General features: G+C 41.4%; 5 protein-coding genes across 6 annotated transcripts; 3 read left to right on the forward strand and 2 right to left on the reverse strand.

Moving 5' to 3' along the window:
- Positions 1-1,200: 1,200 nt before the first annotated feature.
- On the forward strand, positions 1,201-6,745 carry LOC141501613 (disintegrin and metalloproteinase domain-containing protein 1a-like). The gene has a single exon (XM_074205754.1). The coding sequence runs from the start codon at positions 4,057-4,059 to the stop codon at positions 6,544-6,546; it is 2,490 nt and encodes an 829-aa protein (XP_074061855.1). The 5' UTR covers positions 1,201-4,056; the 3' UTR covers positions 6,547-6,745.
- A 4,754-nt stretch (positions 6,746-11,499) lies between these two features.
- LOC141497908 (disintegrin and metalloproteinase domain-containing protein 1a-like) lies at positions 11,500-15,591 on the forward strand. Its single transcript, XM_074200765.1, has one exon. The coding sequence runs from the start codon at positions 12,560-12,562 to the stop codon at positions 15,020-15,022; it is 2,463 nt and encodes an 820-aa protein (XP_074056866.1). The 5' UTR covers positions 11,500-12,559; the 3' UTR covers positions 15,023-15,591.
- Positions 15,592-30,735: 15,144 nt separating this feature from the next.
- Positions 30,736-33,639, reverse strand: LOC141497909 (disintegrin and metalloproteinase domain-containing protein 1a-like). The gene has a single exon (XM_074200766.1). The coding sequence runs from the start codon at positions 33,342-33,344 to the stop codon at positions 30,951-30,953; it is 2,394 nt and encodes a 797-aa protein (XP_074056867.1). The 5' UTR covers positions 33,345-33,639; the 3' UTR covers positions 30,736-30,950.
- Positions 33,640-46,591: 12,952 nt separating this feature from the next.
- Positions 46,592-117,985, reverse strand: TMEM116 (transmembrane protein 116). 2 transcript variants are annotated; one of them, XM_074205757.1, is made up of 11 exons: positions 117,633-117,985; positions 107,081-107,127; positions 106,082-106,145; positions 89,270-89,401; positions 71,840-71,944; positions 67,377-67,420; positions 66,851-66,934; positions 64,046-64,184; positions 61,168-61,312; positions 59,740-59,813; positions 46,592-57,719 (listed from the first exon to the last, which is right to left on the reverse strand). In XM_074205757.1, exons 2-11 carry the CDS (start codon positions 107,092-107,094, stop codon positions 57,513-57,515), a joined length of 1,008 nt encoding a protein of 335 aa, XP_074061858.1. In that variant the 5' UTR covers positions 107,095-107,127; positions 117,633-117,985; the 3' UTR covers positions 46,592-57,512. The 2 variants fall into 2 exon arrangements, with proteins under 2 accessions (XP_074061858.1, XP_074061857.1); XM_074205756.1 differs by lacking the exon at positions 117,633-117,985 and adding an exon at positions 108,923-109,039 and having other exon boundaries at positions 51,111-57,719.
- LOC141501615 (disintegrin and metalloproteinase domain-containing protein 1-like) lies at positions 51,692-54,530 on the forward strand. The gene has a single exon (XM_074205755.1). The coding sequence runs from the start codon at positions 52,127-52,129 to the stop codon at positions 54,317-54,319; it is 2,193 nt and encodes a 730-aa protein (XP_074061856.1). The 5' UTR covers positions 51,692-52,126; the 3' UTR covers positions 54,320-54,530.
- Positions 117,986-121,805: the final 3,820 nt, after the last annotated feature.

Below are 121,805 nucleotides of genomic sequence, written 5' to 3' on the forward strand. Positions count from 1 at the left end.
GGCAAATATCAGCCTTAATGTCTGTTTTCTAGTTGCATGTTTAAAGATGATTTTTAGAAGGACTTCGGAATTAATATTTGGAGAACTCTCAATCCCAGAACCCTTCTCTGGCTATCAGTCAAATATACATTGCCTGGTGAGGTCCTGGTTAAACCTGATGCAGGAGCTAGCTGTGAAAATGAGGTCATACCTTTCTGTCTGAAAGAGTTGACTAAGAAGTAGTTTCTTCTTCCTGCCCCCTAAGGAAGCAGAATTAAAGAATGTGTTGCAATCCAAGCTGAGGTCTCTGCCTAACTGAGGGCAGGGAAGCAGCCCAGAATGACAGATGGGTGACTCAGAGTCCCAAAGGTGTAATGGCCCAATCTTACAGAGGAGAGACTTGGCCAAGTCATGGAACAGCCTGGTCCAGCATCAGAGCTTCCTTGGAACAGAATAGCCTAGCACAGTTATGGAACAGCTCAGTTTAAAAATAGGAGTGCTACATGGAATTTTCCAATACTAAACCATGAACACGAGTTAAATAAGACTCAAGCCCAGGAAAAAGAACGCAGAAACCCAAGTTCCAGAATTGTGAGTTGCCCTGACAGCATGTTTTCCTTTCTTGTGGGCTTCCTCGATGGTATTTTAAGTTTGTGCTCATTTCCCCCCATGGGCACTGCATCCACTGATGGGAAATGACACCCCAGGGTTTTATAATTCTTTCTTTCTTTTGTTTTTAAGGTTTTAGCAAGGCAGATGGGGTTAAGTGGCTTGCCCAAGGCCACACAGCTAGGTAATTATGAAGTGTCTGAGGTCAAATTTGAACTCAGGTCCTCCTGACTCCAGGGCCAGTGCTCTATCCACTGTACCACCTAGCTGCTCCGGCTTTTATCATTCTTACTCTGCCTTTGGTAAGAATTAATTGAATCAGTTGGCATATTTATTTATGGTAAGCACACTAAGGTGGAGGCTTGGGAACTACAGAGATAGTTGGGAAGTATTCCCTCACTCTTTAAGGGTACCTCTAGAATTTTGAAATTCCTGCTTCAGCTGGGTGGTACAGTAGATGGAACACCAGCCCTGGAGTCAGGAGGACCTGAGTTAAAATGCAGCCTCAGACACTTAACAATTACCTGTGTGACCTTGGGCAAGTCATTTAACCCCACTGCCTTAAATAAATAAAATTTAAAAAAAAGAATTTTGAAGTTCTTGTAGGAAGGCATGCATGTGGGTTCAATGAGCAAACCCAGAGAGATAAGAGTATGTGGTAGGTAGGGAGAAAGGTGGGCAGTGGGAAGTTTCATGTTAATAAATATAAAGAAATATACATTGATAGAGACCAGATCTCTGATTACTTTGCTATAGGGGTCTCCCAGGCTTGTTCCGTATATATTTGTCTGTATGTTTTCTTCTCCATTAGACTATAAGCTTCTCGAGGGCAGGAACTGTCTTTTGTCTCTTTTTGTATCCTCAAAACCCAGATAGAGTCCAGAACATAGTAGATGCTTAATCAATGTTGATTGATTAATTGAGGAAGTCTCCCCTATCAATACAGGTAGACACCTTTTCTGAAACTCTTAGTTTTAGAGGGTTTTCTAGAGCACTGAGTGGTTAAGTAATTGACTGTTGCCTCAGACAATAAGCATCAAAGGCAGCACTGGAACCCAGATCTTCCTGCCTTCAGAGCCGGCATGTAGAAAACAAATGCAAGATGCATTAGGGAGAAGGCAGGAAAGAATTGGAAAAGTCTTTATGTCAAAGATGTTTCTTGGGATGTGTCTTGAAAGAGTAAGTGATTCTAGGGGCGGCTAGGTGATGCAGTGGATAGAGCACCGGCCCTGGAGTCAGGAATACCTGGGTTCAAATCCGGTCTCAAACACTTAATAATTACCTAGCTGTGTGGCCTTGGGAAAGCCACTTAACCCCATTGCCTTGCAAAAACCTAAAAAAAAAAAAAAAAAAAGTCAGTGATTCTAAGAGGAGGTGAGGAGAGTGCCTTCAGGCATCATGAAATAGCCTAGGCAAAGGTACAGAGGTGGGAGGAATAGCAAGAAGGCTATTTTGGGTGGACTAGAAAGAATAGGAATGGGAGTCGTGTATAATAAGGTGTATGAGACCAGGTTGTGTAAGACTACCCAAAAGGGAAACTTGGACTTAATCCTTGAATCATTAGGGAGCCACTGGAGTTTATTGAATAGTGGAATGACAAGATCAGATCCACTTTAATTTTCTTAAAATTAAAATTACTTTGATAGCTATGTGGGGTGTAGATTGGAGAAGGGAGAGATTTGAAGCAGGGAGGCTGATTAGTGTTAACAGTAGAGGCAAGGACTGATGTAGGTCTGAATTCAGCTGTTGGTTGTGTGAGAAGAGAGATGTGAGAGAAGATGGAGAAAGGTAGCATTGACAAGATTATCAGATTTGAGAGCTGAGGTAGAATGAAGAATTAGGGCTAACAGATATTGTGAACCTGGCAGGATAGTGTTGTTCTAGGCAAAAATAGGGATGTTTGGAAGAGGGGTCAGTTTGGATGAAAAGAGAGTGACTTCAGTTTTAGACATGTTAACATCCATATTAAAATGGTCGATCAAGGTAGAAGGTGATAGTGAATTATAAAAGAATAATTGAGACATGTCCTGATTTTTAAAATAACACTGAGAGTAGCAGAGTGAATTTGCCTCTTTATGAAATAACTACAGCCTTGATGGTCCACTAAGAATTTTTTTTAAAAAAAATCAAAATACAGACTAAACAAGACTTTTATTTTATTTTAATGGGCAAGAGAGGAGGTCCAAATCTGTGACTTTATCAGTGAGGAGGAACACCTGTATGAATTCTCTACCTTGTCACAGATTAGGCAACTCTTCTTTGAGTTAGTCTTGGAGAGTTCTCCAAGCATTGAGAAGCATGTTATATTTTCAGGGTTAAACAGCAAGTATAACATCAGAAGCAAAGATTAAACCTAGCTCTTCATGATTTCAGTGCCAGCTCTCTTTCCATTCTATCTTGCTACAGCCCAGATAAAACCATCCTTTTGACCAATATCTCAAAGGCACAAAAATAACAAAAAGAGAATAATGTGAGAGACTAAAATAAGATTCATTTTTCTTTATGCTTTATATCAATAAAAGGTCCCTTAATTCCTTCCAGACTCTTATTTAAGTAGCTTGTATTGGTCACGGCCCTATCAGCACCCCCTTCATCACTGCCTTAAGAGCTGCTACTAGTTTTCTTTGAGTGAAATCCATGTGAATTCAAAAAGTATTTCAAGGCTAAAGCCCAAGAGAAGGACAAGGTTCCTCCTATACCACAGGAGCATTACCACGACAATGAAAGATCAGTTCTTCTGAAGCTGCCAACGAAAGGATGAGACAATATGTGTCATTGAGAAGCATACTGTATTTGGAGCTAGGAAATCTAATACCTGCCCCTGTTACTTATTATCTGTATGACCTTGGACAATTCAATTAATTTAATTAAACATTAATAGAAGGAACTATTATGTGCCAATATATTGTCTCTTTGAAGAAACCATTTTCTGCTAGGGAATCCCGATCATCACTAACAAGAGATATCTGGAACCAAGTTCAGAACTGTCTCAGATCTTTGGTTCCCAGCTATGGAATTTTGGGGTTCAAATGCCTAGCAGAGGAACGGATGCCTACTGCTGTGGGGGATGGGGAGTCCACTGTGGACTGAAAGAGGAATAAGAGATGATTTTTCTTTCTTCACTGAGTCCTGCGTTGGGCAAGGGGATTGGTAACTGATACCCCCATTGTGAGAACAAAAAAAGATCTCATTCAGGGTACCCCAAGGAGAAATGAGATTACTGCTATCTCAGGAAGGTCAAAGAATCAGATACTGTTGGAGGGACAAAAGCAAAATTCATGAAAAAGTGAGAGGGTTAGTTCAGTGGGTTACCTGAAAACTTTGATATTCTCTGGGACAGAGAAACAACATTCTCTAGAGCTGAAGAGAAAAGACCGTATCATTGAGAGAACCAGCAAGGGAAGGATCTGAGGGACAGTGACCCAATATCAGCAGTATCTCTACCTGTGTTATAGTTGTAAGAATCAAATGGTTATAGAGGAGACTGAGACAATGTCCCCATTGAAGGTTTTCAAGATGGAAGGCTTAGGTATGGGTCTGGGATTTTCTCTTATTAGTTTGGGAAGTTTGCTATTGGCAGGGATGATTTTCACAGGTAGATCCTGTGCTCTGGGATCAGTAGATTACTTTTATGAAATAGTCATTCCTAAGAAGTTAACAGTCAAGGGTAGGGAAGACCCAGAAAGTAAAGTATCCTATCTGCTTTATATGAGAAACAAAACACTTGTGATTCATTTGAAGTTGAAGCAAATGATTTTTGTTAAGAACTTCCCTATCTATACCTACATCAAAGACATCTTAGACCTGGATCTTTTTTTTATCCAGAATGACTGTTATTATGATGGCTACGTAGAAGGTGAGCTGAGGTCCCCTGTGTCCATCAGCACTTGTTCAGGGCTCCAAGGCTTTATAAGAATAGATAAATTAGTTTATGGCATTGAACCCATTGAAACATCAAAGCAGTTTGAACATGTTTTATATGTCATGGATGAGCACCTCCAAAGCTCCTGTAGAGTGACCGAAGAAGACCAAAGATCCAGAAGTAATGTGCAGAAACAGAGAAAGGAAGAGAAAGACACATTTGAAACTGAGTCCCTGAACTACATCTGGTCACACACCAAATACATGGAGTTGTTTGTCGTGGTTGACAACAGGCGGTTCCAAAGGTGGAACAGCAATGTGACCAAGACCATCCAGATGGTGATGAATGCCCTTTCACATGTGAATACCTTCAGCCAGGGAATCAATGTAAAGGTGGTCTTGGTAGGGTTGGAGATCTGGACAGAGAGAGACCAGGTGAGGATTTCTGGGGACCTCCGGGAAGTCCTCCACAATTTCAACCACTGGAGAGAAAAGGAGCTGGTCAGTCGGGCAAAGCATGATGTTGCCCATCTCATAGTAGGCTATGATCCAGGAGAGTCCATGGGGGAAGCATTTCTGAATGGGGCCTGTGTGTCTGAGCTTGCAGCAGGAGTAGAATCTTTCTACCATGAAGATCCTACTTTGTTTGCAGTGCTCATGGTCCACGAGCTGGGCCATAACCTGGGTATGAGACATGACCATGTGGCTTGCATCTGTCCTGACCAACCCTCCTGCATCATGCTTAGAACTATCAGCTTTGAGAGAAGTTTCAGCAACTGTAGCTTGGAAGATTTCTATGAATTCCTGCGACACCACAAAGGGTCCTGCCTCTATGACAAGCCAGTGCCCAGGGGAATGGTCCGGAAGCCTTTCTGCGGGGACCACGTAGTAGACAGAGGGGAGGAATGTGACTGTGGTGGTCATCACGAGTGTGTGAAGGACCAGTGCTGCCTGCCCTCTTGCCAGATGAGGCAGGGCTCAGAATGTGCTTTTGGACCCTGCTGCAGAAAGTGCAAGTTTCTGAAGGCAGCCACCCTCTGTCGTGCCAGCGTGGATGAGTGTGACCTCCCTGAATACTGTAATGGCACCTCCATGTGGTGCCAGCCCGACACCTACAAGCAAGATGGCACCCCATGCAGGGGAGAAAGTTACTGCTACCAGGGGCGGTGTAGGAGCCTGGAGAGTCAGTGTGTGGAGGTGTTTGGTGAGGGCTCCAGAGCCGCCCGGCCAAGCTGTTACCATCTTCTGAACACTCAGGGGGATAGGTTTGGGAACTGTGGCAGTGGTGAGAAAGGGTTACACAAGGTGTTTGTCAAGTGTGAGCCAAAAGATGTCTTGTGTGGGAGACTGCTGTGTGAGGACATTCCCAGATTGCCCCGCATGAAGAACCACCACACACTCATCCAGATTCCCCTCAAAGACACATGGTGCTGGGGGATAGACTTCTTTGAGGATGTGGATCTCCCTGATGGAGGGGCCGTGAAGGCTGGCACCTTGTGTGGCCCCCAGAAGATCTGTTTCAACCACACGTGCTCTGATGTGCAGGTGCTGAAATATGACTGCGAGCCAGAGACCATGTGTCATGGCAGAGGAGTCTGCAACAACCTCAAGCATTGTCACTGTGATGATGGCTATGCCCCTCCCACGTGTGATTCCAAGGGCTTTGGGGGTAGTGTGGACAGTGGTCCTCCTCTGGAGATCAGTACTTCCCTGGAGGTCGGAACCCCTTCTATGGACATCAGAACCTTTTCTTTTGTGAACAGAGTCCCTTTACTTGGGGAAGCTGCCCTATCTGCTGAAGAACACCCCTTTCCACCTCCTCTAGAGCCCTCTCCTGAGGATTCCTCCACTTTTGACTTTACCCCACTCCCTTCTCCAACCATCACCTGTCCTCCTGTGGCTATCAAGTCTGCAGAAGATAGGACGGGACACACAGTCTTCATTTGGATTTCGATTTCCCTCATCTTCTTCATCATCTTGTTGACTTTTGTCTCCATATACTTGTTCTATAAGAATAAGTCCAAGCCTGGATTAGACAGGCAGAGGAAGAGGAAGAGGAAGCAGAAGAGGAAGAGGAAGACAGAGCATGAAATATAGGATGAACATGTCATGGACTCCAATCGGTGGACAGAAATGGGTGGAGTTACACAAAATAAGACTTTGACAGCAAATCCTGCCTCCATAGCCTGACTACAAGAGAAGGTCATGACTGGGAAGTAGAAATTCACTCTGGGAATTTCCCCACCATTTATTAATCTGGAGATGGAAGAATCTAAATAAATGAATAAATAAAATACTGTCCACACCTGATGTTTTTCCTTAGGCTTCTTAGACTCAGGAGCATTAGGGTCAAGATTCAGGCACAAAAGTGCCAGATTACCCATTATAGATAAGGATAAGTTTTCCAGTTCAGTCCATGACCAGAGAGACCTATACTAAATTTCTCTCTCCTTCCTCACTGGAGTTACTCTGCACCCATGATTAAATTTGTTGGATCAATTGTCAAGAAGTGAGAGTAGGCAACTATACTACCCAGTGGATAGAGAAATTGATTTGGAGTCAGGAAGGCCTATGTGACCTTCAGCACCTGCTTAACCTCCCCTTGTCTCCTCAGGTGTAAAATGAAAGCTACAATGGCACCCACCTCACAGAGCTGTTGAGGGGTTTGAGTGAGATCACCTATGTAACGAGCTTTGCAAACCATAAAGTACAGAGAGCATGGTACCTCCCATTATTATTTCAAGTCCTGCAGGTTTCCATTTAGATGCCTCCAGTATTTCCTAGCTCTCATCTATTCCTGAATCTAAGATAACTGATAAAAAAAAAATGTTAAGTTGACTTCCATCACTTTGTTTCAGGCTATTCAATAAGTTCCAAATTAAAGGCAGCCACCCTCTGTCGTGCCAGCGTGGATGAGTGTGACCTCCCTGAATACTGTAATGGCACCTCCATGTGGTGCCAGCCCGACACCTACAAGCAAGATGGCACCCCATGCAGGGGAGAAAGTTACTGCTACCAGGGGCAGTGTAGGAGCCTGGAGAGTCAGTGTGTGGGGTCCAAAATTAAAGTAACTGCACTATCAATTAGCTTGAATCTTCTGGAATCATAGCTAGAGGAGTTGACCCCTGCTGTTGTTTAGTTTTGTTTTTCAGTCATTCCCAACTTTTCATGATGCCATTTAGGGCTTTCTTGAAAAAAGATTCTTTTTTTTCAGTGGATTAAGGCAATCAGAGGTTAAGTGACTTGCCTATAGTCACACGTGTTAGTAAGTATCTGAACCTGGCTTTGAACTCAGATCCCCTGACTCCAGGCGCAGCATGCTATTCACTGTGCTACCTAGATTTAACCCAAGATTTAAACTATGTTCCCAAACCTCATTGTTTCTATGCCTTTCCAGCTTGTCCACAAGCATAACAGGAGTGACAGCCAAATTTTGCTCAAATCTTGCTAAGTCTAGTTAATCTCTCAAAATATTTCTTTAGTATTTTATCCAATATTTGACTTATTCTCTAACATTATTTGGACCTTTTAGAAAATCTCAGGTGCTTACTAATGGCTCTCTGCCTCAGTTTTTTGTTTGTTTTTGTTTTTGCAAGGCAATGGGGTTAAATGACTTGCCCATCACACAGCTAAGTAATTATTAAGTGTCTGATTTTGGATTTGAACTCAGGTCCTCCTGACTCCAGGGCTGGTGCTCTATCCACTGCATCACCTAGCTGCCTCCCTGCCTCAGTTTTTTCAACTGCAAAAGGGAGATCATAAGAACTGCTACCTGCCAGGGTTATTGTGAGGATCAATTAAGAAAATATTTGTAAATTGCTTTGAAGAGCTTAAAGCAGAATATATTTGCTATTATTATTTTTATTCCTTAAAAAACAATAGAATCACCTCCCCACATACTTACTAATATTAAATCTTCCCTTGAAACAAATAATAATAAACAGGTAAGACTTATATGAAAGCTAGGTGGTCCAATGGATAGAACATCAACTCTAGAGTCAGGAAGATCTGAAGTCAAATCCAGCCTCAGATGCTTCCTAATTCTATGATCCTGGCTTCCTCAGTTTCCTCAGGTGTAAAATGAGCTGGAGAAGGAAATGACAAGTCAATCCAGCACCAGATATGACTGAAAAACTATTCAACAACAACATAGGCCAAATTGTTGGGAATAAAAAGAAATGCATCCACATCATCCCCTTCCCCAAGCCCCCAAAATCAAACGGTCCTTACTCTGCAGAAGCATACTTTCTGACATATGTACCACATGTTCTTATCTTGGCTTAGGTATTTATTTAATAATGTCAAAATTTGGACCTAATAATAATAATGTTTTGTCCCTCATTTTTTTTAGGGTTTTGCAAGGCAATTGGGGTTAAGTGACTTGCCCAAGGCCACACAGCTAGGTAATTATTAAGTGTCTGAGGCCGGATTTGAACTCAGGTACTCCTGACTCTGGGGCCGGTGCTCTATCTACTGCACCACCTAGTCTGCCCTTGGCCTTCATTCTTGAAGAAGACCACAACATCAGGGAGGTGAGGCCATGACAAGTAAGTGAATTAGATTTGAGGGGAGGGGGCTATCACCAGCCTCTCTTTCTCCTCCAGAATCATCTGAGTCCAGTGGGCAGATATGAATCAGGGCGACTGGAGATGATTCATAATGGAGAGTATAAGTAATGTTAGAATAAAAATATCATTAAATTTTTTTAAACATATTTAGTATAAAGGGGAGCAAGGTGGCACAGTGGATAAAGTCGGGAAGGTTCATTTTCCTGAGTTCAGATATGGTCCTAGTCACTTACTAGCTCTGTGACTGGGCAAGTCACTTTAATCCTGTTTGCTTCAGTTTCTTCATCTTTAAAATGAACTGAAGAAGGAAATGGCAGAACCACAGGGTCTCTGCCAAAAAAAAAAAACCCAAATGGGATCACAAAGAATCAGACATGACTGAAAAATGACTAAAAAAGGAAAAACTTAGTAAATGTTAAACATTGTGCTGAATACTGTATTCCAATAAAAAAGGAAGATAGTTCTTGCCCTCAAGGAGTTTACATTCTAAGGGGGAGAAATAATTCTTAAAGGTAGCTACGAAGGCGTATTTTGTTTGGAGAAGTCATAGAGACACTGTTGAGCCACAGAGGAAGCGATTGACACAGCCTTTCCAGCCTCCATGGAAATATTAATTTTATTTTGGTTTCAGAATTAGAAATCTGGTAGGGGAGGGCAAAAGAAGAGACTCCACATTTAGGTTGACAGGGTTGAAGATAAGAAAATGGCAAGACTGGATTAAAATATGAAGCATAGTTATGGCTGGATAGTTGTGGGGGTAAGTGATAGATTCACCAAAACGAGTATCGTAGACCCCACAGCAGGCCCTGAGAAGATCAGTTCCTTTATGGCAGGTTATCTGGAGGTCCATTGGGAGGAGGATACAGCAGGACAATTGGCACAGTCCAGTGGCTCAGAGGTTACACCAAAGGATGTGGTAGATAGTAAGATCTCATAGAGGTTTTTGTGGGAATATTAAAAAGATGTGCACTAGAGATAAGACAATCTAATGAATAGGGGCGGCTAGGTGGCGCAGTGAATACAGCACTGGCACTGGAGTCAAGAGTACCTGAGTTCAAATCTGACCTCAGACACTTAATAATGACCTAGCCGTGTGGCCTTGGGCAAGTCACTTCACCTCATTGTCTTGCAAAAAAAAAACCAAACTAAAAAAAAATCTAATGAATGTCAGTTTAATCCCAGATAATGTGTAGTTGATGCCCTAATGATGACTTGAATAAAAGGCATGGATGATACGCTTACCAAATTTTCTGGTGACACAAATCTGTGAGGAATAGATAACACATTGCATAAAAGAGTCAGACTCCAAGAAGATTTTTAAAGACCTTAGTGCAGTGGATTGAATCTTATCAATGAAATTTAGTTAGGATGAATATAAAGTTTTAGCATTGGGTTCAAAAATATCTTTACAACTATATTTTACAAATATAAGATAGTTTAGTTGTATCTGATTCTTTATGACCTCATTCAGAGTTTTCAGGGCAAAGATACTGATTTTCCATTTCCTTTTCCAGCTCATTTTATAGATGAAGAAACTGAGGCAAACTGAAGGTGAAGTGACTTGCCTAGGGTCACACAGCTAGTAAAGGTCTGAAACCAAATTTGAGTTTTCCTGTTTCTAAGCCCAGAGTTCTATTCACTTTGCTACCTCTACCCCAAAGACAAGGTTAGGTAGCAATTTATCTGAAAAAAAAAAAGAGCAGAGGAGTGGTGATCTTAATGGCTCAATGTGATTCAGCAATATGATGGGGGAAGTCAAGAAAGTTAGTTTGAATTTAGAGTGCATTAAGAGAGGAATAAGAACTTGGTCCTTTGCTCTCATCAACCCTCATCTGGAACAGACTTCTTCCATTTAGAAGGATCTTTGATAAACTAAAAAGCATCTGTGTAGATCATCCAGGATGAACAGGATGGTGAAGGGCTTCAGGGTCACCTCATAGAAAATTCAGTTGACAAACACAAGATATTTTGTCTCAAAATGACAAGACTCGGGAGAAATAGGATTGGTATCATAAAGTTTTTGAAAGCATGTCCCATGAAATAGGAAGGAAGGAAATAATCATTTATAAGCACTTTATATCTCATTGACCCTCATAACAATTCTGGAAGGCAGGTGCTATCTTTGTTCCCATCTCATAGAGGAGAAAACAGGCAACAGAAGTCAGAGGGACTTGTTGAGGGTCACCTATCTGGAAAGTCTGAGGCTGGATTTGAACTCTTATCTTCCTGACTTTAGATCCAGCACTCCCTCCACTGTACCACTCAGTTCCCCCAAATATCCCCATATTACAGATGAGAAAATGTAACCTTAGAAATGGTACAAAGCTTGCCATAGTGGACAGAATATTGGACCTGGATTCAAGAAGACCCATGTTTGAATTTAACTTAGATCATTCCTGGCTTTGTCACTTAGACTCTGTCTGCCTTCATTTCCTCAACTGTAAATGGGAAGGAATCCTAACAACCTCTACCTGCCAAGATTTTTATGACGATCAAATTAGATCATATTTATAAGCGGTCAGTACAGAACATCATAGGATCTCTATATAAGCTTGTTGCCTTGTCCAACAACATATGGGGGAAGAGTCAGAAGAGAACATTTGAATCTGGGAATTTCATGATCTCAAGTCCATTCCTCATTCCATACTGGCCCTTGGGATAGCTGCTCTCCCAGCTACTCTACATTGTGCATTAGTACACATGTCACACTATTTGGATACCGAGTCATTTGTTTTCCTGAGGACAAGGAGAGAACACTTGCAATTTTTACACCATCTGTGCCCCTGATTTGAGGCTATTTTATTTTTATCTGGAGTCTCATAATCATGACCTCAAATGTCATTATCATGTGGCAGCCAAGGAAGACAAAAGTACCCATGTCCTCCAAGAGAAGGGGGAACATCAGGACAGGTTCAGCCCTTGAAAAGGGGGTGTGGATGCTTAGGGATGTTCCAGTCACCATCAGAAATCCAGCCTTAAACCCCTTTGGGGACAAGGAGGGAAGGCACTGTGCCTCCTGAGAAGGACCGTGTGCAGTAGAGTAGGGGGTGGTGAAGCTGTTGAGAACAGGAGGCATGAGCAGACAGTTCTGGGGCCAGTTCACAGACTTCTCTTGGAAGTTGTTGGATTCTTAGAGTTGGCGGGGCAACGGATAACTGGGCTAGTGGGGGAGGGGTGTTTTTCCATGTTGACCAGGGTTAAGGAATGAGTGAGAGTTGATTTCTTTTTATTCTTTTTTCTTGAGCCTAGTTCAGGATTGGGGTACTAATTGAGAGAACCTTCTTTGGGGCCAAAAGAAGGGTAAGAACAGAGTGGTCCAAGAAGCATTAGAGCTGTTGCTGTCCTAGGAAGATCACAGAATCAGATGGTGGGCCAGAAGCAGAATCTGCAGAGGGTGGAAGAAGAGCTGGAGAGTCACCTGAGGACCTGGGATCTTTTGCAGGCATCCCGCAGAGGTCTGGGGGCATGAACCATGCCATTGAACCAATGGTGAGGCCCCCCAAAACAGAGGCCCAGGTATCATTAGCCACTTCACATGGGTCATGTCTGTGGCTCCAGATCCAGTTTCTTCAGCTACATCCCTTGGTCCTCTCCCAAAAAACAACGTGGCCATGGGTGAGAATAGAAAAAAATATCTTTTCAAAGGTCCCCAAATGAGAGTCTGGAACTTTAGCCTAGGCTCCTCCATCATTGGCCTGGAGATCATCTTTCTGTGGGTGGGCATGCTTCTCTTGGGAACATCCTGTGCCATGGGGCATTACTCTTATTATGAAATAGTCATCCCAAGGAAATTAGTAACATTCAAAAACCGGGAAGGATCAACAGAAAAACTGTCCTACGTACTATTAATGAGAGGTAAAAGGCAGGTAATTTGGCTGAGGTTGAAAAGAGGATTGTTTATCAAGGACTTGCCTGTCTACACCTACACCAAAGAGACCTTAGCCCTGGATATGCCTTTGATCAGGTATGACTGCTATTATGATGGATATGTAGAGGGTGACCTGCGGTCCCTGGTTTCTATCAGCACCTGCTCAGGCCTCAAAGGCATGATAACTATGGAGAACTCAGTCTATGGCATTGAGCCCATCGACAGATCAAAGACTTTTGAACATGTCTTGTACCACATGGATGGGCATGTAAAAGTTTCTTGTAAGGTCAACGAAGAAGCATCCAATCTGCAACCAAGACGAGACAAAGATTATAGCTATGAGGAAGCAGAGTCTGTCAAATCCCTCGACTACATCTGGTCACACACCAAGTACATGGAGATGTTTGTCGTGGTTGACAACAGGCGGTTCCAAAGGTGGAACGGCAATGTGACCAAGACCATCCAGATGGTGATGGATGCCCTTGCACATGTGAATACCTTCAGCCAGGGAATCAATGTAAAGGTGGTCTTGGTAGGGTTGGAGATCTGGACAGAGAGAGACCAGGTGAGGATTTCTGGGGACCTCCGGGAAGTCCTCCACAATTTCAACCACTGGAGAGAAAAGGAGCTGGTCAGTCGGGCAAAGCATGATGTTGCCCATCTCATAGTAGGCTATGATCCAGGAGAGTCCATGGGGGAAGCATTTCTGAATGGGGCCTGTGTGTCTGAGCTTGCAGCAGGAGTAGAATCTTTCTACCATGAAGATCCTACTTTGTTTGCAGTGCTCATGGTCCACGAGCTGGGCCATAACCTGGGTATGAGACATGACCATGTGGCTTGCATCTGTCCTGACCAACCCTCCTGCATCATGCTTAGAACTATTAGCTTTGAGAGAAGTTTCAGCAACTGTAGCTTGGAAGATTTCTATGAATTCCTGCGACACCACAAAGGGTCCTGCCTCTATGACAAGCCAGTGCCCAGGGGAATGGTCCGGAAGCCTTTCTGTGGGGACCACGTAGTAGACAGAGGGGAGGAATGTGACTGTGGTGGTCATCACGAGTGTGTGAAGGACCAGTGCTGCCTGCCCTCTTGCCAGATGAGGCAGGGCTCAGAATGTGCTTTTGGACCCTGCTGCAGAAAGTGCAAGTTTCTGAAGGCAGCCACCCTCTGTCGTGCCAGCGTGGATGAGTGTGACCTCCCTGAATACTGTAATGGCACCTCCATGTGGTGCCAGCCCGACACCTACAAGCAAGATGGCACCCCATGCAGGGGAGAAAGTTACTGCTACCAGGGGCGGTGTAGGAGCCTGGAGAGTCAGTGTGTGGAGGTGTTTGGTGAGGGCTCCAGAGCCGCCCGGCCAAGCTGTTACCATCTTCTGAACACTCAGGGGGATAGGTTTGGGAACTGTGGCAGTGGTGAGAAAGGGTTACACAAGGTGTTTGTCAAGTGTGAGCCAAAAGATGTCTTGTGTGGGAGACTGCTGTGTGAGGACATTCCCAGATTGCCCCGCATGAAGAACCACCACACACTCATCCAGATTCCCCTCAAAGACACATGGTGCTGGGGGATAGACTTCTTTGAGGATGTGGATCTCCCTGATGGAGGGGCCGTGAAGGCTGGCACCTTGTGTGGCCCCCAGAAGATCTGTTTCAACCACACGTGCTCTGATGTGCAGGTGCTGAAATATGACTGCGAGCCAGAGACCATGTGTCATGGCAGAGGAGTCTGCAACAACCTCAAGCATTGTCACTGTGATGATGGCTATGCCCCTCCCACGTGTGATTCCAAGGGCTTTGGGGGCAGTGTGGACAGTGGTTCTGCTCTGGAGGTCAGTATTTCCCTGGAGGTCAGAGCCCCATTCCCTAATAAAAACACACCTACTACTCAGGCTGTCCATTTAGATGAGCCTCATGCTATTACCCCTGCTGCCAAATCTGAAATACATTTTATGACTTCTGAAGAACCCCTTCTCAGCTTTGCGACTATGCAGTCAGTGAGTACAAGCTCTCCAGAATGTTCAACCAAGAAATCTTCCCTCCGATTCCCAGGTATCATTGTTGTTATGTCTGCCTTGATTATCAATATCATCCTGCTCTTGGGTCTACTCCTCACCATTTTTCTGCTCTTTTTCTACTAAAAATCAGATGTGGATGATGAAGTATATGCTCAAATTTGCGAAACTCATGGAAAAGTGAATTCACCTCCTCCACAAAGGGACCAATGCATTTAGCATGCCATAGGTTGTATGTATGGAGTGGGAATAAGTGGTGCCTGTGACCTGGTCATACCATAGAAGCGGAAGTGGGATGACTGTCCTGGAAAAACATGCTGTGGGCTTTTTGCTGTTTTCCATGAGATGGAGAAGGTTTGAATAAAAGAATAAATTAAATGGTGTCCTTAGTAGATGTATCTTTTTGTAAGATTTAGAATTGTAAGAATACTCTGGAAGAGGATAGGGTATGATTCAGTCACAGTGAAGCCAGGGACCCTTCAGTGGTATGACTGCCCGGCCCCATTGCTAACCTTGTCCCAAATAGCCTCTCTGAATCCACTGGAAATGGCTCTTTAGTTCTTTGGCTCAACTCTCCTAGATTTTACCCTGCTTTTCTAACCAATGGGCCAGTGGTGGTAACATATCCTTCTAAGCTGGATGCCTCACCTTTCCTCCTTATAATATCACCAAGTAGTCCTCTGACCTGGGGATTCCTTGACTTTCTGGTGTCCTACGGAATCACAGACCTGGGAAGCAGTTAGTAGCATGAGACAGTCAGCTAATTCACCTTGTTCATACTGATTTTTCTTTGTCTCTGGAGCCTTGGTGCTCTCTCTGACCCTTCACTAGCCTTGCCATTAAGCTGGGGTGGCCCCACAACTAGAGAAATCAAAAGCTACTTTTTAAGACTCCATAAAAAACTAATCAAACTTTCTTAGGCTACAATTTGGGAGAAAACTGGAGACTTTAGCTTATCAAGGGACTATCAAGTTGTTGCTTTTACTACTTGGCAAAAACTTCTTTTCCAAAGATAAAGAATTTAGAACTGTAAAGGACTTTTAATATGATCAAGAACTCCCCTCCCCCCCAAACACATACACCATTATTTTCCACTCACGCAAATTAACAAATGAAAAAACTATGATATTCCGCTACTGGCTTATGGTCCCAGAGGTAGTATCTTAAATAAGTTGGCAGCCATGAGAGTGAAGAGAAGGGGACGAATCTGAGAGATTTTTCAGAAGTATAATCCAAAGACTGCAACTTGTCAGGATATGGGAGATGATAGAGAACAAAGTCAAGATAACCCCAAAGTTCTGTGTCTTGATGACTGAGAACAGGCAGTGCCCTTAAGAGAAACAGAGGAAAATTTAAGATGATGATGATTTTAGTTTGAGATATCCAGTAGGAAATATCCTATGGAGAGTTGAAAACATTAGGAGTGGAGGGTCAAGGGCAAGGATTGAGCGGGAGATAGTGTTGGGAATTACTAGCATGAAGCTTAATCAGAATCCCCAAATTTTAGAGATGGAAACAACTTCTGAGACCATATAGTCCAATCAATATTCTTCTAAGAATCTCTGCTCCAATGCAGCCACAGTGTATCATGAATCCAGGAATTCACAGGAGACAACACTTAAAAGAGAAGCCAACAATAAATGCCATAGTTTCAAAGTGCAGTTATACAAAGCCTTACAAATATGATCTCATTTTATCCTTATGGGATCCCTGAGAATTTTTTGTTGGCGGTCATTTTTAGTCATGCCCAGTTCTTCATGATCCTATTTGGGGTTTTCTTGGCAGAGATATTGGAACAGTTTGCCATTTCCTTCTTCAGATGAGGAAACTGAGGCAAACAGGGTGAAGTGACTTGCTAAGAGTCACAAAGCTAAGAAGTGTCTGAGGCTAAATTTGAACTCAGGAAGATGAGTCTTCCTGATTCTAGGCTGGATACTCTATTCACTGTGCTTCTTAACTGCCCCCAAACCCTGAGAACAGCACCCATAATTCTCCCCATTTTATTGATGAGCAAACTGATCAGGGCCACACAGATACTAAATATTCAGAACTAGATCTGAATCTGGGCCTTCCTGATATTAATTTCATACTGTATCCAATGCAATGCTCTCTCCTCTGTGTAAGGAGGTGAATACATCCACTACTAGTACTGTTATTATTGGCATGGTATAACATTGGTACAGTGTTTTACGGTTTGTAAAATAACTCCATATTTTACTTCAAGTATGATTGATTTTTGGCAAGATGAGATATGATTCGAATATGACTCTTAGAGGATCTTCCTTATTCAAAAGTCATGTAGGCAGTCTACAAATATTAAACAATCACCTTTGGTGCTAAGTACCAATCATTAGGGACTTTTATATACTTCACCCTGCAAATCATACATTGTGTAAATGGTAGACCATAATAGTATTCTGTAATTGTAGTAGTAGTAGTAGTAGTAGCAGCAGCAGTTGTAGTAGTAGTAGTAGTAGTAGTAATAGTGGTGGTGATGGTAGTGATGGTAGAAGTGGTGGTAGTAGTAGTAGTGGTGGTAATTGTAGAAGTGGTGATAGTAGTTGTAGTTGTAATAGTAAGTAGTAGTAACAGTAGTAGCAGTGGTAATAGAAGTAGTAGTAGTAGTAGTAGTGGTGGTGGTGATAGGCGCAGCTAGGTGGCACAGTGGATAAAGCACCAGCCCTGGAGTCAGAAGTACCTGAGTTCAAATCCAGCCTCAGACACTTAATAATTACCTAGCTGTGCGGTCTTGGGCAAGCCACTTAACCCCATTGCCTTGCAAAAACCTTAAAAAAAGTAGTAGTGGTGATTGTAGTTGTAGTGGTAATAGTAAGTAGTAGTAGTAGTAGTAGTAGTAAGTAGTAGTAGTAGTAGTAGTAAGTAGTAGTAGTAGTAGTAGTAGCAGTAGTAGTAGTAGTAGTAGTAGTAGTAGTAGTAGTAGTAATAGTAGTAGTAGTGATGGTGGTAATAATAGTGGTGGTAGTGATACTAGTAGTGGTGGCAATGGCAGTGGTAGGGGTAGTGATAGTGGTGGTAGTAGTATCCTTAGTAGTAGTAATATCCTTAGATTAGAGGCAGTTAAATGTTGTATTAGCTAGAGCACTGAAATTTCAGGAAGGCTTGCTCATCTAAAAAGAAAAATACATTCCCTACCCTCAAGGAGCTTGCGTTCCAGTGTCAGAAGACAAGTCATAAAAGAGGAGCTGATGAGCTGATGGGGGGAGACATTCATTTGGAAACATGGTGACCAAGTCTAGAGAATGATGGATGACTGGTCTAAAACCCTTCTCCAAATGGGGGTCCCAGGCAGAGCTCACTAGCAGTGAAGAGAGCAGAGTCAGGAGGCAACAGAGGTGTGGTGACTAAGTCCAGAAAAAGAGGGTTGACTGATCTGGATACTTATAATCTCTGTGACCTTGGTGATTGGGGTGATCCTTCATCTCTCTGGGCCTCAGTTTCCTCATCTGTAAAGTGAGATAGTAGGTTGGCCCAACTACCCTCTGAAGTCCCATCTGCCTTTAGAGTTAGCATCCTATGCCATCTTTGAGAGATGAACATTGAATCTTCACTTGAGAACACCTCCTGGGGATAACAATCCTGTCACTTGGAGAGCACTTTAAAATGAGCAGAATTTCATTAACAAATTATGGCCTTTGATTGAGCTTTACCACTTTCAAGTCAAACCATTGTAACCTCCAACCACTGTTTTAAGGGTGCAGCCAGGTAGAACAATGTTGATCCCTCTGCCCTGGGTCACCTCCTCAAATTCTTGAAGAGAGACATCATATTTCCCATTTCCCCTGAATTTTCTCCTTTCTAGGCTAAATATTCCAAATTCTTCTAGAGATCCTCCCCCTTGATCCCATGAGAGTAAAGTGTAGGAGTAGGTAGAGGGGCAGAGCTAGGGGTTCAACATAGACATTCATCTTTAGACACTCCCAATGGTATGACTCTATGCAAGTCGCAAAACCTTTGAGACCCACAAGGTTGTTGGGAAAATCACAAAGGAGCATTGATGAAACACACTCTGCAGGACTGGGAGGTAGTGGATTTAGAGTGTGGCAGAAGACATAGGCACTTTGGATATCACCATTGAGGCAGTTAGTTTTACTTGAACATACATACATTGTTGAGCAGCTAGGTCTGGGTCTGAAGTGAGGAAGACTCATCTTTCTGAGTTCAAATCTGGCCTCAGACATTGACCCTGGGCAAGTCACTTTACCCTGTTTGCCTGAGGCTGGATTTGAACTCAATTCCTCCTGACTCCATGGCCGGTGCTCTATTCACTGTGCCAACTAGCTGCCCCTTCCTGGAATACTTTTAAGAATTCCCTATTTGACAAAAACTGCTAGGAAAACTGGAAAATAGTATGGTAGAAACTAAACATAGATATGTCACACCCTATACCAAGATAAGGTTAAAATGGGTACAGGATTTAGATATAAAGGGTGATAACAATCCAGTTAGGAGAATAATAGTTTATCTGTCATATCTATGGAATAGGGAGAAGCTTATGACCAAAGAAAAGAGAATATAATAAAATGCAAACTGGATTATTTTGATTACATTAAATTAAAAAGGTTTTGCACAAATAAAACTAATGCAACCAATATTAGAAAGAATGTGGAAAGCTGGGAAACAATTTTCACAGCTAGTGTTTCTGATAAAGGACTCATTACTAAAATATAGAGAGAATGAGTCAAATTTATAAAATTACAAGTCATCTCCCAATTGATAAATGGTCAAAAGATATGAATAGATAATTTTCAGATGAAGAAATTAAAGCTATCTAGATAGCATATGAAAAAACACTCCAAATCATTATTAATTAGAGAAATGCAAATTAAAACAAATGAGGTACTACCTCACACCTATTAGATTAGCTAAAGTGACAAAACAGGAAAATGAGGAGCCGTGAGAAAACTGGGACACTAATGCATTATTGGAATTGTGAACTGATCCAACCATTCTGGAGAGCAATTTGGAACTATATTGATCCAGCAATTCTAATACTAGATCTGTTTCCCAAAGAGATCATGAAAAAGAGAAAAAGACTCACAAATACAAAAATATTTATAGTAGTTCTTTTTTTGTAGTGTCAAAGAATTGGAAATTGAAAGGATATCCATCATGGCTGAATAAATTAGGGTATATGAATGTCTTGGAATACTATTGTTTCATAAGAAATCAGGAGCAAGTGAACTCCAGAAAAACCTGGAAAGATTTTCATAATCTGATGCTGAGTGAAGTGAGCAGAGCCAGGAGAACATTGTTTGCATTAACAGCAAAATTGTGTGATCAACTGTGTTGGACTTAGCTCCTCATTCTATTTTCATTTCTTAAAACTTGATTTAAGGGGTTTTTTGGGTTTTCTCATGGTTTTGTCCCTCTTTAGTCCTGATTCTTCTTTCACAACATGACTAATATGGAACTATGTTAAACATGATTGTACATTTTTAGCATTTTATCAGATTACTTGCTGGCATGGAGAAGGGGAAGAGAAGGAAGGGAGATAGAAAAATGCGAAACTCAAAAGCTTACAAAAATATGAATGTTGAAAACTATCTTTGCATGTAATTGAAAAAATAAAATATTTAAAAAAAAAAGAATTGCATCAAACCTGAGAACAAAAAAAGAGATTTCTCTCTCTCATTAGAGGTCAGCTCCCTTCCCTTCCCCCCGTCTGGTTCACATGTGTAAGTCACAAGTTGAAAAGACCCCCCCCACCACTTAGTTGAGAGGGGAAAGGGGAAATGCCCCATTCCCTCTGGATCCTATAGACTTCAAGTTCTTATTTACATATGTACTTGAATAGGCTAAGCTTTTTGAAGGGATTCCTTTTTTATCTTTGTGGTCTCAGTTACTTTTTTTTTAAGGTTTTTGCAAGGCAATGGGGTTAAGTGATTTGTCCAAGGCCACACAGCTAGGTTATTATTAAGTGTCTGAGGGTGGATTTGAACCCAGGTCCTCCTGACTCCAGGGCCAGTGCTCTATCCACTGTGCCACCTAGCTGCACCTCAGCTACTTTTTTTTAATGATTAAATTATTGAGCCTTCCAGTAGTAATCTACCTGGAGTACCCAGTACTCTGAATCAATACTTGTTTCCCTAGGAGAGTTCCATAAGAGGAGAGAGGGTGGGGGGAGAGAGAGAGAGAGAGAGAGAGAGAGAGAGAGAGAGAGAGAGAGAGAGAGACCTGTCATATAGTGAATGCTTAATACTTTTGATTGATTTTCCATATCCAGAGAATACAGACTTCTGAAGGACTTATTTCATTTTTGTCTTTTTTTTTTTATCTCTAGAGCTACACTGCCTTTTTGTGATAATGTGTCAAATGGAATTGAATTGGGAAATCAATGTAAGTTTGAGTAGTTTGTGAATGATCTCTGAAAGAGGTAGAGTTTGAGCTGATACCAGGAGGAGGGAGATGAAGACAAACAGCAGATCTCAGGGTCTGCTCTAGCTAGAATATATAACATGAAGTCTGCCCAGATCATTTCTGGGGAATTGTGTGATGACCTCAGAAAGGTTTGCTGCTTTGGGATGGCAGTGAAAACTGTGAGTGGTCCTTCAATTCTTGTGTCCCATGACTACTAAGAATTAGAGGACATAGAGTCAAAGCTGTGTCAGAGAGGAGCCAAGAAGAGTGACCTATTTAGGGGCCCCTAGCCATATGGCTTCCTTTCCCTTTCTCTCATCCCTTCAATAGAAATATGGAAGTTTAGAAGAGGTTTTCAGATAAAAAGAATATTTTTGCTTCTAGATGAGTATGAGATATCACTGGGACATCCAGTTTGAAATGTTCAACAGGTCATTGGTATTGTGGGCTTGAAGCTCAGAAAGAGACAAAGGCTTAGATGCAAACATCGGGGTCATAGGAACATTCATTCAGAATTGGGAAAGATCTAGTACAATCTTCTCATTTTACAGATGAAGATCCTGAATCCCAGGAAGGTTCAGTGATTTCCCTACAAGGTTACATGAAAATGAGAAGAGTCAGACTTTGAACATAGGCCTCTGGCTCCAAATTCAATTCTCTTTCCAAAGTGAGATGACTTCACTGCCTGGATTAGAAGTTGCCAGTGACAAAGGGCAACAAAAATGTGCATTCCCTTTGATCCAGGTCTATAACCTGAAGAGATGATGAAAAAGGGTAAAAACATCACTTGTACAAAAATATTCAACAGCCCTGTTTGTGGTGGCAAAGAATGGGAAATTAAGTGAATGTCCTTCAATTGGGGAATGGCTTAACAAACTGTGGTATATGTATGTCATGGAACACTATTGTTCTATTAGAAACCAGGAGGGATGGGATTTCAGGGAAGCCTGGAGGGATTTGCATGAACTGATGCTGAGTGAGATGAGCAGAACCAGAAAAACATTGTACACCCCTAACATGGGGGTGATAATCAATCTTGATGGACTCGCTCATTCCATCAATGCAACAGTCAGGGACAATTTTGGACTATCTGCAATGGAGAAAACCATCTGTATCCAGAGAAAGAACTGTGGAGTTTGAACAAAGACCAAAGTCTATTACCTTCAATTTGGGAAAAAAACCCATTATCTTATTATGTAATTTTACTATCTCATACTTTATTTTTCTTCCTTAAGGATATGATTTCTCTCTCATCACATTCAACTGAGATCAATGTATACCAAGGAACCAATGTAAACACTAACAGAATGCCTTCTGTGGGGGTGGGGTGAGGGAAGCAAGAATGGGGGGGAATTGTAAAACTCAAAATAAATAAAATCTTTTTTTTTAGGTTTTTGCAATGCAAATGGGGTTAAGTGGCTTGCCCAAGGCCACACAGCTAGGTAATTATTAAGTGTCTGCAACTGGATTTGAACCCAGGTACTCCTGACTCCAGGGCCGGTGCTTTATCCACTGCACCACCTAGCCGCCCCAAATAAAATCTTTCTAAAAAAACTTCCTTAACATGTAATTGGAAAAATAAAATAAAATAACAATTAAACAACAACAAAAAAAGAAGTTGCTGGCAAGTAGTTCGTGTCTAAATTGTCAGGAGTGAATGGCATCCAATCATCAAAATCATTGACTGAAGCTTAACTGAAAATATATAGTCAGGTGGTGCAATGATTAGAATGCTGGGCTTGGAGTTAAGAAGTTGTTCAACCTTGTTGTTCAGCTGTATCCCAGTCTTCACCACCTCTGGAACTGTTGATATTTCTCCTCACAACCTTAATTCCCACTTCTGATTCATCCAGTCTGGGATTTCACATGATATACTCTGCATGAACACAACACACCAGATACTCCTACCTTCATTATCTCCAAGCTCATATGTAATGTTTTTGTGGCCTTCTCTATGGATCTCATCCTTTACCCTCCCTTTTGCCTTTAATCTCTACCAACACTAGGGTCTTATCCAATCAGTTCCATCTTCTCATTATGTATTTAAACTTTAGCTTCAGTGTTTGACCTTCCTGAATTAATTGTTTTAGAAATTCATTGATTTGATCTCCTTGGAGTCCAAGGGACTTCTAAAAGTCTTCTCCAGCACCACAATTCAAAAGCATCATTTCTGTGGTTCTCAACTTTCACCTTAGTCACAACTCTCATATTGCTACTAGAAAAGTCAAAGCTTGGCTATATGGACCTTTATTGGCAAAATGATATCTCTGCTTTTAAGTATGCTGTGCAGGTTTGCCATAGTTTTCCTTCCAAGGAGCAAGCATCTTTTAATTGTAATTATGTAATTTTAATTGTAATCATGATTGTTATCATGTTCTACAGTGACCTTTGAGCCTCAAGAATATAAAATCTGACACTGCTTCCATTTTCTTCTGACTCTATTTGCCAGGAAGAGAAAGAACCAATTGCCAAGATCTTAGTTTTTTTTTATTTTAAGCTTCAAACCAACTTTTATACTCTCCTCAAGAGGCTTTTTAATTCTGCACTTTCTGCTATTATCCTGTATAGCTAGGATTGTTGATATTTCACCTGGAAACCTTAATTTCCACTTTGGAATCACTCAACCTGGTATTTTGCATGATATATTCTACATATAAGTTAAATAAGGTGACAACATACAGTCTTATCATACTCTTCTTCCTATCTTAAGCCAATACATTGTTCCATTTTGGTTCTAATTGTTGCTTCTTTGCAGGTTCCTTGGAAGACAAAATAATTTGGTACTCCTGTCTCTTTGAGTACTGGACCCATTTTGTTGTGATCCCCACCATTAAAGGCATTAATGTAGTCAATGAATCTCAATGAATAACTTACTTTTCCTTTTAAGGCTGTGATTAATTCAACCCTTGACTTTCAAATCTCCTTTTTTAGATAGATTTTCTTGTATATTTCCTTCTGACCCTTTTTCTTTTCTATGCATTCTTTTTAAAAATAGCATATTTTTCACTTTATTATTCTTCAACAAAGCAAAGCTAGATATTTTTCTGGAACTTTCTTGCTATCTCTATAATCCAGCAAACATCAGCAATTTGGTCTCTAGTTCTTCTGCTTCTTCAAAAACCATCCTGTTCTTCTGGTAATTCTTGGTTCACATAATGCTGAAGCCTGGTTTGCAGAAACTCAAGCACAATCTTGCTGATGTATCAAATTCAGTAATCTTACCATTCCTTGGCATTGCCCTTCTTTAGGGTTGAAACATAAACTTGATCTTTCCCAATTCAGTGGCTACTGCTGTGTTTTTGTTTTGTTTGGTTTTTGGTTTTTGCAAGGCAATGAGGTTAAGTGACTTAGCTAAAGGCACACAGCTAGGTAATCAGAGTCTGAGGTTCAATTTGAATTCAGGCTCTCCTGACTCCAGGGCTAGTGTTCTATCCAACTCTCTATCTACCTGCCCCCAGCTATTTCATTTTTTATCAGATCATAGAGGTATGACCTAAATAGAAATGGAAGTGATTAATAGATTTAAGGTATTAGATTTGATAGACAAAGGGCCTGAATCTTGCACAGCAAAGGGCAAAAAAAAAATGCATTTCAAAGAAAAAAAGAGCAAAAAATCAAAATGGCTATCTGGTGAGGCTTTACAAATAGCCAAGGAATAAAGGAAAGGGGAAGCAGAAGGAGAAAAGGAAACATAAGCAAAAGAGAATAAGAAGGAGAAATAACTTCATTCATGAAGACCAACAAAAGGACATCACTCCATTGGGGTCAAGGTATAGTGTGCCCAACTTTGGCTGATCAGACCAATATAAGCTCAGAATGCTGTACCACATGCCAGGCACAAATAGTGCATATGAACATTTGGGATGGGTTCTCTACATTTGTGCACCTAACATTTATTTTTGAGCTCATAGAACTCATAGAGCATAGTACCTTCTCTGATGAGGCTACACCATGCTGGGCAGTCCTGTGCCAGTGTCTTTCATGTCACATAATTTATTCCAAAGGTTTTCAAAGAAACCTTTTATCATTTCTTCTAATCACTGTGTGAGTGTTTGCCCTCTGAGTTTTCCATAAAATAGTCTTTTTGGTAAGTTTATGTTTGGCATCCATGGCCAACCCATCATTGTTGCCCTATCTATAGTAACATTTGAATGCTTGGCAGTTTAGCTCAAAAACAGAACACAGCGTCTGGTATCTTCTCCTGCCAGGTGAATTTCAAAATCTTCCTAAGACAATTCAAATGGAAATGATTCAGTTTCCTAGCATGTCACAGGTGTTCTGTGGAGGTTACACAGACATAAAGCAATGAGGGCAGTACCTTGGCTCTGGAGACCTTCTGTTTGGTAGTCAGTCTAATAACTTTTCTCTCCCACACTTTTTTTTAATCATTTATTTATTTTCACTTTACTGCAATATTTCTTTTGGAGCTTCCCACACACAGAGCCAGCTCTAGCAATGCATGCATCAACCTCAACTGGTGCATTATCATTATATTATCATTATCACTATATACATCCTGGAAAGTATACTACACCAAGGTAAGTGAACTTATCCAGAGAACTCAAAATCTTTCCATTTGCTCTAACAGATGGTTCTATGCTGTGATGCTGGCTGATGGAGTACCTGTTTCTTGGTGTTGGGCCAAAATTAGCACAATTGATCCATATTTTGTTGCATCTCAGTTTCTGAGGCTGCATTGAATGCACTCTCATCTGCAAACAAAAAATCACACACTAACTCTCCCTCCACTTTGATCTTGGCTCATAAACTTTTCAAATTAAATCAATCACTGTCAGTGTGGTAGCTGACATTGATGTTATGTTTGTCCTCATTGAAGGCATCTGACTTCATTGCTGAAAACATTATGCTAAAAAAAAAGCATGGGACAAAGCACTCAGCCCTGAGCATTGCGAAGAAATAGAAGAAAACAAAATGTGAGACAAGAGACTTCAAGAAAATTAAGTGATAACAAAGGAAGATTTCATGTAAAAATGAACATGATAGACAAAATGGTAGGGATTTAACGGAAGCAGACGACATTAAAAAGAGGTGACAAGAATGCAAAAAAGAACTACATCTAAAAGATTTTAACATCACTGATAAGCACAATGGTGTGGTTACTGATATAAAGCCAGACATCTTGGAGAATGAGTTTAAGTAAATCTTAGGAAGCATTGCTTACAATAAGGGTAGTAGGGCAGATGATGGAGTCAGGAAGATGGGCTCAAATTTGGCCTCAGACTCTTACCAGCTGTGTGAACAAATAAACAAGTCCTTTGATTACTGTCTACCTCCGTTTTTTCAACTGTAAAATGGAAATCAGAATATCACTTACTTCTTAAAGTTGTGGTGAGGATATGTCAAATTTCTGCAACATAAAACAGTAAATGAATATTTCCTTGCCCCACTTTCCCTCTAACTTTTGGATGATGAAGAACTAGTTAAGGCTGTTGACCAAGAAACAACATAGTAAAGCTGCTGTTTAGGAAGATGTGACCAGGCTGGTCACAAGATGACAGCTTATACTGGCCATGACAACTCTTTTTTTTTTTTTAAAGATTTTATTTTTTGAGTTTTACGCTTTTTCCCCTAATCTTACTTCCCTCCCCCACCCCCATAGAAGGCAATTTGCCAGTCTTTACATTGTTTCCATGTTGTACATTGATCCAAATTGAGTGTGATGAGAGAGAAATCATATCCTTAAGGGAGGGACATAAAGTATAAGAGATAGCAAGATCAGACAATAAGATATCAGTTTTTTTTCCTAAATTAAAGGTAATAGTCCTTGGTCTTTGTTCAAACTCCACAGTTCTTTATCTGGATGCAGATGGTATTCTCCATTGCAGAGAGCCCCAAGTTGTTCTTAATTGTTGCCCTGATGGAATGAGTGAGTCCTTCAAGGTTGATCATCACCCCCATGTTGCTGTTAGGGTGTACAATGTTCATCTCACTCAGCATCAGTTCATGCAAGTCTTTCCAGGCTTCTCTGAATTCTCATCCCTCCTGGTTTCTAATAGAACAATAGAGTTCCATAACATACATGTATCACAATTTGTTCAGCCATTCCCCAATTGATGGACATTCACTCAAATTCCAATTCTTTGCTACCACAAACAGGGTGCTATGAATATTTTTGTACAAGTGATGTTTTTACCCTTTTTCATGATCTCTTCAGGGTTTAGACCCAGTAGTGGTATTGCTGGATCAAAGGGTATGCTCATTTTTGTTGCCCTTTGGGTGTAGTTCCAAATTTCTCTCCAGAAAGGTTGGATGAGTTCACAGCTCCACCAGCAGTGTAATAGTGTCCCAGATTTCCCACAACCCTTCCAACAATGATCATTATCCTTTCTGGTCATATTGGCCAGTCTGAGAGGTGTGAGGTGGTACCTCAGAGAAGCTTTAATTTACGTTTCTCTAATAAGTAATGATTTAGAACAATTTTTCATATGACTGTGGATTCCTTTGATTTACTCATCTGTAAATTGCCTTTGCATATCCTTTGACCATTTGTCAATTGGGGAATGGCTTTTTTTTAAAAAAAATATGACTCGGTTCTCTGTATATTTTAGAAATGAGTCCTTTGTCAGAATCATCAGTTGTAAAGATTGTTTCCCAGTTTACTGCATTTCTTTTGATCTTGGTTACAGTGGTTTTGCATGACAACTCTTGAAAAGTACCTTTTGAATGTGCATACCCTTTCATCCAGCAATACCACTACTGGGTCTAGACCCTGAAGAGATCATGAAAAATGATAAAAACATCACTTGTACAAAAATATTCATAGCAGCCCTGTTTGTGGAAGCAAAGAATTGGAATTTGAGTGAATGTCCATCAATTGGGGAATGGCTGAACAAATTGTGATACATGTATGTTATGGAACTCTATTGTTCTATTAGAAACCAGGAGGGATGAGAATTCAGAGAAGCCTGGAAAGACTTGCATGAACTGATGCTGAGCAAGATGAGCATACCCAGAAGAACACTGTATACCCTAACAGCAACATGGGGGTGATGATCAACCTTGATGGACTTGCTCATTCTATCAGTGCAACAACCAGGGACAATTTTGGGCTTTCTTCAGTGAAGAAGACCATCTGTATCCAGAGAAAGAATTATAGACTTTGAACAAAGACCAAAGATTACTACCTTCAAATTAGAAAAAAAAAGTTATCTTATTATGTAATTTTACTATCTCATACTTTATTTTTCTTCCTTAAGGATATGATTTCTCTGTTATCACATTCAACTAAGATCAATGTATAACATGAAACCAATGTAAACAATAACAGACTGCCTTCTATGGTGGGGGAGGGAAGCAAGAATGGGGGAAAATTGTAAAACTCAAAATAAATAAAATCTTTCTAAAAAATATTCATAGCAGCTCTGTTTGTGGTGGCAAAGAATTGGAAATTGAGTGAATGTCCATCAATTGGAGAATGGCTGAAGAAATTGTGGTATATGCATGTTATTCAACATTATTGTTCTATTAGAAACCAGGAGGGATGGGAATTCAGGGAAGCCTGGAGGGATTTGCATGAACTGATGCTGAGTGAGATGAACAGAACCAGAAAAACACTGTACATCCTAACAGCAACATGGGGCAATGATCAACCTTGATGGATTCGCTCATTCCATCAGTGCAATAATCAGGGACAATTTGGGGCTGTCTGTGATGGAGAATACCATCTGTATCCAGAGAGAGAACTGTGGAGTTTAAACAAAGCCCAAAGACTATTAGCTTCAATTTTTTTTTATAAAAGTGTCTTTTGTACTACATAATTTTGCTATCTCTAATATTTTATTTTCTCCTCAAAGATATGATTTCCCTCTCAACACATTCAATTTCAATCAATGTATAGCATGGAAACTGTAAAGATTATCAAATTGCCTTCTGTGGGGGGTGGGGGTAGAGAAGGGAGGATGGGAGAAAATTGTACAATTCAAAACCTTACAAAAATGATAGGTAGAAACTACTATTGTATGTAATTGGAAAACAAAAATTAATTTAAAAAATTTTAAAAGAAAAGTGCCCTTTGAGTCTTTGAGGGTCTTGACTTGTTGAAAAAAATATCCTAGCTGGTAACAATGGCATATAGAAGGATAGAAAAATAATCTATTAGTGGGGATTTGCACATAGAATGGTTGGGAGGGGAGAAATTAGGGGTAGGGAAACTGGCTTGGTAATTTTAGCCTTCATCTAAACATGAGATAATAAAGACCTAGGAAGGCACTGTTGAGTCAGCCATCAAAGCAGTTGTCTAGGATTTCACAGCTTCTCTTGGGAACATATATCACAGAGTCATTTGCTCATGTGATAAACCCCTACCACAGTGTAAATCATATCTCGGAAAAGACTGCTAGAATGGTGTGTGAGAACTAGAAGGAATGTATTGTAGGACAGTGCAAAAAGTGGAAGCCCTGAAGTCAACCCCCCTCTTTCATTCTCATTACTTTGTTACCTTGGATAAGTTTCTTAGTCTCTTTGGGTCTCTACTCTTCTGTAAATGAAGGAGTTTTACTGGGTTCCTTTCTGTCCTAAGGAACCCATGAGTGGGAGAACTAGGGATGACTTTTAGCTGTGGGTGGGAGGTGATATTTTTTGAATATCCAAAGGGCTGTTGTGTGGAAACTTGGACCCAAGGGACAGAACCAGAAACAGTGAATAAAAAACTACCAAAAGTCATTTTTAACTCTGATGGCAAGGAAAAATATATTCCTAAAAATTAGGGTTTTCCAGCATGGGCCACCTCAGGAAGTAGTGACCTCCCTGTCATTGGAAGTCTTCAAAAGATGGATGAACACTTGTTGGGTCTCATGTATTCTTTCTCAGGTGTGATTGCTGAGGCATGAATGCTTGAGTCATTACTGATAGGTTCAGCTCACCTGAGCTGCTCCCCTAAGCCAAAATTCCTGAGCTCAGAGACTCTTTTTTAGGGGAAGAAGAACAAAGTATAGAAAGGAAGCCAAGTGGTCAAGGGGATCAGCTTGTTACTGGTAAGGGAAATAATTTGACCCTTTGTGTTTTTTTTTTAATTTAAGGCAATGGGGTTAAGTGACTTGCCCAAGGTCATATAGCTAGGTAATTAAGTGTCTGAGGTCACTTTTGAACTCAGATCCTCCTGACTCCAGGGCCGGTGTTCTATCCACTATGCCACCTAGCTTCCCCTGACCCTTAGTTTTGAAAGGTGGCCACCTAACTGGTACCCAATCCAGAGAATTAGGGACTATATTGAAAAAGTTTCAAGGAAAAAAGGAAAGAAAAAAGTGTAGCATCCTGACATTCTTTCCTGATCCCTCTGTGTGAAAACATGTCCTCTCTGTCAATGACCCTAGACTTCTCAAAGAAGCGTACCTCCCAGTCCTAGTTTTATCCTCATTGAACACCTAAGTATTTCCAGAAATCAAGAGAGAGCCCAGTTTTGAGTAGCTCCAAGTTCAAACCAACATCTCACCTGAGGATGGTTGTATTTTCACTTATCCTTTTATTCAAATGATCTGTTTTAAAGAACGCCTGTGCCTCCAGAGCAGATTTGATGCCATTCAACAGGTACTAGGTTAGCATTTCATTGCTGGGTAGACCAACCCCAATCATTCTCCCTCAAATTCTTAAGTGGTGAATACTTCTTGTGCTTTTCTGGGCCTTTTAGTGGGGAGTTTCTTTTTTCTCATTTTCCTTATCATATTCTTATTTTAGGTATAGGACAGATGATGAAGTACCAGATTATGCTGTTCACAAGGAGGATAAAGGTAAGCAGGAAGAAGAAGATGGCCAATATTTGTTCCTTGTGAACTCTTCTTGGAAGCCTGCTAGAAGGAGTGATGATAATTACTGAGGAATTAGGGCTGATTGAAGGGGGTTGGGTAGTGATGGTGGTATGGTGCTGCTGGGTAGTAGTGGTGGTGATGAGGTTGGTGGCAGTAGTGGGGGTGATGGTGCTATTCTGGGTAGTGGTGGTGGTGATGGTGGTGGTACTAGGAGGGGGCCCACTGTCAATACTGCCCCCATTACCTGCTGCCTCACAAGTTGGGGGGGCATAGCCAGAATTACAGTGGCAGTGTTTCAAGTTGTTACACACCCCTCTCCCATGACATTTGGTAGCTGGGTTGCACTGAAGCCTGATCAGGCTTGCATCAGAGCAGACATAATTGAGGCAGATCTTGTTCTGGCCACACACAGTGCCATTGGATACTTCTCCTCTGTCAGGTTCCTCAATTGCCACAAAAAGGTCTGCCCCCCAGCACCAAGTATCCTCATGGGGCACCTGGATCAAGGTGTGGTGCTCCTTAGTTTGGGGTAGCATCTGCACATTCTCACACATAAGCCTCCCACATTTGATGTCTTTCATCGGGCACTTCCTAAAGACCTTGTAATAATCAGGAAATTCACAGCCACAGTTCCCAAACCGATCTGCCTTGGTGTTCATGAGCTGGTAGCAACTATCCCGAGCAGACCTAGCGCCTTTGCCAAAGATCTCGACACACTGTTGATTCAGACTCCGACAGCGCCCTTCATAGCAAAACCCTTGTTGTCCACATGGGGTGCCATCTTGTTTGTAAACATCTGGTTGGCACCATTTGGAAGTTCCATTACAGTATTCAGGGAGGTCACACTCATCCATGCTGGGACGGCAAACTGTACCCCTTGACTGAAATCTACAGCCTTGGCAGCAGGACCCAAAGGCACACACAGAACCTTTTGTCATCCTGCATGTGGGAAGACAGCAAGGGTCATGCGCACAGGTCTCCACACTCCCACAGTCACACTCCTCCCCTCTGTCTAACACTTTGTTCCCACAGACTGACAGCCTCACCACCTTCTTGAGTTCTGGCCTGTTATAGAGACAGGAACCTTCATGTTGCTTCAGGAATTCATAATAGTCTTCCTTACTGCAGTTGCTGTAAAGCCCTTCAGAAAGCATATACTCATACATAATGCAAAAAAAATGTTCATAGCACACACAGTGACGGGTGTCATGCAACATGCCTAGGTTGTGGCCCAGTTCATGGGACATGAGGCGAGAGAAGCGGAACGAATCTTCATGAAAGAAAGTTTCGACGGCTGCAGCATACCCATACACACATGCGCCTTTGTAATAGGCATCACCCATTATGTTTCCAGGATCGTGTCCTATGATCAGATGGGCGATATCATGAGGAGCTCTATCAAAGAGATAAATGGTCCTCCATCTGTTGAAAACAGGAAGGATTTCTCTCACTAGATGGGGAATATGGATTTGATTTTTCTGAGACCAGATCTCCAAACCAATCAGGATGAGTTTGGTATTGATATCAATCAAGTGGGTATTGGCATGAGCAATGACATCCATCACCATCTGAGTTGTCTTAGTCACATTTCTATTCCACTTTTGAAACCTGTTGTTATCAACCACAAGAAACATCTTCAGGTACTTCAGGTGTGACCAGATGTAAAAACCCCGTTTTTTCAGAAATTGCTCGACAAGTGGATCTCTATCCTTATCTGCACTGACCTTGAATTGGATAGATGCTGTCTTAGGTCCCAAGCAGAAATCTGATGAGTCCTTTTTTATTTGGTACAGGACGTGTTCAAACTGTCCTGAAGCATCAATAGGCTCAATGTTATAGATATTTTTATCTATGGTTATTATACCTTTGAGACCTGAGCAGGTACTAAGGGACACGAGGGACTTCAGATTGCTTTCCACATATCCATCGAAGTAGCAGTCATCTGGGAGAAAAGGCATGTCCAAGCTTAGCTTTCCATCAGAATAAGTATAGATAGGGAAGTTCTTAGCAAACATTCCTCTCTTTTGTTTCAGATGGATCACCTGATTCTTGCCTTTCATAAATATTGAATAGGAGATTTTTCCTGCTCTTTCTTCCCCCTCTCTGCTTGTTAATCTCTTGGGAATTACTATTTCATAGGAAGAATAATATATTGATCCCAAGGCACAGTAATTGCCTGGAAGGAGTGCTAATATCAATAGAAGGAAGAACCCTATCCTGAAGTGGGAGGACCCCAGTCCAAGATCCCACTCCCACATCCAGGGCACTCTAAGAGAAAACTCTCTTTCCTCTTCATCCATGTCCATTTGGTTCCCTGGGAGGCGAACTCAAACTACATCCTCAGACATGACTGGAGGGAAGCAACTGATGATGCTGGGTCTCTGCCCTTAACTCCTTCTTTTGGACCCTCAAGTGGTTTTCTGATTCCCCCTTTGGCCCTCAGGGTTCCAGTCTGTGTCCTCTATAGCACCAGCAAACCCAGTCCTCTCTAAATCTCTCTGGTCTCTTCAGTATGTTTCTCTTCCACTTTTACAGTAGTTGTACTGATTGTACCTTGGCCCTGAACAGGACTTGTGGAAAAAAAAAAATCTCTCCCTTCACTTTTATTCTCCATCACAATGGAAACTGCTCCCCCACCCTTGGAAACCAAGAGTTCTAGAACTGGGGAGAGGTGTGGTGGGGATGGGGGGGCAAAGGTGGATGAGGCAGAGTTTGCTTGCTTTCCCTTTGTCTAAAGCCAGTATTTGTTTTATAGTCAATTCTATCCCTCTCTGAATCAGAGCTTCCTCCATGCCAAAAGAGTGACCCTTGGCAGTCTCCAGTAACTGAGGATCCCATCTTAGGTTTCTCCTTGCACTATTCAAGAATTGAGTTGTCCCTGATTGTCCTTTCTTGAGAATGAAAGTTGCACCAAATGAAGTACAAATGAACAAATGAAGTTTAGACTGAGAGGTGGGAACTAGTCAGCCTTTTCAAATACCATTTGAGGAGTCTCTGCTCCACCACATGATTAGCCAACTGGAACGAATTATAAAACATCCACAGAGTCTTCAAGACACAATCATTCTATAGCAATGGAGTGCCCAGGAGACAGCTTCCTGATCTTTCCATGTGAAAAGATGTCATTCCAGGCCTTCTGTGGACATGCCAGACTCTGATTACCCTAGCTATGGAATCTTGTATATAGTAGGTCCTTCATAAATATTTGTTGAATTTAATTAAACCTGTCAATATGGCTATTAACCGACTTTGAATCTCAAAAAAAAATGGAGATGAGTAGAATGGATCAGGCTATTTTAAAAATAATTGTACTCAGGTTGACTTATTAAACCAACCAAACCAACGAAAGACACCTAAACATGGCCTAAAACACCTAGACACCTAGAACATTCATGGAACGTTCATAGAACATTAAGCCAATCTTTCCCTCCATCCACCAAAAAACTTTTGTGTCAAATTTTCCCCAAAGTTTGCAAAATAACAAAATAGGTTACAAATTTTGGTACAGCCCCTGAGGTAACCCCCTCCCATCAGATCCCCATTACACTGGGTATTAGAGATATTAAACATAAAATATGATGGTAAAAACATAAAATAGGACGGTACCCTCAGAGAATTTATAGATTTTTTTGGAGATGGGGGTAGGAATGAGCAAAACAGAAGATATACAAAAAAAGAGTTGTTATAAGAAAATTAAACAGAGAAGGATTCAATAATCTAATTTAATCCAACATATATTTATTAAACACCTAATGATTAAGGCATTGTGCCATTGTCAGAAATACAAAAACAAAATTATAGAGTCCCTGCCCTCAAGCTACTTACATTCCACTGGAAGAGGGTATAAAAGGTGAATATAACCCTTATTTTGCTTTTTGACTGAAGTAAGGCAGCCAAGCATACATCTCTACCCAAAGTTCCAAAATGCCCATGACATTGACCCTGAATGAACTTCCACAAAATCGAGGAGCCAGGAGAGCCTGATTGGGCAGCAGTGCTCAGAGTCTGACTAGGCCTAGTGCCATTTCCCTTCCAACAAATCCAAGGAGAGCTTCTGTAGTTAAAGACTTGACAAAGAAGTAGAACAGTAGAAAGAAAAACCAGTAGAACCAATAGTCAAGATTGGGCTCCAGTAGAAGCAGCAGATGATGGAATGGGGTGGTCATCATCCATATCAGGTCCCTAACATTTTGCATTCTCTTCCTCTACCCATAATGGATGAGCAGCTCTTTCTCAACTGTTCAATATCCATTTTCTTTTCCCTCCCCCCTCAACCAAGGTGAAGTGGAGAAAAGGAGAAAGATCTTTTCTGTTCCTTACTGCTCATAGCCCTAGGCAGGCAACATTTCAAATGAATATTCCTCACATTGATTTCTGTCAATGCTTTGCTTATAAATTTATTCTTTTAAAAAGTGATGGTCTGAGGGGGGCTAGGTGGCGCAGTGGATAGAGCACTGGCCTTGGAGTCAGGAAGACATGAGTTCAAATCTGGCCTCAGACACTGAATAATTACCTGTGTGGCCTTGGGCAAGTCACTTAACCCCATTGCCTTGAAAAATCTAAAAAAAAAAAAAGTGATGGTCACGAAACCAAACAAGTGTGGGTAACAATGGTGATCATTAAAAAAAAAAAAAAGGTGAGGAGGGGAGCCAAGATGGCAACAAGAGAAGAGCTTCTCCTAGGTGTTCTCCATAATATTTCAAAATTCTTAAAATTATGACTCTAAATTTTTGAGAGACAGAATCTACAGAAAGATTCAGTGAGGCAATTCTCTAGACCAAGGTAATCTGGAAAATAGTGGAAAAACTCCACTCCCCAGGTCAGAGTGGTGGTCCTGCCAGAGCGAAGAAACTTCAGCCTCCCGGAAAGAGCCCCAGGGCTCCTGGGAGCTGGAAGCAGTTTCCTGACTTGCACCCTGGGGAGCACTGAGCAAAACTTGGAGGATCAGCAGGGGACCTCTGCCAGAGCAAGCCCAGGCCCTTAGGGTATTTAGTGCAGTTGCAGCAGCAGCAGCCTAGATACAGGAAATGGAAGCAGGCACAGAGCTGGCAAGCCGGAGCCTCCAGGCAACTGAGACCTGAGCAAAGGTCTCACCAAAGGTAGGGGAGGGAGACTTCCAAGGTCTGTCCTCTGTCCCTGGAACAGGACTCTGGGGCTCTGAACACATTCAGAACCTGATCGCAGTCTAGGCCCCCCCATAGAACAGGGCCTCCCCCACCTCAGCCCTGTGGCAGAGGGGTATGCTTGTGGTCATTCACAGACCAGGAGAGTACTCAGAGCTTCATACACTGAGATACTTGTTGGGGGGGGGGTTGTCCCAATAATATTCAAAAGCTCAGGAAGCACCCCCAAATCAGGCACAGACTGGAGAAATGAGTAAACAGAGTTAAAAAGAGGAACACCATTGAGAAATACTTTGTCTATGATCACAAGAAGGATCAAAATACTCAATCTGAAGATGAGGAAGTCTAAGCTCCTGCATCCTGTGTCCTGCAAGACTAAAAGAAAAACAGAATTTAGGCTCAGACTATGATAGAGCTCAAAAAAGATTTTGAAAATCAAGTAAGGCAGATAGAAGAAAAATTGGGAAAAGGAAATGAGAGAGATGCAGGAAAAACATGAAAAAGAAGTCAGCAGCTTAGTCAAGGAGATCCAAAAAAAAAAAATGCTGAAGAAAATAACATGTTAAAAAAACAGCTTAGATCAAATGGATAAAACAGTTCAAAAAGTTGCTGAGTTAAAGAATGCTTTATAAAGCAGAATTGGGGGAGGGGTGGCTAGGTGGTATAGTGGATAGAGCAACCTCCCTGGAGTCAGGAGTACATGAGTTGAAATCCAGCCTCAGACACTTAATAATTACCTAGCTGTGTGGCTTTGGGCAAGTCACTTAACCCCATTGCCTTGCAAAAAATAAAAAAAATTAATTAAACAAAAGCAGAATTGACCAGATGAAAAAAAGGAGATAAGAAAGCTCTCTGAGGAAAACAAATCCCTCAGATGTGGAATGGAGCCAAAGGAAGCTGGTGACTTTATGAGAAGTCAAGACACAATACTTCAAGACAAAAAGAATGAAAAATTAGAAGAAAACGTGAAACATCTCACTGAAAAAACAACTGATCTGGAAAACAGATTCAGAAAAGATAATTTAAAAATTATTGGTATACCTGAAAGTCATGATCAGGAAAAGAGCCTTGACCTCATTTTTAAAGAATTTCTACAGAAAAATTGCCTGATATCCTAGAAGCAGAGGGCAAAATAGAAATTGAAAGAATCCACTGATCTCCCCTGGAAAGAGATCCAAAAAGAAAACAACCTTCAGGAATATTATAGCCAAGTTCTAGAACTCCCAAGTCAAAGAGAAAATATTGCAAACACCCAGAAGGACACAATTCAAATATTGTGGAGCTGCAGTCAAGATCACACAGGACTTAGCAGCAACTACATTAAGGCTCATAGGGCTTGGAATATAATATTCTGGAAGGCCAAAGAATTTGGAATGCAACTGAAAATCAACTACCCAGCCAAAGTGAACATCCTCTTCCAGAGGAAAAGATGGACTTTTAATGAACCAGGGGAACTTCAAATGTTCTTGTTGAAACAATCAGAACTGAACAGAAGGTTTGATCTTCAAATACAGGACTCAGGTGAAGCATAGAGAGTGGAGGAGAGGGCAGCTAGGTGGTGCAGTGAATAGAGCACCAGCCTTGGAGCCAGGAGTACCTGAGTTCAAATCTGGTCTCAGACACTTAATAATTACCTAGCTGTGTGGCCTTGGGTAAGCCACTTAACCCCATTGCCTTGAAAAATCTAAAAAAAAAAAATCTCTGAAAAAAAACTTATCTGAGAATGGAGGAGAAGAGGGACTTAATGATGATGAATTGCATGTATTCCTGTATAGAAAAATGATACTGATAATACTCATATGAAACTTCTCATTTAAGAGAGCAGGCAGAAGGAGCTTTTATAGATGAAGCACAGGAGAGAGCTGAATTTGAAGATATAATATATGGTAAAAATGGAGTCAGTAGCTAAAAGGGAAATGTGCTGGGAGTAAGAGAAAGGAGAGGTGGAATAGGCTAAGACACTTCATGTAAAAGACTTTTTTGCAATGATATGGAAGGGGGGAAAGGTGAGGGGGAATGAGGGAACCTTTACTCTCATCAGAAATGGTTCAGAGAGGTGCGGCTAGGTGGTACAGTGGATAGAACACTGGCCCTGTAGTCAGGAGTACCTGAGTTCAAATTCGGCCTCAAACACTTAATAATTAGCTAGCCATGTGGCCTTGGGCAAACCACTTAACCCCATTTGCCTTGCAAAAAACCCCTAAAAACAAAAAGAAAGAAAGAAATGGCTCAAAGAGGAAACAACATGTAGACTCAATAGGGTATAGACATCTAGAATAAAAAGGAGAGAAGGGGGAAAGGGGGAAGGGGGGGGATGTGGGTGATAGAGGAGAGGGTAGATCATAGGAGAGAATAGTCAGATATTGAAATACAATATCAATGTTTGTGAAATTCCTGTATAGAAAGGTGTCCCTGACATCCTTTTGGGCCCTGAGAAACTTCTTAGAAATATAAATTTGGATAGGTGCCTTTGGGTCTGAAAATAACTGGACAGGACACAAATGCTTTACCCTAGGGGTCACAGATATACCATAAATTTGGCTAAGATTTACAAAGCCCCCTTGTTAGCCTAATTATCTTTCTGTATCTGTAAAATTCCAGGACTGCCTCTCCTTCCCCAGATGCAGCTGGGACCATGAGATAGCAAATTCCACTCCCTCAAACCTGTGGGAAGCCCATGAATATGTGACTCCCTCTGTCTCAGGAAATATGTTCAGAAATAACACAAAGACCCTGACCCTTTCCCACTCTGTCTAGGCCCATATCTATACCGAGCCATATGTTTACATATGTTTGTATTAGTATGACAAGACAATATATCTAACTGCTGTCTTTGCTTCTGTCTCCTGCTTGCTCTCAGTAGCCCCACTCAAAACACTATAAAAACCCTATCCTCGGGGCGGCTAGGTGGCATAGTGGATAAAGCACCAGCCTTGGAGTCAGGAGTGCCTGGGCTCAAATCCAGTCTCAGACACTTAATAATTACCTAGCTGTGTGGCCTTGGGCAAGCCACTTAACCCCATTTGCCTTGCAAAAATCTAAAAAAAATAAAATAAATAAAATAAAATAAATAAATAAATAACCCTATCCCCTGAACACTTAGGTACTGTCTGATTTGGGTACTCTTGATCCCCAGGCTGTCTTGGGAAATAAATATCTACAAACTTATCAAATTCTGGTCTCCATCTCGCTCTTTGGGTTCAACAATATAACACATTTTCTTTTTTACTTCTTGCAAAGGGCTGGGATTAGGTGGACTGTCTGGGACCACGGGTCTCAGGGGTGGTATGTGAGCTCAAGGCCTCTTGGCCCCAGGGCCACTCAGCTACCCTACAGCACATTTTAGAAGAGGGACAGAGTGAAAGGAGAGAGAAAGCAACAGCAACAGTGGAAAAATATGGAAGTAACTTTTGTGACGGACTTATCATAAAGAATGTGATCCAGGGTGGGGGAGGGAAGCCAGAATGGGGAAAAATTTGTAAAACTCAAAATAAATAAAATCTTTCTTAGAAAAAAAGAAAGAAAATATATTTAACATGATTGTATATGTTTAAACTAAATCAGATTGCTTGCTATCCTGGAGAGTGGGAAGGGAAGGAAGGAAGGGAGAAAATGGTGGAACTAAAAATCATACAAAAATCTTTACATCTAATTGAAAAAATAAAATACTGTTAATTGAAAAAAGTTAAAAAAAAAAGATTGCGATCCACCCAAGACATAGCTGATGGTATCAGAACACAGACTGAAACACATTTTTTTTCTCTTTCTTTTACTTTATTTTTCATGAGGGTCTATATTTTTGGGTGGGAGAGGGTATTATGTTTTAGTAATGTATAAAAAAAATCACTTGTTCAAAAATAAAAAAATATTTAAATTAAAAAACTAAAAAAATTAAAAAATAATAAAGGGGGTGGTACTGGAGTGGCTAGGTAGTGCAGTGGATAGAACACTGGCCCTGGAGTCCGGAGGACCTGAGTTTAAATCTGACCTCAGACACTTAATAATTACCTAGGATGAGCATTATTTTTTCACTTCGCTAGAAGCAGGAGTGAAAAGACTATGAAAGAAGTAGAACATATTGGTGAGACCAGCAAAGATAGTGACATAGAAAGAACCAGTATGGCTTATCTCTTTCCCAATAGAGCAATCAAGAACCTAGAAAGAACATCAGATTGAATTATAATCAGGAAATCCAAGGAAACATTATAGTGATACATTTTTTCCCATGGCCCTGGAGAATAGGGTCTAGCCAGGAAGACTCTGGAAAGAGCATTCCAGTATGGGAACTAAACTAGGGTCTGTGGCTAGGTACTAAGGCAAGAAGACATTAGATCTAGCAAGGACTTGACTGAAACTGTTGTAGGGGCCACAAACAGGAGAGTATATGAGTATATGAATTCTCATTATCCCGTAGCTATACAGATTCATTAGGAAAAGCAAGCTCAGACAATTTGGGGTTGAAAGGCTTGCATTTGGCATATATTTTAGGACCTTCATCCCCCTAGGCTTGGAATAAAACCACATTTTGAGGAGAACAAAATTTACCCCCATTTTTTTTTATTTTTAGGTGGGTTTTTTTTGTTAAGCATTGGGGTTAAGTGACTTGCTCAAGGTCACACAGCTTGGTAATTATTAAGTGTCTTGAGGCCGAATTTGAACTCTATGGTACTCCTGACTCCAGGACCTGTGCTCTATCTACTGTGCCACCTAGCTGCCCCTACCCAATTTTTTTATAATTAAAAAGACAATTGGATAAAACTGGGAGACATTTCCTTAAGAAGTGAATTCCAGATGTCTAATTTTAAATATCCTGTTTTAAATCTGAATAAGGACATAAACTTAAGGGCTATCTAAGAGTCACTGAGATTAGACTGGCTTTAATGACACTTTCTTGGGCAATAGTGAAAAATTTGTGGAAAAAAGGGGAAAGAGTAGGGCTACTGAGGCACAGGAAAAGGACAATTTTAAAAGAGATATTTTTTTAAGTAAGCTGGCTTCTACTTTTGAGCCATCTTTCCTTTGGGAGGCTCTGTTGAATATTAGAAGCACAGAAGACCAAGTCTTGATTATCCCTCCCTGTATGTTAACAGGAACAGTAAATATTCCCCAGGGGGGACCTATCTCTGACCCCAGACTAAGAAACCCCATTGATAGCAGTGGTTCTAACCAATGATCCATAGTGGGAGCAGGGAAATCTTCCAAAAATTATGACCGAGATAATTCTCACTCTCACTTCCCCCTAAAGTGAATCAGGCTCCTTCCCCCAGACCTGGTGAACTACCTCCTATTTGGAAATGCTGAGGACCTATTTCAATAGGCATGTTTCTGTACCTTGCCATGAGGTGAAGAGCCAACTCCTTCACCTCTAAATTTCATCCCAGTCAATTTAGCTACAGATACAGGGGGAGGGTTATCTCATTGTATTCTGTTTTGGCTGTTGACTGACCACCAAAGTCACTTGTTTAGAGAGAACCTTGAAAAGAGAATCTGATCACCTGTCCTTACTCCAGTACACATGAGTTCTATCTGTGAACTGGCTTTCTGAGGCTTTGTAACAAGCTGATTAAATTGATATGTTTTTTTTAAATAATGTTATTGACATCTTTTTATTTCATCTAAATTTTCCCCCTTTATTTCTTTCTCCTTTCCCCCTCCCAGAATCATTCCATATAACAAATTTTAAGATAAAGAGAAAAAAAAAGAAAATCAAAACTGATCAACATGTCCAAAAAAATCTGAAAAAAATAAATATTACATACTGTCAGCCTCCCACTAATACAAAGGAATGGGGAGGTATATTTTCTTATCTTTTCTTTGAGCCTTGCTTGCTTTTTATATTCATTTTACAATACTCATTTTCTATTGTTTCATGGTTCTTTTCATTTACATTGTCATTTTGTAAATTGTTTTCTGGGCTCTACTTACTTCATTCTGAATCATTTCATGCAAGTCTCTCCCTGCTTCTGTCGATATTCATCATATTCATCATTTTCTACAACACACTAATAGTCCATTACATTTGCATACCACAATTGTTTAACCATTTCCCAATTAAATGACAACTATTTGGTTTTTAATTCTTTGCTATCACAAAAAGAGTTGTTATAAATATTTTGATATTTATTGGGATTTTGTTTTATCAGGATCTTATAGTAGAATCTCTGGGTCAAAGGTACAGAAATATTAGTCATTGAATATGTATATGAATTTCCAAAATGGTTGTACTGATTCACAGCTCCAAAAACAAGGTACTAGTGTGTCTATTTTTCCACAGCTCCTTCAACCTTGACTATTTCCTTCTTTTGTCATCTTTGCCAATTTTCTGGGTGTGAAGTGAAATCTCAGAGTTCTTAAAATTCTCATTTCTCTTATTAATGGTGATTTGGAGCATTCCTTCATATTATTATTAATAGTTTGTTGATTTGGGTTATTTTTTTGAGTATAACTTATTCACATCCTTTGATCACCTCTCTATTGAGGATTACTTATGCAGAAGCTTTTCAATTTCGTGCCATCAAAATGATTTATTTTCTCTTTTACTATCTCCTTTACCCTTTATTTGGTTAAGAATACATCTTCTAGGGACAGCTAGATGGCACGGTGTATAGAGCACTGGCCCTGGAGTCAGTAGGATATGAGTTCAAATTCTGCCTCAAACACTTGATAATTACTACTTGTGAGACCTTGGGCAAGTCACTTAACCCTACCTAGTATAACAAACAAAAAAGTATACACCTTCTAACAAAAGATGTGAAAGATATATTACTGCTTCTCTTCTCATTTTTTATGCTTTAATCTTTAATATTCAGGTCATATATTCATTATTAATTTACTAAATAATATAGTGTAAGAGATTGCTCTGAGTCTAATTTTTCCCACATTGCTTTCTAGTTTCCCCTACAATTCTTATCAAATAGGATTCATTATTTTATTTATTTGTTTGTTTGTTTGTTTATTTATTTATTTGCTTTAGGTTTTTGCAAGGCAAATGGGGTTAAGTGATTTGCCCAAGGTCACACAGCTAGGTAATTGTTAAGTGTCTGAGGCTGCATTTGAACTCAGGTCCTCCCAACTCCAGGGCTGGTGCTCTATTCACTGTACCACCTAGCTACCCTTTTATTTTTTATTTTTTATTTGTTTGTTGTTTGTCTATTCATTTTAGAAGGACATTCATTCTTAAGTAATCTGTTTTCAAGCATATTCAATTCTGGGTAGTTAAGTTCCATGATTTGCCAGTCTTTCTTGTCTAGTCTATTCTATTGAGTTACTTCTCTATTTCTTTACCAATACCAAATAGAAATAAAGGGGTAAAAGGGGAGGAATGAAGAGGCAAAAGTACATTACAAAGAAGCTATCATGAAGACAGAACCAAATGGTAGAGTAAAGACAGAGGATCTCTCCCAAATTCTCCTCCAACAACTTAAACCAAATTCTGGAGTGGCAAAACCAATAAAAAGATCAATATAAAATAATTTTCTAGTCCAGGACAACTTAGGACATTGGTAGGAAAGGTCTATCTCAGTTAGATAGTGGTCAGACTGGGACCTCACAAGGACTTCACAGAGTGGGCCAAACCAGGCTTCAACAGCAGACCTTGAAGGGAACTCAGTAACAGCTTTGGGAGATCTCAGTCCATAGATGTTAAGGGGGTCAAACAACTGAACAGAGGGAGACTACAGGAGACCCTGGGTATGTCTACAGGACTCTGTCACATTGCCCATATGTAGTTCTAGTTAGGAGTCCCAGGACATAATCCCATATATTATAGAAACATTAGCTGACTAGATCTTGTGATGGTTGAGTTGCAGGGACTCTGATCATAGTTTCAGGAAAGAGATGAGTGATTATGGTCACTCGTAGATCAGAGCACAGGTCAGGAAAATGGTGACCATACCTCTCCTTGGATCACACTGCCTTGGAAGAATTAAAAGCTACAGTCTGCCATAACAGCAAGAAAGGCATGAAACCTGAGACAGTGCCCTCTCCACTCCTGTAGCAAAGCCCAACTTTAACATGAAGTTTTAAGTTAAGAAAAAAGCTAGAAAAATGAGCAAACAGCCAACAAAAGAACTGAAACAAAGAAAATTACTATGATGACAAAATCAAAACAGAAACTCAAAAAGAATGCAACCAAGTAAAAACAACGGCATGCAAAGCTTCTTTTTTTTTTAGATTTTTTTTTCAAGGCAATGGGGTTAAGTGGCTTGCCCAAGGCCACACGGCCGGGTAATTATTAAGTGTCTGAGGTCGGATTTGAACCCAGGTACTCCTGACTCCAGGGCCGGTGTTCCATCCATTGCGCCACCTAGCCGCCCCAACATGCAAAGCTTCAAAGAAAAACATGACCTGGTCTCAGCTTCCCCAAAAGAATTCCTTATAATCCTGAAGGATTTTAAAAAGATAAGTAGAAGAAAAATTCAAGGAAAGAAATGTAATATAAGAAAATTATGAAGAGTCAAAAAAAATTCAGAAAGCACCTTAAAAAAAAACAGAATTGATGAAATAGTAAGAGAGGCAGAAACATACACTGAAGAAAAGAATTCCAAAGGGCGGCTAGGTGGCACAGTGGATAGAGCACCGGCCCTGGAGTCAGGAGGACCTGAGTTCAAATCCAGCCTCAGACACTTAATAATTACCCGGCCGTGTGGCCTTGGGCAAGCCACTTAAACCCGTTTGCCTTGCAAAAAACCTAAAAACAACAACAAAAAAGAACTCCTTAAAAAGTAGAATTGGAAACATGAAAAAGGAGATAAAAGTTCACTGAAGTAAATAATTCCTTAAAAATTTGAATTGGGCAACCGGAAGCTACTTGCTCCATTAGATATCAAGAAACTATAATAAAATTGAATCAAAGAATGAAAGAATAGAAGAAACTGAATATTTCATTGGGAAAACAAGTGACCTGAAAGGTAGGTTGAGGAAGAGAAAATATAAGAATTATTGAACTACTTAAAAACTATGATACAAAAAGTTTAGATATCATATTTTAAGAAATTATCAAAGAAAATTCCCCTGATATCCTAGAATAAGGGTATAAAATAGAAATTAGAAGAGTCCACTGATCACTTTCTCAGAACCAAATGCAGAAAAGCAAATATATTGAATGCATCCTTTTCAAATCATAATGCAGTAATAATTACATTCCATAAAGGACTGTGGAAACAAATTAAAAATAATTATAAATTAAATTGACATAATTGTTAATAAATTGTAAATTTATTACATATAATATATATATATTTAAGTATAAATTGTAAATAAATCCCACTGGTCATAGCATTTGATTTTTAAGGGAATTCATTATGACTTGTTCAATTTCTTTTTTTCTTATTTTCTAAGATTCTATTTCCTTTTCTGTTAATCTTCAAAATCCTATCTTAGAAAATAAGAAATAGAACAACTCATAAATGAATTCCCTTAAAAAAAAAATCTCCAAGACCTTAAATCCTTTTTTTTTGTTTGTTTGTTTTTTTGCAAGGCAATGGGGTTAAGTGATTTCCCCAAGGCCACACAGCTAGGTAATTATTAAGTGTCTGAGGCCGGATTTGAACTCAGGTACTCCTGACTCCAGGGCCGGTGCTCTATCCACTGTGCCACCTAGCCACCACCATGAATCCTAATAATATATGTTATTTTAAAAGCTGGGCAAATAAGTCCTACCAAATTCTTTTCATGACATAAATATGATGCTGATATCTAAACAAGAACAACAAAACCAAGGAAAGAAAACTATAGACCAACTTTCCTAAAGAATACTGATGCAAAAATTTGAAATACAATTCTAGCAATGGGATCACAGCAACAGAACACAAAGATCATAGGCTATGACCAGTAAGATTTATGCCAAGAATGAAGAGCTATTTCAATATTAAGAACACATCAGCATAATTGTCTATATCAATAACAAAACCAATAAAAATCATTTAATTATCTCAAAAGATACAGAAAAAAAGGTTTTTTTTTTTTGTTTTGGGTTTTTTTTTAGGTTTTTGCAAGGCAAATGGGGTTAAGTAGCTTGCCCAAGGCCACACAGCTAGGTAATTATTAAGTGTCTTAGACCAGATTTGAACCCAGGTAGTACTCCTGACTCCAAGGCCGGTGCTTTATCCACTACACCACCTAGCTGCCCAGAAAAAAGGTTTTGACAAAATACAACATTCAATCCTATTAAAAAGAAAGAACGGAAATAAATGAGAATTTCTTTACAATGATAAGTATTATTTAAAGGCAACTAGTATTATCTATGGTGGAGATAAGCTAAAAGTTTTTCCAGTAGGATCAGGGGAGAAATAAGGATGTATATTATCAACACTTTTATTCAATATTATACTAGAAAAGTTGGTTATAGTAATAAGAGAAGAAAAAGAAATTGAAGGAATTAGAATATGAAGAGAGGAAACAAACTATCAATGATATGGTAGCATATTTAGAAAATCTTAGAGAATAAACTTAAAAACTAGTTGAATTAACAACTTTAGCAAAGTCATAGGATATAAAATAAACCCACATAAACCAGCAGCATCTCTACATATTATCAGCAAAATCTGATAGGAAGAGGTAGAAAGAGAAATTCCATTTAAAATAACTGTAGCCAATATAAAATACTTGAGAGTCTAACTGCCAAGACAAACTCAGGAACAATATGAAGAGAATTTCAAAATGCTTCACACAAATGAAGTCAGATCTAAATAATTAGAGAAATAGTTGTTGCTCATGGTTAGGTTGAGCCAATATAACGAAAAATGATTATTCTAATCAAACTTATTTACTTATTCACTGCTGTTTCAATCAAGCTACCAAAAATTATTTTATAGAGCTAGAAAAAATAATAACAAAATTCATCTGGAAGAACAAAAAGGTCAAGAATATTAAGGGGGAAAATGAAAAAAAGTGAAGGAAGATTGTCAAATAAGATACCAGATTTCAAACTATAAATACTAAGCAGTAATCACAAAATAATGGCATACTAAGAAATAGTGTGGTGATCAGTGGAATCGATTAGGGTGACACAAAATAATTTGATAAGCCTAAAGAACCCAGCTTTTGGGGCAAGAACCCACTATCTGACAAAAAATGCTGGGAAAACTGGAAAGCAATTGACAGAAATTAGATATATACCCAATAACTAAATGGATTTAGACATAAAGAGTGATTCCATAAACAAATTAGGAGAGTATGGAGTTGACTTGTCAGATCTATGGATAAATGAAGAATTTAGGACCAAAAAAGAGAAAGCATTATGAGATGTAAAATAAATTATTTTGAATACATTAAATTAATAAGGTTTGGGGGTAGCTAGGCAATGCAATAGATAGAGCACCAGCCTGGTGTCAAGAGGAGTTCAAATCTGACCTCAGACACTTAATAATTACCTAGCTGTGTGACCCTGGGCAAGTCACTTAATCCTATTGCCTTGCCCCTTCCCCCCCCCAAAAATAAAAAAATTAAAGTGAATAGAAACATACTATTTACATTTTTTTAAAAAAATTAATAAGGTTTGGCAGAAACAAATGTAATGCCACCAAGATTAGAAAGAAAACAGGAAATTGGGGGGGGGCATTTTAGAGAAACTTTCTCTGATAAAGATCTCATTTCTCAACTATTTAGAAAATTAAATTCACAGGAATATGAGTCATTCCATATTCAATAAATAGTCAAATGATATGAACTGACAGTTATCAGAAGATGAAATCAAAGCTATCTCTAGTCATATGAAAAAATACTCTACTGATTAGAGGAATGATAATTTAAAAAACTGAGGCACCACCTCACACCTACCAAATTGGCTAATGTGACAGAAAGAGGAAATGACAAATATTGGAGGGGATGTAGGAAAATTGGGACACCAATGCATTGTTGGAGTTGTGAACCAATACGGTTACTCTAGAGAGTAATTTGAAACTATGTCCAAAGGGGTATCAAACTATGCTCATCCTTTGATCCAGTATAGGTCTGTAATCCAAAGAGATCAAAGAAAAAAGAAAAGGTCCTATATGTTTTGTTTTGGCAAATAATTGAAATAATTGAAAATTTTAGGGGATGCCCATTAACTGGGGTATATGATTGCCATGGAATGCTATTATGAAATAAGAAATGATGAGCAGGATGATTTCAGAAAAAACTGGAAGAGACTTACATGAATTGATACAAAGTAAAGTGAGCAGAACCAGAATTAAGTCTACACAGTAACAGCATTATTATGTAACAATCAACTATGAATGATTTAGCAACTTGCAGCAATGCATTAATCCAAGGTAATTCCAAAAGAATTAAAATGATAAATAAAAATGATAAATTGTATTAGCCCTGAGAGAAATCAAGTCTGAATCCATTTTTTTTAAACTTTATTTTTCTCTGTTGTTGTTGAGTTGTTTTTGGTTTTTGTTTGATTTTTGCAAGACAAAAGGGGCTTAAGTGACTTGCCCAAGGTCACACAGCTAGGTCATTATTTAGTCTCCTGACTCCAGGGTCAGTGCTCCAGTTGTGTTTTTTTTAGTTGTTGTTGTGCACATGTTTAATCTATAATAAATTGATTGCCTTCTCAAGGAGGAGGTATAGGAGGGATGGAGAGAGAGAATTTGGATCTCAACTTTTTAAAAAATATATTAAAAATCGTTTCGACATGCAAGTGGAAAAATGTAATTTTTTTAAAAAGTAGTCAGCAAATTGGTTTAATTTTAAAAACTGCAAAACATATCATTCTCTTAAATAAAAATAAAATGAGATAGTAATAGCTATAATTATGCGATCACATTTGATTCTCACAAGAACCTTGTAAAGTCAAGTGTTACCATCACCCCTCATTTTACAGATGAGGAAATAGAATCTGGGAGAGTGACTTGCCCAGAGTCACAGAACCAGTAAGAGTCTGAAGAAGGATTTGATTTTGGATCTTCCTGATTCTGTCCACTATCTAATTAGCTACCTAGATAATACTTTGTACTGTGGCCAAAATACCCATACTACACAATAGCAAAGGAAAATGTTTTTCTTGAATTAAAACATAAAGTTTTCTCTCAAGAGTTATCAAATAATATTTGTGGGATATGGGATTATGTATATTTCATGCTTGGGAAAAATTGCATGTGGCAAATTCAAAGAAATAATTCTATGAAGCCAATAGGCCTGGAGTCAGGAGGATCTGAGTTCAAATCCAGCCTCAGACCTTATCAGTATGAAGGCAAGTCAATTCACTCTATTTTGCCTCAGTTTCCTCATCTATAAAATGATTTGGAGAAGGAAATGGCAAACTACTCCAGTACTTTGCCAAGAAAACACCAAATAGGATCACCAAAAGTCACCATGATGGAAAATGACTGAATAACAACAAAAAAAGGAAATATGGATGCCCACCATCTAGGGAAAGACTGACTGAACAAACTGGTGCATGGGTGCAACTGAGTCATGATCCAGAGGAAAAACTACTAGATTTGGAGTCAGAGGACCTAGGATGACTTTGAATAAGTCACTTAATTTCATCAGTAAAATGAGGCATTGAACTTTCTGCCAGTTTTAAATCTAGAACCTATAATTATTGCTCTGTCAGAAATGAAACTATGAAGAATTCATAGAAACTTTCTATAAACTGATGCAAAGGGGAGAAAACAGAAACAAGAAAACAGGGTATATATAATGATGACAGAGAATGTAAATGAAAACTGAGATAGCTGAACTAGATTAATTACAGGGACCAATTCTGGATCCTGATGATAAAAGATTCATTTTCCATAAAAGCGTGTGTGTGTGTGTGTGTGTGTGTGTGTGTGTGTGAGAGAGAGAGAGAGAGAGAGAGAGAGAGAGAGAGAGAGAGAGAGAGAGAGAGAGAGAATGATAATGGAACTATTTAGCTTTTTATCTTGAAACAAATATTGTCTATTTTACAAATATAGCATAAAGAACCTGGGGGACCTAAGCCCAATTTCCATTTCCATTGTTGAATTGATCCCTAGAGAGATGGTTATTCTTCCCCTTCAGGATTTTTGGAGGAAGTAAGGATGATTTAATTTCTTCCAAGTGTGATTGTCTTATGTGATTTTCCCAATGAGATTTCCATGTGATGGTTTCCATTCTAGAGTATTCTCTCCAATATCATTCAGTAATTATTTAGTATCTCTCCAGTTCATTGGCTAACCCAGTGAATAGTGACTTTGTTCATCAATTCTACTCTAATAGCTATTATATTTGCTGAGAAGACCGAGCAAGAGCAGAGGCACTAGAAACATTTTCTCCAACACCATGCACATGCCCCTCTCTACTATGTGGGTCCCTGGGGAGAGGGGTCTCATTTCAGAATGGAATTCAGAATGGATTCATAGAGTCCAGTCTTTGCTCATGGTGAACCCTTTACTGGACTTCTCCCTTGGGTTACTCCTTGGAGCAGCTGTTCAACCATCAGCAAGCTCCGGTATGGATTCCAGTTCCTGGACCTTTCAGAATTTCACAAGGCCAGGTAACACAGTGAAGAAGATACAGACAGGAAGACAGATGCCTCTGTAGGAGGCCAGGTCCTCACCAGCTTCATGGTGACTCTCGGCGAGAGAGGAGCCAAAGTCATTCCCCCTTCAGAGGACCACAAGAAGTTCATCCTTCTGTATTCTACAGCATAGTCAAGGAGGAAAGGGGAAAGGTTGAGTCCCTGGGCTGTTTTGTATGAGCAGTTCTGACACAGTGACCAATCAAAAAGTCTCCTCTTGGGGGTAGCTAGGTGGCGCAGTGAATAGAGCACCGGCCCTGGAGTCAGCAGGGGATGAGTTCAAATCTGGACTCAGACACTTAATAATGACCTAGCTGTGTGGTCTTGAGCAAGTCACTTAACCCTACTGCCTTGCAAAAAAAAAGTCTCCCCACAGAGTCAGGGGAAACAGAATACCTGCACTTGCTCTGAAGTGGAGAGCAGGGCTCCCCATTGATGCTTGCCTGGAAACAGAACCTGCAGAAAGGACGTGGGGCATTGCAGCAGGCAGAGCACACTGCACATGCTCTCATTGGTCAATCTCTCATTAGATAGTCAAGAAGCACATATTAAGCACCTATTATGTGCCAATCAGAAAGCACTTATCCAGTGCCTACAGCAGCCAAGAAGCATTTATAAAGCACCTACTCTCCGCCAGCCAATAAGCCCTTATTAAGTATCTCCTATGCGCCGGCCAATAACATTTAGTAAGCACCTACTGTGCACCAGCCGCCATGCTAAGTGTTGGGAGACAAGCAAGGCGTGCTTTCTGGAGTCTTTCCCAGCTCTTGGTCTGGAACAGAGTCAGAGGGGCAGAGGAGAGAGTGGGAGAGGGAGGCAGTCATTTCCTTGCTTTGAAGCCCATAGCATGTGGCCAGCCAGCTCTGGTTTAAACAAGGTCCAAGGTCATTAGTCCATCGATGGTCCAGAGAGGAGGCCATGAGCCCGAGACAGAAACATAATGGATCAGGGAATAGTCTTACTTTAGGAAATAGAGCAGAGCACTGGGTCCCACCCACACAGACCTGTGGCCCCCCCCTCCTCTGGAACTCTTGGATTCAAAGCCAGCAGAGTAACGGATGGCTAAGGGTTGGGGGAGGGGTTTTCCATGGTTCCCAGGGATGTGGAGAGGATGAGGCCCATCCCTTGATTAGGGTGCTGTGGTAAGACCCCCCACTGTAAGGACAAAAAGACCTCATTCAGGGAAGAGATCCCCAAAGCCCTGGGGCTGCTGTTACCATGGAAATATCACAAAATCAGACCCTATCATAGGGGTTCTCTGGGCAGGGTAAGAGGCAACTTCTCTGCAGGAAGATTGTAGAGATTGGGTGGGGAGGGTGAGATAGGACTACATCACCCATAGGACCAGGGGCTGGTCCTCTGGGGCGGAAGGACATCACTAACTGCTTCTTTCACATCGTATCTGTGGCTGTGTCTCCAAGTATGCTCCCTCCTAGAGAGTTAAGGGGCCATGGATGAATAGGAGACAGAGTTTCCATCCAGGGCTCCCCAGATGGAAAGTTTGGGGTTCGGATCCACTCTGGTCCATGGCAAGTTGGGGGTTTTCTTGCTGTTGATGGAGGTCTTCCTTCCAGACATGCTCTGCATTCAGAAATCAGTGTATTTTTCTTTCTATGAAATCATCATCCCCAGGAGTCTGATGAGTTGGAGAAGAAAAATCCATCCAGAGAAGCTGTACTACTCCTTCCATATGAAAGGGAGATGGCACGTCATTAGCCTGAAGCAGAAAAGAGGGCTCTCTGTCCAGAATTTCCCCGTCTATACCTACTCCAGTGGGATCCCAGGTCTGGACATGCCTTTTATCCAAGATGATTGCTACTATGATGGGTACCTCGTGGGTGACCAGGGGTCATTTGCATCCATCAGCACCTGCTCAGGGCTCAAGGGCATCCTAATCATCCAGACCATTGCCTTTGGCATCCTACCAGTCAAATCCTCCAAAAAATTTGAACATGCTGTGTATCGTTTGTCTAAGGTATCACGTGATGTCTGTGGGGTCAAGGAAAGGGAAAGTTGGGTGAGCAGTAAAGGCCTCAACCCAATGGAACTCTCCTCAACACACTTCCCCTATGCCTGGTCACACACCAAGTACTTGGAGGTCTTCCTAGTGGTGGACAACAGGCGGTTCCAGATGTGGGACAGCAATGTGACCACGACCACTCAGACCCTCTTGGACGTCCTTGCCTTGGTCAACCAATACATGATGCAGCTCAAACTGGAAGTAGTGTTGGCTGGGGTGGAGATCTGGTCTGAGAGGGACCTAGTCCAGATCTCGTGGGACCTTCAGGAAACTCTCTATGACTTTAGCCAATGGCAAGCTGCAGAACTCTCCAAAAGGGCCAGGCATGATGTTGCTCACCTGGTCACTGGGCAGGATCTTGGGAGCCACCAAGGTCAGGCTTTTGTGGGGAGCCTCTGCACCTCTGGGAACACGACGGGGGTGGAGGTCTTCCATCATGAAGATGTGCCTCGGTTTGCGGCCCTCCTGGCCCATGAGCTGAGCCATAACTTGGGTCTAAGGCACGATCATCCAGGCTGCACCTGTGCCACCTTGCCCCCCTGTTCAATGCACAGTTCTGTTCCCCTGGAGGGGAGCTTCAGCAACTGTAGTGTGGAAAACTTCTATGAGATGCTGGCCAGGAACCAAGGCAGCTGCCTATTCAACAAGCCCGAGCCCAGGAGCCCATTTGGAAAGCAGTACTGCGGCAACAGGCTTGTGGAGGAAGGGGAAGAATGCGACTGTGGAAATGTCCTAGAGTGTCAAAAAGACCCATGCTGCCTGCCCTCGTGTCAACTGAAACCAGGCTCTGACTGTGCTTTTGGGTCGTGCTGTAGAAAATGCAGGTTTACAAAAGCAACCACGCTCTGTCGTCCCAGCATGGATGAGTGTGACCTTCCCGAATACTGTAATGGCACCTCCATGTGGTGCCAGCCCGACACCTACAAACAAGATGGCACCCCATGCCAGGTAGAAGGTTACTGCTACCAGGGGCGGTGTAGGAGCCTGGAGAAACAGTGTGTGGAGGTGTTTGGTGAGGGCTCCAGAGCCGCCCCAGCCCACTGCTATCTCATGAACACCAAGGGGGACCGGTTTGGGAACTGTGGCAGCAAGTGGCAAGGGTCAGTCAAGGTCTTTGTGAAGTGCCAACCCAAGGACATCATGTGTGGGAGCTTATACTGTGAGAACGTCCAGAGGCTTCCCCATATAAAGAGCCACCATGCTCTCATCCAGTTCCTCGTGGAAGATGGGTGGTGTTGGGGGGCAGATCTTCACAATGCCCCAGATGTCCCCAATGGTGGCTTGGTGAAGGATGGCACCTCATGTGGCCCCCAGAAGATCTGTATCAACCAGTCGTGCCTGGATATCAAGACCATGCTCCACTATAACTGTGAAGTGATCAAATGTCACGAGAGGGGGGTCTGCAACAACTTCAAAAACTGTCACTGTGACTTTGGCTATGACCCGCCCACATGTGAACTCCCAGGCCAAGGCGGCAGCCTGGACAGTGGTCCCACCCCCCAGGTCAGGGTCACGTACCAGAAGCTCTCTCCCGGGCTCTGGTTCCTGATGATCATTGCCTTGATGATCATATCCATTACCTTTTTGGGGATTTGTTTGTATTGCAAGATAGAGGAGGCCCAGGTCAAAGAGCTGGATAGTTCAATGGGCAGAGAGGTTGGATAGGCATGAGCCCCAGGGCTTCATAGGGCCCCTTCCTTTCTAGAAGAGCTTGCAAGAATCCAGGAGCGGTCAAGGCCACCCACCCGCAGCCTCCAACCTCTCCCCGAGGAACCAGGTTCTACTAAGAAGATAGTAATGCTTCCAATTTCTTTTGTAATTAAAAATGAATGAATATCACTTCCACCAAAATCCTATTCAGACCATGGGGGTAGAGGCGACTGACAGGGTTTTCAATTCAATTCAGACCTTTAGCTAGGTGGTCCACGACTGGGTCTGGAGGCTAGAAGTTCAGTTCAGTTCTTCATGGGCCCATTTGGGTTTGTTTGCTTTTTATTGCAAAGATGCTGGAATGGTTGGTCATTTCCTTTTCCAGCTCATTTGACAGATGAGGAAACTGAGGCAAACAGGGTGCAGTGACTTGTTCAGGATCGCACAGCTAGTAAATGTCTGAGGTCAGATTTGAATGCAGAAAGAAGAGTCTTCCTGCTCTCGACCTAGCTTCCCACTGGAGTCAGAAAAAAACCTGAATTCAAATCCTGCCTCAGAGATTCACTGGCCGCATGACCCTGAACGAGTCACTTTAACCTCTGTCTTCATTGCTTTCCTTATCTGCAAAATAGAGATAGCGTTGCCTCTTAGTTCATAGGCTCATTTAGAGTATAAACAGAGAGATTAGTAAAATACTGTACAAACCTTAAAACACCATATAAACATTAGCTTTTATTATTATTTATTCACCTATTTGAAGACAAGGGAATAGTATTCTAATCCACAAGCATTTATCAGGCACTTTCTGTGTTCTGGCTAAGGTCTTTCTAGAGCACCGGAATCCAAGGACTGAGATCCCATCTAGGACCCTACTTGCTGCAGTTTCCTTCTCTGTAAAATGAGGAGATTGAACCAGGTGGCCTGGTCTGTGGATAGATTTCAGGGAGAAGAAGGGGACATGTGACTTTGGATGGGGGTGGGATGGCATAAAAATGGCATCTATATCTTTCCTAACTTCTAACTGAATTCTAGCATTGCCTTTAATTTTTTTGGGGGGGGGCAGGGGGCAAGGCAAAGGGGTTGAGTAACTTGCCCAAGGTCACACAGCTAGTATACATCATGTGTCTAAATCTGGATTTGAATTCAGGTCCTCCTGACCGCAGGGCCAGTGTTCTATCTGCTGTGCCACCTAGCTATTCTCATTTGTCTTTAATTTTTTAAAAATTTGGCTCTGAGAAGGGATCCAAGAGATGCGACGGGCTGCCCCACACTGTGGGATGGATACAGAGATGAAGCGGAAACGATCCCTGAACGCAAGGGGAAGTCAGGACAAAACAGAGACAGGGTCCACACAGAGCGAGAGTCAGTGCCGTAGAGTGGACAGAGAGGATGGGCCAGACCCACATCCAGCCTTGTCATCATAGTGAGCCACTCAGGAGGCACAGCTACTTTGCTTCAATCAACAAACATTCACTTAGCACCTACTATGTGCCAGCCCTATGCCCATGGTCAAAATTTACTTAGCATCTGTTATGTGGCAGCACTATGCTCACAATCAAAAACATTTATTTAGCACCCACTATGTGCCAGCACTATGCCCAGGGTCAAAAACACTTATTTAGCACCTATTATGGGCCAGCACTATGCTGTCGACAGACATTATTAAGCACCCACTATGTGCTGGCACTATGCTCACAGCCAACAAATATTTATTTAGCACCTACTATGTGCCGGCACTGTGCTCACAGTCAAAAACATTTCTTTACCGCCCACTATGTACTAGCACTATGCTAACAGTCAACAGACATTTATTAAGCACCTACTATGTACCACCACTAAGCTCACAGTCAAAAATATTTATTTAGCATCTACTAAGTGCCAACACTATGCTAACATTCAATAAACAACTGGGCTCCACCTTTCAGGCCAATCTTTAATAATAGACAGTTGGTAGAGGAGGGTCAAATGTAAAGACGGCCAGTTCTGAAGTGGAAGGGTCTGGGGTTTTCTTTCCCATCTCTGAGATTTAACAATTAGGTCACCTTGGGCAAGTCATGTCTCCTCCCTCAGTTTCTTCATCTGTAAGGTGAGGAGATTGAAATCCATGGCTTCTGGGGTCCCTTGCAGCCCAGGTCTCTGAAATGATAGACCAACCTGCCTGGATTTCCACACTGGAAGTTCCCTAGCCTCGAGGGCAAAATCCAAAAACACCTCCTTCTTTCAGGAGTGGGGGAAAGAGCAAGAGAGATGGGGATGGAGAGGGGAGATGAGCCAGTGCCTGGTAGAGGAGGGGTCCTAGAAGTGATGGTGGTCTATAGCACAGGAGGGACATTAGGGAAGGATATATAGATCTGGGAGCCATCTGGATTATTCAATCATTTTTTTTTTTTTTTTTTTTTAGTTTTTAGTTTTTGCAAAGCATTGGGATTAAGTGATTTGCCCAAGGCCACACAGCTAGGAAATTGTTAAGTGTCTGAGTTCAAATTTGAACTCAGGTCCTCCTGACTCCAGGGCCGGTGCTCTATCCACTGCGCCACCTAGCTGCCTCCCATGTGCTGATTTTGAGAGACTGGTCAAACCTCAGAAGAGAGTGAATAAGAAAATAGAAGAATACTCGATAGCCCTTATTTCCAGAAAAAGTTGAGGTTGGGGTCAATCTTGACCTTCTTTGTTTTTTCCAGAGCTTCCTGACTAACCCCCCCCCCCAAAAAAAGGGCAAAGGAATTCAAGTTTTTGTTGTGGTCACTCTCAGACAAGGTGTTAGAGGAAGTAAATGTTTATTCCTCCTCACATCCAAGAATAACATTTATAAATAATCATCTGGGGGTTTATTGTTTCCAAAAGAGAGTCCCACAATTCTGAACCTTCCTGAGATAATAATAGCCATTCCTGGAGTTGAGGGTGGGCTCATTTCCTTGAACTGAGATCTTTACAAGTAGAAATGAATGGTGACAGAAGGGGGGATATAACTGAGAAGAGATTCTACCAACCGATAACAAACCAAAGTCACTATTTTCTAGCCTTCAAAAGTAATAATCCTCTGAAGTCTGAAATGCTTGGAGGACTGGAAAGGGAGGACAAAGACCAGGGATAACCAGCGGTCCAAGCAGTTCCTAGTGGCAGGATCCCAGGGCGGTCCTCACCATCACTGCACCAGGGTACAGTTCTGCAGTGTCCCTGCCTTGGTGGCCCCAGTTCCTCCCAAGTTTCAGAGGACAGTGGAAGCAGCAGCTGCTGGCGTAGGTCTAGACTGTAGGGCAGCTAGACCACCAGTGTAAAACCTTTTCTGGGAGCGTAGCAGGGGAGTCTGGGTGTCCGCGTCCCTCCGGGCCTCCCTCCTGAGTCTGTGGAATCTGTGCTGTGTCCAACCGTAGACCCCACAGTTGAGCAGACCTTGAGATGCTGCTGTAAGAGCCTAGAGGAAAACAGAGAGATAATGATGTCCACTTTGCAGTCTCCCAGAAGGACCCCCTGCCCAAGAGGACCATTCTGTTCTCAGCCACCCATCAGCCTTTGCCTTTTTCTTCTTAGAAACATAACAACGATGTCTTACTCTTGGGGCAAAGAGATGAGAGTGGAAGTCTCATAGGGGGTGACTAGCAAAGAGGGAAAGAAAACTTGACTTGGGATACCTCAAGATTTCTATTGCTGAATGACTGGTCACTGCTGAAGGGGCAGGGGGAAGGGAGCCAGGGGAAGGAGGTACACCTTCCCAGGAGGACATACACCTCAAAATAATGCTGTTGAGGCCTTCTAAATTTCAGCATCCAGTAGCCCAGATTCTGGCTGCCCTACCTTGTTACAGGTCTTACATTTCTTCAAACTCAACTCCCTGAGCCCCAGCATCAAGTTTCCCTGTCCTAAGTCACAGAGGACACAGATACCAGGACACTTGGTCAAAGAAAGACAGGGGACTGACCTCTCATCCCAAGCTTCAGAAGTTTGAAAGAGTTTGTTTAAATAGGGTTTGTCAATTTGTTGATGATTTCTTAGCTCTCTCGGTACCAGTCCAAATCTTCACAGCAGAAAGATGGGGCTAGAGGACCAGCTGCACAACCAGGAGGAGCTTGGGCTCAAGTCTTGCCCTCACATACCAGCTGGGACCCTGGATAAGATAGCACCTTCCCATTTTTCCATTTCCTCTTCTATAAAATGACAGATGGACTAGGAGATCCCTAAGGTCCCTTCCATCCCTGAATCTATGATGCTGTGGTTTTTCTTAAGTCAAATCTTTCAGTCAGACCATATTACCTAAAAGCAGAACACCGCCTTCAAACTTCCCAGAACTTAAATTCCTCCCAAATATTATCCTTTCTCCTCACCAAAAATAATTATATGACTTTCTACTTAAGTTTCATGAGAATACAGCCTAGAGTTTTTGTTTTCATTATATACACTCCACTCCGTTCACTTTTTAAAAAAAATTTAGGTTTGGACTGTGATTCCATTAGTAGTTTTTGGAATCCTGAGTCCCAACTTGTAATTTCATTAGTATTTTAAAATTTTCATCTTTTGGAGTTCATTTTTGTGATTTCATTGATATTTTTTTGAATTCTTTCTTTAGGGCCCAGACATATGATTTCATTAGTATTTTTTTATTTGTCTTTTGGAGTTCATTTTTGTGATTTCATTGATATTTTTTTGAATTCTTTCTTTAGGGCCCAGACATATGATTTCATTAGTATTTTTTTATTTGTCTTTTGGAGTTCATTTTTGGGATTTCATTGATATTTTTTTGAATTCTTTCTTTAGGGCCCAGACATATGATTTCATTAGTATTTTTTTATTTGTCTTTTGGAGTTCATTTTTGGGATTTCATTGATATTTTTTTGAATTCTTTCTTTAGGGCCCAGACATATGATTTCATTAGTGTTTTTTTATTTGTCTTTTGGAGTTCATTTTTGGGATTTCATTGATATTTTTTTGAATTCTTTCTTCAGGGCCCAGACGTATGATTTCATTAGTATTTTTTTTATTTGGCTTTTGGAGTTCATTTTTAGGCTTTCATTGATATTTTTTTGAATTCTTCGTCTAGGGTCCAGACTTGTGATTTCGTTGTCATTGGAAACTCCAGGTGTAAAAGTTCTTTATATTAATGCAAATCAGCTGTTTATAGTCTTAGAAAGTTACCTGGGTCCCTGAGAAATTTAATGATTTGCCCAAGGTCATCTAGTTAGAATATGTCAGAGATAGGATTTGAACTCAAATCCTCCCGATTTCAAAGTTGACCTTCTCTTTACCAGATCAACCAATGAAGCCAAGTGGAGTCCTGCTCTCTCTAGGATATATTCTCATTTGTTAGGGTGACAATCTTGCTTGGGCTTAGCCAGTAGGAAATACTTATTTCTATGGACTGAAAATGTAGGAGGTCAGAGGTCAAATGAAGAAGGGTGGGGGCAGAGGTCAAGGACAAAGTTGAAGCAAGAATGGGTTACCTGGAGAACATAGAGGGCCATGTGCAGTTGGATGCTCTCTGGCTTGGTCAGCTTTATGATCACCAAGATGATAGCTGTAAATATAGAAGGTGGACTTAGACATGGGATCACATCTTTAAGTATTTAAAGGTTAATAATTGTTTAGAAAAGGCATAGTTCCCAGAGAGCAACTGGAAACCATCAGTAGAAATCCTTGAAAACAAATTCAGGTTTAATGTTGGGAAAGCTTCCTGAGAATGAGAGCCATGCCCAAATGAAATAAACCTCCTCAGAAAGGAATGGCTTCCTCTCATTCTTATTCCAAGTCTTTTTTTTTTAGGTTTTTTTTCTTTTGCAAGGCAAATGGGGTTAAGTGGCTTGGCCAAGGCCACACAGCTAGGTAATTATTAAGTGTCTGAGACTGGATTTGAACCCAGGTACTCCTGACTCTAAGGCCGGTGCTTTATCCACTACGCCACCTAGCCGCCCCTTATTCCAAGTCTTCAAACAAAGACTGGAATGTCTTTTGTCAGAGATTAGAAATAGAAATCTGGTTCAGGGAGATATTAGACTAGCTGACCACCAAGAACTTTTCCATTCCGATAATTCTGATTTCTGGTAAGTCTCCATGGCCTCCCTCTTCCGCCAAAGCATAAAAGCGTGAGCCAGGGAATCACTGGAAATGCACTGGGAGCTTCATGGACACGTAGCCTCAAGTCTGAAGAAACAAAGAACCTGCCCAGACCCTTGTTTGTGTCTCCCTTTCTGATGGATTTCTTTGGAGTTTGGGCTTTAATAATAGATGGATTTGCTGTAGGAAGATACTGTTCTCTCCATCGAGGTTTACAAAGCAAAGTTGGATATTGAATTGTTGGGGAGTCAGAGATTTAGGTTTAGAGATGGAAAACAAAGATCTTTTTACAGCGGAGGAAACAGGCTCACAGAGATAACATGATTCACCCAAAATCACAGAGCTAGGTTCTGGATCCAGTGGTTTTTCCTTCTGTAGCACAGCTTCGGTTTCTCTTAAAAGGGGGCAAGTACTCAGCAAAAGAAAATAGTGGAGTGGGTAGAGAAATCCAGTGCAGATAAAGGGCAGGTTCCCAAAGCTCTGGTCCTAGAGTCAGGAAAACTCATTTTCCTGAGTTCAACTCTAGTCTCAGATACTTCCTAGCTGTGTGACTCTGAGCAAGTCACTTAACCCTATTTGCCTCAGTTTCCTCATATGTAAAAGGAACTGGAGAAGGAATTGGCAAACCCCTCCAGTAGCTCTGCCAAGAAAACCCCAAATGGGGTCACAGAGAGTCAGACACGACTGAAACAACTAAACAACAACAATCAATACAGTTTTCAAGGCAGAGAGACTTTGACCAGCTGGTGCCCCCCCAAAGCCTTTCCTGGGCTTTAATTCCTTCTTTCCCTGGGACTCCTCAACCCTGAGCGGCTCACCTGGACCCCAGCAGCAAAAAAAAGCAGTTGGATAGAAACGCACTTGTTGCTCCACCACACGAATCATGGCCCACTGCTCATCGCCCAAGAAACCAGTGGATTTCACGAACTTCTTATACAGTATCTGGGCCCGGACAAGTAAGGCCTGGAGAGGACAATTAAGAGGAAGGAAGATGGAAGTAATGTGGAGGGTCTTTCCTCTTACTGCACAGAGTTATTGTGGTGTATGAATATAATAGAGTATGATTGTGTTGTAAGAAATGATGAAAGAGATCATTTTAGAGAGACCTAGAAAGACCTGGATGAACAGATGCAGAGTAAAGTGAACAGAACCAGGAGAATTTGTACAATTTATACAGTAACACCAACACCATAAAAACAAACTATTTTGAGACTTATCCACAATTCTGGAAGCTGATGAGAGATGCTTGAAAACAGATCAATCATATACTTTTTATGGACAGGACTAATAAGGGAATTTGTTTTGCCTGATCACATATGTTACATGGGAAGGAGAGAAATTAGATTTTTGTTCATATAAAATTTTTAATTTAATTAAAAAAACTACCAATACAAAATAATGTCCTGACATCTCAAGGCAAACACCAGTAGCTATTATCTCTGAGATCCAATACAATTTTCACTAAAACATTGACTTCTGATCTATCTTTGCAGCCTTTCCCAATCAGTCAGTACGTCAATATGTATCTACTATGTGGTAAGCCATGAATTGGGTTATAGAGATTCAAAGATGAAAATGGAATAGCTCCTGGCCCCAAAATGCCTAAGATGATTTGTATGTAAAAAGAACATAGAATCTATTCAAATTTTGGGAGAGCACAAGCCACTGGGAAACTCAAGTCAGAAGGTGGTCTTTCACTGAGACTTGAAGGAAACTAGAAATTTAAAGAGGGATGGCATTCCAGCTATGCGGTAAAAGCTACATGGCCAATTTCCTTGTAGGAGAAGGGGAGAAATGCAAAATAGGGCTCGGATAGGTACTTGGGGACAGGTTGTAAGGGACCTGAAAGGCCAAACGGTAGTTTAGACTTTACCCCTCAGGGAGTAGGGAGCCACTGTAGCTCCTCACTGGGTGAGGCGGAGATCTCTACCTCAGATCTACACATGGGGAAGATCATTTTAGTGACTGGAGAAGACAGAAACTTGAGTTTGAGTTGAGAGAAACAACTAGAAGGCCACTGCAATCGTCCAGGTGAGAGCTTATGAAAAGCTAAAGAGAGGGGAGAAAAAAGTGCAAAGAAGAGAGATGTTGCAAAGACAGAAGAGAACAGATTAGATATGGGGGGGGGGGGGGTGTGAAGGAGGACAAAGAATCAAAGACAACACCCAGGAAGGGAACTCAGGCGATTGGAAGGGTGTTGGAGTTCTCAACAGAAATAGCTAAATCAGAAAGAAGAGAGAGTTTGGCAGCAAAGATGATGAACGCTCTTCAGACATGTTGAGTTTAAGATGTACAATGAACAGTTGACAACCCAGAGGAGACACTTGTTCAGTCATTTCAATCATGTCTGACTCTCCCTGACCCCATTTGGGATTTTCTTGGCACAGATACTAGAGCAGTTAACCATTTCCTTCTCCAACTCATTTTTACAGATGAGGAAACTGAGACCAACAGGATCAAGTGACTTGCCCAGGGTCACACATTGGTGAGCTATTTTTAAGTTGTGTCCAATTCTTCATGATCCTATTTGGTCTGCCATTTCCTTCTTTTGAACTCAGGAAAATTGTCTTCCTGACTTTACCCCCTGTGCCACCTAATTGCCCCAGAAGAGACTCTAGGACCTCCCTCCCCCCAACATGTGTGTATGTGTATACTGAGAGAAAGGGAGGGAGAGGGACAAGGGGAGAAAGAGGGATTAAGAGACAGAAGGAGAGAGAAAGAGATTAACCTGTGGGACCTAATAAGATCATCAAGAACTATATCGCATAAAGAAAAAAAAGAAAAGAGGCCTCAGAACAGAGCTACAGGGTACATCACAATTAGGGAGCTTTATTCGAATGATCAGAGGAGTGAAAAGGAAGTAGGGTCCAGACTAGAAAGGATGGTATCATGAAAATCCAGAGAGGAGAGAGGATCCATGAGAAGACAGCGTGATCAGTGCTAGCAAATGTTGCTTAGAGGTCAAGAAGGGTGAAGAATGAGAAAATGTCATTAAAATCAGGCAATTAAATAGATCACTGGCAATTTGGTGGAGAATAGCTTCAGTTCAGAAAACAGTCCGGGAGAGAACAGTCGGAGTGGAAGCCAGAATAAGAGGGCAAGTAGAGGAACAAATATAAAGAAGCTTTCTAGGAGTTGGGTTGCAAAAGGGAGGGAAACTATAGGATGACAATTTGGGGGGGTTCTCATTCTGAAGAAGTTTAGGGGTTTTTAAGGTTGAGGTAGACATGCAGTCACCAGAAAAGAGATCCAGAGAGAGATTGGTCGGGGAGAGTATGATGGATGACTCTGGGGGTGACCTGCTGCAAGAGATGGGAAGGATGAGATCAAGTTTATATGTAGAGAGAGCAGTGGTGGATGCCAATGGATTTGGAAATATTGCAAAGGGTGGGGGAAAGCAACTTCATGGAAAATATTCTCAGTTTTCTCCATAAATTATGAATTAAGGCAGCAAGTATAAAAAACTGGATTTAAACCCAGATCTTAAATACAATTCCAGGGCTCTAGCCACAATACCATTCTGCTTCATGACACTGAGGAATCTGAGTTTGAGATCAGAACTTTATCCTTTTTGAGGTGGAACACTCTGAGAAGAGCTTATGCTATGTAAACTATCCCAGATCTTGAGGAGAAGCCTCACCCACCCAGCCCTAGACTGCCAGGCAGTCAGTCCCACAAAGCACGCTGGCACGGTACCACAATAGCGAGGAGACTGAGCAGGAAGCTAGTCAGGAAGATGCTGAGGCTGTAAAAGTAGAGGTTCCTGCAGACCGAGGTGCTGGCAGAGGGCAGGAGTTCAGCCATGGCTGGGGGTATCGAATGCATCAGGAGACACCTAGGATGGGGGAAGGAGTGGAAGTCAGCAGGGTGGAGCCGGGAGACCATAGTCCTAGATGATGATGCCAATGGCTAAGTCACTTGGAGACCCATCTGGATGTCCAGGATGTTTTGGTCATGACTACACACACAACACATGCACACATGAATACATACAACTACACATAAACACAAATCTACACAAATACATACGAATACATTGTCCTGATAGTGATCTATCTCACAGAGCTTTTATGAGCCACTATCTCTAAGGTACATAGCAAAACTTAAATTACTTACTATGTGTATATTAGCTTATTATTAGTGTTGGATTATGGTAACTGGACCTTTGATGTCATTGATGTGGGCAAGCTTTCTGGTCCTGGGAAGGATACTTCATACTTACAGGGAGATATGACTTCTTTTTTTTTTTTTTTTTTTTTTTTTTTTAGGTTTTTTGCAAGGCAAACAGGGTTAAAGTGGCTTGCCCAAGGCCACACAGCTAGGTAATTATTAAGTGTCTGAGACTGGATTTGAACCCAGGTACTCCTGACTCCAAGGCCGGTGCTTTATCCACTACGCCACCTAGCCGCCCGAGATATGACTTCTGATGGGTTGAGAGATTTCTGAGAGAGAGAGAGAGAGAGACAGACAGACAGACAGACAGACAGACACAGAGACACAGACAGAGACAGCAGAAAAAGAGAAAGATAACAGGCAAGGGAAGGTGAGATATAGACTTGGAGACTCCCCTGCTGAACCACAGTGAGATGAGGAAGAGTTGGCATCTTGACAGATACAGTGATTTCTAACATCTGCGCCCCAGAAATTTCTAAAAATGGACTTCTTGGGTGAGGTCATTTTCTCCTTGGGTGGCACTGAGATTTCATCTCTCCCTGGGATCCCTGAGCTCCATCACCTAAATGAATTGATACGGCTTCCCCAATTACTGTTTTACTGCTTGCTTTGATGTCTGCCCAGTATCCGTGATTCTTTTGTGTAATATATATTTGGCAAGAGGGGAAACTAAAGATGAAATTTATAGCTATTGTCCAGATCTGCAAGGAAAATTTCCAGGGAAACTGGTTTTTAATCTGAATCTTCCCCCCTCCTTCAAAAAACAAACAGACAAAAAGATCATGTTCCTAGATTCCAAATATTTGGTGTGTGATCAAGATAGAGGCAGAGATAGATACAAAAACAAAGAGAGACGGAAGAGAAACACAGAGATAGACAGAAACAGAGATATAGATAGAGAGAAAGAGATAGAGAGGGAGGGAGGAGGAAAAGAAGAATGAGGAAGAGAAATGAGTTCCAGTTTAATACCCCTACTGAAGACAGTAGAGTGAGAAAATGAGGATGAGCATCCAGCCACAGCTGTCCTCTTCCTCACATAAAGGGAGAAATCTAGACTCCCTAAAGAGATAGAGTGAAACATTTCTATATCTGTCTCCATATCTCTTATAGGCCTCCGGTCTGTTATATAAATAATTCCCAGATGAGAAGACCTCTGCCAGTTCAGGCTGGCATCTCTCTGACTAGTCTTTTTTAAGGTTTTTGCAAGGCAATGGGGTTAAGTGACTTGCCCAAGGCCACAAAGCTGGGTCATTATTAAGTGTCTGAGGCTGGATTTGAACTCAGGTCCTCCTGACTCCAGGGTCGGTGCCCTACCCACTGTGCCATCTAGTGGCCCTCTGGCTAGTCTTAGACATAGCCCTGAGTGGTTAAGTGATTTGCCAGGGCCAGGATTTGAATCCAGGTCTTCCTGGCTTCGAGGTCCCCACTCAATCCAATATACCACACTGTCTCCACTATCATCATTAATATTATGACTGAGTCCGTCTCTTCTCTAGCCATGATCCACGGCTCACACCCCACAGCCACCATCAAATAATCAATAGGCAATCAACTATCAACTGCTATGAACCAAGAACTAGGGGAGGCCCAGGAGCCTACCATATGCTGGAAATGGGGGTGGGGAGTGGGGCTTGGGGAGGGAATACAGAGACAAAAATCCACCAGTTCCTGCCCTCAAGTAGCTTATGTTCTGCCAGGGAGAGACCAAGTATACAGAAGCAGATAAATGCAACTAAAAACAAAATAATACAAAGAAATTTCAAGAGGCTGGGAAGACTATTTGCTACGGGACATGAGAATGGGAAAAGTTTGACGTAGGAGGTGCTGCCAGGGCTGGGTTTTCAAGGAAAGTGGAGATTCCTTGAGAGACGGAGGAGGGGGTGGTCAGTCCCACTGTGGATAGAGCTCTGGCCCTGGAATCAGAAGGACCTGAGTTCAAATGTGACCTTAGAGATTTACTAGCTGTGTGACTCTGAGTAAGTCACTTTGTCAGGGAGAGAGGAGGAGGAAGAGGAGGAGGGGGGAAGGGGAAGGAAGAGGAAGAAGGTGAAAAAAGGGGAAAGAAGAGGAGGAGGAGGGGAAAGAGGAGGAAAAGGAGGAGGGGAGGGGAGGGGAAGGGAGGGGTGGGGAGGGAGGGAGGGGGAGGAAGAGGAGGAGGAGGAGCGGAGGGGAGATGAAGCACAGAGGCAGAAGAGAATCAATATGGGATCAAGTTTTACTAAAACAGAGAATCCAATATATATATATGACACAAGGTGAATAATATGACACAAGACCAGAAAGATAAAAGAAAAATGAGCAGAGGGAATAGATATGAGCTTTACCTACCTATGACTCTGGCTGAAGTTATGGAAACATTCACTACTGTTTCCCAGACAGAATACAGGGACCATCAGCAGCAGAGGGATTAGACTAAGGAAAAGAGAACGCACAACTCTCAAAAACATAGCCTTTTGTGTACTTTCCTTCCCTCCAAACTCCTCTCCATCTCTCCCCTACAGCACGCACGCACACACACACACACACAGACACACACACACACACACACACACTCTCCAGAGAAGATAAATGCTTTTTTCTTGCCACCATCATTCTCCAAGAACACTGTCATCGCTGTATATTTTGTCTTCCTGTTCCTGCTGATTTCTCTCTGCATCAGTTTCTGAACGTCTTCCCACTCTTCTCTAGATTTATCCCATTCATTATTTCTTACAGCACAATGATAGTCCATTGCATTTGAATGCCATATTGGTTTAGCCATTTCTCATCAGATTCCCCTATTTCTTTGAACATGGTCCGCACGTCTGGAGAATTCAAAGCCTTATAAGAAGAGGAAGAAGAGGCAGACTCTCACCTGGACAATACAACAGCTATCCATCCAACTCTGGAGGTGTAGTCCTGTGGAAAATGTCAAATGTAATCAGTGTCCTAGGACTGGAAACATCAGAAGGTGATAAACACCAACCAGATTCCCTCTTGTCAGTGCATCAGTGCAGGACTTGAGATGCCATAGATTAAGGAAACCAAAGTTAATCCTTAACTTTAAGGAGTTTATAATAAGGAGATCTGAGTTCCTCACCTGTAAAATGATCTGGAGAAGGAAATGGCAAACCCTTTTAATACTTTGGACGAGAAAACTCAAATAGGGTCGCAGAGACTTGAAAAACGACTTAACAACAACAAACAAAAGATAATTAACAAATTAAGAGATGAGGGAGGTTAGTTTTAAAGCAGACTTGAGATCAGTTAAGGAACTTTAAGGGAGGAGATCTCTTTACCAAGGCAAATTGGCGACCAATCTGCAGTTTACAGACATGGAAAGTTGTCTGGGATATATATGACATATATGACACAACACCAGAAAGATAAAAGAAAAACGAGTTAAGTGACTGAGCGTTAAGTGACTTGCCTAGGGTCACACACTCAATATGAGACAGAAATGTGACTTGAAATAAGATTTTCCTGACTAAAACCAACCCTCTGTCTCTCACATGCCATCCTCTAAGTAAAGAAAAACAAGACTTTAAAAACTCCCTAACTTGACTAGATTTTGGTTATATAGAATATTTCTTATTTGTTTTTTGAGATTTTTTTGGAGCAACGCATTGGGGTTAAGTAACTCACCAAGCCAAGCTGGGTGACCACTTGCCAAAGGTCCTAAGGGCTAGGAACTACAACTAGAAGGGAGCTCAGGGACCATTTCTCTTATTTTTATAGATGGAGAAACTGAGACCCAGAGAGGTGAAGTGAGGCTATAAGTATAATGACTGGGATATAAACCCAGGCCCTCTGACTATCTAACCAGTGCTATTTGGAATGTGATGCTTGTCTAGGGGAAGCTCTCTGAGGTCTCTTCCAAGTTCCCAAATTCTGGGACTGACCAACTCAATCAGCAGAATGCCAACTTGAGGATCCAGATCATTTTGAGGAATAAAGTTAAGCAAAATGGTGAGGAAGAAGTTCATGCTTTCTCCTTTTAATGTCTTCTTGAGCCCCTTAACCCCAGGGTTCCTGGCTGCTTCAGCTTCCCATTCTCACTCTTGAATATTGTCCAAAGATGAAGGCAGATAAGAAAAGAAGGACAAAAAACAGAAGAAATGGAAATCAGAAAACCTACAGCTCATATTCTTTCCTTATCCATTCCTCAACTCACTTTATGGGGTTTTTTTTGGTTTGTTTTTTTGGTTTTTTAGGTTTTTGCAGGGTTAAGTGGCTTGCCCAAGGCCACATAGCTAGGGAATTATTAAGTGTCTGAGGTCAGATTTGAACTCAGGTACTCCTGACTCCAGGGCCGGGGCTCTATCGACTGCACCACCTAGCTGCCCCAGGTTTGTTTTTTGGCAAGGCAATGGGGTTAAAGTGACTTGCCCAAGGTCACACAGCTAGGTCATTATTAAGTGTCTGAGGTCAGATTTGAACTCTGGTCCTCCTGACTCCAGGGCCCATGCTCTATCCACTGTACCACCTAGCCACCCCTCAACTCACTTTAAACAGAGAATAAAACAGACTGGCCAGAATTATTCTTTGGAGCCCCAAGAAGGAGATTGGCTTCAAAAACAGTTATTAACTACCTCCACCTTTGAATTTAATTCAAGACCTTTAGTAATCATTTACTCTGAGCAGGTCACTCTGCTGAGCACCAAGGATACATAGAAAAAAATCAATCAATAAGTATTTATTACAGGAAACAGATATCCTTCTATCTCGAAGAGGACCAGTGACATCCTGGGTTGGCCAGACATAAGTCAAGGCAACTGACTGAGGCCTAGGGAAAGACCTTTTCCAGATGAGAAACTGAGGCAAACAGGTTTAAGTGATTTGCCCAGGTCACAGTTAGTAGGTATCTGAGTTCAGGTTTAAAAGAAGAGTTTTCTTCCTGACTCCAGGTCAAGAACACTATCCCCTAGGAACATCAGTGACAATCCTACACACACACACACGCATTCATGCATGCACATACATGTGTTTGTATATACAGATATGCATGATACATTCACATGTGTGTTTCTGTGTCTTTGGGCACATATATTGGTGTGTGCATGTTGTGTGCATGCATGCATGTGTGTGGACACGTATGTGGTTTCCAAAGTAAGGTAGGTGATTCCTTTTACAGAGGAGACAACCAGGGAGGTTATTTATTAAGCTTTATGCCAGATGGTTTGTTGGACACTGGGATAGAAAGACAAAAATAAAGCAGAACCTGCCCTCAAGAGGCTTACATTTTATAAGGGGAGATGACGTTCTTTTGATATTTAAAGGCCTTCACAACCTAAGCTCCCCCTGCGATTCCATTCTTCTTACACCTTATTTCCCACCATGTACTCTTTGGTTGAGTACTGTTCCTTGAGTAAGACACCCCATCTTTCACCTCTTGGCTGTCCCCATGCTTGGAATACATACCACCTGGCCTCCTGGCTTCCCTGGCTTCTTTCAAATCTCATCTAAAATCCCATCTTCTATAGGGAATATTTCCCAACTCCTCCTCATTCCAAAGCCTTCTCTGTTTTATCTCCTATTTATCCTGTCTATAGCTGCTTCGTACATTTGCTTATTGTCTCCCCTATTAGACTGTAAGCTCCTTGAGAGTAGGAGCTCCTCTTTTTGTTTCCCCAGAGCTAGCTTATCGTGGCTCCTGGCATGCCATAGGCTCATAATAAATGTTTACTGACTGACTGACTGGTTGTCCTGATCATATCTGGTCACTGGACCCAGATGACTCTGGAAGAAAAAGTGAAGTTGGTGACTTAGCACAGTTCTCCGCACCCCCCTCAACCCCCTCACTCAGATGCAATTCAAATGCTTATCATGGCATCACTTCCCCTGGTGTCGGGGTCTTCAAAATAAAGGGAAAAAAAAACATTGTTGTTCTTCTTCCTTCCTCTTCCTCTTCTTCTTCTTCCTCCTCTAGGCAAATGAGGTTAAGTGACTTCCCCAAGGTCACATAGCTAGTATTGAGTGTCTGAGGCTAAATTTGAATTCAGGTCCTCCTGCCTCCAGGGCCAGTTCTCTATCCACTATAGCGCCACCTTATTATGTAGCCCTCAGTGGCCATGATGTGAAGTTCATACATAGACAAGAACCCCCTTTAAAATCCACATGACAAGTAGTGTTCCAGGCTCTGCAGGAGCCCATCCCAACTGGAGATAGCCCCGCTTGTTAGGAAGGTCTTTTTGAAGAGAGTTTTCCTGCTGCCACTAAGTCTTCTTAGTTGAAAAAGCCATCTCTGTGGCCAGGCATTCACGAGAGGTTAAATCACCTTCATCCTTTGACAGAGCAGAATAAAATCCCTATTCCTTTTCAACGCTTGCATTCCAGATTATGGCAAGGACAAGTGAAACCACCGTGGACAGGGCTTTTTCTTGACCCAGAGACCCACGGACTAGGGGACAGACCCTTCTCTAAACCTCCTGAGCTTCCTATCCCCTCCCCTCTCAGCCACTACGAGGTTTGCTTCCCAAAGCAGGGAGACACAAGGGGAATTCTAGGAGGCCAATGAGCAAAGGTCTTCTTTTATTAAGTCCCACCGGGGGCTAAGAGTAGAAGCTAATATTCTTTGGAAAGGGTAGAAAGACTTCATTCTTTTTTCCATGGAATGATGATGTTTGTCCTTTGTTCTCAAAAAAGACCATGACATCAGAAAGGTGATGCCATGACAAGCACATGAATAAGATTTGAGTGAGGGGGGGCTAAGTCACCAGCCTCATAAATCAGGCCAGACATGAATCGGGATGATGGAAATGGCTCTGGATACAAAGCAGTCAGGGTTGAGTGGCTTGCCCAAGGTCACAGAGCTGGTAAGTATCAGAGGCTCATAAATCATAGACTGAAAGAAATTTTTAAAGGTTATCTAATTCAACTCTCTCATTTTATAAATGAGGAAGCTGAGATTCTGGGAGCTTAAGTGAATTGCCCAAGGTTACATAAATAGTGTAAGTCCTATGTCTCTTTCATTTAAATTTACTATTTTTTATTTTTTTGAAGCAATCAGGATTAAGTGACTTGCCCAAGGTCACACAGCTAATAAGTGTCTGAGGCTAAATTTGAACTCGGGAAGAATCTTCCTAATTCCATAGTCAGATGTTTATGCACTGTGGTACCACCTAGATACTCTTTAAAATAATTTTTAACAAGTTTTATCAATGCTTTTTATTTTTACCCCATAATTATTTCCCACTCCAGACCATTAGCTACTGCCTAGGAGCAGGGACAAACAGCTCAGTAGTCAAGCCTGATGGTATGAGCTCCACTCCTCACCTGTACTCCCCACCTTCTTTCCCAAGGAGGAAATGTTAATAAACTCTCCTAAGCTGCACTTACCACGGTGGAGACCAAGTAGATATTCTGGTTGTATTTCACCTTCAGGTCCATGTAAAGGTGCCACGTGTAGTTGACAGTGTAGAGAAAGGATGAAATGTAGAAGACCTAGGGGAAAGTCAGACAGACAGTCAAATTTTCATTTCCTCAGTCTTCCAATTTCTCCCAGTTTCTCACTGGTTCACCAGTAAGGGGGAGCATTTCAAAGCCAGGGAAGAGTGAATGATTCAGACAAAGTCAAACTCTCCTGGGGCCTGGTTCCGGCCTCTGCTACAGATGCTGAGGTTGCTGCTATCTGTGGCTGCATGTTCACAACACCACCAGCAATTGCCCCTACTTTAGAGCTGTTCTGGGGATGTGATGGTGAAGGTTTAACAACCAGCTCTCCAGAAAAACAAACAAATACACTTTTAACTTTAATTTGCACCATTAACATTTTCTCCATCACTTTATGTTTTTAGTTTTTATTTTTTGGTTTTTGCAAGGCAATGGGGTTAAGTGGCTTGCCCAAGGCCACACAGCTAGGTAATTATTAAGTGTCTGAGACCAGATTTGAACCCAGGTACTCCTGACTCCAGGGCCGGTGCTTTATCTACTGCACCACCTAGCCACCCCTCTCCATCACTTTAAGTCGAGATAATCAATAAAACAATAACTCAAGCCATTGTTTAGCCTTTTTTTCTGTTACCAAAGTACTAGTGGTCATGCTGAAAATTTAACAATTGGCTCCTGCCAGCCAGTTGGAGTTGGCTTCAACACGGCCCTGGATGGATTACACTTCTAGCTAGCTTGATGTATTGCAAAAAAAAATTCTTTGGAGCTAAAAAGGAATCTTTGATGTTACCTAATCCAAATTCCCACCCAATGCATAAATCCTATAGTCAGAGATAACCTCCTGGATCAAAGCCTTGCATATAAATGAATATGAGAGGAATCTGCCATTCAATATGGGGAATTTCCTGTGTAGAAAGGCACCCCAATGACATGAACTGCAACCCATCTAGAACTTAGTAGATATGCTCTAGAGAGCTTTCTGAGACAGACATTCATTAAATGATTTGCCAGTAGTCCCACAGTGGGATATGAACCCAGGTCTTCTTGATTCTAAACCCAGACATTTGGTACAACTTCTTGCTCTCACTAAAAGAAAAAAAATGTTTATTGAGTTGAATGGAATTTGTTTGACTATTCATATGTCCTCCAGAGCTACATGGAATATCTGTTTCCTCTCTCATATAAGATCTCTTCAAATACTTGAAGACAATTAGTGTATGTGTCCTAAATTCTCTTCTCTTTTGAGCTTTTTCTTCCATTTTTATCAGATGAAGCTTTCCAAACTTATTTACCTTTTCTAGTCACTTTTGGAGGAGGATCTGGACCTGGGATTTTACCAGAGTAGGCACCACCCAGAGTGGAAACACCTTCTACCATGCAAATCACAACATCTTAGAAAAAGAAAGAGATCTTAGATATCATCTCTTTCAACCTCTCATTTTGCAGATAAGGAAACTGAGACTTAGTGGGGCAAGTGATATGTCCACAGTCAGTATATCTATCAGAGCAGCCAGTAGATAATCAGAGATTCCAGACTCTGAAAGTGGTGCTAGATTTTATTCTTCAACTGCTTCACTTAGAACTGAACACAATATTCCAAAACTTGTAGATACAAATTTAAAAGAAAAAAGGGAAAAATATTCATATTTTAAAACAACAGCAAATGCCTTCATAGGTTTCTTCCCTCTAAAGAATGAACTTCTCAAGAGCACATAAATATGTTTGAAAGAAATGGCTATTGGGGCGGCTAGGTGACGTAGTGGATAGAGCACCGGCCCTGGAGTCAGGAGGACCTGGCTTCAAATCCAGTCTCAGACACTTAATAATGACCTAGCTGTGTGGCCTTGGGCAAGACACTTCACCCCATTTGCCTTGCAAAAATCTAAAAAAAAAAAGTGACTATTGAGAAATTTATAATGACCAAGCTGAATAGAAAATTCTGTTCCTTTCTTTTCAGAGGTGGGAGACTATAGGGGATGGAACACTGCTTATTTGTCTGACTTAGATAATGTTCTCTTCAATTGTATTTCTCTATTTTTTTTTCATCTTTACATGGGATGTCTCATTGCATAATGAGGAAGGGGATAACTTGAGAAATGTTTGTTGTTGTTTCAGTTGTTTTCAGTCACATCTGACTCTTCATGACCCCATTTCCCTCTGCAACTCATTTTATAGATGAGGAAACTGAGGCAAGCAGGTGAAATGACTTGCTCAAGATTACATACTACTAAGTATCTGAGGCTGGATTTGAACTCAGGAAGATGAGACTTCTTAACATCAGGCCCAGTACTCTAAATAAAGTCAATGTACAAAGAAAAGGTATTCAACTAAAAATATGTCAGAGAATGTAGGATTTGGGGGGAACATGGGAATTGTATAAAGCAAAGTCACCCTGCCTTGTAATATTTACAAGGTTAATACCTAAGAAATCACCTTAAACAAACTCATGAGCCCTACATCCCTAGCAGACAATGAAGAAGCTGAGAGATTCTATGAAGATACTCCCAAAGTCCTCCAAAGAAAATTGGATGACGTGACATGATTGATACAGAATGGAAACACGGAGAAACATGTACATTGGAAAATATGATTCAGGATGAAAAAAAACCCAGTGTCACAGAGTGGATAGTGAATCATTCTGATGACTGTGTTGAGGATGGATTAGAGCAGGCAAAGGTTTGAGACAAAGATGAATGGGGAGGAGATTGCAATGGTCCAAGCAAACAAGGATGATGTTGTTTAGTCATTTTCCAGCAGTGTACAAACCTTTGTGATCTCATTTGGAGTTTTCTTGGCAGAAACACTGGAGTGATTTGCCATTTCCTTCTCCAGGCCATTTTACTGATGAGGAAACTGAAGTAAACAGGGTGAAGTAACTTGCTCGGGGTTCACCCAGCTAGTAAGTGTTTGATACTGATCTTTTTTGACCCTAAGCTCAGCATCATTTAATTTCCCAGCTACCTGTATATCTACTTTCTCATCTTTTAAAATCTTTATTTCAATGTTCTACACATATATCTAGAGTATCTGGGGACTCTGCAATCCAGTGACATTGGTTTCCTTGCTATACATCATACAAAATACTCATCTCTCAGCTCTGGACATCTTCTCTGGCTGCCCTCATACACAGAATGCTCTCTCCATCTTCATCTCTACATCCTGGCTTCCCTGGATTCTTTCAAGTCCCAATCAAAATCCCATTTTCTGGAGGAAGTCTATCCCAAGCCCTCTTAATTCTAGTGCCTTCCCTCCATTGATTACTTCTTACTTATCCTATAGTTTGTACATATTTATTTGCCTAGTGTCTTCTTCCATTAGATTCCCCCTTGAGAGTAGGAACTAGGGTTTTGCCTGGCACATATAGACTCAGTAAATGCTTGTTGGACTCAATTGGGTATAATATAGAGGAATAATATAATATAATATAATATAATATAATATAATATAATATAATATAATATAATATAATATAATATAATATAATATAATATATAATAATAATATAATTAATATATAATAATAATATAATATAGAGGAAAACAGGAGAAGAACAGGATGGGAGAAAGGGGAGGGGGTGTAGGTGATCAGAGAGGGGAGATCATGGGAGAGAGTAGTCAGATATAATATACTTTTGAGGAGGGACAGGGTGAAAGGAGAGAGAGAATATAATAAATAGGGGAGATAAGATTAGAGGGAAATACAGCTAGCAATAGTACCTATGGGAAAAAGTGTTGAAACAATTTCTCTAATAGACTTATGATAAAGAATGCTATCCATTTTTTCACTTTATTTTTCTTGAGATTTCTTTGTGTGTGGGGGAGGGTTATATTTACCCTTTAAACAAGACTATTGTAGTAATGTTTTTCATGGCTACACATTTGTTTTTGCAAGGCAATGGGGTGAAATGGCTTGCCCAAGGCCACACAGCTAGGTAATTATTAAGTGTCTGAGGCTGGATTTGAACTCAGGTCCTCCTGACTCCAGGGCCGGTGCTCTATCCACTGTGCCACCTAGCTGCCCCATGGCTACACACTTTTAATGTACATCAAGTAACTTACTTTCTCAATGTGGGGGGAGGAAGGGAGAGAATTTGGAACTCAAGGTTTTAGAAGTAAATATGGGGGGGTGGCTAGGTGGCGCAGTGGATAAAGCACTGGCCCTGGAGTCAGGAGGACCTGAGTTCAAATACAGTCTCAGACGCTTAATAATTACCTAGCTGTGTGGCCTTGGGCAAGCCACTTAACCCCATTTGCCTTGCAAAAACCTAAAAAAAAAAAAGAAGTAAATGTGGGACTTGCTTTTTGTTTGAAGCTGGGGGAGAAAGTTAAAAATAAAATAAATAAAATAAGAATTTTTTAAAATATAAATGTTTATTGCCTGACAAGAAGCTAGGTTTTCATAAATGACTCCCTAGGGCACACCACATCTTTATGATTATATGATTGACTGAAAGATAACAAGACCATGCTGTGATTATTGCATGTTGGGGGCAGATTCCCTTCTCAGCTCTATTCTTCCTCCATTGCTGATTTCTGACCTGGACTGCTAAGCTCTCAAACTCTTGCCCCTTACCACCTATGACCTTATTACTTATACTTATTTTATACTTAATTTCTCCAGGCCTCAGTTTCATCACCCGTGAAAGGAGATGGAGAAGAGGTGGTCTAGAATGATTACCAGGCAATTGGTGGTACAGTGGATAGAGTACTGGACCTGAGTCAGGAAGAATTAAGTAGAAATCCAACCTCATTTTCATATGAGTTTAGATTTGAAACCAGGTTTCCTGAACACAAAGTCAATGCTCTGTCCACCACCCTACTTTGCTCCTCTAAGTTAGTTCATTTCTCACAACCTCAGTTTACTCATTAAAATGAGGATAATAGTAACATCTAGGGAAGTTAAATAACTCTGGAGAAGCCATTTAACTTATAAATTAAAGCTATCTACATTAGTAGACAGAGTTTTCTATCTGTTAGTAGACAGAGGGACTATCTACATCAGTAGAGTTTTCTATCTCTTAGTAGGCAGAGGGACTATCTACATCAGCAGAGTTTTCTATCTCTTAGTAGGCAGAGGGACTATCTACATCAGTAGAGTTTTCTATCTCTTAGTAGAGTGACTATCTACATTAATAGAGAGTTTTCTATCTCTTAGTAGGCAGAATGACTATCTACATCAGTAGAGTTTTCTATCTCTTAGTAGGCAGAGGGACTATCTACATCAGTAGAGTTTTCTATCTGTTAGTAGGCAGAGGGACTATCTACATCAGTAGAGTTTTCTATCTGTTAGTAGGCAGAGGGACTATCTACATCAGTAGAGTTTTCTATCTCTTAGTAGGCAGAGGGACTATCTACATCAGTAGAGTTTTCTATCTCTTAGTAGGCAGAGGGACTATCTACCTTAGTAGACAGAATTTTCTCATTTGAGAGTTCCATACCAGTGAAATCATAAATCCACTCCTTATCTCTATAGGCACTTTCACCAGTGTGACTGTTCAAATGATGCAATCTATTTAAACGACTTGACAAAATGATGAAAAAAAAATATGATGGCAGCATATACATCAGCCAATCTCAAGTATATAACTATGGATTAACAGAAGACCTGCCTTGGGAAAGAGAGTATTGCTATTTACCCTTTTCCCATCTCTCTGGTACCCACACTCCAACATAAGGAAAAATCCTGGGTTTGCTCACAGTGAGGTTTTAGGAGCCAGGCTCTTCTCTTACCCTCTCCCTTTCTCCTTCATAGCTGTATCCCCCAAACCTAGGATTTCTAGTTCATTTATAATTCTAGTGCCTGGACCAAGTTCTACAAAGCTTGAGGCCCCAGGGTCTTGACTGAGGGTACAAAAGATTTTGATTTATGCAGAGCCACACCATCTGAGGATCCAAGAATAGCAATGGTTAGGAAAATTAATCGGATTGTGTCTCATAGAGCCAGATGGTCCAAGCAGAGCTTTCCAGTCCAGATGTCAAGCAGGCTTCATAAAATCATGGATTTAGAACAGAAAAAGACCCCTGAGGCATTTTAGTCCAATCCCCGCCCCCATTTTTGTTTTAAAGATGAGGAAACTGAGACCATTAAGGGCAAGTGACTTCCCTAAAGTCCCTAAGTGGCAGAGGTAGTTTTTGAACTAGGGTCTCTTTCTACTGGTAAGTGGCAAGTAACCCTGAGGAAAACTCTCCAGTGTAGAAATCAAGTAAAATTAGTCCGGGTGGCTAGCTCCCAAATGAAGCAGGAATGACCAAGGGTAGTACAGTACAAGGAACTTAGATCCCAGAGTCAGAAAACTGGTACAGATGTCAGGGGGATAGGAGTAGTCGGTGTTGGAGGGACTAAGGAAAGATATGTCAACAACAATTTTTTAAATACTGTACTAAGAGCTAGAGATGCAAAGGAAGGCAAGAGAAAAGGAAAAAGTCCTTTCCCTCAGGAAAGTCCTAGGTTAATGAAGGAGTCAACATGGAAACAGTTGTACAAATAAAGTAAGGAAAAAACTTCTTGGAGAAGATATGAGAACTTGAAGGAAGTCAGAAAAGGGGAGAGTGTGGAAGGGTCTGGAAAGGTTGAGTTGGCCAAGTTGTGAATCACTTTGAATACCACATTGAGGCTTTTATATTTGATCCTGGAGGCAAAAAGGAGCTGTTGCAGTCTGTTGGATATGTGTGGTGGTAAGAGAGAATCAGGAGGGGTGGCTAGGTGGCACAGTGGATAGAGCACAGGACCTGGGTTCAAATCCGACCTCAGACACTTAAAAATTACTTGGCTGTGTGGCCTTGGGCAAGCCACTTAACCCCATTTGCAAAAAACCTAAAAAGAGAGAGAGAGAGAGAGAGAGAGAGAGAGAGAGAGAGAGAGAGAGAGAATCAGGAGAAGAGGAATTCACCTTGTTTGCAGGTTTGGATCACTGGGAAGATGGTGGTTCCCTCAATATGGAAATCAGGAAGAGGGGAGGGCTTGGGGGAAAAATAAGGTTTAGCTTTGGATATGTTGAATTTAAAATGTCTACGGCACAGACAGTTTGAGATGTCCAAGAGGCCATTGGAGATGTGAAACTGGAGGTTAAGAGAGAGGTTAGGGTTGCATAAGTAGATCTGAGAATCATCTGTAGAGATGTTCATTGAATCTATGGGAGTGATGGGATCACTAAGCAAAATGAAATAGAGGGAGAAGAAAATGAACCTGGAGGGTATTCATCATTAGTAAAGATCAAGCAAAGGTGATGGTCAGATAGGTAGGAAAGAATTAAAAGAGTGCATTGTCCAGGAGCAGAAGGATTTCAGAAAAACCTGAACTAATGCTGAGTGAAGTAAACAGAACCAGCAAAACATTGTGCACAGCAACAATTGAGAGCAACATTGTGAAATGATCAACTCTGATACACTTGGCTCTGTTCTCAGCAATACAGTGATTCGAGATAATTCTAAAAAACTTGCGACGGAAAATGTCATCCACATCCAGAGGAAAAACTATGACATCTGAATGCAGATCAAAGCATAATATTTTCATTTTTTAAATTTTTTGTTTTTTTCTTTCTTATGTTTTTTTTCCCTTTTATTCTGATTCTTCTTCATGCTACGACTGATATAAAGATATACTAAGATTAATTGGGGAAGGGAAAACGAAGGGAAGAGGGAGAAAAACTGGAACTCAAAATCTTACAAGAAATGAATGTTGAGGGCAGCTAGGTGGCGCAGTGGATAAAGCACCGGCCCTGGAGTCAGGAGTACCTGGGTTCAAATCTGACCTCAGACACTTAATAATTACCTAGCTGCGTGGCCTTGGGCAAGCCACTTAACCCCATCTGCCTTGCAAAATAAATAAATAAAAATAAAAAAATAAAAAAAATGAACATTGAAAACTATCTTTACGTGTAATTGGAAAAAATAAAACTAAAAAAGAAATTAAATGGCAAAAAATTTTAAAATTTTAAAAAGAGAGTGCATTGTCATGAAACCCTGGAGAGAAGATAATATCAAGAATAAGAGGTGATAGTTTCAAAGGCTGTAGAGACATCAAGAAAGGTGAAGATAATATAAAAAAAAAATCATTGAGTTTGTGCTACCCTGGACAAGTCATTTCATCCTGTTTTCTTCAGTTTCTTCATCTGTAAGATGAGCTGAAGAAAGAAATGGCAAGCTACTCTAGTATCTTTGCCAAGAAAACCCCAAATGGCGTCAGGAAGATATGACTGAAACAACTCAACAAAATCATGTTTAGATGGCATTTTAAGAGTTGCCAGTGTTTTACAAATGTTATCTCATTTTATCCTCATGTGCCTCTGGGACATAGATGTTATTGTTGCTCTTTTACAGATGAGGAAACTGAGGAAAAGAGAGGATGAGTGAATTGCCCCAGGGACATACAGCTACGGGAGGTGGGACTGCCTTTCAAAGCCTTCCCTGTCCCGCTCCTTGAGAATGGGAGGTCTGGGTTGAAGAGGCCTTTTGGCTAGGTGACACTCTCAGGTGTAGGGCCTCTTCACCATCCACTTGTGGAAACAAGGAATTTACTGTGTGACTAATCACCTGATGCTAAGCTGAATCAGCCCTACTTCTCAAGAGCATCAAGGGCTGGCCTCAAGGCAGGGAAGTTAGTCTATAGCTAGCCAAATTTTGGAGTTAATTAATTCTGCCTTATTTGAGTCTCTCCCTCTGTTGAGTATCTTTTAGGATTCCATTCAAGACAGCTTTCTGTGGGTTCAGTTTTGAATTTAAAATTGTCAGTTTTCTGGGGAGAGGTTCAGGGAAAGTCTCTCAGCTACCCAGTCTCTCTTCTTCCCCATCTCCCCTCTCACCCCAAATGGCAATGCAGTCCCAGAATCTTTGAGTTGGAAGGGATTTCCTCAGAGCCAAGCCCAAAGCCCCCAAGACTCTCTCCTGGATCCTCTGCTCTTTTCACTTGAGGCCTCTCATTTATCAATCTCATAAACTCCCATGGGTTCCAATGATAATTTCTCTGCAATTTCTATGCAGCTCTCTCTATTCAGCCCTAGTCTTTCTCCTTAGTTCTTAAATTACCAATTGCCTTTTGGACATTTTGAAGTGAATCTTGTTCCTTAGGTCTCAAACTCAACATGAGCTAAACGTTATAATTCCATCAAAATTCTCACTTCCAAATTTTCCCTCTTGTCACATGAACTGCCATCCTTCCAGGTATCCAGGCCAGCAACCTTAATGTCATCTTTGATTTTCTTTTTTTTCTTATTTTTAATTTGTTTCTGGTGAAACCATTGCATTACTATTTTTTAATTTGCAATTTTATTTTGTTTTATTTCTCTTTTTTTTTTTTTTTTAGATTTTTCAAGGCAATGGGGCTAAGTGGCTTGCCCAAGGCCACATGGCTAGGTAATTATTAAGTGTCTGAGGTCAGATTTAAACCCAGGTACTCCTGACTCCAAGGCCAGTGCTCTATTCACTGTGCCATTTATTTCTCTTTTTAAAGAATATTTATTTTCCCAATTACATGTAAAAATAATTTTTAAGATTCATTTTTTAAACTACTGGAAACAATTAGCAATTTTAGCAAAGTTGCAAGATATAAAATAAATCCTCAACTTTTCTATATATGACTAGCAAGATACAGCAGGAAGAGCTAGAAAGAGAAATCCCATTCAAAGTAACCTCAGACAATATAAAATACCTGGGAGTCTATTTGCCAAGACAGACTCAGAAACTTTTTGAAAAAAATTATAAATCACACAAATTAAATCAGATTTAAATAACTGGGCAAATATCAACTGCTCATGGATAGGTAGAGCTAATATAATAAAAATGACAATTCTACCAAAACTAAACGACCTGTTTTATGACATACCATTCAAAATTCCAAAAAATTACTTTAATGAGTTAGAAAAAGTTGTAAGTAAATTTATATGGAGAAATAAAAAGTCAAGAATTACCAGGAATTTAATGAAAAAAAAGTGCCAAAGAAGGGGGCTTAGTCCTACCTGATCTAAAATTATATTATAAAGCATCAGTCATCAAAACTGTCTGGTATTGGGGCGGCTAGGTGGCGCAGTGGATAAAGCACCGGCCTTGGAGTCAGGAGCACCTGGATGCAAATTTGATCTCAGACACTTAGCTGTGTGGACTTGGGCAAGCCACTTAACCCTGTTTGCCTTGCAAAAAAAAAACTAAAAAAAAACTGTCTGGTATTGGCTAAGAAATTGAGTGGCGGACCAGTGGAATAGACTAGATGCAATGGCAGGAAATGATTATAGTAATCTGCTGTTTGATAAACCCAAAGAATCCAGCTATTGGGATAAAAACTCTCTCTTTGATAAAAATTGCTGGGAAAATTGGAAGTTAGTATGGAAGAAACTTAGATTAGACCAACACCTCACACCTTTTACCAAGATAAGATCCAAATGGATCCAGGATTTAGACATAAAAATCAATACTATAAGCAAATTAGAAGATCAAGGACTAGTTTACCTGTCAGATCTATGGAAAGGGGAGTAGTTTATGACTAAGGAAGAGATGGAGAACATCACCAAAGACAAACTAGATGATTTTGATGACATTAAATTAAAAAGCTTTTGCACAGATAAAACCACTGTAACCAAGATCAAAAGAAATGCAGTAAACTGGGAAACAATGTTTACAACTACTGATTCTGACAAAGGACTCATTTCTAAAATATACAGAGAACTGAGTCATATTTAAAAAAAAAGCCATTTCCCAATTGACAAATGGTCAAAGGATATGCAAAGGCAATTTACAGATGAGATCAAAGCAATCCATAGTCATATGAACAATTGCTCTAAATCATTAATAATTAGAGAAATGCAAATTAAAGCTTCTCTGAGGTACCACCTCACACCTCTCAGACTGGCCAATATGACCAGAAAGGATAATGATCATTGTTGGAAGGGTTGTGGGAAATCTGGGACACTACTACACTGTTGGTGGAGCTGTGAACTCATCCAACCTTTCTGGAGAGAAATTTGGAACTACGCCCAAAGGGCAACAAAAATGTTATACCCTTTGACCCAGCAATACCACTCTACTAGGTCTATACCCTGAAGAGAGATGATGAAAAAGGGTAAAAAAAATCACTTGTACAAAAATATTCACAGCAGCCCTGTTTGTGGTGGCAAAGAATTGGAAATCAAGTAAATGTCCTTCAATTGGGGAATGGCTTAGCAAACTGTGGTATATGTATGTCATGGAACACTATTGTTCTATTAGAAACCAAGAGGGACGGGAATTCAGGGAAGCCTGGAGGGATTTGCATGAACTGATGCTGAGTGAGATGAGCAGAACCAGAAAAACACTGTGTAACCTAACAGCAACATGGGGGTTATAATCAACCTTGATGGACTGGCTCATTCCATCAGTGCAACCACGAGGGACAATTTTGGGCTGTCTGCAATGGAGAATACCATCTATATCCAGATAAAGAGCTGTGGAATTTGAACAAAGTTCAAGGACTATTCCCTTTAATTTAGAAAAAAAACCCAGATATCTTATTGTCTGATCTTGTTATCTCTTAGACTTCTTGTCTCTTCCTTAAGGATATGATTTCTCTCTCATCACACTCAATTTGGATCAATGTACAACATGGAAACAAAGTAAAGACTGACAGATTGCTTTCCTGGGGGGGGGGGGGGGAGGGAAGTAAGATTGGCCTAACTTAATCGTTGGTGGCAACTAGACAGTTCAGTAGAGTTCTGGGCCTTCAATCAGGAAGCCCTGAATTCAAATCTAACCTCAGACAATTACTGGTTACCTGGGTAAATCACCTGTTTGCCTCAGTTTCCTCATTTGTAAACGGAGTTAGAGAAGGAAATGACAGACCAACGTCTCTGTCAAGAAAATCCCAAGGCAGGGTAGCTAGGTGGTGCAGTGGATGGAGCACCGGCCCAGGAGTCAGGAGTCCCTGAGTTCAAATCAGACTTCAGACACTTCATAATGCCCTAGCTGTGTGTGCTTGGGCAAGTCACTTAACCCCATTGCCTAGCAAAAACCTTTAGAAAAAAAGGAAAAAAAAGAAAATCTCAAGGGACAGCAAGGTGGACCAGTTACTAGAGCACCAGCCTTGTAGTCAGGAAGACTTAAATTCAAATTCAGCCTGACACGTGATACTTAATAGCTGTGTGACTTTAGGCAAGTCACTTAACCCCATTGGCCTGGCAAAACACAAAAACAAAGAAAGAAAAATGGGGTCATGAAGAATTGGACTCTCAACTGAAATAAGCAAACAATAGCGACCCTTAAAGATCTTTTAGTACAGCGCACACTGTTAAGTTTAATCTTCCTTATGGGTCAGCTGGGTGGCACAGTGGATAGAGCACCAGCCCTGGAGTCAGGAGTCCCTGAGTTCAAATCCGGTCTCAGACACTTAATAATTACCTAGCTGTGTGGCCTTGGGCAAGCCACTTAACCCCGTTTGCCTTGCAAAAACCTAAAAATTAAAAATTAAAAAAAATCTTCATGATTACTATTTCCTCCATCACTTTAAGTCTAGACAATCACAAGATCTCAAGCCCCAATCCGGAGCATTCTCATACTGAAAATTTAACAAGGGGTCCTGGCAGCCAGAACTAGCACGGCCCTGCTATGGCCTAAGGAGTCCACTGTAACCGAGCTCCTCCCTGCTGGGGTCGGGTTGATGATGGTGGCATTCTCAGAAGATCGAGTCTGGACAAGAGTCAAGGTGGGACCAGTGAGCCACAGAGGGGCCAGGCTGAGAAGTGGCCGACTTGTGGAAACCTTTCTTTCCTTCAAAACACGGCTCAGCCACCACTGCCACCCAAGGCCTGACCTGATCCTGCTAACCCAGCTCACTCACTCTGTCCCTCTCCCTCTCTGTCTCTCTCTTCTCTCTCTCTCTCTGTCTCTCTCTTCTCTCTCTGTCTCTCTCTCTCTCTGTCTCTCTCTCTCTCTCTGTCTCTCTCTTCTCTCTCTGTTTCTCTCTCTTCTCTCTCTGTCTCTCTCTGTCTCTCTCTCTCTCTCTGTCTCTCTCTTCTCTCTCTGTCTCTCTGTCTCTCTCTTCTCTCTCTGTCTCTCTCTCTCTTTCTCTCTCTGTCTCTCTCTGTCTCTCTCTTCTCTCTCTCTTCTCTCTGTGTCTCTCTCTCTCTCTCTCTCTCTCTCTCTCTCTCTGTCTCTCTCTCTCTCTGTCTCTCTCTGTCTCTCTCCTCTCTCTCTCTCTCTCTGTCTCTCTCTCTCTCTCTCTCTCTCTTCTCTCTCTGTCTCTCTCTCTCTCTCTGTCTCTCTCTTCTCTCTCTGTCTCTCTCTTCTCTCTCTCTCTCTCTCTCTCTCTCTCTCTCTCTCTCTCTCTCTCTCTCTCTCTCTCTCTCTCTCTGTCTCTCTCTGTCTCTCTCTCCTCTCTCTGTCTCTCTCTTCTCTCTCTCCTCTCTCTGTCTCTCTCTGTCTCTCTCTCTCTCTCTCTCTCTCTCTCTCTGTCTCTCTCTCTCTCTCTCTCTCTGTCTCTCTCTCTCTCTCTCTCTCTCTCTCTGTCTCTCTCTGTCTCTCTCTGTCTCTCTCTCTCTCTCTCTCTCTCTCTCTGTCTCTCTCTCTGTCTCTCTCTCTCTCTCTCTCTCTGTCTCACTCTGTCTCTCTTCTCTCTCTCTTCTCTCTGTCTCTTCTCTCTCTCTCTGTCTCTCTCTCTTCTCTCTCTGTCTCTCTCTCTTCTCTCTCTCTCTTCTCTCTCTCTGTCTCTCTCTTCTCTCTCTGTCTCTCTCTGTCTCTTCTCTCTCTCCTCTCTCAGTCTCTCTCTCTGTCTCTCTCTCTCTCTCTGTCTCTCTCTTTTCTCTCTCTCTCTGTCTCTCTCTTTTCTTCTCTCTCTCTGTCTCTCTCTTTTCTTCTCTCTCTCTGTCTCTCTCTTTTCTTCTCTCTCTCTGTCTCTCTCTTTTCTTCTCTCTCTCTGTCTCTCTCTCTCTCTCTCTGTCTCTCTCTCTTCTCTCTCTCTGTCTCTCTCTCTTCTCTCTCTGTCTCTCTCTTCTCTCTCTTCTCTGTGTCTCTGTCTCTCTCCATCTCTCTGTCTCGTTTCCTCTCTTCCTCCTTTCTCTCTCCCTCCCTCTCCCCCTTCTCAGGGGACATGCATTGTCCCTCCGGGTAGAATGTAAGCAACCTGCAGGATGCAGGCTATTTTTATTTAACCAGTTCAGAGCCTGGCCCATGGGAGGCCCTCAATAAAGGCTACTATTACAAAAACAGCCAAACAAAAAAAGAATGAAGGTGGCAGTCCCTGGTGAATGGAAACAGCAGGATGGGCCACTTTGAGAGACTCAGTCCTGTCCAACTGAGCATCCCCCGCCACCTTAATCTCTTTGGCTCCAGACTCTCCCCTCCATGTCCATCCTCCACTCAAGGCCAAAGGGATTTTCTGCTCCTGTCGCCCCATTCAGTAAGCTGCAGGCGCTCCCAGGATCCCATGTGAGCACCCTTCCAGGCCCAGTCTCCCTCTCCCTCTTTATTTTCCCTTTCCTCTCCAATGGGGATGAAACCTCGCTGCTGCCCCCCATAACTGCCCTTGTCCCAGCCTTTGCACTGGCCGATCCCCGGCCCTGGTCTGCCCCCACTCCCTGCCTCGGCCTTCTTTCCTTCCGAGGGTGGCTCATGCACCACAAGTTCCTGACCACCATCCTCAACCTTAGTTTTTTTTAATCTCTTTATCTATGCACACGTCATCTCTCCCAAGAGAACATAAGATCAGGAAGGGGAGAGCTGGCTCCATTTTCTCTCTGTCTTTCTAGCATGAGGCCTGCTCCGATAGGCCGCGTGATGCTCACCTGCGCCCAACAGACCTTTGGAAAGCAGCTCTGGGCTGGGGACAGGGACACTGGCCGCCTTGTCTGCCCTCTCTGGGCCCCTCCCAGGGAATGCTGACCTTGGCCAATGATTGTTTTCCTATTTTCCAGCTCACTGAGCTGACCTTCAGTCCCCTGCTCTTCCCAAGCAAGGCTCCCCGCTCTGATCTGCCCAGCCCGAACTTAAAGGGACCCCCTTGACTCTTCTACTCCATCCTGTTTCCATCCCCTTCTCTCCTCCCCTTCTCTGCTCACAATTATCTACTCCTGAAGCCCCCAGAGCCACATGAGCACTCTCCCTACTCCTTGAAATATGGTTCTTCTACCCCAAACCCTCCTATGCTAGTGAAACTGCTCTCCAAAAGGCAGTGAGGAAGCTCAGTGAATAGATCACTGAACCTGGGGTCAGGAAGATCTGAGTTCAAATCTGATCTGGACAGTCATTTCGCCTCAGTTTCTTCAGTTACAAAATGGGAATAATAACAGCACCTACCTTGCAAAGTTATTGTGAGGATCAAATAAGATTATAATTGTAAAGCAGTTAGAACAGGGACAGACACATAGGAAGGGTTAAATAGATGTGCGCTATTCTTCTCTAAGGTGACCAGGCAGGTCAGTGAATCGAGCCTTGGGACTGGAGTCAAAAAGACCTGAGTTCAAATTTGACCACAGGAACTTTCTAGCTGTTTGATCCTAGGTAAGTCACTTTATCTCTGCCTCAGTTTCATCAACTGCAGAATGGGGATACTAATATCACCTGCCTCCTCCTGTTGGGAGGATCAAATGAAGTAGTAATGCTCAGCACAGGATTGGCACATGAAGGTCTAGAGAAATCTTAGCTATGATTATTATCATTATTATTATCATCATTATTATTATTCAGATGTCCTTTGGGTCATACAATCCAGGAGTTTTTTTTTTTAAGGTCTCATTCTCCTTCCTTCTGAAAACTTGACTGTTTGACCACTCTTCCTATTGTCTACCTCTCTCTTCTCTGTCTCTCTATCTCTCTTTTGTTTTTTTCTGTTTCTCTCTCTCTTCTCTTTCTCTTTCTTCCTTCTCTCTAACTCTGTCTCTCCTCTCTGTGTCTTTCTGTCTCTTTATCTCTCCTCTCTCTGTCTCTCTGCCTCTGTCTCTGTCTTTCTTTTTCATTCTTCTTCTTTCTGACCTTTACACTTTCCTGTTTTCCAACCAATTCTTAGCTACAACTTCCAACTTCTCTCAATGGTCCCTTGTGGCACAAAGGACAGAGGATAAAATGATAAACTTGAATTTGCTGTAGACTTGAATTCTAATCCTGTTCAGTCCCATTTCTTAGGTCAGAATTTGTACATCATCCCTCTCTCAGAGTTACCAGGAGGATTAAATGAAATATATTACCTATGTAAAGCTCTTTGTAAACCTTAAAATACTATAGAGATGCTGACTATTAAAACCTTCTGCCTTACAAAAATGTGCATACCCTGGGGCGGCTAGGTGGCAGTGAATAGAGCACTGGTCCTGGAGTCAGGAGGACCTGAGTTCAAATGTGACCTCAGACACTTAATAATGACCTAGCTGTGTGACCTTGGGCAAGCCACTTAACCCCAGTTGCCTTGCAAAAACCTAAAAAAAAAATGTGCATACCCTTTGATCCAGCAATACCACTACTGGGTCTACACCCTGAAGAGATGATGAAAAAGGGTAAAAACATCACTTGTACAAAAATATTTATAGCAGCCCTGTTTGTGGTGGCAAAGAATTTGAAATCAAGTAAATGTCCTTCAACTAGGGAATGGCTTAGCAAACTGTGGTATATGTATGTCATGGAACACTATTGTTCTATTAGAAACCAGGAGAGATGGGAATTCAGAGAAGCCTGGAGGGATTTGCATGAACTGATGCTGAGCGAGATGAGCAGAACCAGAAAAACACTGTACACCCTAACAGCAACATGGGGGCAATGATCAACCTTGATGGATTTGCTCATTCTATCAGAGCAACTATCAGGGACAATTTGGGGCTTTCTGCAATGGAGAATGCCATCTGTATCCAGATAAAGAACTGTGGAGTTTGAACAAAGACCAAGGACTATTCCCTTTAATTTAGGGGGAAAAAAAACTGATATCTTACTGTCTGATCTTGTTATCTCTTATACTTTATGTTTCTTCCTTAAGGATATGATTTCTCTCTCATCACACTCAATTTGGATCAACATTTTGTACAACATGGAAACAATATAAAGACTGACAAATTGCTTTCTGTGGGGGGGGAGGGAAGTAAGATTAGGGGAAAAATTGTAAAACTCAAAATAAATAAAGTCTTTAATAAAAATAATAATAAATAAATAAATAAACCTTCTGTCTTAATCCTCTGTTGGCATTAGACCGAACATCTTCAGTCTGAAGCCCCTGGACACACCAAAGATTTTTTCTGTCCATGGGATGCTGGGCAAGATGCTACTATCCCTACAGATGCCTGTTGACTACTAGAGATGAATGAGAAGTATAGACCAGGCCCAGAAATAAGATGGTGAGCTTTGGGTTCAGATCCCTCCTTGGAAAGTCCCATCCCATCCTGGTTTCCTGTTCACATCTCAGGAAGTCCTGCCTTGCAGTGAGTGGTCACCTGGGGAGACTCACCTGGCCTGTAGCTTGAAGGTTATAACAGATCACGTCCTCATTGGCCGTCGGGGTCCCATAGAGCAGAGCCCCCAGGAGCCAACACATCCCCAGAAGCAAGTCGGAAAAACTCAAACACAGAAGTGGTCTCATCTGTCAAAGCAAAGGGAAGTAATATTTATTCAGGGAAGGAAAGAGTGTTTCCAAAACCACTTGAAAGCTTTTCCAGTAAAGTATAGGTTAAATTAGGTGACTTTTGAGATTCCATCAACTCAGACATTCTGTGAAAGTGAACCCACACCCATTATTCAATTATCCATGATGACAGACCAACCCATTATTTAAAAAATATTTATTAAGCAGTTAGGCCCTGGAGATAGAAGTACAAAGAACAGAAGAATCCAACTACTATGTCTTTATAATGGGGAGACAAAAAAGATATGTAAAATTATAGACAACATAAATAAAATGTGAATAAATACCAATATATTGAAAGCAGTTAGTTGCTAGATCATTAGGGAGGGAAAACACTAGCAATTGGGGAGATCAGGAAAAGTTTAATGTGGAAAATTGTGCTTGAGTTAAAGGGAGAAAGGGTCAGCTAGGTGGTGCAGTGGATAGAGCACAGGCCCTGGAGTCAGGAGGACCTGAGTTCAAATGTGACCTCAGATATTTAATAATTGCCTAGCTGTGTGGCTTGGGTAAGCCACTTAACCCCATTTGCCTTAAATAAATTTAAAAAAAAGGAAAGGAAGAGAGAAGTTCCATGAGGAAGAGGTAAGGAAGGAAAGCATAGTAGACATAGGGAACACTAGTGCAAAGATGTGAAGGAAGGAGACTCAATATTTATCCCCAGGAAAGATGAGAAGGCCAGGCCAGGCTGGATCACAGAGAGCAAAAAGAGGAATGTTATACAATGATGCTGGAGAGGCAGGTTGGGACCATATTGGTCAGAACTCCTAAAGCTAAAGAGAAAAGGTTATATTTATCCTAGAGGCTATAGGAAAACATTGAAATAGATTGAGCAGGAGCATGAAATGATCAGTTCTGCTCTTGAGGAAGTTTCCTTTATTAGCAGTGTGTAGAATCAACTGAAATCAGAAAGATTGGAGGCAGGGACACAAATTAAGCAGCTGTTGAAATAACATGGATAGGCAACGAGGAAACCGAGGCACAGACAGATAGGTTATTTGTCTAGCCCTAACCTCTCTCTTAAACTCCACTTTTACTTCTCCAACTTCCTATTGGATCTCTCAAACCAGTCATCCCATAGACAACTTAAACTCAATACATCTAAAACTAAATCTATTTCTTTTCTCCCCAGATCCTCCCTTCTTCCTAATTTCCTTTCATTGTTAAGGGCCAAGCCCTCAACTTGCCCAAGGGCCAGAAAGTGAATCAATGGACATTTATTAAGCACCTGCTGAGTATCGGGCAATGTGCACTGGGGAGCTCCCAGTCTGCTAACAAATATGATAAATTGGAAATGATCTTAAGAGGAAATTAGGAAGAGTTAAGAGAGAGATTTATTCATTAAAAATTAATTAATTAAAGAGAATTAGAAAGGGTTGAGAAAGGTTTCCTGAAACCTGAAGGAAGCCAGGAGGCAGAGATGAGGAAAGAGGCATGGGGTGGGGGCAGTGCAAATACTTGGAGTCTGGAGATGGATTGTCTTGACCAAAGGAAGTCACTGTCATGGAATCACAGAGTAAGGAGGAAAAAGAAAGGTATAAGAAGATGGGAAGGAGGCAGGTTATGAGAGGCTTTGAATACTAAACAGAAGCTTTTATATTTTGATCATGGAGGTCATAAGGAGCCACTAGAGTTTATTAAATAGAGTAATAATACTCAGACTTATGCTTTAGGAAGGTCAGATGGACAAATGAGTGAAAGATAGAAGTGGAGGGAGAAATTGGTGGCAGTGTCAGGGGAGAGAAGTGGATTATATAACAGATGCTAAAAAGACAGAATTCTCAAGCTATGGCAACAGATGAGATATAGGGATTGAAAAAGAATGAGGAATCCAGGACCACACTTGGGTTGCTAGTGTGGGTGACTGGGATAATGGTAATACTCTTAACAATGAAAGGAAATTAGGACAAGGGGCAGGTTTGGAGGAAAGATAAAGGGTTTAGTTTCGGACATGTTGAGTTTAAGATGTCTATGGACATGCAGTTCAAGATATCCAACAGGCTAATAGAGAAATGAAAAATGGGGATTGAGAGGTCAGAACTGGAAAAATAGAAATGAGAAGCAACAATATAGAGATGATTATTAAATCTAAGGAAGCTGGTGAGATCACCAAGCTAAATAGTATTGGGGGAGAAGAGGATCCCAGACAGAGCATTTTTTAGAAAATATTCACATTTAGTGGGCATGACTTGGACAAAGATCCAGCAAAGACTACTGAGAAGAAGTAGTTCAACATACAAGAAGAAAACCAGGAAAGAGCAGTGTCATGAAAGATATGAAGTTATCTATATGGAGATGATGAAATCATGGAACTGAATAGGAAAATATATCTCTGAGGGAAACTAAAAAGAGAAGAGAGCTAAGCCTTGGACAATGTCCAAATTAAGGAAATAGAAGAAAAGAACCTAGAGAAAGAAGAGGAACAGAAGAGCCTTTCTCTGTAAAACCAGACAAGCAACCCTATCAAGACAGAAAATGAAATTAGATTACCATGACCTTTAATTGATGAAGCCATGAGCTCATCTCTCTGTGGTCTTTGTTCCCTTTTCTAAATGTCCACGAATCATCCTTTTTATAATGCAGAGTGCTGGACTGATCACAGACTCATCCTCTCTAAGCTAAATATTCACATTCAACCAAAGTGGCAGGGAGACAAAATGAATACTAGAAGAATTAATATCAAGAGGTTCAAGTGTCTCTCTAAGCAGGAACAGTTTGTTGCTAACTTGGAGGGAAAACGGAGCCAACACATCGTTGATAACAGTAGAGCAGAAAAAGAGTGGGCAGCTTTCAGAGATCTGGTGTACAGCACCGCATTTGCTCATCTGGGCCTGAACACTAGCAAACACCAAGACTGGTTTGTTGAAAATGATGGGGAAATACAGAAGCTCCTAAATCAAAAATGAGAACTCCACAGGGTTTGCCAGCAGGATAGTTCATCCATTTCTAAGGCAGCATTTAATTACATTAAAATAAAGTACAGGGGCGGCTAGGTGGCACAGTGAATAGAGCACTGGCCTTGGAGTCAGGAGTACCTGGGTTCAAATCCAGTCTCAGACACTTAATAATTACCTAGCTGTGTGGCCTTGGGCAAGCCACTTAACCCTATTCATTGCCTTGAAAAATCTAAAAAATAAAATAAAATAAAGTACAAATAAAGTTCAGAAAGATGCAGGACTCTTGGTTCAGTAAGAAGACAGAAGAAATTTAATTTTATGCAGATAGTAACAAATCAAAGACACCCTGAAGGCTATTTATGAGTCAAAGACATATGGCACATCTCAACTACTCAGTGCTGATGGATCTACATTGAATTAATGATAGAGACATACATGATCCTAGAGAGATGGGCTGAACACTTCCATAGTATTCATAGAGCTCAGAATGCTCTATCACAGGTTCTTAACAGGCCATTATCAATCAATGCAGAAATCATTTACCTCAAGTTAAAGTCAGTCCCTAGCTGAAGTTCCAATTGAAGAAGAGGTTTTGAATGCCATTAGGCTTTTTTAAAGTGGAAAAGCACCTGGTGCTGATTCTATTCCAGCTGAGATCTACAAAGGTCCATTGCTCATCCAAAAACTGACTGAAATTTTCCAGGTTTTATGGCATAAAGAGGTTATCCCCCAAGAATTCAAAGATGCCTCCATTGTCCATTTCTATAAAGGTGTTGTCCTGTGACAATCACAGGGGTATTGCTTTTTTAATCATTGTTGGTAAGATTCTTGCCAGAGTCCTCAATAGGTTGATCATTAAGCTCCCTGAGAGCCAGTATGGTTTCAGAAAGGGTTAAGGAACAGTTAGAAATTCCAGGAACTAAATAGAGGTCTTTATACAATATTTGTAGATCTGACCAAGGCCTTGGATACCTTCAGTTGTGAGGATTTATGGAAAATTATGTCAAAATTTGGTGGCCCAGAGAAGTTCATCAATATTGTACATCAATTTTATGATGTTTGCCTGGGTTCTGGATAGTGGACGATGCTCTCGAGATTTCCCAGTCACCAATGGAGTAAAGCAAGGATGTGTCCTTGCTCCCATACTTTTTAGCATGATGTTTTCAACTATGTTATCAAATGCCTTCACTGAGGATGAACATGGCCTCAAGGTCAGCTACCACAGTGATGGCAAATTCTTCAAACTGAAAAGGTTACAAGCCAAGACCAAAGTGGAGGGAGTGTTGATGCATGGTCTGTTTGCAGATGATCGTGCCCTCAACGCAGCCTCTGAAGCTGAAGTATGGATCGATTCCCTGTTACTTATGCTCAGTTTGGTCTAATAATACAAAGAAAACCCAGGTGCTCCATCAGCCAGCATCATTACCATACATATGTGGAACCACTGATTACAGCAAATGGAGAAATTCTGAGTCCTGTGGACAAGTTCACTTACCTTGGAAGTGTCCTTTCCAAGGAGGTACACATTGACAATAAGGTTGACACACACATTGCCAGAGCTAGCTCAGTATTTGGGAGACTTCGAAAGTATGGGACAGAAGAGATATTAAACTCACTACCAACCTGAAGGTCTACAGAGCAGTTGTACTGACCCTATTGTTATAAGCCTGTGAAACTTGGACAATCTACCAGCGCCATATCAGGAAACTGAATCACTTCCATTTAAATTTTCTTAGGAAGATTCTGAAGATCACCTGGCAGAAGAAGATTCCAGACACTACCAAGCATTCCAACATTACTATAGAGTCGATGGGCTGGACACATTAGAATACCAGGCGTATACTTGCCCAAAAAATTATTCTATGGAGAACTCACACAAGGGCAAGTGCTCATAAGGGGTCAGAAGAAGCAAGATTGGGACACTCTGAAGATTTCTCTGAAGAACTTTGGAATTGATTGTACAGCATAGGAGACACTGGCACAGGACCACCCAGCATGGCGTGCCATCATCAGTGAGGGGGCTGCGCTCTATGAGGAAGGCAGAATGAAAGCTGCTCAAAGGAAACATGACATCTGTAAGTTTAGAGGACCTGCCCCATATATTCACATGGACTATTTGTGTCCAACCTGTGGTAGAGCATTCTGAGCTCATATTGGTCTGATCAGCGGCAGTCGGACACACTGTCATTTGTCTCAAACATAGTGATGTCATTTTGGTCTTCTTGGAAAATGAAGGACAAGAACCAATGTACTCTAGAATTTGGCCAAGAATTCAAGTCAAGTTTGCTGCCTCTAGTCTGTGGCATTTGCCCTTCTCCAATTCCGCTTTCCCAAGATCTCAACTGCTCTGCTTGGTTTTTAACTTCAAGGAATACCATCTCTCCACCCCCACATCTGCTTCCTTTTGGTATGTTGTCTTCTTTTTTTAGATTGTAAACTCCTTGAAGGCAGGAATTGTCCTTTTTCTTATTCTGCAAGCATTGAAGGTAGGTGTTGAAGGTATTGAAAAATGCTTATTTATTGAATTAAATTACTAAGGAAAGGCCCTTCTCCCCTTGAGATATCATAGTTGTTGAGATATCTTAAAAAAAAGCCATTTCTTTAAAAAATTACTAAGGAAAAATAAATATACACAGAAAATTAAATGCAAGAATTTTTTCCAAACTTGGAAAGTAAACATAATATAAATATGAAATAATTTGGTGAGGAAAGGGTGCTAGCCACTGTGGACCTCAGGAGAGGAGGGAATGACCCATTATGTGCCAAACACTTTCTATTGGTGGTGGCCTTTAACGACTAAACCTCAAGGGAAAGCATGAGATGTATATTGGCATGAGATTAGGGGCACAGCTTAGCCAAAGGTATGTAGATGGGAGATAGAATATTGTATGCACAGCTGAGCCAGTATATATTAAGTATAGAACAGACCTGGAATGGTGGACTAAAGGTAAATTGCCTTCTAGAGAGACTTTAGGTAAGGAGAAATTTCCCAAGAATCCACTACTGAGGGTTACTACCTCAGGAAGTAGTGAGTTCCCAGTCCTTAGAGGTCTTCACCCAAAGGCTTACATGACCATTTTGCAGTGATCCTGTAGAGTTCAATGTTGATCTCTTTGGCTTCTGAGGTTCTTCCAAGTTCTGAAATTCTATAATCCAACATTCTGCTTAAATGAAGACACATAAACCAACATACTGCCTTGTGTTTTGGAACCCACTCAAAGATTTCCATTTTTTTTTTTTTTAGGTTTTTGCTAGGCAATGGGGTTAAGTGACTTGCCCAAGGCCACACAGCTAGACAATTATTGTCTGAAGCCAGATCCAAACTCAGGTCCTCCTGACTCCAGGGCCCATGTTCTATCCACTGTGACACCTAGCTGCCCCAAGATTTCCATTTTTTGTAGACTGCTAAACTATTCTCTTTTTCTTCACCAAAATACTGTGGCAATAAGCAGCATAACTGGATTCTATCTAGTCACCATTTGCTGGAAGAAGGTTGTCCCACCCGTGGAAGAGAGTTTTCCAACCTAGATGGCAATGAAAAAGGGATTTCATGAATGCCTTCCTATTGTGAAGGCATTACAAAGACTCTTTCATCTAGGTTGAAGTTTTCCCACATCATATAATCTCATATAGAATTAGACAGGATTCCAGCCCAAATCAGCCCTGGAAAGAATCTCCAGTGAGATACACCTGGAAGTGATCATCCAGTCTTTGCTGGGAGACCTCCTATTGTGGGGGGGAGCTCACTACTTGCCAAAGCAACTGATTCTAATTTGGGGCACTGATTCATTCAAAGACACCTGATGTGTGCCAGCCACTCTATTAGGCAATGAGAAAGCAAATGCAAAATTCGGTTAGAGTCAGAGGTTCAAATCCCACTTCTGGGACCCTGGTGTAAATCAGTTTACCACTTTAGGTCTCAGTTTCCTTATCTGTAAAACCAGGGGGTTGGACTACATGGCCTCTGGGGTCCCTTCCAGATCCAAATCTATGATTTCATTCTACTGGGGGAGTCATTGTGAGGAAGCTTTTCCTTCTCCTTGGACAAAATCTTTCTCTTTGCAACTTGGCGATGACCTTGGCTGACACCCTCACGTGTCCTCTGGCCTGAGTGAGCCTAGAGAGACAACAAGCAAATTCACAGATACCACTGACCTGTGACAGGCCCCGAGCACACTACTGTTAATAGATGAAAAATTAAAACCAAATAATAAAGTGTAAAAGCTAGAGTAGGGGGTGGAGGGAAGAGGCATCTGTGAGTAAGACTGTGAGTGGTCATTGCTCCAGGAAACAGCTCTGTTTGTCCAGGGAGTTGCTTGGAAGAGAAAAATGTACCAGAAGCTTCAGGCAAGGACAGGAGGGGTGGGGAAAGTGCCTGTCTGTGCTCAGGTGGAAAACCACATACTCTGTAAAGTGGAGATAAGAATCTACCAAACCATCAACAAGTATTTATTGAATTCCAGGGCAAACAGGTGCAAAGAAGGAGAAAACATCGTCAGGAGGGAACATTCTGAAAATATTAAAGAAAACCTTATGTGAAAGCTCAGAATGCAAAAGAATGTTTGCACAGCCCTTTATTTTAAGCTAAGAATAATATTAGACATTGAGAACACAGGGAAGTCTGCATAAATGTGACCCAGCCATGTACATAGGGAGGAGCCATGGCTTGGAAAGGGAGGAAGGGGAGAGGAATGTGGCTGTCCACCCCTTCCCCTTCAACCATTTTATCTGGATGGATTTAGCTACAAATGCAGCATGGTCAAGTTGAAAAATGATTGTGCTTTGAATTGAAGAAGAGGCTAAATCCACCCAGAACTAACCCAAAGACCCTTCTACAGAACATGCCCAAAAAGTGGTCTTCTAAGCTCTGCAGACCTCCAGGGGAGGGACAGTTCCCTCCCTGCCAAGGCAACCCAATTCCACTATGGGAGAATTCCCAATGTGATTGAACTCCATGCTCGTTCTGCTCCTTCGTTTCTGAATGAAAATAAACAAGTCATCATTTCTTCTCCTCTGGTAAATATTTAACTGCCAGGTCCTCTCCAGGGGGAAAGGGTAGGCACTCATGCTTTTACGTTTAATCATATTATGAAAACTTAAGGGTGGTCAGTAGACTTCAGAATGTCTTGATCTAGACAAGAAATAAACCAGGTCTCATTTGTAGTGTTTCTGAGGTGTAAAGGCTCATAATGAAAATTTAACAATCTTAGCTAAACCTGTTGAAACTGGCTCTGGCCCACTCTTGCCTCTGGGGTTCAGGATTTCCATCTATGGAAAGAGAAGATTGGACCAAATGTCCTTTAAGGTAGCATGGTACAATTACTGGCTTTGCAGTCTAAGGAGCTGGGTTCAAATTCTACCTTAGGCAAGTCATTGTCAATTATCCCCCCACCACCACCACCATCCCAGGGCTTAGTTCTCTCATTTGCAAAAGGAGATGACAATACTGACAGGTCCCTAAGGTCTCTTCTAATTCTAGACCTGGGATCCTATGCTCTATCAATGTCTAATCAATCAGCAAGCAATTATTAAACACCTATAAAGTCAGAAAGACTCGTCTTCATGAGTTCCAAAACCACTTCAGACACTTACTAGCTGTGTGACCCTGGGCAAGTCACTCAACCCTGTTGGCCTCAGTTTTCTCATCTGTAATATGAATTGGAGAAGGAACTGGCAAATCAATCCAATAACTTGCCAAGAATACCCCATGAAGACTTAGACACAACTGACAGAAATCAACAAATATCTAGTTTGGGGAAGACAAGGACCAAAGCGGACTAGCCCATGTCCGCAAAGAGTTTGTATTCAACCGGGGGGGAGGGTACAATCTATTCACAAAAAACACAAAATAGTTTTTGTGGGAGAGAGGGATTAACAACTGGGACAAGCAGTAAAGGTATCAAGAAGGAGCTGGGACATGAACTAAGAGGAAATGGTCAGGAGAGAGGGCATGTAAGCAGGGGGAACAGCCAGGACAAAAGTTCAGAGGCTGGAGGTGAGTTTCCATGTTCTGAGATAGAACCTGGAAACGGGGTAAATCAAGGAGAATAATATAAAATAGCAGAATAGTAGACTAGGGGCAAGTTGGGAAGGATTTGTTATCAAAGGATAATAGATTTAGAGTTGGAAGACACTGTAGAAATTCACTGAAGGTAACTTCATTTTACAGATGAGATGAATACTGAGGAGTTAAGTGCCAACTTGCCCTCAGTCAAATGTTGTCTGAGGCAGGATTTGAACCCAGGTCTTCCTGACTCTAAGTCCAATTACATTCCTTCAGGGAGACAAGAGGGAGCCCCTGAAGCTTCTTGAGCAAGGGACTGACAAAATGACTTTGAAACCATGTCCCGTGTGCATTAAGAATGTCATATTGGTGATTAATATAGATCTATGTTTAGAATACATGTATAGCCTATTAAATTAGATTGCTTTCTGTCAGGGGAGACGGAAGGGAAGGGAGGGATGGAGAATAATGTGAAACTCAAAATCCTGCCAAAAAATGAATGCTGAAAACTACACTGCATGTAGATGGAAAAATAAACAAATTAAATATCAAAAAAAAAAAAAAGAATCTCATATTGGCAGCTATGTGGTAGAGAGATTAGAGAGAGGAGAGGCTAAGAGAGGCTATGAGACCAATTTATAGGCTATTGAAATAATCTAGGCAAGAAATGATGTGGGTCAGAACAAGAAGGTTTAGGGGGCAGCTAGGTGGCACAATAAATAGAACACAGGCCCTGAGTTCAAATCCAGCCTCAGTCATGTAATAATTACCTAGCTGTGGTAAGTCACTTAACCCTATTGCCTTGAAAAAAACTAAAAAAAAAACCCCAAACAAACAAACAAACAAAAAGAACAAGAAGGGTTACAGTGTGTGTGTAGAAAGAGAGCTACAGAAATATTGGGGAAGTAAAATCAACAAGACTTGGCAACTCCTCACAATGAAGTAAGGAAACGGGAAACATGCCTGACTCCTAGGTTGGAAATCTGGAGGGGGTCTTAAATAAAAAAAGGATTCTGTTTTGCCTTTGTTAAGTTTGGACACTTCTAGTAATTCATTGAGAAGACAGACTCAATGAGTTCTTGGAGATTTAAAATTGGAACTTGGGAAGGAAATGAAAACTGGGTATGAGGAACCGAATGATGAGGAAAATTGAATGCGGAGCTGGTGGAGAGGAGGGGGAGACAGGATAGTCCACCAATGCATAGAGGGTTGAGGCATAGACAGTGAACCTACAAATGAGACTGACGATGAAAGTTCAGACATGGTAGGAAAAAGAATCATAACAGAATAAGGTCATGGAAAGCCAGCCAGGAGGAGAGACGGGTCAAGAGGGCTAAACAGAAGTCAAGAAGACTGAGAAAAAAGTCTTTGGATTTAGCAATAAAGACATCCTTGGTCACCTGTCAGAGAGTAATTTCAGCTGAATAGTGGAAATAAAAGCCAGATTGCAAAGAATTGAGAAATAGGAAGTGAGAAAGGGTGAGTAGAAACCACAAAGGTAGACAAATTGTTCTAGGATCATAGAACCATCGGTTTAGAGTTGGAAGGATCTGAGAGGTCATCTGATCAAACTTCATTTCATTTTAGAGGAAACAGAGATACAGATTAAATCCAATGACTTCTCCAAGCTCCTAGAGGTAGTAAATAGCAACGGTAAAATTAAAACCCATGTCCACTGTCTCCAATTCCAGCCCCCCAGCTGGCTGTGAAAGGAAGGGTTAGGCACAACGGCAGCTTGAAGGAATCCAGTGAAATTATTTAGCAGGATAGAGGAGACTTGAAAGTAGTCATGTGCAGTAAGGAAGGAGTCAGTAGATAAGGAGAGACTGAAAATTAGCTAAGAAAGAAGCATGGGTTACCTCTGAGAATTGCGTTCTCTTTAAGGATATGATTTCTCTCTCATCACACCCAATTTGGATCGAGGTACAACATGGAAACAAAGTAAAGACCAACGGAGTGCTATCTGTGGGGTGGGGGTGGGGGGAGGGAAGCAAGATTGGGGGGAAAACTGTAAAACTCAAATAATATCTTTAATAAAAATTTAAAAAAAAGGATGGAAGGGACAAGCTAGAGGAAGAAAAGAGAAACAATGAGATCAAAAACACAAACAGACAAGCAGCCATTGGCAAGGAGAAGGATAATCCTTTCCCCTGAGATTGAAGTAAAGGAAGAGAGAACGGAGACATATTGAGAGAATCAGAAATTGGGGACAGGAAAGAGCTCCCAATGAATGGCTTTCATCTTTTCAGTGAACCAGAGATCCTCTGCCAATTAGCAGGTAGGAGAAGGTGTGGAGAGGGCTTGGGAACAAAGGAGATGATTTAGGAGTTTCTAGCTGCTCAACATCCTGTTTGTTTTTGGTGTTCAAGCAGCTTGGGAGACATGGAGTTAAATGTCCTGTCACCTTCTTCCTTTCCTCCAGACATTAAGTCCTACGGCCCTACCTAATTCTTGAAAAATTCCCAATCTAGGATTCATTTTTCTTTAATGAAGGTGGGACCTTAGAGACAATCAAAGGAGACAACTAAAGTGAAGGTCTAACCTTCATCCTCATTAAGCTCCAGTGGCTTCCAATTTCATCTAGGAGCAAATAGAAACACCTTCATTGGTCATTCAAAACTCTTCACGGCCTGGTCAAAACTACCTTTCCAAGCCCTTCTTTCCTGCTTCTATGGTTCATTCAAACTGTTCTTCATACAGATTTCTTCCTCACTCAGGACACATCTCCCTTCTCCAAGACTTTGCACTGACCGTTCCCCCTGCCTGAAATGCCATCTCCCATCTTTGAATTCCTAGTTTTCTTCAATATGCATATAAAGAGTTGTCTCCTACATGATCCTTATCTGATTCCCCTTTCCAACCAGGAATCCCCTCCATTTCATTATATCTATTTTGTATATATCTATATATGTAAATGTTGCATCTTTTGGTTAGATTATAAATTCCTAGAACTGTTTCTTTAGAGTATTTTTGTCCCCAGAATCAAGCAGTGCTTGGAGCCTAGTGGCACTTAATAAATGCTTGCTGAAGGTTAGTTTTCCCCCTCCCTGGGAGGGGAAAGAAAAATAGATGTTTGATTTTTGGAAACAAACATTTTTTTATATGTTTATTGACTGATTGAATCCAATCTCTTCGCTTTTCAGAATTGGAAACTGATGTCCAGAAAAGTAAGAAGACACAAAGAAAATACAAAACAGAAATCTCATCCTCTTACATTTTACAATCCAACGGAAGGAACAGAACCATAAACATGCCAAATAAACAAACAAGCTGTTCACAGTTGAGGCAGCAAAGATTCAAATCCAGGTCATTGATTGGTACCTCTTTAGTCTCAGCCTTAGGCTCACACTGGATCAGAAGGTCAATGTTCCCTCTTTACTCCAGGAGAGCACTTCAGCCTTCCCTGAATCACACTTGCACAGTCTTTGACCCACACCAAGACTCAGATTCTCACAATGGAAACAAAAATTAGGGAAGTTTGAGTCAGCGCTCATCAGAGTCAATCATTAACTGAAGGGAGTAGAAGATTCCTCTATGCTAGGATCATTTTCTGGTCCCCCAATTCCAATGGATCTTCCATAGAAGTTCCCCTTGAAGTTGTCAACAGAGCCTTCATTGATAGCTCTGACGTATCACTCTCCAAGCTCCATACCTTCCCATGGCTCCCTATTACCTCTAAGATAAGATGTGATCATCTGTTTGGCAGTAAAAACCTTTCTTGACTAGACTCCAGCCTCTGTGCCAGCAACACAGTAGAGGATGGCATCAAAGTCTCTAAGTCCAACCTCTGCCATCTACCAACAGTTGTGACCCTGGGCAAATTACTTAACCTTTCTCAAAATGTAAGCCAGGGGGACATGGAGGTTCCCAAAGACCTTTCCAAGGTGTCCATAAAGTCAAAACTATTTTCATAATAGTTTTACTTTTTACTTCTAATATGGTAACTATTGAAAGGTTTACTCTACATACACCAAAAAAATGTTCTTTAGAGTCCTCGATAATATTTAAAGGTATAAAGAGATCCAGAGAAGAACAAATTTGAGAAATGCTGCTCCAAGTCAGTAAATTGCATAAAATATGGCAACCAGCACTGGTAGAGGGAGCTTCTTCACCAAGTTTCTTATTCCAGGAAAACAACAGGTCCAGTCCCTTTTCCTGTCCCCAACATAATTCTGCCATAACCTTCCAATCTGTTTTCCTACTCCTCCTCCAAGTGACCTCTGCATTACAGGAAAATTGGCTTTTCACCTAACATTCCATCTGTCGCTATCCCTTGCTTTGCAGAGACTGGCCTCCATCCCCAGAATGTTCTCCTTCCTCACTTCTACCCAGAGTGTCATGACACACAAACACCAGCCCCCTCCTCCTCCATGAGCTCTTTGCTGATCCCACTTGTCCATAGGCCCCTCTACCCACCCTGGACACCCAAGGTCAGTCAGGTGGTACAGAGGAGAAAGTTCAAGGCCTGGAGTTCAAATGCAGACTCAGATACTTCCTAGCTGTATGACTCTGGCTAAGTCACTTTGTCCTGTTGCCTCAGTTTTCTTATCTGTATATCTGATATCCAAAAAGTGAATTATCCTTCTGTGCACTTTTCTATAGAGTATGCCTTTTCATTCAAATTATTTTGAAAGTTTAATTTCTCTTTTGGATGCCATATCATTACTTTGTTCTTTATATAACTAAACTAGCTGCTATAATTATTGTATAACCTTTACAATTTTTTGCATCTATTTGTGTTTGTACAAATCAATCCTTGAAGCTCAAAAGCTATTAAAATAAGCCCTTCAGCAGACCACTTATTTTAGATCCAAGCAAGCAGTGTTGATTCTTGGCTCTGGAAGTTTTTGGCTTCTGTCTACTATGACATTACTCTTTAATAGAATTAGCCATTGTGGCACTTTTTTTTTCACATCAGTTTCCTTTTTAGGAAATCAAGAAACCCAATGGTTATAATTTAAATGCTTCTAATAACTGTTCTGGTATATATTATAATGGTAAGAAGAGGAAAATGTCCAGAAGAAACTGACATTGATCAAGGAACAGATCACATCTACTCATAAAATGAGACCTGTCCCTCCTTCCCCAATTTTCAGCCTAGAATTAACACTCTGGTTCCTGGAAGCAGGGAGTGGGGAGAAGAGAGAATTTTATTTTGGAGATTGTTGTTTGGACTACAAAAAAATTGTTGGCACTCACTCCTTTTAGTAGGACTGCTATTTCTCAAATTTTTATTAAGAAGAACTGAAAGGCTTCCTTTGTGATGTTTGGATTTTTTGTTTTGTTTTGTTTTAAGGAACTTGCTGTCAACTAATGACTGACAAATTATTTTCAAGCACATGTGTCCATTTCTTCCCCTCTGCACCCGTTACCCCCATTGGAAATCTTTTTGATTTCTTCCATTATGTCTGCAGCCTTTATTCTCTGATCTTTATCTTACTTTCTCTTAGAAAGGTTAATTGTTGATATGGTGGGGGAGTGAATCTGTTTTAAATGTAAGTTGTCATAATGAACTGTGATCATACATCTTCCTCTTGATATATTAATCGAGTAGCATGTATATGAAAAACCACTAAGACACATTAAAAAGACTGATTTTTTTCTCAAAAAAAAAAAAAGAATTCTAGATTTCATTGACCTAGGGTACCTCCACCTATAGCATGTGAGATGGTCTTTAAGACCATCTCATGCTCCTGAAGCCAGCATAATAATAAGTCTCTTAACTTAGCAAGACTGGTCCTTGAATCTTAGTCTATCTCTGGGTCAAAAGTCCATTCATTACACATTAGCTTAAATTCTTAAAAAGTTTTTCCTTTTTTCAAGTGTCAATTCATTGTCATTCAATCTTTTTAGTCATATGCAACTCGTTATGAACCCATCTGGGGTATTCTTGGCAAAAAACACTGAAGTGACTTGCCATTTCCTTCTCTAGCTCATATTATAGATGAAGATGCTGAGGTAAACAGTATTAAGTGACTTGCCCAGGGTCACACAACTAGGAAGTGTCTGAAGCTGGATTTGAACTCATGAAGTTGAGTCTCTCTCTCTGACTCCAGGCTCAGAATTCTACCTCTAACTACTCAAGGCCCAGTTTGTCTCTCTGCAACTTCCACCCCTCATTCTCCTCATTAGTTAACTAGAATCATAAAGTATCATGATGCAAAGGAGAGAATGCTAGACTCAGGGTCAGAGGACCAGGGTTCAAATCCCAGCTCTGCCACTTATGTGAGGCAGAAACTGAGCCCAGGCCTCCCAGTAAGGCCACATGCTATGGTGGCTAGAGCAATGGCTTTGGCATCAGAGGTTATGGGTTTAAATTCAGCTTCCACTGTATGATTTAGGGAAGCAATAATGACAACAAAAATAATGGTGAATTTTGCATAGTATTTTAAAGTCTAAAAGCTGATGTGATTGATACATTACTTCATTTGAGCCCCACAATAAAGGAATATCACCTTGTGGGTGACGGGTACCACCTCCCTCCCATCTCTTTTCCACTCTTTTTGTTTCTCCATTAAAGTTCCTTGACAGCAGAGATTGCTTATGCCCTAACACCATGTGTTTTGCATATAGTAGGTGTTAAATAATGATTTATTGTCTCTGGCTCAGGAAACTGAGACTCAGAAGGATCACATAGCTAAGTGTCTCCAGCAAAATTGAGACTCAAGTTTTCCCAATTCCCACCCTTTAGCTTTATTCATTATACCACCACTGTTCCTCTGGTTGAATGACCTTAAATGCGCCTTATTTTCCCCCTTTGTAGAATGAAGGAGTTGGGCCAAACGGCCTCTGATCTTCCTTCCTGCTCGGAGTCAATATCCTGATGGGTTTGAGCTGGAAAAGATCTAAGAGCTTATCTGGTCCAATTCCCTCATTTAACAGATGAGCCTCATAAGTTGGTGACTTTTCCCAGGATCATGCAGCCAGAACATTAGTAGAACTGGGGTTCTAACTCCATCCAAAGCTTGTGCTACCCTTCCAGGGGGGGGGGCAGTATATAAAGACAGGTTTTAAGAAAGTAAAAAAAAATGCTATAAGAATAGGAGCCATTTTTACCTAGCTGGGTGACCTTGGGCAAGTCACTTAACCCCATTGCCTTGCAAAAATAAAAATAAAAATTTTTTTAAAATTTTAATAAAGAATATGAGCCATTTTATTGTTAGTAATATTATTGTTCTTCTAATGTTCTTCTTGAGTTGTTTGGGCAAGCTGGTCTGCATGTGCATCCGAACAGGAGGTAGATTCTTCCTCATCCTCATCAGGAATGACAAAGGACTCTGGATATCATGGGTGCCACATCATTAGCACGAACATGAACCAACTAACAAGCTGACTGCACACACAAGTATGCGTATCTGCTTATTGCTGCCAGTTGACCTTAAGCAAGTAACTTAATCTTCCTAGGCAGCTAGGTTTCCTTGTGAGCACTAGACCTGTGTTCTAATCCTGCCTCATGATTCCTCGGGAAGCCTGCCCCACTTAAATTCTGTCAGTCTCAGTTTCCTCATTGAAAAATTGAGATAATAAAAACATTGACTTCCTAGGGTTGTCGTGAAGATAAGATGAAATGCTTTTATCAAAGCATTAGCTAGCTAGCTCAGTTCCCTCATCTGTAAAAACAAGATGATTAGACTAGAGGATCTTTGAAGTTCCTTCCATGCCTAGCTTTATAGTCTTATTATTCTAAAAGCTCAATCATGAAAACACCCAGAACCCAAACAAAGGGAGAGACTCACTTACCTCTGGGGATTTCATTATGTTCTGGAAGATAGTATAAGCAATAATTGAACTGGATCCTATAATGCTGAAGAGAAGAGAAGAAAGCAGCCATTCATTAATCAAGGCTGTTTTAAAGGCAATGGTCATTTGTTCCCTGAGGACTAATGAAGAAACACATTTTCCCCCTCTGAGCAAAAAAAGGTAGAGTGTTACAGGGGCAGAATGTTATATATACTTTCAGAGGCATGTACTGTATGGTTAGATTTCCTTTACTGTTTTCCTTTGTTACAAGAGAGAATTCTAGGTGGAAGTGAGGCTATGACCAATCCATAAACCACAAAAGGCAATAATAAAGATTTTGGTTAAAAGGCAGCTAATTCAAAATAGACTAGGTGGCCTTGTTTAGTCATCAAGGATGAATTTAGGGAGATTTTACAGGAAATTGACTAGATCACTGAATTTGGAACCAAAAGGACCTGGTTTTGAATCCCACTTCAGACACTTAAAAAAAACTGTTTCCTTGGGCAAGTCATAACCTCAAATGATGGGGTTGGGCAAGACTCCTCCCAAGACCTTCCCTCTAGCTCTAGATTTATGACATTCTGCTCCCATTATACAATTCATTACTTAGTCGAACCTTCGTCTGCCCCAGTTTCTTCATCTATAAAATGGGAATGGGAATGGGAATAATAGCAACACTCTCCCAAGATTGTTGTGAGGTTGTAAATCAAATGGACCCACAAATCTGATCTCCCTATTTTAGCCTATGCTTTAAATATCTCTGCTAATACTTTGAACGTCAACCATTTCATTTAGGGACGGGGGGAAAGTCTCAACTCGATTGCATCATGCTTTAGTTTCAAGATGTCATTAGGGGAAAGAGCGCTAAACCTGTCTGAAGGGAAGAACATTACACTGATGCAGGGAAAATAAAAAAGACAAAACCAGCCAGAGTTGGGGCTGTGGATTTGCTCAGCCTTATTCTGACTGCTCTACCTCAGCCAGGTGAAACGCACGTACCTGAGGGTAGCCATGATGAACTGTATCCATTGTATCGAATAAAAGACCTGGGTAGAGAGAGAAAAGGAGAAAGGAGAAATAAGAAAATGAGTTTTTCATTTAAAAAAGAATCTGAGAATTGGAAAGGGCTTTGGAGGCTTCTCATCCAACCTCTTCATAGGTCAGATATAGAAACTGAGGTCCAAGGAGGTTATCTCAGATCCGAAGCTGGGAGGGACTTTAGAAGTCCTCCTAGTCCAATCGCTCATGTTACATATGAGAAAACTGAGGCCCAGGGAATTGAAGTAACTTGCCAAGGATCATTGGGTCAGAGCTCCAAGGTACTAGTTCTTAATCTGGAGTCTGTGAATTTGTCTTTTTAATATTTCATAATAATTTATTTAATATTAATAAATGATATTTTTTAAATGTATTGTTTTTATAATATTTTATAACTGTGAATTTGTCTTTTTAATATTTTTAACATTTTTATAATACTTCCATGTATTTTATTTTATGTATTTAACAAAAAGATTTTGAGAAGGGGTTCATAGGTTTCACTACACTGCCAAAAGGGTGTATGACTCAAAAAAGGTTAAGAATTCTTGCTTGAAATAACTTTAGAAGCCATCTAGTTCCACCCTTTCATCTTAGAGATGAGGAAAATGAAAAAGGGTTCAGTGATTTCCTCAAAGTCATATAAGACAGCAAGAGGGCTGAACTAAGATTTGAACCCAAGTCCTTTGACCCCACCACCGGAGCTGCTTCCAATTTCACTTAAATGTTTTAATCTGAGTAGCACACAGTTCAAATCTGACCTCTGACACATCCTAGCTATGTGACCTTGGACAAGTCCCTGTTTGCCTCAGTTTCCTCATCTGTAAAATGAACTGGAGAAAGAAATGACAAACCACTCCAGTATCCTCACTGAGAAATTCCCAAATGGGGGCATGAAGAATTGAACATGAATGGAATGCCTCAACAATTACAAGAAGTTGGGGAGGGAGAGCATGAGGAGTTATGAGATCAGTACAAGTTTCTGGTAAAACATGGTTCTCGGTTTGGTTCTTTAAAACGCCATAGCAAATGAAGACCAAATGGGAGAAGGGATGGGGAGAAGAAAGTGAACAGAGCAGAGGTGTGGAGAATAGCTGCTAAGGCAGGGGGTTCACTGCGCCCACAGCCAAAGTCCTAACACGCCAGTGGAGGGATAGGATGACCTCATTACTTCAGAACACTCAAATTCCTGGATCCCCTTCAGGGCTCCTATTTATGCCTATGAGATGGGGAAGGAAAACATGAAGAATGGGGGGAATGAAAGAGGGGAAAATGAGTGAGACCCGAATAGAAGGCAAGGGGGAAAGAGACAAAGAGGTATGCTAGATGAGGGAGAGAGACAGAGGAGAGGCAGAGATACAGGGAGGGAGAGAGAGGCAGCTGGAGAGGAGAGAGAGGTAGAAGCCGAGAGAGAGAGAGAGAGAGAGAGAGAGAGAGAGAGAGAGAGAGAGAGAGAGAGAAAGAGAGGAAGGAGAGATAGGGAGATAGAGAAACAGAGACAGAGGAGAGGAGAGATGGGACAAGAGTAGATGTAGGGGAGGAGAGACAAGAAAAGAAGTGTGAGACCACTAGAAAGAAAGATGAAAAAGAACGGAGAGGAGGGGAATGTGTGGGGCTGTGCCCCTGAATAGAGTTCAATGACCAAATCACCAAAGGACTTCAGGGAGGGGAGAGAATAGAAGAATGTAGGAAAATGGGAAATAAAGGGGGGGGTGCCCAGAAAGAGTAGTAGAGGACAGGAAGAAAAGGGAGAAGGAAAAGAGGAGAGGGCTAGCCCTTCCCCAGGGGTCCCCAAGATGTCCTTACCAAGTCCCATTTGTCTTCCAGGTAGCTGGCCTCAGACGGGAGGGCCATGGGGCCCCAGGTCCCAGTGATTCCCTGAACAAGCTCCCCGGACTCAGTCCTGGAGCCTCTGTCAGATGACTCCACCCTTAACCCAGCCCCCCGAGAGCTCCTCCCCTGCCCAACCCCCCAGGCTCTTTGAGGTCCAGGAGGGAGTGTGGAGGAAAGGGAAGGAGGAAGGCCCAGGTAAACCTATTTTCACTGACACCCAGCAGAGTGGAATTGTTCTGTGTCCTCCACATTAGTCCGTCTAACATCCTTCACTTTACAGATAAAGAGACTGAGGTCCAGGGTGGATCTCACAATTCACCCAAAGAATGAATCTGTAAGAACAAGGGAGAATAAAGACTCAGAGGATGAGAGGGATGGAAAATAGTGAGAAGAGTGAGAGCAGGAGAGGGAAAAAGGACTGGGTTAAAGGGATACGGAACAGGGAATAACAGGAGACGAGCTGAACGAAGAGAGAAAATGAAGAGAACATCATAAGGCAGGGGAGGGCTAAAGGAAAGAAGGTGCTGCCGGAGAGGGGTCCCTACTATAGTTCCGGACAGAGCCATACCTAAGAGTTCACGTGCTCAGTAGAAGCCAGGACAGGGGCAGAAAAGGTCCCTCCAGGATGTCCACTCATCAAAGACACAGGCCAATGAGGGAAAGGAGATGGAGAGAGATTGGATTTGGGGGACACAAGAGGCCAAATCCGTGGAATACGCCCCCAAAGTGCAGAGGCAGAGATCCCAGAACATAGCTGTTAAATCCCTAGAGGAATACATGCAAGAGGGAGAATTAGAACCCAGGTCTTTTCATGTTCTAATAAAGGGGAGGGGTGGATCAGGGAAAATCTTTGTGGAGGAGGTACAATCTGAGCTGAGCCTCCAAGTAAGAGGTAAAATAGACTCAGAGTCAGAATTCCTGGTTCGACTCTTACATCTGACCCACCAGCCTGAGTGACTTTTCTCAAGTCATTTTACCCCCTTGTGCCTTAGTTTCTTTTTTTCTGAAAAATGAGGAGTTGGACTAGGTGGGACTGGGAGTCCCTTCCAGCTTTCATCTCTGAAGACAAGGATCCTGTCAGGCTACGTGGATTCCTTATACCTGTGTGAGTAGTGTGAGAATAGCCAACATGGTGTTGGGGAATGGATACTGGCTCTTGCCAAGTTCCAATCCTCCCTATTGACTGGGTGGCCAAGGTGAGACCCCGATAAAGGGACTGGTCACTAATTTCTGTTGTTGCTACCTGCTGAAGGAGGATGAGCCCAATCAGCACTCTGAATATGGGACTCTGGATGAGGCTACTGAGGTGGGAGAGAAAAGGTGCATCACTCGTGTGTGATTCCAGTAACTGTCTGTGGAGCATCTACTCTAGGTCTGACTTTGGAAGGATACTAAAGAAATAAGGCATGGCGCTGTCTTCGGGAAGCTTACTGCCAGGGGCAGTTCAGTGGAGAGCATCCTGGTCCTGGAGTCTGGAAGTCCTGAGTTCAAATGAGTCTTCCTGACCTCAGCTCTACTAGCTGTACCACCTAGTACCCATGTGACTCAGACTTCTTTTCTTTTTTTTATTTATTATCACAGAACTTTTTTTTTAGATTTTTTTTTGCAAGGCAGTGGGGTTAAGTGACTTGCCCAAGGTCACACAGCTAGGTTATTATTAAATGTCTGAGCTGGATTTGCACTCACGTCCTCCTGACTCCAAGGCCGGTGCTCTATCCACTTCGCCACCTAGCTGCCCCAACCTCTGGCTTTTAATCCTATGCCTTTGATCCACTCTCTTTTCCCTAACCCTGGATCATCCTCCCTTCCCTTCTCTGACTGTTCAATCTCTCGGCATTCTTTAGATTTACTAAATGTGCTCAACTCTACCGAAACAAAAACAAATGCAAAACAGTGTCTGCCCTCAAGGAGCTTACACTCTATCAAAATGGGCTTCAGTGCTATTCTAATAGGAGAGACAACAAGAAGACGCAGAGCAGAAGGAAGGTAAGCCCAGGGAAGGCAACTGCAGCAGCTGGAAGCACATGGAAAGCTCCTAGAGGACTTGTTGCTTGAGCTGAGTCTAGAAGGAAGCCAAGGCAACCAGGAGGCAGAGGAGAGGAGGGAGGGCATTCCAGGTGTGAGGAACAGCCAATGCAAAGGTGTGACGATGGGACATGGAGCATCTTGTTGGAGGAGCAATCAGTAGACCAGGATACCTGCATTGCAAAGCTCATGAAAAGGAAAAATAGGAGGGAAGAGGGTTTTGTGGTCCAGTGATAAGAATTTGAGATCTAGAATCAAGGAGGCTAGATTCGAATGATGCTACAAGATGGTCACTTGTGGGACAGCTAGGTAGCGCTGAGGATGGAACACCAACCCTGGAGTCAGGAGAACCTGAGTTCAAATCCGACCTCAGACACTTAAATAACTGCCTATCTGTGTGGCAGATCACTTGGGCAAATCACTTAACCCTATTGCCTTAAATAAATAATTTTTAAAATAGTCACTCACTATATAATATTGGACAGATTACTTAATTTCTCTGAGCCTCAGTTTCTTCATATGTAAAAATGGGGGTGAAAATACTTAGATGACCTCCCTATCAAATTATTTTAAGTAGAGCAACCCTCCAAGCTTACTTTCCTCAGACTTCCATTACCTTTTAAAGGCTGAGTCCTCAAGCAGTGGTAGACTACATCTTCCCTCGGGGTTTGAGAGGTTTGGGGATTTTCTAGTATCAAGGCAGCTAGATAGAGCACACTAGACCAAAAGCTGAAATGTCCCAAGTTCAGATCTGGCCTCAGACACTTACTATCTGTATGACCCTGACCCTGAGTAAGTCCCTTAACCCATTTGCCTCACTTTCATCAGCTGTAAAATGGAGATAATAAAACACATACTTTCCAAGGTGGTCAATGAAGATCAAATAAGAGACTTTCGTAAAAAAGTGCTTAGAAGCATGACCCATTGTAGGGGTTACATAAATGTTTATTCCTTTCTCTTATCCTCTGTCGTTACTCACAGGCCCCCATCTGAGATGCTCCCCATTGGGTTTCAATTAGCCGGTCAGATTTAATTAGCTTTAAGAAGTATTTACCAAGCACAGCAAAAGCAATTGCCATAGAAACATCCTCCCAAACCAGGGCATCCTCTCCCCTCGCAGACTCAAGGTCTCTGTTGAAGGTGGACTCAAATTTAGGAAAGTTCTATAGACAAAAGGAAAATTCACAGCTTCAGATTCATGGTAGACCCTTGGTTATTCTGTCAGGCTCAGTTTCCTTATAGAATCCCAGAATTGCCTTTTCTGAATGTGTAGGGTTGTCTTTAGGGTGCCCCCTCATCTTGGCACAGATGCTTATAGCCATTGCTGCTTGGGAGGAGGGGTCAGGTTTCTGCTACTGCAGCTAAAGGGAATTTCAAATCTTCCAACTTTCTGAAGTTCATCAAGTTGTTACTTGGTCAATGGGGTGGGCTTGGGAGTGGTGTGTGTCATATTCCTTCTGGACTCACCCCTCCTCCACTTTGCTGCCTCAGGAACTGGCACAAGGGGGGTGGGGGTGGGATCCTGTCTTTTCGAGAGTCCTCTCCTGAGGCCTGATCACCTTCTTGCTAGAATCCCTTTGTTGATGTAGAACTAGACCCAAAGATGTGCATCATTCCTTCAATCTACACCAATGTCCCTTTGGTGTTCATCCAATGACTTTAGAAGAACTTCAGCCCTTCCGAAGCAATTCTACCTCATTTTATACCTTCAATTAGTCTATAGAGACATCTAAGCCTTTCTTAGTTAATACTTAGTTAATAATTTTAATGAGATTTGGTAGAGATGTATAGGCCTTCCTTTCCTTTGTACATTGATTGGGGGTGGTGGGGGGAGTTAGGGTTAGTAGTATCATTCACACACACACACACACACACACACAAAGAAAGCCTTTTTCAAACTAAGAAATATTGAAATATTATATGTATAGAAATATTATATAAAATGTAAATTATACTATCAAGGATTATTGGGTAATTAAGTTCCCCTTCATCATTTTGAAGAGGAAACTGAGACTTAGAGGACAAAATCTCAAAATCTGCGAGATAGAAGGTATCTCCGTGGCTACTTTAGTCTTTTTTTTTTTTTTAGATTTTTGCAAGGCAATGGTGTTAAGTGGCTTGCCCAAGGTCACACAGCTAGGTAATTATTAAGTGTCTGAGGTCGGATTTGAACCCAGGTACTCCTGTCTCTAGGGCCGGTGCTTTATCCACTGCCACCTAGCTACCCCACTTTAGTCTTTTCACCTGCAAAAGGCATCCTTGCTGGGACGTACTCAATAAGTCATCATTTGACTTTGCTTTGGAGCAGGAGATTAAGAATTAGATGGGACTTTATTGTTCATTCATTTCAGTTATGTCCAACTCTTTATGACCCCATTTGGGGTTTTCTTGGCAAAGATCCTGGAGTGGTTTGCCATTCCCTTCTCTAGTTCATTTTACAGATTAGGAAACTGAGGTGAACAGGGTTAAATGACTTTCTCACACCCTAAGTCTTACTTACCAATCACAGAACTATTTCAATAGAGGAGTGCCCTGCTCATATTATTCTATGCTTATTTACATAAGGATCATATTCCACTCTTAGATCGAGCACCATAAGGGCTTGTCCTTCAAGGTGCAGCACCCAAAACTCTGTTGCACTGCATTCAAAATAACACAGGATTTTAACAGCAACACTGGGCAATGATCAGCTATGATGGACTTGGCTCTTCTCAGCAATACAAAGATCAAAGACAATTCTAAAAGACCTGCAATGAAAAATACCATCCACATTCAGAGAAAGAATTATGGAATCTGAATGCAGATCAAAGCACCTTTTTTAATTTTGCTTTTTGCTTTTCCCTCCTCATGGCTTTTCCCTTTTTATTCTGATCTTTCACAGTGTGGTCAAAATGGAAATCTGTGTGACGTGATTGTACACGAATAACTTTTATCAGGGTGGAGGAAGGGAGGGGGAGAAAACTTGGCAAAATTGAATGTTGAAGGTTATTTCTACATATAATCGAAAGAATAAATAAACAAAACAGTACAGGATACGTGAACGAGAGGTTTAAATGAGACGTTTGCTTAGCACAGTGGCCGACAGAGATGGGGCTGTGTCATTGCTAGTTATTTTTATCATGATTATTCATGGAATACTGAGCTGAAAAGATCTAAGGGGCTATTTAATCCAATCTCCTAATTTTACAGACAAGGAAACCGAGGCCAGGTTAGGGCAAGGGGTTTATCCCAGGTCACACAGGTAGCAGAGCCAGAATTTAAACCCCTCATATCCTGATAGCTTTCAAATTCAACATGTTTTTTATCTATAACGCATATAAAAATAATAGGTGAGGGAGGGGCAGCTAGGTGGCAAGGTGGATAGAGCACTGGCCCTGGAGTCAGGAGGATCTGAGCTGTGTGACCTTGGGCAAATCACTTCACCCTGTTGCCTGGCACAAACAAAACAACAACAGAAACAAAATAATAGGTGAGGGAGACTGTAGGGAGGAAAAAGGGGATGTTGAAGATTAATGATAGAGGTGAATCTGAGATATTCCTGAGTCAGAAATCCCCACCAGAAGAGCTCTTAGGAGGCCTCTAATCAAGTCTCTAATAAGAGAGACAGTGCTAATAACCATCACCAACTGATAAAAGATGATTTCAGACAAAGGACTCTTGTCTCTGCCACAACAAGGCTTCAGTTGGTTCATGTAGTGGTCAGACCAGAAGAGTCTACTGCTGCCCACATGCATGGCTGTGACACCAACTGGAATTGAAGGACTTTTTCTCTGTAGCCTCAGCACTCTATGAGGTTGTCTGCCGACCAGATTTGGAGGCCCACAAACATTGGGGACCCCTATTTCTGTGTCATCTCTGGACTTTCCCACCATAGAGTTTTTGTTGTTGCTATATCTATAGATCCTTCCTTCCCCTCCCACTAGGACTGGCCAGAGGCAAGATTGTAAGGTTGGTGAGGAGCATTGCCCAGATAGTTTCTTCTTGGTGTGGCAAGCATAGTAGTGTATTTGATAACAGAGGACTTGCAATAGAACATAAATGCTGCCAGCTACAGTGAGACCTTGGGTAATCCCATTCCCTCCCCAAGTCTCAGTTTTCATCTCTGTAAAGTGACGGTGATTAGCAAGGTGGAGAAGCAGATTGAGCATGGGGAAGAGTTGGGAAGACCTGAGTTCAAATGTGGCCTCAGATACTTCTTAACTCTGTGATCCTGGGCAAGTCACTTCTGCCTTGTTTGCCTCAGTTTCCTCATCTGGAAAATAAGCTAGAGAAGAAAATGGCAAACCACCCCATTGTTTTTGTCAAGAAAATCTCAAATGAAGACTCAGACATGACTAAAAAAATGACTAAAAAACAACAAAATAATCACATTGGACTTCATTGTCTCAGCTCTAAATCTCAGGATCCCTTTGTGACCTACAAATATTCGTTTGGATATTCATTTAGAGTAAAGAACAATTTAGAGACCACCAAGTATAACCATTTCATTTTATAAATGAGGAAACTAAAACCCTAAGAGGTCACACAGTTATTAAGCATATAAGGAAGGATTTGAACTCCGGTCTCACTCATTGCCTTGGTTCACATTATCCCTAAGCCTGGGAATAAATTACCATTCGATATTTTGGACATTTTTCTCCCCATCTTGTTCTCTCTAGATTTTCCTGGTTCTGTTCTCTCTTGTCTTTCTTCCAACCTATCTGAGCAGTCCTCTTTGCTGATTCTCTAAGACCCTCTGCTTTTCATTTTGTTGTTGAGTCAACTCTTCTGACCCCACTGGGGGGTTTTCTTGGCAATGAAACTAGAGTGGTTTACCATTTCCTATTATACGGATGAGAAACTGAAGCAAACAGGGTGAAGTGACTTGCCCAGGGTCACACAGTCTGAGGCTAGATTTGAACTGAGTTTCTCCTGACTCCAGGGCTAGTGCTCTCTCCTCTGCTCTACCTAGCTGCCCCATTTGGCATTAAAATTTGGACAAACTTGACTTTAGCCTATTCTCTTGGCTTATTCCACAGTATTTCAACTCAGGAACCCTAAGGGTCAGCCTCACTGGCCTTCCTGCTGTTCATCTCTCACCTCTGTGTCTTTGTATAGACTGTACATCATACCAGGACTCACCTCTGCCTCTTAAAATTTCTTGTTTCTCTCAAAGCTCAGCACAAAAATGACCTCTACAATGCACTGGTAAATGTTTAACAACCTGCTCTCCAAAAACAAATGTAAAAGTTTGAAATAATTTTAATCTTAATCTGCATTACTAACATTTTACCCATCACTTTCTAAGGTCAACAAAACAACATATTGAATCCCAATTTGTGGCACTGGATGATTTCCAATTTAAGAATCGGTTCTTGGAACCCATACAAGTTGATACTAGCATGATTGGTTACCACTTACATAAGGCCTTTTATTTTTTCATTTTTTAGCTTCGGTACTTCCCTTAAAAAAAAAATATTGAATTTCCTGCAGGCTGTATTTCCTCTAGGCCACCTCCCTAATTCAAATCACACTTCTGGGTGGGGTAACTATTCTTGGAGGTTCTGAAATTCTAAAGAGGACACTATGAGCCCACTTTTCCAAAACTTCAACTCATGGGGGGGGGCTCTTTTTTAATTAAATATTTTATTTATTTTGAGTTTTACAATTATTCCCCCAATATTACTTCCCTTCCCCCACAAAAAGCAATTTGTCAGTCTTTACATTGTTTCCATGTTGTACACTGATCCAAATTGAGTGTAATGAGAGAGAATTCATATCCTTTAGGAAGAAACATAAAGTATAAGAGATAGCAAGATCAGACAATAAGATATCAGGTTTTTTTCCCTAAATTAAAGGGAATAGTCCTTGAACTTTGTTCAAACTCCATGGCTCTTTATCTGGATACAGATGGTATTCTCCATCGCAGACAGCCCCAAATTGTCCCTGATTGTTGTACTGATGGAATGAGCGAGTCCTTCAAGGTTGAACATCACCCCCATGTTGCTGTTAGGGTGTACAGTGTTTTTCTGGTTCTGTTCATCTCACTCAGCATCAGTTCATGCAAATCCCTCCAGGCTTCCCTGAATTCCCATCCCTCTTGGTTTCTAATAGAACAATAGTGTTCCATGACATACATATACCACAGTTTGCTAAGCCATTCCCCAATGGAAGGATATTTACTTGATTTCCAATTCTTTGCCACCACAAACAGGGCTGCTATGAATATTTTTGTACAAGTGATGTTTTTACCCCTTTTCATCATCTCTTCAGGGTGTAGACCCAGTAGTGGTATTGCTGGGTCAAAGGGTATGCACATTTTTGTTGCCCTTTGGGCATACTTCCAAATTTCTCTCCAGAAAGGTTGGATGAGTTCACAGCTCCACCAACAGTGTAAGTGTCCCAGATTTCCCACAACCATAACTCATGGGCTCTTGAGCCAGAAGTTTACCTTAATAGTCAGCCAGCAAGAATAAGATCAAAATAAAGTCATTTATAAGATGATACAGGAAGAGGAGTATCTAATAAAAATAACTAGTATCTATTTATTGGACACAGCATTAATCATTTTACGAATATTATTGCATTTAATTCTCATCACAACCCTTGGAGGCAGGTACAATTATTATTCCCATTTTACAGATGAGGAAACTGAGGCAAACAGGGTTAAGTGACTTACCTGGGGTTATTGTTGTTATTTGTCCTTTGTTCTTGAAGAAGACCATGATATCAGGGAGGTGATGCCATGACAAGCAAGTGAACTAGATTTGAGTGAGAGAGGGTGCTGTGCTAAGTCCCCAGCCTCGTTTTCTATTCCAGAGTCATCTAGATCTAGTGACCAGACAAGAATCAGCAACTGGAGATGATCTTGGATGGGAAGCAATCAGGGTTAAGTGACTTGCCCAAGATCTGAGGCTGAATTTGAACTCAGATTCTCCTGATTCCAGGTCAAAAGTTTATCCACTATACCATAGATCTTTTATTTTATTTTTCCCTAATTGATTATGTGTACTACTCTCCACCGTGGTTGTTCCAGTCTTTCTCAAGTCTCCCCTTCCCCTCCCCAGTCTCTCAACTAAAGACTTTGCCTTGTGCTACAGTCATTCACCAAGCTTCCTCTTTTCCCCTCCTCCTCATCTCACAATTTCTTGACGTCATCTCCCACTATTTCCTCATTTCTCTGGTTTCAGATGAAGAAATAGCCCTTCTTCTGAACATGTGAGCCCTTCCCAATCCATCTTCACCAACAGATGGCATTCCATTAGCAACAGATGTTTACAATATTTGGTCTCTTTTTTGCTTATTCTTCCCTTTTGGTTTACAAATAGTCTCAAATTTCTCTTACCTTAATAAAGTTGAATTGGTATGGAGGAGCCACAGGGCATGATAGTTCAAGGTGAACCATGTTCAAGCTCTGTGTTCCTGTTACTGCCCAAGAATTACCATTTTGGTAATAATAACCATAAGAAACATGTATCTAGCACCAAGCACTCTGCTAAAGGCTTTACAATTTTTATTCCATTTGATCCTCACAATAACCCTGGTGGTAGATGCTATTATTATCTTCATTTACAAATGGGGAAACTGGGGCCAACAGAGGTCACATGGTTAGTAAGCATCTAAGGTCAGATTTCAACTCAGGTCTTCTTCACTCCAGGCCTAATGCTCTACCCTTGTGGCACCTTGCTGCTCTGGGATGACATGGCAAACCCTGAGGGGTCCCTTGTTCCTATCCTGCCTATCAATACCAGCAGGGTAGTCGAATGTTACATCAGTTAAAGAACCAGTTTCGAAAAGTGGGAAGGAAGGAGGCCTAACAATAACAGATATTAAACTATGCTACAAAGCTGCAATCATCAAAACAATTTGGTACTGAAATAGAGAAGTTGGTCAGTGGACCAGAATAGCAGGAGTTGATAAACACAAAGATGACAGCTGTTGGGTCAAGAACTCGCTATTCAATAAGATCTTTTGGAAAATTGGAAAGTAGTCTGGCAGAAACTAGGTAGAGGCCAACAGCTCACACCATAGTCCAAGGCAATCTCCAAATGGGTGATAAAAGTCTGCTATAATAACCAAATCAGAGAAACAAGGAAGAAATTATCCGAGAGATCTCTGGATGGGGAAGTGTTCATGACCAAGCAAGAAACAGAGATGATCAAAGAAGGTGGTGATTTTGTTCCCATAAAATTAAAAGGGTTTTGCATAAATAAAATCCATCCAGCTAAAGCTAAAAGTCAAGCAGATACCTGGGGGGAGTCTCTGCAGTAAGTTTTTCTGACAAGGGTCTTGTTGCTAAGATATATGGGGAACTGAATCTAATATAGGAGGATAAGAGCCATTCCCAATTGATCTCAAGTGATAAGAGTCTGGGGCTGGATTGGAAGTCCCAGCCAGTGCTTTTTTTTGTTAAGGGTTTTTTTTTTTGCAAGGCAAATGGGGTTAAGTGGCTTGCCCAAGGCCACACAGCTAGGTCATTATTAAGTGTCTGAGACTGGATTTGAACCTAGGTACTCCAGACTCCAGGGCCGGTGCTTCGCCACCTAGCCGCCCCTCAGTGCTTTTCTAATGAATACATATTGACCAATGGGTTCTCTGAGGTCAGCATCTCCCCCATTACATTTCCCAGGTTTTTTGCCTGGATCTCTCCTTTGAATACATCTCATTCTACTTTGCATAAGTTATTTGCCTTCCTCCTAATCAGACATCAAGTTTCTAGACTCTAGGATGACAGAATAATAGAGCCCAAAGGGATTGAGGAAACTGAGGCTGTTGGCTTGCCTGGGGAGGGGGGGGTCACACAATTTATAAACATCAGAGGTAGGCAGACTGAGGCTGAGGATTCTGGTTCACTTTGTATGTCCTATACAGATAGGAAAAAACTGTGTAAAATACTGTATATGCTAACAATAAAAGTCTAATTAGATGGTAGAGGATGAGGTCCAGCAGTTCTGGAAAGCTGATGGAGTTGGGGTCAGGACATCAGGGTTTGAATATTACCTGAGATACTAATGGGGTGACTGTGGGCAAGTGACTTCATTTACCTCTTTGAATTTTGGTTTTATCATCTTCAAATAATAGGGATAGTGATTCTTCCACAATCTAGTTCCAAAAGAAGCTTTTTTGACCCTCAAAGTTCTCCAGAAGTACAGTCCAGAAAGCGTTCATCAATGTCAGCTGAGGGACTGAAATAGCAAAAATGAAGCAAAGTCTCCCTCTGAAGCTGCCAATAGAAAGTTAGCTCCCTGAGGGCAGGAGATTGGTTTGATCCTGTATAGGACACACTCTCCACATTAGGTAGATGCCTGACCCAGAGGAGGGGGTTTCAGCTTGTTAAATGGATGAGTGAGTAGTTATGTATAAATAAATAATATTATATATGATTACATGTAATATATAAATCTATATGCTAGTTAAGTATGAAGAATTATATGTAAAAGTAAAAAATATTTATCTAGTTTTTACAGTTACAATTTACATAGCATTTAATTTACAAAGCTCTTTACAAGGGGCAACTAGATGGTGCAATGGATAGAGCACCTGTCCTGAAGTCAGGAGGACTCGATGCCAGTCTGGCCTCAGACACTTGACACCGACTGTGTGACCTTGGATGAGTCACTTAATCCCAATTGCCTCATGCAAAAAAAGGCTCTTTACAGACATTATTTCATTAGATTCTCAACTGACTCTGCTGTTTTGTTTTTTTAGGTTTTTGCAAGGCAAATGGGGGTTAAGTGGCTTGCCCAAGGGCCACACAGCTAAGTAATTTTTTAAAGTGTCTGAGGTCGCATTTGAACTCAGGTCCTTCTGTCTCCAGGGCCAGTGCTCTAGCCACTGTGCCACTTGGCCTCCCTGATCCTGCTGTTAATAATAATTATAATTATTATGTGCTTACCATTTATAGGGGGCCACATGCTTCACCGTTGTCCCAATGAGTCCCTACAATCACCCTGGGAAGTGGGTCCTCCTATTCTCCCCATTTCACACACACCACATCCTCTAGCCCTGGGTCACACAACTAAAAATGTTTGAGATTGGATTTGGATTCAGCTCTTTTGTAACTCAAAACTTTAAAAAATGAATGTTAAAAATTAAACAGGTTTGCTGCACACCCTAACAGCAACATGGGGGTGATGTTCAACCTTGATGGACTTGCTCGTTCCATCAGGGCAACAATCAGGGACAATTTGGGGGCTGTCTGTGGTAGAGAATACCATCTGTATCCAGAGAAAGAGCCGTGGAGTTTGAGCAAATTTTAAGGACTATTCCATTTAGAAAACAAAAAGCAGATATCTTATCGTCTGACCTTGCTCTCTCTCATACTTTTTTTCTCTTTCATCACATTCAATTTGGATCAATGTACAACATGGAAACAAAGACTGACAGAGTGCTTTCTGTGGGGGGGTGGGGGAGGAGGGAACGAAGATTGGGAGAAAAATTGTGAAACTCAAACTCAAATAAAATCTTTAAAAAAAAAAGAGAAATCACAGACTTCTTTGTTTTTGCAAGGCAATGGGGTGAAGTGGCTTGCCCAAGGCCACACAGCTAGGTCATTATGAAGTGTCTGAGGCCACATTTGAACTCAGGTCCTCCTGACTCCAGGGCTGGTGCTCCATCCACTGTGCCACCCCCAATCGCAGACTTCTTTGAACGACTCCACTATTTTCCCTGAACCATAGATCTATCTTTAAAATGCTGGTATTTTTCCAGGGCAGAGACAGGATGATGGAATCGGAGTTAAAAAGCGGTGGGTTCAAGTCCACCACATAGAACCCATTGACAGCTCAATACCCCGGGCTGTAAGTGCAGAAAAGTCTTTGGTCTACTTTAGTGGAGAGTTTCCTTCCTGGAA

This window comes from Macrotis lagotis, chromosome X (genome assembly GCF_037893015.1).
Source record: "Macrotis lagotis isolate mMagLag1 chromosome X, bilby.v1.9.chrom.fasta, whole genome shotgun sequence".
Taxonomy (NCBI): Eukaryota; Metazoa; Chordata; class Mammalia; order Peramelemorphia; family Peramelidae; genus Macrotis; species Macrotis lagotis.

Coding starts and splice junctions, on each gene's coding strand:
- LOC141501613 (XM_074205754.1), top strand. CDS start 4,057: ATGGTTATAGAGGAGACTGAGACAATGTCCCCATTGAAGGTTTTCAAG.
- LOC141497908 (XM_074200765.1), top strand. CDS start 12,560: ATGTCTGTGGCTCCAGATCCAGTTTCTTCAGCTACATCCCTTGGTCCT.
- LOC141497909 (XM_074200766.1), bottom strand. CDS start 33,344: ATGGACATGGATGAAGAGGAAAGAGAGTTTTCTCTTAGAGTGCCCTGG.
- LOC141501615 (XM_074205755.1), top strand. CDS start 52,127: ATGGAAAGTTTGGGGTTCGGATCCACTCTGGTCCATGGCAAGTTGGGG.
- TMEM116 (XM_074205756.1), bottom strand. CDS start 108,970: ATGGCCCTCCCGTCTGAGGCCAGCTACCTGGAAGACAAATGGGACTTG. Junction 71,945..89,269: donor ACCTTCAAGCTACAGGCCAG/GTGAGTCTCCCC, acceptor ACTTTCCCCTAG/GTCTTCTACATTTCATCCTT. Junction 64,185..66,850: donor AACTTCAGCCAGAGTCATAG/GTAGGTAAAGCT, acceptor CCCCCATCCTAG/GTGTCTCCTGATGCATTCGA.